General features: G+C 43.1%; 13 protein-coding genes across 19 annotated transcripts in view; 6 read left to right on the top strand and 7 right to left on the bottom strand.

The window, feature by feature from the left end:
* LOC143005169 (putative G-protein coupled receptor) overlaps window positions 1–143 on the bottom strand; it is a 1,287-nt gene extending 1,144 nt beyond the window's left edge. The window contains exon 1 of the mRNA XM_076156391.1: window positions 1–143. This exon is cut by the window's left edge and continues 1,144 nt beyond it. Within this exon, the coding sequence (XP_076012506.1) occupies window positions 1–143 (143 nt within the window).
* Window positions 144–3,183: 3,040 nt separating this feature from the next.
* Window positions 3,184–6,458, bottom strand: LOC143005397 (uncharacterized). 2 transcript variants are annotated; one of them, XM_076156798.1, is made up of 6 exons: window positions 5,988–6,458; window positions 5,717–5,790; window positions 4,897–5,053; window positions 4,621–4,802; window positions 4,151–4,379; window positions 3,184–4,024 (listed from the first exon to the last, which is right to left on the bottom strand). In XM_076156798.1, the coding sequence occupies exons 2-6, from the start codon at window positions 5,774–5,776 to the stop codon at window positions 3,840–3,842; spliced, it is 813 nt and encodes a 270-aa protein (XP_076012913.1). In that variant the 5' UTR covers window positions 5,777–5,790; window positions 5,988–6,458; the 3' UTR covers window positions 3,184–3,839. The 2 variants fall into 2 exon arrangements, with proteins under 2 accessions (XP_076012913.1, XP_076012912.1); XM_076156797.1 differs by having other exon boundaries at window positions 5,618–5,790.
* An 87-nt stretch (window positions 6,459–6,545) lies between these two features.
* Window positions 6,546–11,571, top strand: rrp9 (ribosomal RNA processing 9, U3 small nucleolar RNA binding protein). 2 transcript variants are annotated; one of them, XM_076156794.1, is made up of 15 exons: window positions 6,546–6,762; window positions 6,881–6,975; window positions 7,086–7,198; window positions 7,284–7,351; window positions 7,459–7,500; window positions 7,592–7,718; window positions 7,813–7,937; window positions 8,017–8,109; window positions 8,188–8,288; window positions 8,380–8,514; window positions 9,417–9,479; window positions 9,576–9,733; window positions 9,839–9,918; window positions 10,031–10,104; window positions 10,985–11,571. In XM_076156794.1, the coding sequence occupies exons 1-15, from the start codon at window positions 6,679–6,681 to the stop codon at window positions 11,082–11,084; spliced, it is 1,458 nt and encodes a 485-aa protein (XP_076012909.1). In that variant the 5' UTR covers window positions 6,546–6,678; the 3' UTR covers window positions 11,085–11,571. The 2 variants fall into 2 exon arrangements, with proteins under 2 accessions (XP_076012909.1, XP_076012911.1); XM_076156796.1 differs by having other exon boundaries at window positions 9,576–9,721.
* Window positions 11,572–13,653: 2,082 nt separating this feature from the next.
* grm2b (glutamate receptor, metabotropic 2b) lies at window positions 13,654–30,982 on the bottom strand. Its single transcript, XM_076156763.1, has 5 exons — window positions 30,473–30,982; window positions 19,013–19,850; window positions 17,446–18,509; window positions 14,545–14,737; window positions 13,654–13,727 (listed from the first exon to the last, which is right to left on the bottom strand). Exons 1-5 carry the CDS (start codon window positions 30,980–30,982, stop codon window positions 13,654–13,656), a joined length of 2,679 nt encoding a protein of 892 aa, XP_076012878.1.
* An 8,483-nt stretch (window positions 30,983–39,465) lies between these two features.
* Window positions 39,466–63,337, bottom strand: tex264b (testis expressed 264, ER-phagy receptor b). The gene is made up of 4 exons (XM_076156435.1): window positions 62,897–63,337; window positions 58,138–58,359; window positions 46,566–46,734; window positions 39,466–39,874 (listed from the first exon to the last, which is right to left on the bottom strand). The coding sequence occupies exons 1-4, from the start codon at window positions 63,173–63,175 to the stop codon at window positions 39,591–39,593; spliced, it is 954 nt and encodes a 317-aa protein (XP_076012550.1). The 5' UTR covers window positions 63,176–63,337; the 3' UTR covers window positions 39,466–39,590.
* A 3,391-nt stretch (window positions 63,338–66,728) lies between these two features.
* Window positions 66,729–71,987, top strand: LOC143005196 (interferon-induced GTP-binding protein Mx3-like). The gene is made up of 12 exons (XM_076156434.1): window positions 66,729–67,045; window positions 67,724–67,861; window positions 68,031–68,185; window positions 68,257–68,395; window positions 68,496–68,694; window positions 68,801–68,879; window positions 68,968–69,090; window positions 69,214–69,355; window positions 69,571–69,729; window positions 69,809–69,885; window positions 69,977–70,216; window positions 71,269–71,987. Exons 1-12 carry the CDS (start codon window positions 66,859–66,861, stop codon window positions 71,491–71,493), a joined length of 1,863 nt encoding a protein of 620 aa, XP_076012549.1. The 5' UTR covers window positions 66,729–66,858; the 3' UTR covers window positions 71,494–71,987.
* A 723-nt stretch (window positions 71,988–72,710) lies between these two features.
* LOC143005195 (interferon-induced GTP-binding protein Mx-like) lies at window positions 72,711–78,318 on the top strand. Its single transcript, XM_076156433.1, has 12 exons — window positions 72,711–73,035; window positions 74,904–75,041; window positions 75,157–75,311; window positions 75,383–75,521; window positions 75,621–75,819; window positions 75,912–75,990; window positions 76,527–76,649; window positions 76,752–76,893; window positions 76,984–77,142; window positions 77,244–77,320; window positions 77,434–77,685; window positions 77,805–78,318. Exons 1-12 carry the CDS (start codon window positions 72,849–72,851, stop codon window positions 78,027–78,029), a joined length of 1,875 nt encoding a protein of 624 aa, XP_076012548.1. The 5' UTR covers window positions 72,711–72,848; the 3' UTR covers window positions 78,030–78,318.
* A 691-nt stretch (window positions 78,319–79,009) lies between these two features.
* thoc7 (THO complex 7) lies at window positions 79,010–88,430 on the bottom strand. Of its 2 annotated transcripts, XM_076156431.1 has the most exons (9): window positions 88,346–88,430; window positions 87,132–87,259; window positions 81,002–81,122; window positions 80,683–80,810; window positions 80,481–80,567; window positions 79,966–80,023; window positions 79,762–79,828; window positions 79,575–79,644; window positions 79,010–79,175 (listed from the first exon to the last, which is right to left on the bottom strand). In XM_076156431.1, exons 2-9 carry the CDS (start codon window positions 87,175–87,177, stop codon window positions 79,114–79,116), a joined length of 639 nt encoding a protein of 212 aa, XP_076012546.1. In that variant the 5' UTR covers window positions 87,178–87,259; window positions 88,346–88,430; the 3' UTR covers window positions 79,010–79,113. The 2 variants fall into 2 exon arrangements, with proteins under 2 accessions (XP_076012546.1, XP_076012547.1); XM_076156432.1 differs by lacking the exons at window positions 87,132–87,259; window positions 88,346–88,430 and adding an exon at window positions 81,369–81,464.
* A 1-nt stretch (window position 88,431) lies between these two features.
* On the top strand, window positions 88,432–104,955 carry atxn7 (ataxin 7). Its single transcript, XM_076156428.1, has 11 exons — window positions 88,432–88,642; window positions 88,838–88,906; window positions 93,756–93,860; window positions 97,986–98,247; window positions 98,664–98,971; window positions 99,166–99,248; window positions 99,779–100,059; window positions 100,873–101,062; window positions 101,592–101,713; window positions 101,846–102,983; window positions 103,482–104,955. The coding sequence occupies exons 1-11, from the start codon at window positions 88,432–88,434 to the stop codon at window positions 103,497–103,499; spliced, it is 2,787 nt and encodes a 928-aa protein (XP_076012543.1). The 3' UTR covers window positions 103,500–104,955.
* Window positions 104,956–106,549: 1,594 nt separating this feature from the next.
* On the bottom strand, window positions 106,550–110,025 carry psmd6 (proteasome 26S subunit, non-ATPase 6). Its single transcript, XM_076156430.1, has 8 exons — window positions 109,761–110,025; window positions 109,161–109,366; window positions 108,437–108,582; window positions 108,108–108,327; window positions 107,901–108,009; window positions 107,103–107,271; window positions 106,860–106,937; window positions 106,550–106,775 (listed from the first exon to the last, which is right to left on the bottom strand). Exons 1-8 carry the CDS (start codon window positions 109,903–109,905, stop codon window positions 106,679–106,681), a joined length of 1,170 nt encoding a protein of 389 aa, XP_076012545.1. The 5' UTR covers window positions 109,906–110,025; the 3' UTR covers window positions 106,550–106,678.
* A 1,517-nt stretch (window positions 110,026–111,542) lies between these two features.
* LOC143005442 (serine/threonine-protein kinase pim-2-like) lies at window positions 111,543–113,915 on the top strand. The gene is made up of 7 exons (XM_076156854.1): window positions 111,543–111,660; window positions 112,274–112,368; window positions 112,447–112,494; window positions 112,595–112,816; window positions 112,950–113,127; window positions 113,368–113,547; window positions 113,773–113,915. Exons 1-7 carry the CDS (start codon window positions 111,543–111,545, stop codon window positions 113,913–113,915), a joined length of 984 nt encoding a protein of 327 aa, XP_076012969.1.
* A 5,077-nt stretch (window positions 113,916–118,992) lies between these two features.
* Window positions 118,993–124,272, top strand: slc2a9l1 (solute carrier family 2 member 9, like 1). The gene is made up of 12 exons (XM_076156785.1): window positions 118,993–119,071; window positions 119,648–119,743; window positions 120,282–120,442; window positions 120,527–120,651; window positions 120,753–120,882; window positions 121,258–121,406; window positions 121,598–121,785; window positions 121,854–121,964; window positions 123,172–123,273; window positions 123,439–123,514; window positions 123,659–123,786; window positions 123,867–124,272. The coding sequence occupies exons 1-12, from the start codon at window positions 119,024–119,026 to the stop codon at window positions 124,050–124,052; spliced, it is 1,500 nt and encodes a 499-aa protein (XP_076012900.1). The 5' UTR covers window positions 118,993–119,023; the 3' UTR covers window positions 124,053–124,272.
* A 6,379-nt stretch (window positions 124,273–130,651) lies between these two features.
* The window catches only part of prickle2b (prickle homolog 2b), a 76,709-nt gene continuing 67,117 nt past the window's right edge, over window positions 130,652–140,243 (bottom strand). For all 4 annotated transcript variants that reach the window (XM_076156987.1, XM_076156988.1, XM_076156984.1 and 1 more), the window contains 6 exons: window positions 137,499–137,612; window positions 136,794–136,931; window positions 135,162–135,365; window positions 134,416–134,602; window positions 132,352–133,233; window positions 130,652–132,247 (listed from right to left, as the gene is read on the bottom strand). In XM_076156987.1, coding sequence (XP_076013102.1) covers window positions 131,295–132,247; window positions 132,352–133,233; window positions 134,416–134,602; window positions 135,162–135,365; window positions 136,794–136,931; window positions 137,499–137,612 — 2,478 coding nt within the window. In that variant the 3' untranslated portion in view covers window positions 130,652–131,294. The remainder of the gene's footprint in view (window positions 132,248–132,351; window positions 133,234–134,415; window positions 134,603–135,161; window positions 135,366–136,793; window positions 136,932–137,498; window positions 137,613–140,243) is intronic.

Here is a 140,243-nt window from a genome sequence, read left to right on the forward strand (position 1 = left end):
AAAAATATCCCGGTCAGGTCCTTAAAGCGCGTCTGGGCACTGGGAAGCGTTCCCAGATGCCTGCTGGGGACTGAGGGCATCGGGGCCCAAGAGGTGGTGCTGTCATTGTAATCAGGAGTCAGGAAGGAGCTGTTTTCCTCCATGATTCATAGTGACGCTTTCAGAGTACACATCTGCATTTCAGACTCCCCCATCATCTCAACAGGCAGAGGGACTTCAAATAAAACGCTCTTCCATCCTACGTTAATAAACAAAATAGAGAGAGTTAGAACAGGACAAGGAAATACGCATCCCAAACAATATTTGATCCCTTTTTACAGATTTGAACATCTGTTAGCTGAAGCGAATCATGCTTGTTTATGTTTCATTTTGGAGTCAAATTCTTCAAATATGGTGAAAGAAAAGCACTGTTGGGGCCTTTAAGCCACACGGTGCAGAGGTCTGTTTCTGCTGAGTCATCTGGATCACCGTACTGAGGAAGAATACTGAAGCACCTCAAACTTACAACATAGTAACCGTTAGTTTCCAAGTTACGAGGCGATCCACACTTCACCAGAACCTTATAGCCTCTGGCAACCACAATCAATAACCGTTCACATAACTCATGTGTAGCTTCATTTGAGACGGGGGTCTTCCTGTCTGTACGTGAGCGAGGGACGTGATCAATAGGAATAATTCATGATGGACACCCAGTCTGTCCTCCATCCGTCCTCATCCTTTTGAAATGAAAGATAATGAGCGCGCTTGTTTAAGCCCAGCTGCAGTGAGCCGGCCACATTGATTAGTATGTGTTCGGTGTCACCCTACATGGCCCCATCAAAGACACACAGCTCATGCTAGCACAGGCCTGAGCTTCACTGCATATATATGCACACTAACCAGATTTCATTCTGCAGCCAAATTCACCCGATGTGTTATTAAAAACAAAAGAACAGATTTCCAGAACTGCACGAATGCCTTCTTGTTTTTAAAATATATACATCCATACATTAATCTGCTGAATTTGAGCAGATATCATAATCTGGCTTTATAAAATGGCCCTGGTGGATGTTGTGTCCTACATACATGTGCTCGCTGGCTGTTAGTGATCAACTGATGCTGTAATCTCCTCTGGTGGACAGATATTGGCATGCTGTGCTGGTAATGAGATTTATCTCCAGGAAGGACCAGTGTATTTACATTCTCATGCATGTTACGCAACCATGTCCTTGTTTTCATCAAGTTTCACTTGCTTAAGTCAGGTCAGCCGCTAGTTAGTTAAATTTAATTCAATTCTACAAACTTTCTGCTTGTTAAATCAACAGACAGGCAGTTGTACTTTTTGAAACCAGGCAAACCTTCATTCCAGTAAAATGCCAAGAAGTTTAGAATTGTCTCTCATTGTGTGCAGTTCTTTTTTATGGATTATAATACATATCATCCATTTTCATACTGTAGGTCAAAGCAGTTTAAATAATGTATGTATTGTTGTTGTCACTGGATTTGTTCTGCTTCAAACATGACAAACTGCAAAGAGTGGTGTAAAAACATAAATCTAGAATGTATGTTAAGTGCCACGTTTGTAAGAATAATATAATGAAAGTTTGTATTCGGAGTGAATGATGGTCTATTTTTATTAATGCTTGTATCAGCATGTTTTCCTGTCTTGGCACAGGACAGCGATGGACCAGTATCACATAAATGTCTTGCCACTTATGTTTTCATCTAGTGTAATTTCACCAAATTATCATGAGCTCAATCTCAGCAGATTGTAATATGCTGAGATATAACACAGCAATTTGTGGCACTCTTTGATCACTTTTGCTTTTATGTGCCCATATATATATACATATTGTTATAGTGCAGCTCATCACCTGTAATCATATCAAATGATAATAAGGTTGACCACAGTATGTTTACAACAATTTAATGTCTTTGTTTCCAATCTTTAAAAATGAATAAAAGAAAGTATTCTTCTGTGCTTCCCTTTCCAAAGCAAAGCTCACTGAACTCCTAACTGGTGAGAAAGTAGAATATCCATTAAGAGCATGTGATTTTATTCACTATTGTTGTTAATCTAACTTTCTGGGATCATCTTCTCCATTGAAAGATGGATATAAGCAAAGACGGTTAAACCACACACTGACTTACCAAGCAACTTGTTGCACGTTTTGAAATATTGCCGTAGCTCCCCCAGAAGCCTTCAAGTTTTCTGAAGTCAAGTACTTTCAAAGTGGGCTGTCATGCTCGTCTCTTGAACACATAAAATCCTTCAAAGCATCAGTGTTCAGGGGTCATTGCTTCCAGGTGGACAGCAGGGCTCCATCAGGCTCGGCTCTGCCCTGGATAAAGCTCCAGAAAGACCCAAAAGACACAGATGAAGGAACCTTGGAAGTGCAGAGAGAGAGAGAGAGAGAGAGAGAGAGAGAGAGAGAGAGAGAGAGAGAGAGAGGGGTGATGTATTGGGAGTCCACTGAGACAGCACAGCTGGCTGAGGGAGAGGAGGAGGAGCCACAACTGCTCATTGTTCAGGGATTTTCAAGAGACGATGACTCTATCTATTTAACACTGTCCCACCCACACACACACCACTTTCATGTGTCAGTGTGTGTCAGTGACTGCCACACATTGTACCCTCTGCCTCTACACAACTTCCTCCATTTTTCTCTCCAGGGCTTCTCCTGGCATTTTGGGTTCATCCACTGTCCAACACGCAGCCGCAGTGTTCTGATGTTCTTTCTGTCCTGCTCCTCCTAGATTTTGTGATTTGATCAAAGAGTACAAACGTCTCAATGGGTTGGTTGGACTCCACTGGAGTGGATCAAATGGGGCTCAACACTGGCATCTGCTGGCTGCTTATGAAAAATGATTCCCATGAGAAACAAAAGTACAGAAGCGTCCAGATTCAGATACTAGAAGGACGACAGAATCAAACAAAACATAACCTACAACCAGAAAACATTCCGACAATGTGTAAATCTGTAGTATCTCACATTAATACTACATCTTCACAAAGAGGAAGTTTGCCCTCTTATATTGACTTACATATTCTCGACCAAAAGTAATTTCTTTTATTAATGACATGCTTTAGCTTTATTGCAACCGAGGTTCATTAATGTTATATCATTTCACGTGAACATTCAAATGATTGTAAATGTGTCACGTTATAGAAACAGACGCAGTATGAATTCTAATGATGTTTATTGATCATATATTACCCCACATCTTAGCAAAAGCCCATTGTGATTTCATACATTTACTCCAAAAAAAAGACACTGACATGGAAGTGAAATCACAGGAAGTAGGACAGTCAAAGATCACTTACAGCATATTGTGCAACTGCATACAAACTATTCTAGACAAGAGTACCACTCAGTACAAGAGTACCACTTAATGTAAATGACATAATTGGTGTAACTACCAGCGTACAAAACACATTCCTACACATTCCTACCAGATCCTACCTACACTTAACAAGAGGCCACATGATTGAAAACTTGATTAAGAGCAAAGACTTTGGCAAAGACCTCGTCAGTCTCATCAGTCACATATTATCTCAAATAAGTGAGCTGTCATAAAGTCAAAGACTGATAATTATGGATTCATGACATTTTGTAGTGTTGGTCAATCACTTGCTGTTGTGCGCGTCACATTTACTGCACATATAAGAAACCACAGCTGCTGTCAGTTCAGGTCAAAAGACAGGATTTTGAATCATGTTTAGATCAGGACGTATTTCAAACAGAACAGATTTCAACACAGAACGCACAAGTTATTGATTACGGTAAAGGCAACTGGTCACACATAGGTAACACCGCTGAACAACAGACAATAAAGTCTAATCTCCTGCACGCCATCAGCTATAAGTGATTTGCATTATTTATTTCTGCGTTTCCAGGCAGGAATGAAGCATCTTGGCAAGCTTTGTTTTCAGCTTTTCCCAATCCAAGTCTTCTCTTCATCAACTTGTCCTCATTATTCAGTTTTGTGCGGATTGCAGTTTTAATCTGGCTGCTATCGACTGCAAACTTGGCTGCCACGTGATCTAGGAGAAAAGAACCATCGGCATTAATGTCATTTTGTTATTACACAGCTTCATCATATGGAGGCCTGCATGATTGAAATCCAGTAATATTGGTATTATCTCTTTCAGCCTATGTCATATCTTTACCCATTATACTTCTCATGATATCAGGAGGGAGTTGAGGTTTCTGGCAGTCTTCCCCGGTTATGTTGGCCCTCCGTCCTTGCAGAGAATGAGTGGCCAAGGTTTCTCGGTCGAAAAGCATCATGAGCAAGGCCGAAGTATATTTCCTGAAGTCTGTGATCTCTGCGACGCGCTCATACAGATTCTTTGGTACTCTCAGGTTTTCAGCGAGATACAGATAGTTATCATCATCCTGCGGGGAGAACAAACAACGGTATACACGTTAACATCCAATAACTTTGTAACACTACGACATCTAAGATCTTTAGTATGTGTGATTAATGAGGAGTTGTTCTGAAAAAAAACTAATCCAAGTAGATCTTACAATGATAATATGACTTGCAGCACTTCTGATGTAAGACTCTTTCACAAAGGAAAACATTCAAGGGAACAGACCAATGTGTGTGTGTGTGTGTGTGTAATTCGGTTCTGACCTCGACAATGTTTTGAAGCATTCTCATGTCTGCCTCGGGCTCAGGCTCGGCCAGAAACGCCATGCTTTCATCGTGAGCGTTGTGCGGCGTAATGGATGGCTCGCGTCCCTGCAGCGCCTGGTCCAGAGTGACTCTCAGCTCGTGCGCCGTGTGTCTCATCTGCATCATCAGTGCGTTCATCTCTGCAAGTTTTAACAAACATGCATTCAAATGAGGAGACAGTCAAAAATTAGGAGAATGTACCTCAGGGATGAGATGAAACTTCTCTCCACTCGCCTTTCAGCTCCCTCAGCTCCCTCTCAGCCAGCAGTCGACACCTTCGTTCATATCTAAGCTGAGCTTGCAGCTGCTCTATTTTCATAAGCAGACTGATGGTGTCTGTTCTGATCCCTGAGCTGGCAACAGTTTCATCATCGATTTCAAGGTCCTCACTCTGCCAAAAGAAGACAAACACCACAATTACTATTAATAAGCAGTTTAAAATAACCTTCTTCAATTACAATATATATTTATATATGGTCAGATATTGCCTAATTTCAATCAGAAGTTTGTTAATTTGACTGTTTCATCATAATAAATAAATCCAGAGCCGTTTGATTAAGACATGAGTGATAAGAAAAAAGAAATAACATAACAATCCACTACTTCTTGTTAGAAAATATGTTTCTATTAATCGGAAGAAGGTTTCAACAATTGTGAAATGTTGATTAAGTTAGTAATAATAAGAAGCCTATTGCACCAAATTCAAAACATTTGGAGTGATACAACAGGTGTATACTCGCCTTATTGATGCTTCATGTTAGGCTAATACGCTATTTATTGCTGCGATCGTTATACTGCCACACATCCATTCGGTATGTGTACATAAACATCACAATTCCTCTGTTTCTATATGTGTTTTGATGATCTTTAGGTCACTGAAAATGAAATCAACAGTCAAACTCCCTGATCATCCAGAAATACTTAACGCACAGTTACACAACGCAAAATGATCCACCTCATTGTTGGGGAAAGGAGAGAATCTGGAGGTTTCTGGTAAAGTGTATTTAAGATGCTCCAGAGGATCACAGTCCAGGTCCGGACTTTCTGTGCAGACCTTAATCATTTTGACCGGAGGTTGTGTTGGAGATGTTCCGGCCTCTCTCTTGGGCGGCATGTGTGTGTGGAAATCTGCAGAGTAAACAAGCTTTGGTCAGCTGATAAACGTAAACAAGTATTGCTCGAAGCGAAAGTTGAAGTCAAACTTTTTTTTCCTCGACATCCATGTGAGAGTAAAAAAGGAAAAGTTAGCTAGCCGCTCCACAGCGCATCCCCACCATCTCCTCCTCCTCTTCCTCCTCCCTCCTCCTCCTCCTCTGATTACTTACAGCTGGAGCGGCACAAACTGGCTTCAATCAGCACTTCTCACGCGTTGTCTTTGACGCGATCGCACGTTACTTCACTCCAGGAGACTCTCGCCCGGCCGTTAAGCCTGATTACACTCAATTCACCGTAACGTTACAACACTGAGGACAAAAGGCAGCGGAGTACATGGAAATACTGCGTAGTAGAGGAAGTAGTAGTAGTACTGCAGTATAGTGCAGTACATAGATCCCGGTGCCGTTACATGGCATTTAGAGCAGCCGGGGAAAATGGATGAGGGCGAAATATAGCTCCCATATTCATCTGTCCTGTAGGTGGAGCGGAGGTTTCTTGCATCACTGTATGGTATTTATTTTATTTTTCAATTATATGCGGAACAAAGGTGCGAAAACTTCTTCCCCGAGGGAAGTATTTTGCCTCAGTACAGGTTTCCTGCTCATCTAAGGCCCCTCCTTCCACCAATAGGAACACGTATTTTCCTCTCGCGTCCCACCCAACCAATCAGACACCTGTATTTTGATAGAAGGCGGGTCTTGTGGAGTTCAACCAATCACATTCATATAAACCAACCCCATGCGCGTGGTTTGGTCGGCGTGTACTGTACACATGTGGGTCCAATGTTGACTAGCCGGGGAAAGTAGAAGAGAGTGCTCGTAACTATTGTATTATTTGTAACGTTGCACAGTAACTGTCGCCATGTCGTCTTCATTCTTCATAAAGAAAGCAGACTACCCCAAGACGGCCAAAAAAGGGAAAAATACGCCTGTGGCCAAAAGAAAGGTAACTAGTCTGCTAGCTGTGTGGCTAACTAGCATGCTGGATACTGAATGTAGGAAATAGGTAGGAAATAGGTTGTTTGTCACTGCTAACCAGCTAATGTTTCTATCCAAACATCCAGAATGACGGGGACTCGGGAGATAAAAGTAAAGGAAAAGCCAAGAAACTCAACTCGAAATATAACGAAGAGATTTCCAGTGACTCGGAGACAGAAAGGTGAGAGTCTGAACTTCTGAAGCACAGCACAATATATGACTGATCACTTTATCTGGCTGCAGGAGAACAGAACTGATCCAGTATGTGTTGTGTGTCTGTCTATCCCGCAGCTCTGGAGTGTCCAAGAAGAGGCAGAGTAACGCAGAGATCGAATATGACGAGACACCGCAGGAGAAGAAGCTTCGATTAGCCAAAGTTTACCTGGACCAGCTAAAGGACGAAGGTAAGAGTGTGTGAGAGATGTCAGTAGTGTCAGTTCGCCTTACAGTGGACAACATGTATGATCGCGTGTCTTCTGTTCATATCAGAGGAAAATAAAGCAGAAGAAGAATCCTTTGAGACTGATCTAATAGCTGGAAGACTTCAAGAGGAAGTGGTGAGGAATAAATGTCAATCAATCTGTCAACTTAAGTCTCTGATATGAAGTCTAAAGCCGATCTATGTTATTGATTTCATCTATGCAACTCCTCCTCCTCCTCCCAGCTTGAGCAGAGAGGGAAGCTGCAGAGATTTATAGCCAAAGACGTACGTATGCACAGCTTCATCATCTTCTTCCTCTTCTTCTTCATAGTTGGCATGCTCTGAGTTGAATTCCTCGACCTCTCCTCTGTTTTAGCTCATTCCACCCGACGCCTCAGAGATCAGAGTGTTGCGAGGACACAAACTTCCAATCACCTGCCTGGTCGTCTCCCCTGACGACAAGTGCATCTTCTCTGCCTCTAAAGACTGCTCCATCATTAAATGTGAGCACACACACATACACTGGCTTCATTCTCTTTAAGTGAAGGAGGCACGTGGGCTTAATGGATTAATGTCTTTGTCCCTGTCCACCTCCAGGGGACGTAGAGAGTGGGAAGAAGCTGCACACGATGGCCGGCGGCAGGAAAGGGACAGAGGACCGCCATGTTGGACACACGACTCACATCCTCTGCATGTCCATATCATCCGATGGGAAGTACCTGGTGAGTGTTCAACCTTCACGTTGGGCTCATTTGATAACTGCGACACGACATTCTTAACCTTGTCTTCCCGTCTGTTCAGGCCTCAGGAGACATGAACAAGCTGATCCTGATCTGGGAGGCAGAGACGTGTAAACACCTCTATAAGTTCACGGGACACAAAGGGCCGGTGTCGGTAAGCTCTCTGTCCTTTCGCTCCGTTTCTACGGTAACCGTCGTGGAGAGTCTCAGCTCACGCATTTTTCCTCCGCAGGGTCTTTCGTTCAGGAAGGGATCGCACGACCTCTACAGCTGCTCTCACGATCGCTCGGTGAAGGTTTGGAACGTGGACGAGAACGCCTACGTGGAAACTCTGTGAGTAAACGTGGAGTTACAACCGTCACGCCTCAACGCCTCCTTTGGTTTCAGCATGTGAAGTGGTTTTTGTGTCTGTGAATCTCTGCAGCTTCGGGCATCAGGACGCCATCACAGGATTGGACTGTCTGAGCCGCGAGCGCTGCGTGACGGCAGGGGGGCGAGATCGCACGGTGAGGGTGTGGAAGATCGCAGAGGAGTCGCAGCTGGTTTTCCACGGACACGAGTGAGTTTCTGTCCCGTATGTTTGGGTTTCATGTGGCAGCGCTGATGAGTTTCCCCGAGAGGAAGAGTATCAGTATCTGTTCCTCCCTTAACTCACTCTAATTGTTGGTTTTGAGTTTGGAGCAACTAATAAGAAGTGATGGACCTAAATGTGTTGCTGTCACGATTAATCGGTTATGATTGACTGTTCAATTAACTGACTTAATTGGGTAGAAAATGCAGATAATCGATTATTCAACAGTGACTCCACACTCCAGCACAGGAGTCTTCAATGGCAAATAAAATAAATAGTAGAAACAATACATGGTAAATGACAAAATAATATCAAAAGAAAAATAAAGTTCAATGAAAATGTGTTCATCATTTCAGCTCTTGACACCACAGCCGACTGTGGATCCTGATGAGCTGGTTGATCTCCTTTTGATATCACATTGGACGAATTATAAGGATTTTGTAATAGAATTTAATTTGCAGTCTTGAATAAATCGTCTTTATACAAATTAAGATCGATTAGCTGATTAATACGTAGTTGAAAACTCTGCAGATGAATGTATTGATGATGATCCCCCCCTGCATTTGTTCTTTTATCTTCATCAGTCATTTGCTCTTTGATACTTAAAGTATAATCTCCATAATGTTTTCAGTCCATAACTCCAAAGTTCTGTTGATGTTAATTCTGTCATTTCTGATTTAAATACATAATCCCAACAATAGAGGGAGAGCCGCTGAAAGAGTCTGTATGTTTTATCTTGCGTTTACGGCTTGAAGAACAAAAATGCTTAAGAAATAGATGGTAAAATAGAGATAAAAGCATTGATTTGATTCTACTCTGTTCGTATTTAGCTCTTTGTCTCACTCTGGCACACACACACACACTAACACGTGTCCTGTCCTCGTGCTCAGGGGTTCCATCGATTGTATCCAGCTCATAAACGAGGAGCACATGATCACGGGCGCCGATGACGGGTGAGTGACGCTCTTTGGATTCCTCCGTCTCGTTGTTTTCGTTCCCGCTCTCTGACTCGCCGGCGTTTCTCTCCTTGTGTCGTGTTCGCCCTTCAGCTCTGTGTCTCTTTGGAGCGTCAACAAGAAGAAGCCTCTCAGCACGGTGAAGCGGGCTCACGGTTGCCATGGCGACGCGGGCCTGGAGCAGCCTCATTGGGTGGCGGCGGTGGCGGCTCTTCAGAACTCGGATACCGTTGCATCAGGTGCCTCCGGCTGTGAGAGTCCTTCTTACCAGCTTTTAGTGTTCAACCACACGCAGAGCAGACATTCATTCAAACTTTGACACCATGAATGATGATGTCGTAATGTCTCCTTCACAGGTTCCCACAATTCAAAGGTGCAGCTGTGGAAGTGTGGTCAGTATTACCGTGGCCTGGAGCCTCTGTTCAGTGTGCCAGTGGTAAGAGTCTTGCCTACTTCTTAGGGTTAGATCACACACAGTCCTAGTCATTATTTGAGTTATTTGCCTCCATTTTTGTTGAGTTGTGTGTGTGCTGCGTTCCTCCCTGCAGTCTGGCTTCGTCAACAGTCTGAAGTTCTCGAGCTCTGGACAGTTCTTGGTGGCAGGAGTCGGACAAGAGCACAGGTAACTGACTTAGGACGCAGTGAGACAGAGGTTCCACTAGAGGGCACTGTTCATGCATTCTATCACCCCTCTGTTTCTGCATCAGTGAGGATGTTTGATTTGTATCCAGTGCCGCTTCACATGTTAAAATGTTTTATTATTTTTGTTATTGTTAAGTTTAAGTGTTGTGTTGCTTTGGGAAATGTTTTTTGGTAAACAACCTCATAGATTTCTCTGATTTATTCACTTGGGTGATTCTGTGCTCGACTTGTGAAGCAGCAACTTCACAGGAACGTCCCAGTTGTCCGTGACACTGGTGGTCTGCGCCAATCGTGTTTGAAATCATCAACAACATTAAAGGAGAATCTGTGACACCGTAAATCTAGGGGGGGTTGCAACATTTATGTTTTCTTAGGTTGCAGGTTGTTTTGTGTTCCACATTCCAAAACGAACGCGGCGTATTTAGAGCACAGAACCAAAACAGCATGCTTCAGGCTACGTGGAGGAAAAGAGAGATCTGGATGTGAGACTCGCCAGACATCAAGACTGAAGAAACGTGTGAAGCTTTGGTGCCACAGTCGCTTGACGGCACACTGTGAGTGACATAAAGACGGCGTGACATCAAACCAGACTGAGAGTCGTCGCCCTTTTAATTTGACATGAATCAGATTTGGGACATGTCTGGCAGCGCCTCGTTTTAAGATTTCCACCAATCAGCGTCATCGTTCCATGACTCCACAAGTCGTAAGAGTCGATCACAGTTTGGGCTCCGTTACCGAGCACAGTGTTTGTCCCTTTTAACCTTCCCACACTGTTGGGAAAGCTTAAAAGCTGGAGGGTGTGCGCATGTGCGTGTGTGTGTCATCTTAAAGGTCTGATTGGTTTCCCTTTATTTCTGCAGGTTGGGCAGATGGTGGAGGCTGAAAGAGGCAAAGAATGGAATCTATATCATTCCACTTAAAAGGAAACCCCAGGAAGAGGAAGCCAAGCTTGCTGAGTAGTGAACTGTCGAGTGTCCTTTAGTGTAAATTAAAATTGTTTACCAGTTTCTTGTGTGTCCATTTTCTGTCTTCTTCTGGAGACAAAATGCAGCAAGATATAATTTTTTATATCTGTTGTGACGATGAGTTAACTGGGTGAAATGTATGATAATGTCTGGATGGCTTCATAGGCCAGGGTAAACATTGCTTACACCACCTGGACGCTTACCAACCTGCTGCATCGTGATAAACGGCTTATGAATACATTAGTCAGGTTATCAGGAGTCATATCTTCAAATCCAATAAGCTGCAGAGAAATGGCTTCAGTGTTTTTGGAGGATCTTACTGAAAATAATTTGAAGAAAAACTTTGGAAGTTATGGATAACTGGAGCAAACATTTGTAATTTGATCAGATATTTGTAAGGTTAATTAAATTTTCTCTTATCAGATAATTTGTTTTTATGTATTAAGTTGTCAAGTTTGAATAAAACTCATAAATGCTTTTAATCAGTGCTCATTATCTTGTGATTATGTTTCAAAAAAGATTCATTAGTGTTTGGAAGTAAGGCTTAATTAGTTAATGGACTCATCAGCACAGCCTGGACAGCTCGATGCTCTCCGGCTCCATTTCAGCCTCGACAGGAGCAATTGTTGGCATTTGTGTGGAGAAATTGAAAATGTTATTGGCAGCGTTGCCTGGAGGAACTTCCTTTCAGAAGCTCATTTGCAAACATGAGTGTCTCTCCCAGAGCTACACAAAGTCAAATCACACAAGCAAAAGAGGGTGAAGCAGCGGTAATGCAGATGGGATGTGATCCAATAAACGAAACGAATTGGAGGGCGACTCTCAATACAAGTCTGACATTAGGACTAGTTTAATGTGAACGTGGCGGTGATCTGGTGGATGGATGAGTCGTTTCTTTTATGAGTCACAAAGGCAATTTTCCATCATGGTGTCGTTAGAGACAGAGTTGTGCTCATTCTGATTCCTAGACATCAAACATTTTCATAGGAATTTTATCATATGTTCATAGCATACAGTTTATGAAATGTAGGTAAGAGATCATTTCAAGGGAATAGAGCGGCTGTTTATGGGAAAAAATATCTTCCATCAGTGGTTTATAAAGTGGCCCTGTGTTGCCCCCAGAGGTCAACGCAACAGAATTCTCTGGAGATTCCGCTGTTGTTGCAAATGACACAAATGAAACAGGGATCATTTTGAAAGAGTTTCTGCAGTTCAATTACTATTTTCTTAATTTGCTCATACTGTAACCAACACAGGTTTGTTATAGTGCACACACAAGGCTTTCTTCTGCTGTCTTGTTGGTGAAATGCCAGTTGGATGGTTTGCTCAGAGGTACTTGGTTTCAGAATCACTGGGTTAGATCTCAGAGTTGATGGCAGCTTTTGTCAGACCTACCAGAACCCCCAAAGCTGTGCCTGTCCAAATGTGTAGAAAGCTGACTGTGGTTTGAACAGCTGCTCTTTCCTCACACGGATCTGTCCGTTGTTTGTTTGGTAGCCGGATTATTCAAAATCTTTGGAGCCCACGTTGCCCAGGGGAGGACCCATAAAATGTTAGTGCCCATATATGGATCCAGGAACTGGTGCAGGAATAAATCAATAAAAATATTGCTTGAGATTGGGAGATATGGCATGTATTGATATTAATGATCATTAAATGCCATATCATCATCAATCATCTTTTTCTTTTTTTTTTATTGAAAAGGAACTAACACACCAATCTCAATGCAAAACATTATCAGGCATGTTCAGCAACAGGTGTAATTTGGTCCAAATAAACGTCATTAAATTGCTCTGTAGTATTATTATTATCGTTATTGTTAGTGTTTTTTGAAGCATGTGGTGGCGGTGCAGCGTGTGAATGACTGAATGTGTGTAATGCAAAGTAAAACCCCACATATGTGTAGGATTAATTCAAAAAGGCATTTCTTTGTCCAAGCTTGTGTGTACGATGCCAAACACACTCAGCTGTGTTTTAATATTAAAAAACATTTTTATTTACATAAATTACAGGAAAGCACAAACTGTTATAGAGAGTCACATTGTTCATTAAATTGCCAACACATTGTCCATTATATTGTCTAGTTTCCTAGTTTCATCACTATCACTAAAGTTAATCACATATTTTGTTTCAAACAAAGGGGTTAACTTTTTTTTTAATATTTGTATATATTCACAGCACTGTAAGGACGAGATAAGAACAGCCTTTTGTTTTCTTTAACACTATGATCGCATCACAACCACCCAGTTGACAAGACATCTTATGACAAGGCACAGTGCATTTGAATCACATCTATGTGTAAAACCAAGGAGATCATCACAGCATGTTAAATCCTATACAAAAAAAAGGCTTTACACTTGATACATACGGCTCACTGTGGGAACATCATTACGCTCTGGCCGTCCCTGGTAGCTTGTTCACTCTGCTCAGGCGCACTTATCTCTCTGCAGCATATTGATGCCACAGAGCCGCTGTCACAGCCGCCTCCGTTTGATGAAGGGTGATTGATGACTGTTGATGGCCTCTTGTTACGTTTGGAGAGGAACCCTTTTTTCTTTTTTTTCTCACAAAGAGGATGTTGTAGAGTCCACCACCTCACGGCCGTTACACACCGCTGGGACGTAGTTGGAGGCCGATCCTGAGGGGAGAGACGTAAGATGTTAACGAGGCAAAATACGCCAACGTAAAAGGGAAATACAAGGCTAAGAGCAAAGGGAAGAGAAATCTCAGACATGCCTCATTCTAAAAAGAAAATTTGAAGTAAAAAAGTAAAAAGATCAGCTTCAGTTTGTGTTTTGTGCTGTGAATTAGTGTCCTGTTTTGTAATTCATACATTTTAGCCAATGAATAAAGTCTAACTTGATAAGAAATGCATTGACTGAGTAGAAATGTCCAGCCTGCTTCATTCAGCATGCTCAAGTTTTATCCCATATCCTCATTTTTCATTAAATATCTCATGTTTCATTCAGTATTTCAGAATTCATCTTTCATTCTATAAGATCTGATTTTTTTTTTTTTTATTCAACATGGTCTGTTTCATCGAGGTCACATTTTGGGCAGACTTGTTGTCACATTTAGGAAAGGAGGCGAAAGTGTCACAGCCACTATAACAACATATTAGATTTCATGCACCATAGCTTTCAAAAGCATATCCTGCAACATCCGTCCAAGTATTTCTCATACGTTCCATCCTGGTAAAATCTCTGAAATCCATCATAAATATAACAGCAGCTTTAGTTCTTCTCTCTGACAGTGTGATGATGGTGCAGTATGTCGCAAATGTTGCAAATGTTTCCAATATGGCAGAACTTGCATTGCTGTATTTGTCCTGCTGACCACATTATTCCTGTTTTTATCCTAATTTTGAATCTTAAATGTTGCTAGTCATGAATAGAATCCTGTAAAACTCACACAAATCCAAAGTGAGTCAAAAAGGTGTGATGGATGTTGGTTACCTTTTGAGTAGCTGGAGCTGGGGGCGGAGGCGGGCGCGGACACGGTGGCGCTGAAGCGGTTGGCTGTGGCTCTCAGGGTGGTCACGTTCTTCTGAGGCTGGAAGAGGATGATGTGGACTTTGGGAGCGAAGAGGCAGCCGAGCACCACCGACCCGCTGAGGCTGACGGAGATACACATGGTGGTGGTCTGCACCTGAGGGGAAGCAGAGGACAGAGACAGAGCATCAGATCCTCCTTCTACCTTCAAGTACAGACTAATGATGACGTAGCAGAGGTTCAGGCAGCTCGGACACCCTGCCTCCACCTTAGTATCACATCTTACTCCTCCATTAACTCTTAGCCACATCTCTCTTCTTCGTGCTTCCCATGGAAAATCTTTTAGGGGAATTCCCAGTGTATAACCATCACAGATGTTCACAGTTTCAGACATTAACAGTGTCAACTCAATTTGCAGGTTTAATGATCTGGTCGAGGTCAGATAAATATTATAGTAGTTAGTACTTAGTTTCCTTGATATCTCTTACCTAATTGGGCGTGGACGCGGTTTATTATTAAACGAGCTCATGCCAAATTATTCCATGTTAGGGGGAAAAAAAAGAATAAATTCATGGAAGTATAAATATTGTCTTGCTGGTCTCTCTTGGTTGTCATGTGGAGATGTGATGCAAGTGGATTTAGTCTCTTGTGTTGACATTAAAGACCCCATCTACAGCCACATCTGATAATGCATGTGTGCAGATTTCCTTTACAGTATGTATGTGTACTGTTACATGTATGTGCTTAGGCATGACTGTATATACGGGCGAGAATGATGTTAGGCAAAGCACTGCTGGCTGCAAAGTCAGAGCTTAGTTAGTCATATTTCAGCTGCTAATGAGAGCTGACTGCTGGGGTCACCGTCTCTTCCCACCCCACTGGTTACCCCTGCAGACCAGGAACTTCTATTTGCAGAAGCACAGCGTGGTGTGAAATCTCCTCCAAACATACTGCGGAAGGAAAAATGCAGAAACGCTGAATGAGAAATCCTCACGTCTTCACATTATAGATTATAAAAGCGACCTTTGTTTAACAGATCACCTCTCTGGCATTAGCATGTATTTTTAGCTGCTTTTCTATTTACACAAAGTGATAACAAAGCAGGAGTACGACACGAGGCGCTGCCGACCCCACTGTGTTCCTTCTTGAAAGTGAGTGTACATACTCATCCTCATTGCAGGGGAGGGTTGTTGGTTTATTCAATTAATCTTATTTGGTATACTTGTGCGTTTCAGACAGCCAGAAATATTTTATTCATTTATTAATATATTTATTTCCGTTGTGTAGTTTATTGAGTTGAGTTCTACAACTTTCATGAAAGGAATGTGTGACTGAGTATCTGTCCAATATACAGCAAACATACTGCAGGATTACAGAATCATCTTGTTGTGTTATGATTCAAGAGAAGTAAAAACATGTGGTAAAAAGATGATTTAACACAATGACACATAAATGTGGCCGAAATTATGAGGATATCTGTATTTATGAGTGTGACCTTGGCTTGATTATTATTCATAGGGGAACAAGGCTGCGCTCTCATTTGAGTATTTCTCTAATGTGTTATTCAACCCCGTTTGAAATGTGGCAACAGAACCCACGGCCATTATTATTGGTGTCACATAGATCCAAAGCATCAAGGTCTCTGTGTTGCAGAGCCAACCCCTCATTCTTTCAATTGCTCTGTGTGTGTGCGTATGTCAGTGTGTGTGTGTGCGTGTGTGTGTGTTTGTGAGTGTGTGTGTGTGTGTGTGTCTCTGGTGTGAAACCTCGTATTCTACAGTGTTCAGTCAGTTTCATTAATCCCACTCAGGATAAGGGAAAGGACTGCAGTGCAGGAGGGCTGATCACTACAGACATGAAAAGCCTCAGGTAGCTCATGATGAAACAAAGCGTGTGTGGTAGTAGGCGCCCCATCGCGCGCCCCCCACCCCCGCCCACCCCAATCTGTTTGCACAACAAAGGCCTTGTGCACACCCTGACCAAGTGGCGTGGCAGTAGCCTTGAGTTTGAGCCAAAGGCACCAGTTGTCACAATTTAACACAGTCTGTCAGTTTTAAGCCTAATGTTTTGTTCTATTTAACTTAAAAGAGGGAGATTTGGCCTCGAAGGTATAGATTTTCCACTTGCCCTGTGGCTGGAAACATGAAGCACTTATGTCTATGAATATTCATCCCAAATATTCATGGACATTTCATGATGCGGCTATAAACCTGCATAAAACATTGGTGTGTGACTCATATTAGTCCTGAGTGATCTGAATGTATATGAGGTCAGCAGCCATCATTTGCATTGTATCTTCAGAATCCATCTTTTGCATACAAAACATGTGACTGAGTGCCTTCGAATACATGAATCAGTTTCGACTGTGGCTAATGATTTCCTCCTCCATATTCTGGCCTCTCCAGTGTCTGTGCTCTTGGCTTCTGTGCACATGAAAAGAAAATCTGAATTCTTTCATGAGAGTGGCTAAGGGTGATCAAACGAAACTGAAAAGGGAAATCTTCCTCCTCAGCAATTGTAAGAAACACTAGAGGTTGTCATCTATATACTATGGTTATACTATTCCGTAACAGCTGCCGTGTCATTTTACCTTGAAAATTCTCGAAGAACGCATTGTAACGATGTTCAAGGCAAATGGATTCAGTGTTTAGTGTTAAAGATGTTTCTAAGCATTTTCAGTTCCAAACCAGGTTCTTTTCTGTGTGATTGTTCCGCTCCTATGCTTCTGTTTTGTTGTGTGTTCTCCCCAGTGTTGCTTCAAAGCCGTGTGTGTGTGTGTGTGTGTGTGTGTGTGTGTGTGTGTGTGTGTGTGTGTGTGTGTGTGTGTGTGTGTGTGTGTGTGTGTGTGTGTGTGTAGGTTGTTACCCTGTAGTCGCTGGCGGTGACATAAAAGATGGGTTGGAATGCCAGCCAGATGATGCAGGTGGTGTACATGGTGAACCCGATGAACTTGGCCTCATTGAAGTTTTCCGGGCACTTTCGGGTCTTGAAGGCGTAGACTGTGCAGAGGATGATGAGGATGCAGTTGTAGGTGAGTGACAGGAGCATGCTGGAGTCTCTGCTGTTGCACTTGAGGGTGACCACGTCTCTTCTCTCCGGGCTCACCTCCTTTCTGACCCCCGGAACTTCCACCAGCAGCCAGATTACAGCCACCAGCAACTGGCAAGAGATCAGAGCGCCACAGATTGCTACCTGCGAGGCCGGGCTGATGAAGCGCGGCCGCTGGGCTCCGTCCTTCACGCCGCTGAAGATCCGAGCGATTCGGTTGGTCTTGGTTAGCAGGGCTGAGTAACACACTGCGAAGGAAGTGCCTAAGCCAAGTCGACGTAAGGTACAAACAACAGTGGAAGGCTTGGTGATGTAGATGAAGGTCATGCTATAACACATCAGTACTCCCAGCAGGAGGATGTAGGAGAGTTCTCTTCCACTGGCTTTCACCACAGGCGTCTCGTTGTTCTTGAAGAACAAGCCTATTACTGATAGAGTGCTCAATATACCGAGGCAGGAGATGGTCACAGGCCCGATGGCCCAAGCGTCTTCCCAGCGGATGTACTCCTCTGGTAGATCATAGCAGCCCGTGAGGTTAGCCAGGGGCCACTGACCGAAGCTGCAGTCGGCACAGGTGAACTCATCCTGCAGGTACTGGTAGGGCTGACAGGGGATACAGATCCAGCAGCACACATCTCCAGGCTGCATACTCTTCACCTCGTTCTTCCTGCAGGGGTCACTGCACTGGGACGTAGGCGGCACCTGTCCCTGCCAGGCCACCAGGCTGTTGTTCAGGGTCAGGATCTGGTCCCAGTAGCCCACCTTCTTGTAGGCAAACTTTCCCCCTTCTTTGTGGTAATGAAAGATGTTGTAGCGGCTGATGCTGTCGCCAACAGCGTCGAATCGCACCATGTTCTCAGTCTCGGCCGGTCGGAATGGAGCTGATAGAAGGCAGAGACAAAGCAGAGCTGATTTCAAGCTGCTGTCCATGAACACGATGCAAGATGACAACATGAGAAAGACAACAGACTCAATAATTCCAAATCCCTTCTCAAAAACAGGCTCATTGAGTAAGCAACACATTTTGAGTCACACTGTTTGGATTGCAGAGCCAACCAATAAACATTACATCACCATTCACACAGAGATAAGTGGCTTTGGGGGAAACACTTTGAACTCTGTATATTTCAGTGGAAAGAAGGATCTCCCAGGGTTCACAAAGGGTGGAGGAGCCACGCTTCAGATTTCTCTGGACAAAGTGAAAAATTGAAAAAGTGGAATACAGTTTTCACTTTTACAGCACGAACCATCTGTCAAACCACAAAGGACAACCAGTGAATAACACGGTGGCCAGGAAAAGCAATTTGTATTCCCTTTTTTTGTTGCTATGGGATACAGCTCTCTCTCTCTCTTACTCTAACTTGCTCTCTCGTGCTTTGCTCACCTTCAAACTTGGTTTTCAGGATGAACTCCTTGTAGAACCTCTTGCCGTTACCTGGCTTCATGGCATCGCAGACCTTGGATGTGTTGAAACACACGGCCTGCCTCATGTTGTGGAGGGCGAAAGCCATGGCGTAAACTGCATTCACCACAAACATGATCTTGGATTCCTGTTCAAACAGACCATCCCTCAGGCTGCGGTCGCTGCAGCCGTGTTCCTGTAGGCTGCAGCCAAATCGATGCTCCCAAAACTCCTTGAACCACGGGTTCCTCGTGTTAGTGTACGGGTTCAACTTGGTGAAGTAGTCTTCAAACTCTCGGATTGGGTAGGAGGCCAGCTCGATGGTGAAGGCCCCATCTGCTGCAGTTTCGCTGCCCCTTGTCACGCTCTCCTGTGCACCCCAGCCATCGCTGGCCACCCAGATAAAGCTGACATTCATTCGAGCAGCAGCCACCAGCAGCTCGCGGGCGTCTTCACTGCGGGTGAACAGGATGACCACCCTGGCGTTGGACTTCTGCTGCAGGGAGCGGATCACATTGTCATAGCCCTGCCGGTTCATGGAGCGGCTCACCTTGGCTGACGTGGCGATGCAGATTTGGCGAGAGCGGGTTTCCTGCTGGAAGGCGTCGATGCCGGTCTCACCATAGTCACCCTCTGACGCTACCGTAGACACGTATGTCCAGTTAAAGTACCGCAGGATTTCAGCAATGGCCTTGGCCTGGTAGAAGTCAGGGGGCACAGTGCGGGCAAAGTAGTCATAGCGGGACTTATCGCTGAGCTTTGCACTGGTGGAAGCGTAGCTAATCTGAGGGATCTGGAACAGTCGCAGTAGGTTGGCAACCTACAGAAAGAGATGGAAGACAGTGAGTCAGCAGGACACCACTCAGCATAACCACCATAAACATGACAGGACGAATGCTTTAATACCTGCATGATGGATTGCCATTCATTTTAGAACATTGTACATAATTGGAAATTTGAGAATAGAATAGCTTAGTGTCACATGTGTAAAACATTATGTACCAAGCACTGGTTGCTCTGTGGTCACATGTGTTATTGCCACTGTGTAGAAAGAAGTCCCTCTGAGAGATGCCACTAGTGGTTACAAGAGGTCATGTTCTGGTGGAGGGTTTGTTTGATGAAGTGTGGTAAGTGTACGTTCAGGAGATGTTAGTTAATTAAGTGTATGCTACACCACATGGGTTGATGTCACTCATATCAATTGGCTAATTATTGCTGCTGTTGATGTTCCAGTTGGCCTATAAAGGTTACCAACATGAGCAACTCTGAAAAGTTCAATGAGCACCTTGGAAAGTATTCACAGTCATCTCGCATCTTTAGCAGAGGGACACAGTATACATTTAAATCAACGGCCCCGTCGGCAAGCATGGAAAGGTACTGAATGTAAAATTGTACTGCAACTGCAGAAAGGAAGCTTATCCCTGCTTTGCCTCTGATATTTTGATGCCTCACAATTTCAATTGGTAGAAATGAATATGACCTGTAGCTCTGTGATGTTTGTCATGTCCGCGGGAAGGAAACTGAGACAATCCGTCAAATAGTCAACTCTGTTAAATCCCTTTACAGAATTGCCAGATAACAGCAACAACGGCAGACGGACAACAATCTTGTTTTCTCAGGTTAAATTCTTTCTATCCAGTTCTTCAATGTGCAAGTTATATCAAAGAATGACAGGATATTTTCTGGCTGAAGGGATGATTTTGTGGTGATGGTTATGCTGTGTGATATGACTGAGGATAAGCTTCTTTTTAGATCTCATCTTTCATCGTTCCTCTTTTATTTGTTCTATTTTTTGTCTCCCTCTCATTCCGGATTCTTCACTTCCTGCCCCTGTGTGATTGTCTGCCCCGCCCTGATTAGTTTCACCTGTTCCTGATTTGCCTCACCTGTTCGTCATCATCCGTTCCCTGATGTGTACTTCATCTGTGTGTTTCCCTCCTCCTGTGCCCATTTGCCTTTGTTCCTTGTATGAAGTGTTCTAGTGTGTTCTCTAGTGTTTGCGGCTTTTCTTTGCGGTGCATTTCAGTCCATATCTGTTAGTGGCACCGTTACAAAAAAAGATTCCAATAAAGAGTTTGCATCTCACATTTATCTATGAGAGGAGGCTGGAGAAAACATCATTTTATTCAGGATGTCTCATGAGAGATGCAGCTTGGTGGAAAGCCATGAGCGCACGTTGCTTCACTATGACTTCTCCACCCTCTGGCTTGCTGCTGCGCCTGAAGGCTTTCCAAATAATAGCGTTCACATGGATGGAATTGGAACCTTCCATTTTCTCACTCGGCCCTATTAAAAGTACAATTCTTCCAGCTCGCTCAATCCACCCACTCAAAGTGTGAAGCCAGTTATCAAACCATTATGGTTGTCGGCTATTTTATCAGTATGATATATGCCTACCGTGGGATTGAAGCAATACAAACTTTGTTCTGCCCTGCAAAAAGAAAAGAATTCAAAAGAAGTCTTGAGTTTTGAGACGTTTAATGTTATCCAAGAAAATAAACCTTATCAGTCACCATCTGCTCAAGATTATTAGACTTTTTTAAACATAATTTCTCTTATTTTGTAAGATATCCAAGGCCAGATTTACTCTCAGCACTATGCAAATTACCCAACAGGCTGCAAATATCCGCATCGCCGCATGTTTTCAGTTGAATGATCAGAGCTGCAGCACTGCCGCTATTTAAGACGCTTCTCGTATCTGTTATCCTGATGTCTTCTTTCTTAATGAACGTCTTTGGGTCACGCAAAATTTAAATGTGTCATTCAAGAATGACAGCTGCCATTATTCGAATCTAGGGCTTTATTCATGAAGTTAACACCTGCCTCTCAAAGAGTAAATCATAGATGCAATTACCTTTACCACAACGGTGACCAGCCATAATAAATCTATTCCATTGTCTCATTATGCACAGCATGTCCCTTTTCTCTCGTTTTTACCAGCACAAACCCCCGGTGCGTCACATACTAAGTATGGACAAACAGTAGTGTATTTGTCTCTGTTACCGTCTGCTAAAGGCCAGCAAACCTTTAGTAAATCTCCCCCTTCTCCTGTATTTTAGCCTGAGCTAAAAAAAGTGGCTACTGTCATTAGAAACATAGATGGTTCTGCTTAGTACATCATCACACATTTACATTCTAACATTTCTACCGATCCTAAATATGGACGTCCATGTAGTCCTGTTTCCTGACATCGTAACACAAACAAGTGCTGAAATAAAAGACTAATTACCTCATTACAAGCACCTTTAATGCTGTGAGGCTAAACAAGCTACAATAAAACACGTTTTATTTCGAGAACTCTTACATGATGTTTGGGATCATGGAACTCTCGGGCAACATTTATATCCCTGTACAGCCATTAGTTAATATAGAGCGAGGCATTAACAAACAGGCATTGGCGGAGTGTACACGGTGAAGGCAATGCAAACACTCCTGTGTTTAGCCTCAGAAATCACTGACATTAACCCTGAACTCAGAGCAGCCATGTGCTTAACCTCCTTCAGTTAAAACAGCCCAAAGATAAGAGACTGAAAACACGCTGCCAGCACTGGAGGGGATGAACGGAGCAAATATGATGTATGTGGACAAGCGCAACACACCCGCCAGTGATCCTCACCCATCGTCTCCGTCAGAATATAGGGCAGAGGTCTTATCACATGATTTCCTTTCTTAATGCACAGGGAGGCTTGATTAGACTCTGACATTAATGGTTTCATTGATGCTGCCTCCGACATATAGTGTTTTGTATGCAACAACCTACACTTAATTCAGTCACACACACACACATACACACGCGATAAGAGGGGAGTATCCTCTTCCAGGCTTTCAAAGCATTTGGCCTTCATCAATACCAATCTTGGGGAAGCTTGCCAGCGCACCTTTCAGGACGGCACTACGTAGATTGTGTGACAGAGACCGTCTGTTAGTCCTCTCTCTCTCTCTCTCTCTCTCTCTCTCTCTCTCTCTCTCTCTCTCTCTCTCTCAGGTAAAGTTGTTTGTGGTTAAAATATTGCAGTATTTGCCTACAACTACATAAATTTGTCCCATTGGTCTAGATTGCAGAAGTTCTACTTGGATATTTTTTGCAGTGATACTAAATGGACGAGGAGTATCAGATCAAAATAAAAAATGAAACACATTCTCCTCTCATAAAGTCAGTTTGGTTTTATATGAAGTCCTGGCTTGTTAAAAGTTGTATTGATCGTGTTCTACAATTTTATCTGTCTACCATAACAACTAATCAAGTGTAAAATGGATAAACTCAGTGGTCGACAGGTCAAAGCAGGTAGGACTGCAGTGAGTGTTGCTAATGCGAAGGACCAAAAGCAACATGCGGTGAAAAAGGTTGATAAAGTGTTCTATCATGTAGCCATCAAATCCTGTGATAAGCTGCATTGTGGTCATTTGTGCGCAGTGGCCAGTGTTTCCTCCGCGAACTGAATGAAGCTCTGAGGACAGATATGAGACAGCTGGGACATACATAGGCTGTCTCTTACTCATGCGTCAATCAGGATTTTTTTTTTTACAGCATGGAAAGTCCATCTGTACCGAATGTCCCCGAGGCCCCTGTCAAGCTGAGACATACTGTAGACACACTACATGACAGGCAGCGACGGGCGCCGGCCTTTGTCATTGTGCAATACAGATCAGCTGCAGCTACAGAGGCATTTTACATCATTACGTCAAATACAAACATCTAAAGTTAGGCACTCTGTTTGCACAAGGTAAATGCACTAAGACACAGAACGCAGCAGCAAACAAATAATCAATCATACATTTGATTGAGTAAAGTGTGGTTCCTTCCTCTTTTTTCAATTCCTTTAAAACACAAGTTTAATGCTCAAAAACAATAACAGGGTATTCTATAAACAGCGTCCCATATGACCTTTGCTGGGCTTCCATTAGATGTTATTTTAGAATTACGTGGTTGAGTTTGTGCTTGTGATGAGAAATGACTCATTAATCATACACAAATACCAACAGATGATACAGGAAATGATACAATTTCTGGCAAATCTAACACAAAGCAAGGATTAAAAACTAACTACAAACCTTCCGTGCATCGTTCTCTCGCTGCCGTGGCCTCAAGGGACGCGGCGAGCTTGGAAGCGATGCGCCACGGATCATTTAAATATAACAAATGGCTTTTACAGCGTAGGGTGCATGGAAAGGCCAAGGCCCAACACAATGGTGCACTTGTGACGCATGTAGCAGTCTGATCTTTGCGCTCAATAGTCACGGTGAAGGAAAAAACATGTGGCACATTAGTTCAAGTGAACAAAGATGGCTAAAAACAGCACACCAGGCTTTATCGGCTTAATTGCGCAACATCAAACATGCAACCCCTCTCTAAATCTCAAAGTAAAGACAGTACTTTCTGTGTTCAAAGACAAGTGGTGACGATCTCAAGGACAATGTACTACCATGGTGTAATTCAGCGGCTCCATGTCTTTTTTTGTTTCGAATCTGTTGGATGTGACAAGCGAGATCTTTCAGGATGATCGGAAACGTCTTTGGTCTTGGATAAGTTTCTGTAACTGCTAGAGTGAAGTACTGACGACAGCACATCAACAAGAACGACAACAAGTGCGGAAAAACACAGCCGACTTTATAATTTCAGTGGTTACGTGAGAAAGCTGCTATCTGGCAGATCTAAGGAATCCAAGCAGATTTTGGCCTGATTGCAGCTGCATTATTGTGGCTGTTTATCCTTCAGCCTGAGGGGGTCATTAGATTTTCGAAAACGGTAATTAATTCAAATTTAGTCCAAACGAATTCTGAAAACAACAACAGCAAGAAATGTATTCACTTATCTCTTCCACCGTCGCCATTTTGAGCCTGTGCTTTGTTTCCCTCCTGAAACTGTTTACGGAGGCTTGGAATTGTTCCAGCGCTGCTCTCGCCCTTTAACTGTGTGTGTAGATTTAGATATTTCAAGATGTATACCGGCCCTATAGTTTGCTGTAGGCTACAAAACTCTTATCACACCATGGAAAGTGAAGCCAACAACAGCTGAATAACTAACAATGGTTGGAAATTCAAAATGAATTTGCAGTGCAGGGTTCTGTTCTGTTCTCTTCTGCCCGCAGCAGCAGCAGCAGCAGCAATGCTTCCACTGTGAAAGTGAAACGTTTGTGGCGCAGAAGCAGCCACTGTAACTGAAATGGACATAAATATCCCATTTTCTCTCTTCCAACTCTGTTTATCCCGCCATGGTCAAAGCTACAAGGTTTCTTACACACGATTCAGGTCTTTCAATAGAGGTCACGGCTTTGGATGTGTAGATTAGGCTTTAAAGGTTTCAAGTCCACAGAGTCTGCTGCCGTCGGCCCTATGTGAATTACTATTTAGTAAGAACCTGGGATACAAAATGTACCTTATGTGACAAATATAGGGCCACACAGTATATAGAACATTCAGTGCTGTGTTGTTGATGAATGTGAGCCTGATATAGTAATATTCATACTTTCTATTGAAGGGAATGCAGCGAGACTAACCCTGATCCTAAAACATGTCGATCTGATTGTACACCCCTACCATTAAACTTGAATGTGTTATTTCCTCCCACCACCTGAACAAAATTCAACACAACATTGGCTTTCCGTGCTGCTCTGGAACGCAAGGATCCATCTGTCAAAAACGCTGCTCTATATTTTCTGCGACTCACAACTCGGAAGTGGTGCTCATCTCCTCTGGTGTATTTGTGAAATAAACTGGATTAGTTCAGTAACTGTGACTGATTGTAACAACTACAGGTTCCAAACTGTGAATGTTAATGTATTATTCAGATACTCCATGTGCGACAAAAAAAAAACAACAGATCTAAGACGGACGAGATGAAGGTGCAGCTGGTGATATCGCTCACTGCACGTTCCAGGTATGCGAGTATCTCCTCTCACTTTGATTGACATTCTTTGTGCGCTAATTAGAGGCGAGAGAGGCGAGTTGTGTTCTCTTATTGTGCAAAAGTGTCTGGCTCAATAACAACATTTTCAGAGGCGGAGAGGGAGGGAGGGAGGGAGGGAGGGGAGAGGGGGACTCGGCAATAACGCACAATATAAGACAACAAGAAGGCTTTTGAAGGTGACACCGCCAGAATATTCTGTTTACCCGACACAATCTGTGGGAAGGAAACAATAAGATGGAGCCCTCTGCAATTCCTCCAGTGCCACACATCAACGCATTTAATAAACCACTGCAAACCAATGATATTAAATGTCAACATACAGCAAGACAGATATGAATTCATTTATTTAATCCACACGCCTTAAATTACTGAAGAGCTTCCTCAAGCTCAAGACGGCACGGCGACACTAAGACATAGTTTGTCTTCCAGGCTGGATGTTCCGGAGTGTGAATCTTAGGATATTACATTTTTAGGATACTAGATTTTTTATTAAGCGTTGCCCGGGAGAAATACACTTCACATCACCTTTCACATATGTGTTTGTTGACTAAGACAGATTACTGAACTGTCCTTCAAGGATTTCAAGGTGTGTGTGTGTGTCGTATGAGTTTTTATTATGGGATTGTAAGGGTTTGTGAAATTACATTATATTACATTACGAGCATTTGGCAGACGCTTTTATCCAAAGCGACTTACATTACATTACATTACCACCCTTCGCAGAGGGGGGAGCAATTGAGGGTTCGGTGCCTTGCTCAGGGGCACCTCGGCAGGGAATCAAACCGGCGACCCTCCGGTTCCCAAGTGGAAGCTCTACCCACTGAGCTACTGCCTCCCTAAATTATAGCCAGAGCATTTTTTATTGTTCTTTTTGCAGTAAAATATTTTATTTTCCCCAGCTGGCTTCTTCTTCCTGTGTGTGGTTCACCTGTGTGTGTGTCTGTGTCTGTGTCTGTGTGTGGTTCACCTGTGTGTCTCTGTGTCTGTGTGTGGTTCACCTGTGTGTCTCTGTGTCTGTGTGGGGTTCACCTGTGTGTCTCTGTGTCTCTGTGTGGATCGTCTTTGCAGCCCAAACACACACAGATGAGGTGAATTTGAAGCTCATCTGCGTGTGTGTGTGTGTGTTGCTCCCTGACTCTGACTCTTATCCAGTGAATGCAGGGAGAAGCTCCAGCCCTCTCCAGCAGGTTGAAACAATAGATGGATAGATGGATGGATTCCATAGCTTTTTGTTTTTTCACACTGGGCCCAGCTGAGCGTGGTAATAGCCACTTTGATGCTGAACTTCTACAATGTTAGAACTTTTTAACAAGGTCACACAGAGTCAAAATCGGTTTTCCCCCTGGATTCCTTCACTCAATCTGTATCCATTCATTTTGCTCATCTCCATTGAAACTAGATTTTGAACAATTTTTAAAATTTGCATCTCCTCCTGCAAATTCAGCTCAGTTAAACAAAATAGTACATTGTAAACTTGTCTGTGAGACAAAAGTTATACTGTTGTTGTTTTTTATTATTCCTTACTGTTTTGCAACAGTTTGCTACCATATTTGAGTGGGCGTGGTTTATTCTACTTAAAGTGCTGCAGTATATCTAACAAATGCATTATGTGTATTCAGCTCCACATATGCATGTAGGCCACGCCCACTTGCATTTACAATTTTGTTTAATACTGGTAATTTGTCCCAAGTTTTACCGGTAAAATATCTGGTCCAAGTGGTAAAAAAGTCACTTCAACCTCACATCATTGTAAAGCACAATCAGACACAACCAGAGAGCCAAAAAAGATGATTTGTTGGTGGGAATGTTTCAAAAGCTGGCAGTGCTTCCTGAACATAACGTGTTTATCTGCTGCGTGATTGATCCAGCTGTTATAGATACACGGATGTGTGGGTGTATGTGTGGCAATGCTGTGGAGTACTATATGCTGGATACTCCCAACCCTGTCGCCCTGCCTTTGTTTTAAGTGTAGTTGTACAGCAAACTAATTACACAATCAAACATTAATAAATTATACCACAATAAACTATCGCCAGTCCGACTGCATTTCTAGTTGCACATTACTGTTTGTAGGTTGAGTTGCCATTTGGAACTAAATATTATAATCCAGTCATCATTCACAGTTACTGACAAACAGCCAACATCCCAGATGGCAATCAGGACTATTTTCAAAAAATGAAATAGTGAGAAGCCATAACAAGAGCAGCAAAGCAAAACAGGATGAGTAAGAAGTGAAAGATGACATTGAAAGCCTTATGATGATACTAATGATGGTGCTAATTATGATTAAAAAATCACATCGGAGCTGAGAAGAATCTGGCACATTTATCTCTGGTCTGTGTTACAGGCAGCGTCCTCCTCCTCCTCCACCTCCTCCTCCTCCTCTTCTCTCCGGGCTGCAGCCAGGGGAGATGTTCCCCACAGATGGGAAAGGCATCTCCCCTCAGTTTCCCCAGGACATTCCCTGGCACTTGCTGTTCGCTCTTCCCTTCTCTAACACCCCTCATTATCACCAAGTGGGTCTCTGGGATAAACAGGGTCTGTGTAAACCAGCGACCCCCTCCAAAAAAGATCCCACCGCAGGATTCTCACCGCTCTCACAGCTCACATTCAATGAAACGTCCAGGACTGTTGAGAGACTGTTGAGTCTGTCTGTATGTATGTATTCAAATTCATTCACAACACTCAGAGTTTCCCTCAGTGTTTGTTTGTGTGTGCGTGTGTGAGGTCGCTGAAGACTTTCACAAAGACACACAGACACACACAGTCCTTTTCATATGCTCCTGGAAATCATGCTGTTCATTTATCAAAGCGATCATTAATTTAAAAGGGGAGGTAAAGTGAAGAGGTTTGGTGTTGATTGGTGCTTTGAATGGTTCCAGGGAGGAAATTATACATGGTTGAAGTTTTTCCTGTGAATATGAGTAGACACTCTGCATTCAGCGTTACAGTCACAACATGCTGAGAAGAAGCATTCAGTGTGGAGGAGTGCTGGCGACAAGTTGTGTTTGGATCATGGCTTTGTTTTGATAGACATAAATGGAGGATTCACACTCAAACAGGCTCCAGCATTCAACATATTCAAACTATCATGGAAATTTATATGGATGGCACACAATATTAAATTTGACCCCACAGAAATTTGATATAATTTTCATAGTGATTATGCCTTCATATCCAAACTTAGTTTAGAAATGCAGCTATAAACACAGATTCACGGCAGGTTCATGTAAAATCCCAGCCCTGTCTCCTACAATTTAACTTAATAAACTATGAAAGTCTATGCTTAATAACATCTCCTACAAAATGCACTTGTCCACAGGTTATGTTTAAGTTGTTTTATGAATATCTCTCATTGTTTACAAAACATTTGGAAGTTTCATTTATTTATTTCATTTGCCACTGAGCACATTCCAGGTCCGTCTTAGCTTTGACCCTCGATGCTTGATGCTGATCCAGACACTGCGCCGCTCTGCACACAGTATTATTCAACCAAGAAGAAAAAATCAAATCAAATCAATGTTGCTCACCTACGATCAGACTGCACTACTTTAAATGCATTCATCAACCTTTTCCAAAGTTACACACAAAAATAATAATAAATAATAAATGATGTACAGCAGCGTGTACACTTAATCAGGATTCATTCATATTCATACTGACGAGAATAAAATACTACTCATTCACTATTCATGATGAATACTAGTGATATTATTCTTATGTGATATCAGTTTTGTGTGCGGCTGTTATGGGAAATGTTTGCTTTTGTTTTCAACGTTCAGTATTTTTGCCTTAAAACTTAATTTCCTTTATGTTCGTAATGTTTTGGTTCTTTGCTTTAGAAAATGGCTGATAGCTTCTATTAAGTTTGGGTTCGGTGAAAGTAAATTAGGTCTCTGTGAAAATACAGCTTTGTTCACCAACACGAGTACAAAAAAAGAGATCCTAAAATACAGTTTGCGTGCGTGCGTGCGTGCGTGCGTGCGTGCGTGTGCGTGCGTGCGTGCGTGCGTGCGTGCGTGCGTGCGTGCGTGCGTGCGTGCGTGCGTGCTTGTGTGTGCGTGCTAATGGAAAGTACAAGACAAATTATACATACAGACTTTGTCTCCCTAACATCTACTGCATCATGGTAATTATGACGTGTGAGGGGAATCAGCATTAATTAGGTATGCTCAGATGCATTGCCTCTGGCAACCTTTCATACGTGTGAAAGGTCAGCGTTTTCTGCATGGAGGAAACTAAATGGCTGACAAAGTGACGGATGTTTCTGTGAATGTCGATGCTTCATACAGCAACATCCCATGTGGATTGTTATTCCAGCCAAAGCATAAAAGTCCTGCTATGAAGAATTACTGAGTAGAGGAAAGGAGCAGGTGCAAGGCATTTTGGGTAATTATCTCTGTTGTGTAAACATGAGAGAGTGTGAACGCATGCATAAAGAGATTAAATCATTGTTAAACCAAAAAAGTCAAACTCTCTTGCCCCTGGTCCTTCTGGTCACATGTGAGATTTACTCACTGTAGATGCACATTTACCTGAATGGAAACATCGCTGTAGGATCCTCCAATGACCCCAGAGATGGCAAGAGGAACCTCATTTTGGACGGGTCTGGAGCCGTCGGGGCAGATGAAACCTGGATCCTGCACCTTGGTGAGGGAAGCTCTGACAAAATCCAGGGACTGCTCCAGAGCGTAGGTATCCTTGGAGCAGGTGTCCAGGATGTGGGCCCCCAGCTGGAGTCCAGGAAGGATGTGATCACTGGAGTTAATCTCATCCAGCGCCAGCAGCATGGCTTCCAGCCTTTGGATCCCTCTCGCCTCATTGATCTTCCCACAGTCCTCTATCCCATCACCTTTTTGGTGCACTGGGAACAGACCACCAATCACCAAGTCCCCATCAATGATGATTTCGCGTTTGGCAGCGGGGGGCATTCGGGACATGCTGGGGAGAACTCCAGAGATCAGCACCTCCAGCAGGAGAACATGGAGGGGCAAGTAATGAAGAGCAGTGACCAACAAGCTGGAGCGGAGCACTTCACTCAGCATGGCCACAGCAGGTTGCAGGGATCAGTTGGCTCAAGAGGAGGAAAGCAAAGGCTCACAGATAGCGAAGGCAGATGACTTTCACGTTTTCTCTCACTGGGTGCAACATCTTTGACATTTCCTTAACAAGGAAGGAATGAAGATGAAATTAGTTAACCACAAATAACAACTTGTGCTCTGTTCTATTCTGATTTGTTAGTTGGTTTTCATTTCCTCATTTATTTGTTCATGTTTTTCAGAAAATATAACCAGTTACAACATGTACACTCTTCTCACCTGCTGTCAGGTTGCAGCATTGAGAGGTTTTGTCTCATTTTGACTGTATTTGACTTTCACACCCTTCAACTTGATTTCTGATAGATGTGAGGAAGATGATGTCAGGCAGCAAAAGCCACACAGTCGTAGTTGTAGCTACTCGTGTGAGACAGATGTGGAAATAGTTGAGGCCGGGCCCCTGGTGATCACAGGAGTGGAACATATTGATCTTGTATCTGAGAGGCAAACTCTCAATTACCTCTGCTGTGTGACTGTCAAACATTTATAGATATTTAAGGCAGCTATTGGGTAAACATTATTTCTCAGACAGTGGGATATCACATATATGGTGGTACTCTTCAATGGCTGGGGTTGCCATGGAAACATGGCGGGTAAAAAAAAAAGGGTTGTGCTGCAGCGAAGTGGGCAGTGAGACAAGTATGCGAACATAGATTTGTATCATGTCGAGATTATAGGTTTGGATCTTATTAGGACGTATTAAGACGCCTGCAAGGGCGGCTGGCTCAAACAGAGAGGGAAGGAACCAATCACAGTCTGATGGCGGCAAGTTGACCAACACGGGAATGATCACAGCATGAGAGAGTGTGAATGACTTGGTGATTACATACCATGAGCAGTTATGTGATGTATTACTCATTTGATTTTGAAGTCAAAGGAGAGCAGCTATGACAGAATATGGTTCCATTTTCCCAATAAAGGAGTTGTGTGAGGTAAAGTACTGATTTGTCCCATTGTGTCATGCATGGTACAACCTGCAGAGCCGAATGCATTACAGGTGCACTATTATTAGTTTAACTCTTAGGTGTCATCCTATTCGATGGCAATGCCCTTTCCTGCGTGAACATATAGGTGAAAAACAACCCAGCTGTGGTTCATGCAGGAGGAGGCGGAAAGCACCAGCATCTGCAGCTACACACAGATAACTTATATTATATGTGTGTGAGAGTATTTCTGCAGGCGGGGGGGGATTGACAAATATATGTGACATCCCAAAATAACCAAAATGATAGGGAAACAACTGTAACATTGCATTGTGGGTGAGACCTTTCTATCCACTGAGGGAAGATATGGTATCAGATCATGATGTACCATTATACCTGTGTGTGGTGGCGGCAGCAGGAGTTAGAATCAAGGTGATAGAGCAACTTCAAAGAGTTTAAGAATCTAATTGCTTGTCTGCTCTGCTTGTCGGAGCAGATGGGGCTTTTCTGCTTGTAAGGGCCGTGTCACTGGGGTGAATTAATGGCGCAATAAGGTGCAGCCAATTAGGCAGACCTATGCAAAGTAGGTCACCGTCAAGTTCAAGGTCCGATGCAGCCCTTTAAATCTTTAAGAGGTAAAAACAAATGAGTCTGAAGTGGACACGGAACCTATCAAAGGCATTACTCCCTCCCAGTTATTTGAGAGGAGTAATACAAGGGGAGGCATGCTATCAGCCGCTTAAAGCTGGAGCCCCGGCTTTATTCTAACGCAGGTCCTACAAGGACTTCCTCACGTCATTAAACCTATCTGGAGGTAGAGAAAGCGGCCAAGAGAGTCACTTGCTTTCCTGCTGTCTCTGCACAATATTCCCTCTGTAAGGAGAATTTCAAATAGAAATGACAGTGTGGTTTGCTCAGCTTTTGAACCGGCAGCTAGAGAGGATTTCTCCAACATTAGCAACATAAAGCGGCTTTGAGAGCGCCAGTCTGTATTGTATTATCCAAATATAGAACATGTGTAATGTATGATTCACTGGTGCGTTCCTCTCAGCAAGGACGGTGGTAATTGGCACAGTACAGCCCTATTATGTGCTGCTTGTATGTACGGGGAAATACTGTGAGATGGTATTCAAATGTTGGAAATGAGCTGATGAGATGGTTTTGGGGAACTGACAGGAAGTTAAAAATCCACTTAAAGCTCTGACACTCATTCATTACAACTCATGAATAAGAATAGAAAAGAACCGGACAATCAGCTGAAAAATGACTGCTAAATTACTTTAACATGTTTCAGAAACTAACATTGGAAGGGTTACAGTTTGTGGCAAACTATTCTGTGATTGTAAAGCAAAATATGCAACGGACTATTCAAATGTACTTTTAGAGCCATTCTATTCCCCAGTGAAGAGAACAACAGATTTATCTTTTAAGAATCGTATAATTCTGTAATGTACAGGAGCAGAACACACAAGACAAATCACCCCGTATACAATACAGGCATATAAACCAAGATCTCATACTTTAGTTGAATAATCCCATCCAAAGTTTACTGGCTGCAGTTAATGAAAGGCACAGAGAAGAGAAATCAGCAGCCAACATAACTACGCTTATGATTTCCTCATTATATCATCTCCAGTAGAGACAGTTTATCCCCCCACCTGGACTTGTCAGATGAAGGAATTAGAGGAGCTCTGTGCTGGCGAGCGGCCACCCTAACATACCCATAGATCAGTGCACTGTTTCATTAACAGCAGGGGGGAAGTCTGCTTGTCAAACTTGTGAGACTCCTAAGACTTGTTTCTTATTTTTATTTATTAATTTATTTTTTGCTTTATTTTTTGCCTCTGCTGATGTTTGCTCCAAAGAAAAAGGTCACGCAGTCACATAAACATCCAATTTAATGGAGCCACGAGGCTGTGTTAGGCTGAATGTGTGTGTTCATTGTCATACTTCATCTATATCGTTCATTAAGGCGTGTGGGTGGCAGAACATCCATCTACTCATCTAACACTGAGAGGAATCCTGCTGCTCCAACACCCACTGTCTGCTTCACAACAATGCCCCGTGTGATGCATGCGCGATGATTATCCTGTCCAATGCCAAATCAATTATTTACCTTCTGCACCGTGCAAACATTTTCATGAACCTTGAAAATTGGGGGAAAACAGCCCAATTAGTTCCACATCAGGCAGATATTAGCGACAACGTGCAGCGGGGAAACAAAGCGGCTGCTCAGACAATAATTCGTTATTGAATAATGCGATTCTGAGTGAGACGCTATTGATTAGAGGTGATTATCTTGTCAGGGCAGATCGGATCTCAGGGAACTACTTGATTAACGCGTCTCTAATATAGGGATTGAATGCGGTGTTCGATATTCCGAGTGTCAAATTGTGTGATGACTATAACAAGTTCAACCGCCGTTTTAAATGAGAGGCTTTAATGCAGAATACAGAATAAAGTCAAACGTTCAGAACAGAGCTCAAGCCATCAACTCGCCGTGATAAATGGGCGTGTGACAGGCAGCGATGTGGGGTACATGATGGAAAAGGAAGCTGAACGAACGACAACTATCATTAAAACTTATCGAGTCGTGTCGGGTTGTTAAGCCACATTGACATTGTAACAGGGATTAAATGCAAACAGTGTTTTAAAATAAAGATTAGAATTGTGTAATATAACGCTTTAATTGGTGGCGTTTCCTTACCTGGTTGATACCTGTGCGGGTGAATCTGCGTGGAAACGGTGCGTGAAAGTGTTCAGGAGGACAGATCAGTCAAGTGTCCAGATGTGCTTCATCGTCCGCGGTGCTTCTGGTTCTGTCCTTGGTCCTGAAAGTCTTCCTCACATTGACAAGTGTGACAAACTCCGGCCGGTGCTCTGCAAGTTGTTTAAACGCCCCACCAGTGCTCGTACGTCCGCAAGCGTTGAAGACCCCTGAACGCCTCTTAGCATAGACAGGACTCAGAGGCGAGGTGGCTGGAGATCTGATGCGTTGACTATTTTAAGATGTGCTTTTGTTTTTGTTTTTTTTGTTTTTGCAAATGAACTTAAAAAAACGAGAGCAGTGGAGAAATCCCGCTGTAGCACCCTCAGATCACACTCACACTCTCTCACACACACATACAGCTTCTCTCTTTCTCTCTCTCTCTCTCTCTCTCTCTCTCTCTCTCTCTCTCTCTCTCTCTCTCTCTCTCTCTCACACTTCAGCTCCACACGTACAAAGACAGGACGCCTCGGTGCCGCTCGCCTCTCTCTCTCTCTCTCTCTCTCTCTCTCTCTCTCTCTCTCTCTCTCTCTCTCTCTCTCTCTGTTTCTCTCTCACCCGTCTCTGATTCGTGTATAGTTGCTGTCTTCGAGATGAATTAGTGCCCCGAAAAAAGTCACACCTCGTGTGAAAAACAGTAGGTGGTAAAAAAAAAAAAAGAAAAAGAAAAAAAAGAAATCCCACATTTTGGGTTTGGGTTTGATTTGATTTAATTACCTCTGTAGAACTGGGGGGTTTGGATTGGTGTCAATCGGTCTAATGATGACACACACACACACACACACACACACACACACACACACACACACGCACACACGCTCACACGCGCACACACACACACACACACACACACACACACACACAGCACACACACACACACACACACTCATTTAAAGGCTTCCACTCGAACTAAATTTAGAGATCAGAGAAGAGAAAGGCGCAAATCTATCCTCTCTATCCTCACAAAACAGCCAAACTCCTCATTCACCTGCGTCTCATTAAAACCGAATCACATTCAGTATCGAGTGTCACAGCACTTTGCACCAATTCAACAGCCGGATCGTACTAGTTTGTTTGTCACTTCAGAAAAATAAGACGTGAGACACTTCTGGTTTCAGCTGCAGGAAGAGTTCATCACAAAGTGTAAGAGTTTACAATACAAAATCCAGAGAAATCACCAGGAAACAAACAAGGGCTTTATTTGAGACTTTCTGTTTATTACTGAATAGCAAACACTCAATGAGTAACTGAACCAACATTACTATGTATTTTAGTGACTTACTCACTTCACTACTTAGTCTTAACATCACTTACAGTTTTGCATTTTGAGCAACAGACTAAGATGTTAATGGGAATATCAATAATTCCTAATCAACGCAATTACTTTTTTTATGTATAGCCTATAAAATGCAGCAACCTACCATGGAGCAAAAATGTTCCAGTGTGAATGTAATTACATGGCACTTCTTATGCCTTCTAATGAGTCTTAGTAAAAAACTCTGTATGAAGCATTATGCAGATTTACAAATTCCTATAGGGGGAAGAGTATAACACAAGTTTGTTCTGAAGTAATTTATCATATAAGCCTTTGAGTCTGAGCTATTGAAGTACTTTTCAACAATTCGTTATAAGGATTTGTGTGCTTGGTTTGATTTTTCTTAAAGTTAACTCTGCACTATAATGCATTTGAGGCTCTCATCGTCTCCACATCTGGATCGACTCCATCCCACATCCTATCCATCTTCATCTCAGTGAGACGTCATGTATAATTTGGGAATCATTTATTTTCCGGTTTTCCCTGACTTAAAGGAATTGGCCTAACCATGTTGAGTCAGCCCATTAACTATTTAAGGGCTGTGTTGGCAGCAGTGGAAAACTTCAAAGTCTCAGTGGTAATTAAGGTTAAACTACAGGCTTCTCTGTGTGGCTGTGCATTCCTCAGCAGAGGCACCGCTTCATGCAATACAAGCGCTACACACTTCCTTCTGACAATGTTACCATTAACAACACAATAATATCCTGTTGTGTCATTACAGTAGGAGTGCTGCACTTGTGACCAATTTGGTTTCCCTGCTGCACAGTTAAATCTGGAAAGGGAGGGAAGTCAGGAAGCAACATAATAAAAGTTCATCCTATTTCGGTTTAAACTTCATTACTTTCTCATTCTGTCACCCCCAGCATGCATGCTTCTCCTCCCAAACGTCATCAAGACACGCACACACACACACACACACACACACACACACACACACACACACACACACACACACACACACACAAAGTCTTGTCACCTACACAAACACATCTCAGCATTTTCAAATGTTTCATTTCCGCCCTAACAATAGCCACTTTGGAGTGAGCGGTTGTGGAAAGAGGAAGTTTTTCCTGTGTACAGCGGCAATTAAAATGACGAGGGGGGGTCCGGCATGTTGTATAATTCCCCCAGCTAACACAAAGGGACCAATTTTCTCCTGGAATAGAATTGCAGTTTACATTACTATAGTCAAGGGCTATGTGGGTGGAATGCAGACTTTAGACTGGAACATGCCAATTAATGTCATCTAAAATTATAGTGAGGAGAAACAAAGTGTTCCCAGCCAGTGGTCACTGCACATTAGTCTTGACTGCTGCTCGCTTTCTACATCTCTGATTCGCCATCTTAACACAATAACAAAACAATTGATTGAAATGAACTTAGTTCAGTAACTGAGAGGTGAACTTGCCTTGAACCTTAACCCTGAACATTAACCCTGAACCGAGCTAATATGCTGTGCATGCACTTTATAACCAAATATCAGTGTGTTCATATATGAACACAACCAATCAATGTTTGAATTTATGCTAACATGTCAAGCCCAGATATGTTAAACATGGAATGTGTATGTATACTATTTACTGTATAGATATTTGTTCAGTCACAAACAGCATGTATGTGGTGAACCACAGATGAGCGACATAAAGATTAAGATCAGCTGTAATGTTTTATATAGGTTGCGACTTTATGATCAAGTGTCTATACGCATCTATAAAGCGCGTAGGTTTCAGATATGTCTTTCCCAAAAAGTGTAGACATATAGAACATCCTCTGTACAAGTAAGGAACAGGAGTGTCTGGTCCAATGGTCCCTAAGTGGTTTTCTAGTCACACAAAGAGACGTTTCGGGGTCTCTTCTGCATCGTTGATGTTAATCTTCCTCATATATCACTATTCTCTTGGGCCTTAGCCCCTCCTTTACAGTAATCAGCATTTAGATTAAAAAAGTGTACACACACTATAGATTATTTCATTTGTAGACAATTTGTAAGGGTAAAAGCTCAGCAGTCTACCACTAACATCTGTGCGACGTCTTCAATCCAACTTAACGAACGGTTGAAGCGATGTAAGATGGTTAAGCTTTGTTTGTGCCTTCATTTAAATTCCAGCGAAACAGCAACATTTAGTTTATAGAACGGCTGTCAACAAAATCTCTTTAATGAGCGTTCGCACAGCTTAAGATCTGCATGAGGATTTTCCTCAGAGACCAACGCTGACAGATGATACCCAAAAAATGCACACATCTCAGATACTGAAGGACAAATACCAATTATGGCACACTCACTTTAACACACTTGGTTAAATAAAAGAGCTTCAGCCGCAGTCAGGGCTGTTAGGATCTAACGGTCATCAGTTGGTATGAGAGGAGAGAATCCAGCTCTCTAGAATGTCTTTGTTGGAGTTTCAAGACATTCTTGACACTCTAAAAAATAGTCTTTAGATCCTAATGAAAAGGCATCTTCATCATCATCACCATGGCAATGCCTTTGTGTGGTTCAGCTGTGGATACAACTTGGAGAATCATGTAGTGTACGAGTTTGAGTTGAGGCTGGTTGTTTGAATCAATTACAAACACACACACACACACACACGTGCCTTTCTGCCACCTCTACACCCTCTTGTTTGTGAGAGGATGAAGGATATGGATTTGATTGGACATTAGAGGATCAGTCGGCGGTCTTTCAGGCTGCTGCTGCTGCCGTGTTGAATTTGCAGAGAGAACCCAGGCAGAACCGGATAAAAAAAAAAGTTTTGATTAAACAGAGCGAAGAGACAGAGAGAGGACGGGAGGCGGGAGAAAAGGTGGGAGATGCTTGACAGGAGACACAGAAAAGGAAGTGTGAGAAGGAGTGGCAGTGGCTCAGTGGGTAGTGCTTCCGCTTGGGAACCGGAGGGTCGCCGGTTGGAGCCCCTGCCGAGGTGCCCCTGAGCAAGGCACCGAACCCTCAATTGCTCCCCCCTCTGCGAAGGGTGGTAATGTAATGTAAGTCGCTTTGGATAAAAGCGTCTGCCAAATGATCGTAATGTAATGTAATGAGTGTGAGGAAAATTAGAGTGCAGATTTAGAGAAACTGTGCGTCTCACACACGCAGGTAAGAACTTTCTCTTTATTATAAAACTATGATTACAATCATATGAAGGTGCACATTTAGCCAAACACACGTTGATAAACAGTGCTGATGGTCATGTGCCGTCTATTCAGTGCCAGTATCACTTTATCAAGTAAAATTAAGGCTCCCTTCTAAAAAACACTTTCATAAGAATCACAAACGGTTGGAAAATTCTTGTTCATACGGCGTGTAATAAATTCCAAATACAAAAACTTTATTTTTTAGAAATTGTAAATAAGAAATGACAATACATTTAAAATATTCAGTCACTCATTTTCACTGTGAATGGTAACAGCATCAGTTTTTCAAGGAACTCAGGCTACCTGAAAGGTTTGTTTTGTGTATTTCAAGAACAACATTTGGCAGCAAAAATCTAGTAAACCTTGGTAAAAAAAAAGACTTTGATTCCTTCATCCTCAACTTTTGTCTGGCTGGCCTCGTGTTCACTCCTCCCCTCCCACGACGGCCCGCCACGCCTGAGTAGCAGCACCCTCCTGGCTCTTCTGGTTGGGCGTTCCATGACGCCTCTCTTCTCTCGCTCCCTGCTGTCCACCGGCGAGCCCCCGGTCCGGGTCCTGACACGTGGACGCTCTGGAGCCTCTCTGTCCGTCATCTCGCCCCCCTTTGTCGTAGCTGGGCGCCGACCGGTCCGAGGATGGAGCCTGAGACGCCTCTCTGCTGTCTGACAGGAGGACCCCGCTGCCCGAGCTGTACTCGCTGTTTGAGTCTGCAAACAAGAGTCGAAATATAATAAAGGACAGCAGGGAAAGATGGTGAGAATGCTTCGGTAAACAAACACTGCATGACAAAAAACATCAAGTGAAGTTTCAATCTAAACCTACAGCTGTGGTTGTATCTGAACTGTATTGGAACTTTATCAGATAAGTTAGTTTCTCCAAGATTCTCACTTGGAACTCCGGTCACATTATTCATGCGCCTCAGAAGACAGCAGCACCTCAGTGATCCACACGACTCAAGACTCAAATGCTCCAGGAATGGGTGGTAAAACTGTGGGAGGCTTCATAACAGCAAGATGAAACTAATATTGCACAAACACACTGTGACTATACAGTGGAATTTAAAGGTAATAACTTTGCCAAAACGTATATAAAAACACTTTCGAGTGACTTTCTTTACTTTATGTTCCTCTGTTATTTGAATTAAATGTGTAGGAAGGGTGTGGCATGGCAAGAACCTGTTTGATGTTGTTGCTGATCTGTCCCAGTATAACAAATACTGTTCATATACAGTATGTATATCAGTTTGGTAATGGTAAACACCAAAGACTCCTAGTTAATAAACTATAAGAAGCAAGAAGTGACACGTTGGCACTCAAAATAGGAGCTGAAATGTTGTTAATGAGAAATTCCTGAAATCTCAATGGCCATTTCTTTTATAATTGGATGGGTTGACCACTTGACACCTCCGGATTCTTAGTTTGCTTTGCAGGTTAATAAGATCAATTTCACAGCTGAGTGTGTGTCAGGCTGTTGACCTTTTGCCTTTGTGTGGCTGTGAGCGTTTTCTGTGTTACTGCAAGAGCAAGAATGAATCACTCCCAAATCAATATTTACACACAGCTAAGCCAGCCCGTCGCTAACACAGCTGATGGTGATATATGCGGGTGAACCTAAGCTTTTTTTAAAGATGGACAGTAGCTGGTCGGTGGCTAATTGGCATGGTACGGGTGAGAAATATGTCGGGGGGGAAATAAATTCTCAGAGACAGTGGAGGTTTATGTTACCGTTTACAGAGTGACAGGCTTTCAAACTGCAAGTGTGCACACCGCCTCGCATTTCAGTTAAGGAAAAACGTGTGAAAAAGTACGATGCTTCAAGCAAATCGCACGTCACAACTGTGCAACGTCAGATGCTCTCAGTGTTAAACGTCAATTATCAAACAATTGTCTTTCCCCTGAAAATGCATTATGCTCTAGGCATGTAATGGATGGGTGGCTCTTACACACAGCACAACAAACAAAGTTAGACCCGCACTTCTAAAAGAGAAGACTGACAGGGGCAGGAGGTAAATAAGAGATTCCAATTATACAGCGAGTGAGCAGCTGTAAATCAATAACGCCATGACAGACTATCCAGACGGCAAGATGGAGAAAGCAAAGCAAGATTTCGCTCATTCAACTTCAAAGGTGAGGGAACTACAAACACAGACATCTTGAATGCTTCACTTCAGAGCACAAATTATGCTTCAACACTGACAGCAAAAGATAAAAAAGGGGAAATTGTGCCACACAACTAATGGGTGCGAGTGTGTGTTTGTGTTGAACAGAATGAACGGAAAGCAGAAAACAACACGCAGATGGCATTGGATATAATTACTTTTGTTTAATGAAGAAAATGTGTTTATGTAGGGGCAGAGGGACGCAACCTGATGTCCAATGTGGGAAAGAGCAGAGGGAGAGAGAGATGTAATATAAAGTAAATGCATGTAAACATCATAATATCTGAATGTATCATGATATACGTCTGACAATAACACAGCACATACTGGACTGGGCTCATATTTCCCATATTTCCAACTGGTTGAATGAACTTTTCCGGTTGGCTGTGGGGAGAAAATATGCGGGACATCTTCGCCCAACTGTACCATATAGAAATAAACTCTTATTTATCTCCATAAAAATGTATTCAAACTGAAATCTGGCCAGGAGCTCTCACTGATTAATTTACACCCCCACCTCTTGTGCGCGTGATTGATGGGAGTGTGAGAAAGCTGTAAGTAAAACAATAAAAATATGCATGCCGAGATCTAAACCGGTGACGAGTTCCGTCTCCTGGCGCTTCGTCTGAGATATTTTTTTCCCTTCGCTAGTTGGTCGCCTTAAGCAACTTGCAAAATGTAATCAGTGGAGAGAAAAATCCCACTTGGTTTGGGAAGATACACATTAGGTATGGTATCCACTTTTTTTTGGAGGCCGTGAAAATAGCCTCTGTGTTTGAAAGGACGGGTTTAGCCGGGCCTTGAAGGCACCTGCCTCCGTTCATCTAAGGGACAATAGATCCATATCCGCTATGAGACGCAGACACATGCAGCAAAGTGTCACTCCTTACTATACGTTCAATGAATCAAGATGGATAATTCTTACTTTTAACCGATTACATTATCATAACCACTCCTCGCCAGCGTGTAAATATGACAATTAATAACAAAGAATAGCAGACGGCACTAAATGCTGCTCTACACCCAACATCTCACTGATTCCAGATTGCTGACAGATTGCGCGCGTGTGTGTGTGTGTGTGTGTGTGTGTGTGTGTGTGTGTGTGTGTGTGTGTGTGTGTGTGTGTGTGTGTGTGGTGGTGGTTCAGGGGGTTGGATCGGTCACTGAGACGGGAGTGAGTGACTGGGTTGGGGGGGGGGGGGGGGTCAGCGATCCAAGAAGCTTCCAGTGTCTCCAAAGGCTGCACTGACCTGTCTCCAGTCGATCCCTGACAGGAGCATGGCTACCTGTCACATTATCATTCGTAGTCATGGACCCCCGAATGCCATTTCCACTCTGCGCTCTGCCGTGACACTCGGGATGCCAAACAACACGCTGGATTTGTCAACGTCGCTTAGCTTCACGCCGCTCTGTAGCCGGAGTGTGGAGATCCAGAGGGGGAGAGGAGGACGTCTCTGCGGAGATTGATAAGGGGTGACGGTCTGCAGTGTGTGTGTATGTGTATGTGTATGTGCGTGTGGTTAAGTTTGCATAAGTTTAGGAGCACAATCAGTAGGGGAAAGCTACTAATTACACAGACTATCACTGCTGTAACCTGAGTACACTTCTTCGAGTTGTCATTGTGAAATCTACTACTTTTGAAAAGCCTCGCCATGTCTGGAGGAAGGGTTGTTATCATAGTGGAGCTATGCTGACGGATGCTTTCGAATCTTTCAAATGGGTTCCTCGAACAGTCCAAAGACATGAAGGTGAAGTGAAGGGGAACTCTGGAATTGCTTGTGCAGAATGCGAGATCGGGAGCCTCCTGTTTATGGATGTCAATGGAATCGGTACATAAATCACAGTATTTGATAGTTTAACATAAGCAAATAGCAATGAAGACCAGAAAACCAGTGTTTTTCTGAAAGTGCTAAGGTGACAACTAAATCAAAAAGTGAAAGCAAATGCTGTCTTACTAAATTTGGTAAATAATCACTATTTTCTAACCTAGTCTGCCAATCACAGCTTACAAGTTAAAGACAGAAGACTATCTATAATGTGATACTGATATCTGCCATTTTCAACTCTTCATTCTTTAATGATTTGAGCACGTAATATAATTTGATCTTGACTGACTGAACTAAAACACCTAGTTTGGAGAGTGAGTGTCCTCTGGGAGCTGAATTCCCATTTGGTTGTTTGACTGAGAAACCTTGTTGTGTAAGTCGAACCTTTCTTCTTGCCCTCTTACCAACTTCTCATGAGTGATGAAACTTGATGATGAAACTTCTGTCAGGTGTGGAAATACATATGGAGGGGCTTAATTAGATTACAACATTTACATACCGGAGCAAATCCATTTGCAGCCACATAATCTAGGCACATTACTCTTTGTATGATTACATCAATTGATGATGATTTAAATCCAACTACAGCGTTACATCAATTTATCCCATTAATCTACAGTTAGGTCCATAAATATTTGGACATTGATGCAATTTTCTCAATTTTGGCTCTGAACAACACCACAATGGATTTGAAATGAAACAATCTAGATTTGCTTTAAGTGCAGACTTTCAACTTTAATTTGAGGGTATTAACATCCAAATCAGGGGACTAGTGTAGGAATTACAACCATTTCTTTCTACCAAAAGTAATTGGACAAACTAACAATCATAAATCAAATTGTCACTTGGTTGCAAATCTGGAACCCATAGACTTCACCAGACGTTGGGTTTCTTCCCTGGTGAAGCTCTGCCAGGCCTCTATACTGCAACTGTCTTCCGTTCCTGCTCGTTATTGGGCCACTTTCCTTTCAGTTTTGTCTTCAGTTCGTGAAATGAATGCTCAATTGGATTAAGGTCAGGTGATTGACTTGGCCATTGCATAACATTCCACTTCTTTGCCTTAAAAAACTCTTTGGTTGCTTTCACAGTATGCTTCAGGTCATTGTCCATCTGCACTGGGAAGCACCGTCCAAAGAGTTCTGAAGCATTTGGATGAACATGAGCAGATAATATTGCCCGAAACCCTTCAGAATTCATCCTGATGCTTTTGTCAGCTGTCTCATCAGCAACTGATAGTGACAGCTCTTTGGACCTCATATTGAGAGTTGACAGCAACAGTTTCCAAATGCAAATACCTGAATACTTGAAATGAACTCTAGACCTTTTATCTGCTCCTTGTGAATGAAATAATGAGGGAATAACACACACCTGGCTATGGAACAGCTAAGCAGCCACTTGTCCAATTACTTTTGGTCCCTTAAAATGGGGAGGCCCATATAGAAATTGTTGTAATTCCTACACCGTTCACCTGATTTGGATGTAAATACCATAAAGCTGAAAGTTGATTCATTTCAAATCCATTGTGGTGGTGTACAGAGACAAAATTGTGAAAATTGTGTCATTGTCCAAATTTTTATGGACCTAACTGTACATATATAACGTGTACTGTGTGTAAACACCGAGTCAGTAACGGTACCTTCTTCCCTTGTTGGATATTTTACAGCTCATTGCATCCCTATTTCCAACATAAAAAACATGTTGGAAATGTTAGTTTGGTGATGAGCCTTTGTTGTAACCCTCTGACGTAATAATGACCAAACACACACCGTGGCCATTTTGACAGTGTATTGTGTGAGTGATTGAGTAAATGTCCAGTTAAGTACAATTTCATTTCAGACACTTTTGGTGAGGCTGGACTGACTGAGGGAAAACAGATCATTACAGGGCTACTGTAAGTTGTTGCAAGGATTTTCTGTTATTTTGTCAGCCCTGCTAGTCTCCATCATTAGTCCTGTCCCTGCGCTCAAAACTACACATTTGGCTGTGTGTGTGTGTGTGTGTGTGTGTGTGTGTGTGTGTGTGTGTGTGTGTGTGTAGCCAACTATCATAATAAGTTTCAACACTGAGGCCAGATACATCAAACACTTGGCAGGTCAAGGATATAAAACGTTATTGAGGATGAAGTCCAGGCCTAATTTGTCCTTATATGACAACAATGGAAAGAAATAGACGATAAATGTCCACACAAAAATCCACCATCATGCTCAGCTCATCTGCATGTACACACCACTGCACCAGACAGGTGGCGGCAGCAGCAGCAGCTCACTGACACGTTGACAAATCACTCAGATCAGACTGTTCCTGCGCTTTCCAGGAACATATTAAATAAATTTTAATGATACTTACATGGACTTTGGTTAGACATTATTGGTTTCAGTGGTGGAACTCTGTACAAGCAAGGTGATGTAACTGGCAATTTCTGAGAGTGTGAGCGTTGTTCTGAATCCCGAGCCATCTGGAGGCTTTATGTGCTCGACTCGTCTGAATATCTGTTGGGAAATTCTTATCTAGTACCGACACAATACCTGTTCTCACTCAAGCATTCAGGTGGTCGTGTGTATTTGCAAACAAGTCATGTCGTCCATTACATATTCAAACTGAACTCCACAGTATGGCCTGGATATCTGCTGTAATTGTGCACTTCAATTTCCCCAGTGTTACATTTCCATCACAAGGCATAGTTTTACTAAAATTGATTGAACAATATGGCCTCTGCACATATATAGTCATTAGGTGTTAGAAAGCTATTATTTTTAAATCGGTATACATTCACACCCCATGCCAGCTAATGATCCGCCTTGTCTCATCCAGTATCGACTTCTGAAAACATGTTTTCACGAGCCTCCGTGTCCCGAGAGGCAAGACAAAACAGTGTAACTGTGTTCAAGTGAGTGCGGGAATGGTGCGACGAAGAGTATGTTGTTGTTATGGAGTCTATAGCAGCCTGGGTGAGAGGCTGTTGTGACCGCTCTTTTCATTAACACATGGAAAAGGTGTCAACCGGAAACTGCGGCAGGAAATACAGTTCCTGATCAAGCACAAACTACAGAGTGCAGGTGCTTTAAAGTGATACATTGGTGAAACAGATCTCTCTCTCTCTCTTTCGCAAACACCTGATGATCACGACACAATAAACACCTGGAATCTGCAAAATCACAACCCATTTCATGCTGAATGAAATCTAGATAATGTTTTAAACTGTATTTTCCTCACGTTAGCAATCAATAAAAATGACATCATCAGTTTTGATCTGATCTCTGCCTCCCTGGGTAATTTGTTAACGACAAAAAGATGGGAATGACGCAGCAACGTGTCCCGCTAGGTTTACGTGTATGACAGAAAATGTATGTTATAGTGTAAACCACTTCCAAACACGGCTCCACAAAACAAGAAAGAAACAAAAGTGTAGCACACCTGAGACTTCAGAGTCACTGTGCGATTCTTCTTCATGCGCCGACGGCTTCCGTTCCACTTGGCGGACCTCAGGTACGTAGAAATCATCCTGACGGGCCAAGGGAGCCATGAACTGGATCTGACCCTTGCTGTAGATCTCAAGGAACGGGTGGGCACACAGCCTCCTTTCCTGTGAGAGAAAAGAGTGTGTTATACTTGACTTTATTACATCACATATAATGGAAGTTTGTTTAGTGCACTTGCAAATTGGTGTAATTGCTTTAGCAAGTGGAACCAAATGTACCTGCTGCCACCAACGGATCAATTTACACACCATAATTCAACTCTGAAGGCACCAAGGCAATACTAAAATTAGTCCAATCAACACTTATTACCATAGGCTGTATACGTTTAACTACAAACATAAGGACAAGAAGGAACAAATAATACGAGATACAAGAGCAGACATGCCAGAAATCCATCCTGGGAACCGCAACGCTCCATCCCTGCACTGGAGGTTCCTACATGTGACCAGCCTTTGATCCCTATAGTCTATTTTTACGTACGTATCTAATCTATCTGTAGGACCCCCCCAGTCAGTTGTTGCTGGCTGAGGTCAAACTCTGTTCTTCTTCTTGCTCCATTTCTGGCCTCACTTCTTCAGAAGCAGGGACATCTCACATGGCAGAGAGCGTTTCAGTTCTCTGGGCTCATTAACCTTTTATACCAGACGTTTTGTTATTCTGCTCACACACGGCCGATATCTGTCACTGTCGTCCTTTTGACACAGGCTCAATGCTGAACATTAGTATGTGAACTAATCCGCTATTTAAGTTGAAGACGATTTGTTTTAATTCACCGACAGTGGAACATTTGACCTGACATATACATTTCTAATTGACTGATCTTTGTTGGTTGGAGGTACATTATTATCTGATGTATCAAACCAGACTGCATCATTTCCTCATGGCTCCGTACCGGATGGAAAATACCTTTGTGTCCTTTTATGTCAGGCAGTCTAAATAATGCTTAAAAATAAGCCTTGTGATGTGATGACTTCCAGCTTTGTTTTATTCCCAGTACATGTATAGTATTCACACACATTCCGCTCATCCCCGCCTACAACTGACCTGACGACTCTTTCCAATTGCATCCTGTAAGTAGGAAAGAGAGAGACTGAAAAGACAAACAAAGCAAACAAAGTGGAGATGACGACAGGCACAGCACTGTTTAGTGGAACAACAGGAATGTCGCACGCTTATGAAAACACGTGAAACATTCTATAGTATCAGACAAAACTTCCTTTTTCGAAAATCAACCATCACTCCCACCATCTGTTTGTCACACTGTTACCATAGCAGTGCCGTTGTTTTCTCTGCTGTCAATTTCAATTATTCCAGCAACATCAATTATTGGTGCATTTTGCCTTGAGAAACATCTGCCTCTCCTCTGTGGCTTTGCTCATCACCTCATAGACGGCAAAGTCACAAATACATACACACCATCAATAATGCAATTCATTGCCAATCAATAAAGGGTCAAACATAACAAATAAGTGTAGTATCTACTGTTTGTTGCGCAATAAAACTTTCTCTTACTCTTATTCTAGTCCAGTTAAGGTAATTGCACCACAATCTACAATGAGAAACAGATCTGGATTTTGTGTTACTCAGTGTCTAAGGATGGACTTATTTCCACCCATGTATACATTCAACTCTGAAGTTTTGCTTTAATTGCGGTCAGAACTAAATTTGGGGCTATAAGGTGCCCAGTGTGGCTATGTAAACTGAATCTGGTCTCATAAATATTGCAGAAAGTGTGTGTTCAAAGAGAGAAGACTGAACAGTATCGACGTGCATAAAACAGCAGAGAAGTGTTTGGCCCAAACAGCAATGATTTTACCATCAACACCAAGTACCTAACAAGGAGGGCAACACACTCCTTGTTTGAATTTTCCCCCTACGAGCCATTAAATGTTACTGAGGGAACATTGGGCCATCTTTAATAAAGAAAAGCCTTGGATTTTGTGGTCATTTGAGGAAGGTTGACATCTGTTTGCTTCAAAATGTCCTATAAACATTCAGGAGGCCATGGGAAGATGCTCGATTGGCATTCACCGCGCTACCCTTGAACGTGTTTAGCAGTGTTTATGAGCACCAAGCCTCATGGGGACATTATTATCATCTTGGAAAATGGAAGCATCGAGAGGAAATAGTATTTGAAACGGGGGAATAGGGCGCAACAAAACAGCCTTGTAGACCGCAGACCATTATGCGATCGTGCGGCGCAATAATCAGAGCTGATAAATCCCGACATGGTTGCCCGACATGGTAAAAATCTGCCACTGCAGGTGAGACAAACTACAAATGGCAGAAGTATACGCACTACCCTGATCCTACATGTAACATGAGATGTCTGCACCGGGTTAAGTGAAGCCGTTATTATTTCATTACCAGATTCAATTATTCAATGAGAGAAAGAAGGCAGAAGATGCTCGACATATCAAACTAGCTGAGATGTTTGAATTAATCTGGGAATATGATTCTGTTCCGTGCTCCGATGAGACAAAGGAGGCTTGCTAAGTGTGGGTGAAAAGTGGGTAATTTTACATGACGGTCTCACAGATTGTTTTGTTTCATGTCAGATAAACTAAAATGATAATGTAGGGAAATACTGTATATTGGGAGATATCATACATCAAAATTTTGTTAGTGACTCTATTCAACACTTTTAAAACCTTACCAAACACCGTTCGAACACCGCCGACTGGCTATGTGTCTCGGTTTGTTCCCAAAGACCTCAAACAGAAAGCAAGTTAGTAATTAGACCAGCAGCGGAACTGCTGACACAAACTGGGCTCAGTCGGCTTTTCTAATTGGGCAGAGGTTTGGAGATGGTGTATACTATGGATTTTTGTTTGCTCCTCTCCTGCAGGATTAGAGGCCGGGTGGGGCCCATGAGAGCACTTAAGGGGTGAACAAAGTATCAGGGTCATGGCAAAGTTATTTTCCTCCTGGCTATATCTTCCCACACCATTCTTTCTTAATATGCAGAGAAAATTGTCTAAACGGACGCAGCTGATCAGACTGGGCGGCCAACGTCCATGCCTTTCTCCAGATGAATCCAAACATGGTGGGAAAGGGGAGCCTTAACCATCTATTCACTCTCTGACAGAGACATCGCCACAGGCAGTAGATTGCTGCCTTCACAGGCTTCAAACAAAAGTGGTGGAAAGGTACCGTGGAAATCAAATTAATGGCTTATAGAAAGTTTAATTTGTGCGCTAATTCACGCATGCCACCGTTAAATAAACCGTCTAATTACAGGCCTTTGTTATTCTGTGTGAGGTAAATATGCATCAACAAAGGATTTAAATTGGATGATTACTTTTCATTGCGGGGGATTACTAAAAACCTCACACACACAGACACACACAGACACACACACTCTCCTTCAATCAGGTCTCACACACTCTCTCATGCCAGTTGGGTATTTGAAGTCGTTCCGAGTTCCTCTAGGGAATCAGCGAAGGATCTTGACACTCCCACAAGGCGAGGAAGACGTGCGAGTGTCCTCCCGTTCCAGGTTTCTAGCCTGGGGAAAAACATCTGCACAGTGCCCGAGTGCAGATAGATCACACGCGCCCTTGAGATGCATAAATAAAAACTGTTCAAGGTATATTTTAGACCTCTAAAAAAGGATTTCTGCCCCCCTCTTGGTAAAACAGTGCTGTAAAAGCAGCGAACATTAAGCTCTGAAATCTCAACAGTTCCAAACAGTATATACTCTGTATCAACATATAAAATGTGCAAGGTAATTGTGTAGCAGTCAACTAATCACAGAAAATGTCAGTAAATGTACACACACATTACTGATTTGCAAAAACAAAATGGCACAAAATCTAGTAAAAAATTAGTTATGGTTTCTTAAGTTATAAGCCAAAAACGTAAACATGTCAAATTACAGCGCTACCATCTGGCCAAACGCTACCAAAATGTAATGGGTTATTCCCTGGATCATGCCCAAGCTTCCAGCCACGTTTCACAGAAATCCTTAAAATGCAAACAAATTAACACAACTGAAAACCCTGTCACACAGTGTCGCATCAACAGCATCTCCAAATTGATCAGCTGAAACAAATTCTGCTCAAATATTTCAGAACACATCCAGCTTGTGTTGCCAAGTTAACAGCTTTGGGGAAGTTTTGACCCTTTCAATCAAAACTTCAAAACATGCCTGCATCCCTGTGAACCCTTAAAGCTGAACTGTGCGATGTGCAAAGGAGTGGAATTAGATATTGAAACCGAAATCATTTCGGTCTCCAAAATATCAAATGCAACAAACATTAAGTCACCAAATCAACACCAAAGAGCTGTTTGCTTCAAAGGAGGTATGCCTCATCAGCACATAAAAAGGCAGTCTGCGGTGCCATAACAAAAACAGTGAATACATTTGGGCACCAGGTGGGTGATTTAAGCGGCAGGAAAAGGCGGCATAAGGAGGCTAAACAAAGCAGACGGCCAGGAATAAAGCTTCTGTCGGAGCTACTGGTGGTGTTTCCCTCTGAACGAGACTCATTAATACTTGTGCCCAAAGAAATCAGGTCACCAACTTCCACCAATCTTTTTTTCCATTGCTACTCAAAACAACGAACAAAGCTTTTACCGAAAATTGGGAATAGATTGACTGCTTAACTCGGGCAGGCTGAACACTGAGTTCTCAAGCGTGGAAGACGGCCCCCATAATGCTGCATATGTTCATTCTCTTCTGCCTTGTTTGGCTGATCAAGGTCTAGGATCGACGCAATGCTAGTTCAGCAGGTGTGTGTAAAGCAGGGAGATTGAATATATGCAGCGCCATGATCCCGAGGGTCAGAACACAAGCTCCAGAATTTTCAAACATTATTGAGGTGAGGTCCTGCATGCCAATGCGGTCCGAGCCTATACTCCATTTCACCTGTTAATACTTACTGACGCATTGAAAAGGTTGGTTATTGCTGCAAAAGTTGCATTTTCTAACACCAAGTGTGTGAAGAAATGACAACTTATACAATTTCAGGGCATTTCCTTATGTCTGAAACACAAGTTCAGAAAGACTCCAAACCCACGGATCCATCGCCCAAAGGTGTTGTGCCTTTTGTACGGAACAGGGAAAAGAAATGTTGCTATGGAAAGGCGCACTGCCGCTGGGGAGAGAGGAAGGAGAAGTGGGGAAACCACCTGACAAAAGATCACTCCTGAGAACTGAGAGGGGCATAAACAGCAGCTTCTGCCTCAACAATGCCTCTCCTGTCTCCTGAGGACACGGGCGCAAAAGAAAGTGAACATAGCTGACAGCAGCGAAGAGGCCAGCTGATGGAAGAAAGAGGCAGATAAGTGCTGCCAACCACTGTGTTAGATTCAGTGTCAAAACACTAACCACTTCAACTATTTCTTTGCCACGATCAGTATAACAATACAAGAGCAGGCAAATGAGAAAAAATACCAAAGTGACAAATAATATGCCACCAAACGAATGCAACAAAAACGACATTACGCCCTGATCAAAACGTGCCCCGACAGACTCAACAATGATGAATGATCAATTGGACATAGAGATCACTAATCACCAGTCAAAACGGTGAAGCAAAGCAAAGGTACAAAGTAATATTATGATTATAACGTGGAAACAACTATCCCATTTTAAATGGAATTTTCATGCATTCAAGTTCTGTTTTGGGGTCCCCATTATTATCATCATTATGTATTCTGAACACTCTCATTCTGAATTTCATTGTGCTTATTCTGCTTTGAATTTCCAAACTTTTCTGAGGCTTCCAGCATCGTGGATGTTGCAAATCTCTGTATGATTGACATTTAATCTCTGAAAAAAAACACAGATTGTCTAAAGGCAAGTTTGAGCCTTTTTCCTTTGAATATTATGATTCAGATTACTGAGCCTGCATTCATGTTTCACTGGGACTGCAGTGTTATTAAGTGGCTTTCTTTTGAAAAGATCCCCTTATCTACACTGCCATTAAATACATTTGTTTTGCTCATACGGAAACCCATTAGTCTAGCGGGAAAATGATACTGCCAAACTATTTTACTTTTCTCCCACAATACACACATTTGGGTCTCTGCTCTGCTCACCAACACATGCAGTCAGAACAGGAGGGAAAGATCAATAGAGGATGGAAAATATATGAAACAAAAATCTGAATTAATTAAAAAGAATAATAGCTACATACATGTGTAAATGGCATTCTGTAGGTAAATAGCAAATTAATGTTATGTATCTAAGTGTATCCTGTTTTTGTTTTCATTGAGAGTAGTCTATTACTTATCTTTTAACTTTAACAAATGATTAAAAATGCCTTTATTCTGTCTCAACGGGCTCTTCTCTGCCCGATCCACCGTTCCACCAAGCTACATGAAAATCAGATGAGAACTTCGTCAGTATTCCAGCTAAACCGCCTTTGCAAAGGTAAAAAAAAATACAGCTTTGAAGCGCCTGTGGAAATGATTATGTTTGTGAGTGTGTGTGTTGCGTAACAACGGTCGGTTTGATAACTGTAATAACTTCTTGGTATGATTTCTGGCTGATTCATAAGATTGACCAGACTCGCCGTGTGATGCTGTATTTTTCCCTCTGTTCAGTTACATTTTCATTTCACGGCCATTCTGGTAATATTTGCTGGGGCGAGTTGCTGCATGACTCATGGAATATGGAGGCGATATGAATATTTCTACTGTGTAACTCTGGTGGAGGATGAAATGCAGAGAACATTTGGTCAAAACCACAATGTGATGCAGAAGCGCTAAAGGAGATTGTCCCTGTTACAGGAGTGTCAAAATCACTTTACGTCCTACTACCAAAGACCACTAGATATATTTACCTCACAAAAATAATCTATTAAATACCATGTCATTTATTTCTCTTACTGCTCTGGCCACATCCTGTCAAGCCCTACGTTTGTATTTCTCTTTGTTTAGAGTGTGAAGTGTGTCCTGTGTAATCCGGTGTGGCTGATGAAACGCTGGTATCTCGACAGTTTTCTTTCACCTTTTCAAATCCCAGGCTGAGGCAATGCGGTGTCAGGGGGCCGAGTGTCGGGGTGGCATTTGAGCGACGGCCCCCTTCGCTCAGACTTATTCAGCCCTGACAAATGAACAAGTGTCTGAAAGTTACAGAGCAGAATAAAGCAGTTAAGTCTTAAGTCTCTTCATATCTTTCCCATTTCCCTCAGGTCAATCACAGTGGTCCCAAAGCCCCTACACCTTGCTTACGTGGCCTAACGGTGTTGTTGGATTCATACTTGAATGGTTCAAAATTGCGTGTTGGATTGCTTTTTAGAAAACCCCTCAAGAGGGCACAGGAACAAATCAATTTAATTTGCATGTCTACCTCAACAAAGAGCCTTTCTAAACTCGACAGCAGAGAGTGGTGGGTGTGTGTGGGTGTGTGTGTGTGTGTGTGTGTGTGTGTGTGTGTTTGAGTGTATGTAATCACAGTTTTTTTGGGGGTTTTTTTTTTGGAAACACACCCTATCATAAATATGACAGCGGTTTGGTTTGACATTACAGAGCGATTTAAAAAAAAACATTTTCTTTTCTTTCTGATCATCCAAACATTTCACTGGTTCCGTCCTCCAGGAATTTCAGTGATTGTGCTCCCACTGCAGCCAGCAACTGTGTACCGTCGAGGCTAATCTGGCTGTTCCTAAAGGAGAGGCAATGGTTACCTGTGGCATCCAAACCCAAGAGTATAATGTCTTATACTGTAGTACAGATATGCAGAGCAACCTACTAGCAAACTACATTTCAAAAGGTCTATTTCTCTTTTGTCAGTTCTGTTGTGCAGTGCCACTCATTACTATCACCACTGACGATGTGTGAAAGGCTGACGCATCTCTTCACAGGTTGTCCACTTTACTGAAGAAACATTCATTAGATATTGCTCCAGACACATCAACAAAAAAAGTCAATAATTTCAGATTTCTTGGATCATGAGGAGCTTTTTGTCATTCTGACATCATTTAAACCCAGATTCTGGCAAGACCCCTTCCACGTAATGCAGGGTTGTGTTAAACTAACAGGCAAAGGAATTACTGAGGAAGAAAAAGCCCTTGTGTGATAAGTATATTAATTAATTTAGGCTGTGGCTGATGAACGGGATCCCGAACTGCTCATGTGAAATCTAAGCCTAACCCTTATCCTAATTTAAAGTTAGCAGAAAATGCCCACATCTCTCCTACATGTCCAAATTGGGAATCTGCAGTATTGTAGATTATTATATTGTACTTATATGTTATCTCTAAATCAACAACGTAAACTCATGGCAATGCAGCACTTTGTTGAAAGATCTACAATTCCCATCCTGATCTCATCTTCCCATCTTAAACTATTCTGACCCCGCTGCCTCATCATGATTCAACAACGTAAAACAGAATAAAGTTTGGATCAGATCAATAATATGTAGATGTGACATTTAACACGAACAGTAGATTCCCTGCTGCTGGAGGATGAAAGTCATGTTTGACAGGCAAACATCCACAGAGACTCCAGCTGGCAGAAAGCCTACAGGGTCTCCATGCAACAAACTTGATCAGAATGGCCTGGTGAATGTGTACATGAACATAAGTGATGGGTTATAAATAACATCATAAGCATGAGCTACTGACTTGGGCTACGTTTTATTATCTCAGCTTATCAGTGGAAATCAGAAATCCTGAATATAGTGTTTCTTGTGTCAGGTCAAGTTTATGACAGGAGCAAAATTGTGGCTGACTGCATGACAACAACTTCACAACAACCCCAGCAGTCAAACACTGAATACAAGATGTTCTTCTAAATTTTCCAGCATATGACATTGCCTGTATTTCATACTTCAGCATATATACCCAATAACCTTTTCTGACCTTTCTGAATGTACAACGCAGTTAGACAGAAGTGTGCATATTGAACAGGCCCTGCGGACTGGCATCTGTGCAGTGATTTGCAGCATTCTTGGCCAGGTAGACTGGACCGATAGAAAGCTAAGGAGGCGGAACCTTATGTCCCTGTAAATCAAAAGCACGGCTCTGTTCTCCAACTACCTGAGAAACTTTCATGATCACCGTACCATGTGTGTCAGTTGTTCAAAAAAAGCAATGTTTAAAGACGCAAGTAAAAAGCACTTAATATTCAGCCCAACACGTTTCAGCTGGCACGAAACTTCAGTGCCCTCGAGCAAACAAATGTTCCATCATCTGCCTTCCACAAATCTTTAGATCTCTGTGAATGTCAGCAATACTAGCCACCCACCCGGGTTCACTGTCATGTGTGTAGGCCTTGCCACCATGCTAGAATCAATTCTCACGATGCCAAGGCATCTGTGATGCAGCTCACCTCTAAAAAGCCAAGGCACAGAAGGAAAACACTGGGGCTGGTCGATGGTCTGAATGGGCAAATATCAAGCCCAACCATGGGGCAGCTACTCAAAGCGCCTGACAGGCAGAAATCATTTTGCCATGACAGGCCGGGCATGTTAAATGCTGATGAGCTTGTCTGGAAAGGTCTCACCACAAGGGAAATTCTAAACGTCAAGCATCACCAGCATGCATTATTCACAATGAGAAAGCCACTTCAAATTGCCTCTGCTGTTAGGTTTGTTTTGTTGATTGTAAGCTGGAATTTAACTTTTATTCTTCACTAATGTTTCAATTCCAGTTTAGTTTTCAGTGTGGGTTTTGGTTTAGGTTACCGGTCAGATAAAGGGCACCGTTGAATAAAAGAAGAATGTTTGTGATTAAGGTGATTAATTTAACACGTCAATGTATTGATGAATACGTAGATTTTCATTCTCTGCCTGTGAGTGTTTACCTGAAGCTGCATTCTGGTTGAACACTTGATTCCAAAACATTAATTAGACTTGGCTTGGCACTATGAATAAAGGATGAAAAAGGTGGATGTAACCTTGTTAGTCTGAAAAAAAGATAGATTATAGAAATAAGTCTATCAAATAAATTGACTAGCGCTGCTGGCAGAGAGAAAGAGGCGGCCATGTGTGTATGTGTGAGACTGTGTAAAAATTGATCAGCATTATAAAGTGACACTGCTTTTCATAGATCTATAAGTGGTTACATTCAGTAACGCATAATGGATCCACACGAAGCCTTTCATATACCCTAGGAGAAACTTATTGCCACAATAAACACAATTACCTATTTGGAGCAACTCACATGTGCTTTATAATTTGAATTAAATCTATTGACTATCTTTATATTGCTATAACAATAAAAACATACAACTGTAAAACTGAAAAATGAATCTCATAATATACAGTAGATGTGAAAAAGTGATGCAGTGTAAGATGATTACAGCTGATAAGCATTGAGAGGGAGAATAACGCGTAGACTATATTTACAGAAAGTACAAACCAAAAAGGAGGATTTATCAGTGCTGCTGAAGGAGAGGTTGCCCACTGAGATGACAGTTTAAGCTGACCTCTCAGACAGGCTAAGTGTCACTGGAGTGCAGCCAGGCTTAAGCAGTATCCAAGCAGATGGTTGTGCCCGTCAGACAGGCAGGCAGGCAGGCAGACACACACACACACACACAAACATTCTTCGAGCTGAAGGAGAGTGATTGAGACAACCTGTGGTGTTGCCACCTGTTTTATCACGCTGCATAATTACACTATATCAGGAAAACTCTCTCCTCATTGCTATGACTCACTTACCCAGTATCCCTCCAGCAGTACTCAGTGACAGCATTCATGATGAAGTGCTTAAAGGAACTTGGAACTCTGTTTCCAAGAGCAAGCGCTCTTATTTTACCGTTTGACCTGTAGTTTAGTGTTGTGCCACTTATCACACCTCACAACCCTCAAGTGTGTGTGTGTGTGTGTGTGTGTGTGTGTGTGTGTGTGTGTGTGTGTGTGTGTGTGTGTGTGTGTGTCTCTCTCTCTCTCTGTGTGTGTCTCTCTGTGTGTGTGTCTCTCTGTGTGTGTGTCCGTGTGTTTGTGAAGACGGCGTAAAGAAAAGAAGATTTGAGTGTGTATATGGTAGCACGCAGAAAGACTCAGCGTGTGAGTCACTTCAGACTTAGCAGTGATTCATTCTGTCACATACACGCACACATTTGTTTCCCTATCATTGTGTGAAAATAGGCACACAGTTCATGTGTGATCTTTTTCTCTCACCGATTCTAATTCCCAATATGAGATACCGTTGAGAAACACTATTCTGACAAATATTTTGGGGATGGCTAAGAACAAAAACAGAGATGGTCTAATATTTGGTATGAAGAGATATGCATTCATTCTGATAAACGTTCAATGAGTGTGCTTCTGTATCCATATTCTATTTACTTCATGGAATCTACTGACCCATACACGTATCTGCACATGCATGCTTATATATGCATTTATGTACTAAAGGGGTGCATGAAAAGCATGTGAATCTGCAAATGATCATATTTACATTAGTGGGTTATTTGTACTTTCTTGTCATTTCAATTGATAAAAAAATGCTGATTAAAACAATTTCATTGAAAGAAAAAGGGGAGGGAATTATGCGTAGCAGCAGAGGTGCAAACTGAGAAAGGCAGAAAAGCCTACGAAGGCTAAATACCTTGATGTAGTGCTCAAGCCTCGGGTAAACTCTTCTCACGGCCAGAAGGACGGAGACAAACGTCCTGTGGGGGAACAAGGTAGTGACCACATGCGTGATTTCTGGAAAGGAGAAAACATTAAAGCCCGATTTCTCGTAGAGCTTTAACAGCTCCTCGCTGGCTTTATTTTCTCCTTCACTCAGAATACTGCCGACAGCGTAGCGGCACTCTTCTTCTGATACCTGAAGGGGGAAAAAATAAAAAGACCAATTAGTGAATGAAGAAAATGTTGAAGACAGACATAAGTACTGTAGAGGAGTGGATGGACAGAGTAAAAAGCAAAAAGCAAAAAGCTTCAACGCCATCTTATTGGCTGCATTTCTCTAAATGCAATATCTCGTCCTCTGCTCACACCACTCAACCGGCATTTGACCTTTTCATATTTTCCCTCATTATAGCGATTGCGACGACCATAACTCTACAGAGCTCCAGCATCACGATGGCAGCACTGACAGAGAGATAAAAGCTCTCTAACAAACCACTTCAGAACAATTTTCCAATGTTTGATTTCTTTTATGCCGCAACTGACCGGACAAAAACACACTGTGGATGATCTCCACTCACAGTAAGTGTCCCCGAAAAACCTGAATCTCTCTGAAATGCCACCTACGTCACCTCCACTGTACTGACAAGCTATAAGCACTACAATGTGTAATGCAAGGTCATTTAATGAGCAGTGTGTACAAAAAAAATGACAAGCAAAAAGAAAAACATTGTGTGTGATGTCAGCCAAGTGCCAAAATTAAAGACTAAAATATGCTCATTAATATGAGCACTAATTGGAGCATTTGGCAGCCGAGCAATTATTGCTCCATCCTATATTCTCCATCCTGGTGCCCATTAAAGAAGGGAGACTCTTTATATAAATGAATACTCTTGAGACATCTAAGACTTTCTCCTCCCTACGCTGTGCTGAGTGCCAATTCTCCATTTCCTGCCGCAGCGTGCTCTCAGATCCATACAGTGTGTCTCCAGCAAAGGCAGGGTCACATCTGTATAAAATGTATACCACAACTGTATAAAATAAGGTGATCGGCCCAATTGGTCAGTGAACCCATTGAAACTGATGCCCTGGAGAATGCCTTTCCATCCTCCAAGGTGAATGATGAATGAGGTACAAGTGTTGAGGTTATCGCGTTGAGGAGTCTTGGAAACACACACATTTAAAAGAATACAAATACACACACGAGAGAGAGAGAGAGAGAGAGAGAGAGAGAGAGAGAGAGAGAGAGAGAGAGAGAGAGAGAGAGAGAGAGAGAGAGAGAGAGAGAGAGAGAGAGAGAGAGAGAGAGAGAGAGAGAGAGAGAGAGAGAGAGAGAGAGAGAGAGAGAGACTGACAAGCCTCAGTCCTGCTCTTTGTTGGTAAAAGCAAACATCCCTGTTACTTTTCAGTTAAGGTCTAGGACAGATTACTTACAAAAAAGTTGCATTATTTAAGAATACAGACATGGGACCAGGAGAGTACACTAAATGACACGTGAATGACTTATGTGAATTCTATCTAATCAGTTTTGAAAGCAGCTCTTATTATAATCTCTGTAGGACTGATGCCTTTGTCTGACATCCTGACATGGCACATGGGGCCATCCTCAAAGTTTACGATAAGGACGCAGCATTACTTACCTTATTATCTTCACACTACATTAGTCAAGTTATGTACAATAGCTACTGTCAGATAGCAGCTCACTTTACCCCGAAAATACTCTGTTCCGAGTCTGGTTGAGAAACACAGTAAATACTGCATTAAGTCTGACGGTGGAACAATAGAAGCAGTTCTACAAAGAATTCTGGTGGAAGTGATTTTTTCAAACACAGCCTTGTTGATGGCATCATTGACAAGTCTCTTTTTACAGACTCTAGTTCTCTCCAGTTCCATTTTTCCCACCATAAGGCAACGCCGTTGACAGCGAGACCAAGTTTCTTTCTCAGCGGGGACTCTGTCGAGTTGTTTATAGAGCATGAAGCAACAAACATAAAGCTTGTGAAAACTGTTCTCCCCTGACTGTACAAACAGCATACTGTACATAGTGCCATGGATCTTGAGCAGGAGGCTGCACCTGATTTCCAGCCCTACTGGTACCCAAATGTGCTGGAGGCTGACAGGAGAAGATGATGGGAATAACCAACAAAGCCTGACAGAGACGACGTCAAACAAATGTCCTCAATTTCTAAGTCAGCCAATAAGCCATAAGTCTTCAGTAAAACTGGCCACAAGAGAAGGCAGCGTGTCAAACCAGTGCACAGAAAAAGACTAAAGAGAAACTTGATTGATGAATAAATATTGTATTGACAGCAGAACTAACAAACTTACTAGAGAAACTACAAATACATGTTATAAAGAATATTAACAGATGTGGCTAAATCAGCACAGTAAGAAGAAGACACTACTACTAATACTAATTAAAGAAAATGTAAAATAGTTACTGCTTGTGATAGGGGTATCATCAATTTTGTCCGGGCCATTTTAAATTGTTATTATTATTTGAAATAATGTTACATGGAAATGGGAAGCATCATTTCTATTAAACATGGAGTAAAGAACGATGGATGCCAATTAGTTGGCACTTCAGTTTCGACGAATTTCAGAGAGAGAGGGAGAGAGTAAGAGTGTGTGTGTGTGTATGTGTGTGTGTGTGTGTGGGGGGGGGGGGTTCAGGGTACCATCACATTTAGTCGCGTTGGTATTGTATTTGTACTATACAGATAAAGGATTGTGGGGCACACAGTGTGAAGTCTTCAGCCAAGTGGATTTATTAATCATCACAGGGATCCAAGTTGGGAGTCAAGCACAAAGAAACACAGCCAAATCCAAACCCTCTCTGCCCCCAATCATTGTTTTTGCCTCTCTGCACTCATCAGACACTAGTCTAGCACGACACATTTTAATGTTTACACAATACTTTGACAGCTCATCTACAGTGAAAAGGAGGATCCGGAAAGTCGACTCTTCAAATCTGCTGTATGGGTGGGCTCTATTGACTTTGGTGAGGGGACAAGGAAAAACAAATCCTCTGCAGTATATAAAGAATTTTCATCCGTCCTCCAATTTAATAGGGCGGTTGGACTTTCTTTTTTTTATTTTCGGGATAGTGGCGTTCTCTTCTGTTTCATCCATCACCACAATAAGTACTAGTGGGACAGACACACTCTCTCCTGCCCCTCCTCCAGCTGTCATTCCCAAAGTTTTCAGTTTGTGACAACAATGACCCCCAACTGGAGATGAGCGGACACTTGTCATTTCAGTGCAATTCCACTTGTCACTGAGCATTTTTTTAGAGACAGGACACGTCTCAAGAATTGCTTACCCTGACCCCTAGCTCGGAATATGGATGGTTTTCTGACAAAGCTGATATTCATATCCTACACCCTCTGTCCCTCCCCTCTGATGTTTGTCAAAGCAGGATGGAAAAGAGGAAGAGAAGGCGAGCTGTGAGGGAAAGGTGATGCGGGCACAGTAGGTCAAAGAAACCACATGGCTTTGAAACCGGAAGGGGGCTTGTGAAGGAGAAAGGTTTAATGAGTGGAGCCCAGAATATGTTCACTGTTTCATGGGGGGAAAAAAAGACAGAGCTGCTCTAGCTCGGTATCCATGGCAACCATCTTAGGACCAACTGAAGCCCTTGTTGAAGTCTTTTGTTTCTCCAAAGGAAGTGATTAAAGGAGGTAAAAGTGAGAAAACTGAAGACAGAGGATGAGGATAGCCATGCTGACACTTATCCTCTGTGAGCCTGCACTTCTGAAAATCGTTCTCACTGAAAATACTAATGGACGGTGTCTCACTATGGGGACACTGAATACCAGCTCTCCTATCTGAAAGCATTCTATGGGGCTCCTGACTAGGAGACTGAATGGCATCCTGGGTCTGCGACACTAATGAGCTCAGATCATTACGCCAATTATTTTAACTTAGATCAGGACTTGGCTGTGACTGTGCAGATGGGCCCATGGACTCACTGCCAGCCTAATTGCAAGCTTGGGAAAAGCAGAGAGGCACAACAAAAGCTTTTTGAAGGAGAGCAGAGAAGAATCCATCGTTAAACTCTGGCTATGATCAGTCAGGTTGTTTTGCAATAGGCTTTGGCCGGTTTATTAAGTGATGCTTAAGTGAAAACTTCAAACAAGCTGTGGCAGAAGTAGAGAAAGAATTATTGCTCGCTGACAAATCTATTACAGAGTTTGTATTAAATCGGAGGTGCAGCTCAGAGCTTCAGCTCCTCGTTCTCGTTCTAATTCCCAGCCACTCTTATTGTCATACTTAGCTCCCTAGCTCGCAACAATAATGTAAACCATGATGTGATGGTGGGTACATGTAAGATATTTAAGGATTGGGCCTTTAACAGCTGCAATACAATAATCGATTTTTGGCCACTAAAGGCAAAATAATCTCTATCAGCAATTAAAGCAGTGGAACCCAGTGGAAATGCAGAAACGTTTAGGTGCCAAAAGTGAATATAACAAGCACAAAAATACAAAAACTTTGAAATAACATTGATAACACGTAACGATCATTCAGAAGATATAGATTTCGTTTCAACAAGGACCTTTTAGTATGTACGCGTCCATCTTCACTTCAAGCAAATAACGGTATTGCCATCTAGAGGCCACATTTACACACTACATCGCAAAACCTGCCTATATTTTAAGCAAAATGTTTGATAAAAGAGCTGCAAAATTACGATAACTAACTGATATTCAGAGTGGCGAGTCGTGGATGTTTACCTTTTTAGGGTCGTCGTAAAATATTCCAATACACGTCAACTTGGGTCCAATACTGAGAGATTCCTTAAAAAGTTGTCCACACTTTTTATACGGCCCTTGTTTGAATTTGTAGGCGAATGTAATGTTCTTGATGGGAGGTAAGCCAGTTTGTACGTATATCTCTGACAGAAACCCCGAGTACAACACAAAAGCAGCTCCCGTTAGAAGAATTAACAGGCTAATGATCACACACCAACACATCTCATCTGTCATCATTTCCAAAAGGCAGACAAGGTGCATTGTTTGGCAAGCGAGCTAGTTCCTTCTTAACGTTAAATTGAGCGACCTTGGCTGTAGAAGAAAAAAAGAAGAATATTTTACGAAAAATGCCTGCGTTTCTGTTAGCATTTCTCGGTTTTTGGACTTGGAAATGTTTCACTCTGTACACATTGTACCACACTTCCTGGGTGATACCATTTGTGCCGGGGACAGGGGGGGGACTTTTTACCTACTTTTTGGGGTATGCAATTAAGTTTAAACATGAATCGTTTGATAGAATTGCGCGTCAAAGACATTTTAACTGTTTGTACATCCGATCTAGCTAAGCTGTGAAGTGGTTACAGTAGCAGCGTGTATTAATATGGAATCTATAAAATTATAAAGTGGGGACAAATATCTTTCACCTATGTCCCTAGTTGGAATGGTCCATACATGGAAATCTTTTTAATATTCTAAATTCTAGTGCGCAAATTGATGATTGTTACACAAACTATTAAATGTATATTTAAATTAAATAATATTTTCACTGCTGGCAGGAGTTATTTACATTTCTAATCAAAACCTCCATAATTTGAAATTATTAAAAAAACTATTAAATACAATGTTTGAGTTTTTTTAAACACCAAGTTTAATGGACGTCTTAGAGAGTATTTGTAGATGGTTTTCAACAACAATCATATGTACTGGATATATATGCAGTGATACACCTAAATGTAATTGAAGATCAGGTGCATGCAACAACGTATGTCTTTGTGAATCTTAGTATTGACTCAGCTGTACAAGCTCTTCTACGAAAGTTGATATGTCCTGTTTTTATTTGTAATTATTATAATATTAGTAGTACAATAGAACAGAACACAAACATTTAATTGATTAATTTAATGTATCTTCATGTGAATGTGGGCTTTTAATATTTCGAGGTATTGTAATTTAGTCACTATGTGTGGTTATCATCTGTTGTCCCAAGCCAGATGATATAGAGTAACTTGGACAGCACTGCATGTAAGTTAGCCCTCGGCAGCATGTGACATTTTTACAAAATGTATTTTTTTTTTTTAAGTCCACTGTTGGCAAACTATTAGATTAGATTAGATTAGATTAGATTAGATTAGATTAGATTAGATTAGATTAGATTAGATTAGATTCAACGTTATTGTCAATGAGCAAGTACAGGTACAAGCCAATGAAATGCTGTTAGCATCCAACCGGAAGTGCAAAAGTGTACTTTTATATATACAGAATATATACAGAATATATACAGAATAAACTATATACACTATATATACTATATATACTAACTATAATTATAAATTAATAAATATGTAAATAAATAGTGCAAGGAGTCTGATCAGTGCAAAACAGAAAGTTGTGCAAATGGCAGTGGAGTGCAAGATGATGCTAGTGGGAGGATGGAGTTGAGTGGGGGAATGGAGTACAGTTCAACACGGTCAACAAAAGTTTGACCATGTGAAAAGTTTATTATTGGGGTGGGAGGATTTTATAATGTTCCTGGTTTTGCCAAGACAACGTCGATGGTAGATCTGTTCGATGCTGTCCAGTTGTGTACCAGTGATCCTTTGGGCAGTCTTCACCACCCGCTGGAGTGCTTTCCGGTCTGATGTGGAGCAGTTGCCATAACATACTGTGATACAGTTAGTGAAAATGCTCTCAATGGTACAGCTGTAGAAGTTCACCAGGATCCTAGGACAAAGGTGAGCTTTCTGAAGGCTCCGAAGAAAGAAGAGGCGAGTTTATGGACCAGGTGAGATCATCAGAGATTTGGATGCCAAGGAACTTGAAGCTGGGCACACGCTCCACTGCAGCTCCTTTGATGGAGATGGGGGTGTGTGCATGGCTCCCGGCCCGCCTGTAGTCCACGATAATCTCCTTGGTTTTCTTGGTGTTGAGTGCCAGGTTGTTGTGAGCACACCACGTGGTCAGGTGCCGTACTTTCTCCCTGTAGGCCGTCTCATCGTCGCCTCTGATCAGGCCTATCACCATGGTGTCATCTGCGAACTTAATTATGGAATTGGAACCATAGACAGGAGCGCATTCATGGGTGAATAGGGAGTAAAGGAGAGGGCTCAGCACGCAACCTTGTGGCACGCCGGTGTTCAGAGTGATAGTGGAGGAGGAGAGGTTGTCTATCTTAACAGACTGGGGTGTGTTAGATAAAAAGTCCAGAGTCCAGTTGCAGAGGGGTTGATACCAAGCTGGATGGGAGGCAGTAGCTCAGTGGGTAGAGCTTCTGTTGGGAACCGGAGGGTCGCCAGTTCGAGCCCCTGCCGAGGTGCCCCTGAGCAAGGCACTGAACCCTCAATTGCTCCCCCCTCTGCGAAGGGTGGTAATGTAATGTAAGTCGCTTTGGATAAAAGCGTCTGCCAAATGCTCGTAATGTAATGTAATGTAATGGATGAGCTTGGAGATCAACTTGGAGGGGATCACAGTATTGAATGGAATTGTATGGAACAGACCTCTGAGGTGGAGAGTGTGAGAGGCAGATTGTTGAGAGGTAGATCTGCCTTGGACATCACCTCCCTGTTTTCCCGTTCAAATCGAGCGTAGAAGTGGTTGAGCTCGTCAGGGAGGGAGGTGGAGCTGGTAGGGGGCACAGTGTTGGGAGGTTTGTAGCTGGTGAGTGTCTGTATGCCTTGCCATATACGCCGGGGGTCAGAGTAGTTGAAGTGCTCTTCAACCTTCAGTTTGTAGCCATGTTTGGCCTGTGAGATTCCCCTTCTCAGGTTGTATGTTGTATGTCAGTCTAATGTAATGTAAAACCACTGGTAACAGTATTTAAATTTCAGCTCCGTATCATCTACTCACTCCACAATTATACTATTGCTGTTGTTGTTTTATGTTATGTTTTTACCCAATCAGATGGGTCTCGTGGTTGTCTATTTAACACCGTAAATCTGTCACTACCGCCACCCTCAGGCCAGTATTAGGTACTACTAGACGCAGCATGTTTAATGCTCTAGTAACTAGAGTCTAGTTACTAGAGCATCAAACATGCTGCGTGGTGCCAACTGCACGAGAGTCCACATGATTTCTTAGCAAACTGGCGATTTTATTCAAACCTGTGCTACATAAGAGTCCGTTTTAGCAAAATAAATGAAAGAAAACTGCAGAACATTTCTTCTTTCAATTGTTTTCTCTATGTGTGTGCGTGCGCGCGTTTGTTGCAGTGAATACTTTATTTCTCATTATAGATTTAGCTGCGTTTTACGGTTAATTCTAGCTGCCTAGTTTTAAACTTTTCCTTTTTTAATGTATGACTCTTTTTATGTTCTGTAAGGTATTGTTTTCCAATAGAAATACAATATGCAAATGTGAATCGTTAAACACATTAAATGAAGGAAACGAGACTGTAAACCAAGCATCCTCTGCATCAACCTGCCACACTGACTTTGATTCACACTTTGCAGCTCTTCTTCAACGTTCGGCATCATGAACTGAAAGAAAGGAAATAGAAACCTTATTAAGGCTGGATTCGACTGATCTAAGAAGACATCCCAGCTTCAGGTGGCCAGGAATCAGCACAGATGTAGGAAATCGAAACCTAAGTTAGGATTCGTTTCCTCTGACTCAGTGTACTGCTTCAGGAACTCTCAGTCTGCATCAGCCGTTGACTCCACTCAGCAAAGCTCCGCATAATACTTCAGGATCAACGCAGATAAACGCAATTTCACTTGACATTCGGCGTCATGAACACTCTGAATCAGCACTATGAGGAGAAGGTTCGTCCCTGCATTGACCTCATCGACTCCCTCCGCTCTCTGGGTGTGGAGAAGGACCTGGCGCTGCCTGCCATCGCCGTGATTGGGGACCAGAGCTCGGGGAAGAGCTCCGTGCTTGAGGCGCTGTCAGGCGTGGCTCTACCGAGGGGCAGCGGTGAGTTGAAGCGACCAATGGGTGCTAAGTTTTCGAAAGTTTCTTGTGATTGTGGTTGTGAAGTTTGACGATGTGGTTAAATACTGCGGTCAATCCAGCTGTTATTTATTTACAGCTCCGGGGTCACATCAGCCGCCCCGACATAAGGAATGCGAGGAAGGGGATACACACATCACTTCCGTTTTTCAAATTAAACTGCAAAGTTAGCGCAAGGATACACAACTGACTACGTACGTTTTTCAAAATAAGATGTTAACACAGGTCATACAAAAACTAAACCAAAGTAAGTGATATATTTGAGTTCAACACAACTTTGACTAAACACTCACACAAAATCAAGCATTCTATTGTACCATGGGGCTATTCAGCATAATCAGATAAAAACATTTTTTTTATCTGATTTATTTAATTGAGGTGGAGCAGAACAGGAAGTTTTACTCAGATTTACTTGTTGTCTGGTGTTACCATTGTTTAGAACTGTCAGTCAATGGAAGGTAACAATGCATTAACATATGCAATACAGATTTAATATCAAACAGCAAAGCTTTGTGCTACCTGAATCACAATGTGAAGATGGATTAGTCATCTGGTTTTTACGAAATTGATTTCTGTATCTGCTGCTTTTGATCATGTCAGTACGTACATAGGTAATTTACTTTTGCCAATTTGCCAAATCAGGCATTGTGACACGGTGCCCCTTGGAACTAAAGTTGAAGAGGAAGAAGGAAGGTGAAGAGTGGTTTGGAAAGATAAGCTACAAAGACTACGAAGAAGAAACAGACAACCCTGAATATGTGGAGGCTATGATTCGAGAAGGTACAGTGACAGTCGATGTATGGTGTACACAAGGCGTTCTCTCACGTCACCAACCAATGCCAATATTGATGGGCTTACCGATGGGTTTACTGTAGGTTACTCATAGGTTTATCTGCTTGTCAGTGATATGGGTTTACCATTTCCTCCTAACCATATATCTGCTCAACAGCTCAAGATGAAATGGCCGGGGTTGGGGTGGGGATCAGTGAGGACCTCATCAGTCTGGAGATAGCCTCTCCTGATGTTCCAGACCTGACGCTCATCGACCTGCCTGGCATCGCCAGGGTGGCTGTAAAGGGACAACCAGAGAACATTGGCGAACAGGTATGCTTGCATTGCCCGGTTGTATTATAAAGCATATATCTGGATATTTACTTAGTACTTGATACTTTCAGATCAAGAGGTTGATCCAGAAGTTCATCAAAAAACAAGAGACCATCAGCTTGGTGGTTGTGCCATGCAACGTGGACATAGCAACCACAGAGGCTTTGAAGATGGCACAGGAGGTGGATCCCCATGGGGAGAGAACTTTGGGTAAATAGGTTTTTACTTTACATTTCCTCTAACATAATTCCAAACTCTAATGCTGTCATTGTAATATTAAACATTTTTTGTGTTCACCAACATGCAACAGGTATTCTGACCAAGCCTGACCTGGTTGACAAAGGCACAGAGGAGACAGCAGTTACTGTTGTCCATAATGAGGTCATCCACCTCAAGAAGGGCTACATGATTGTCAAGTGCAGGGGTCAGAAGGAGATCACAGACAATGTGTCACTCACTGAAGCAACAGAAAGGGAGGAAGTGTTCTTCAAAGAGCATCCTCATTTCTGGTAAGTGCATTCCTTTCAGCCATAGCGGTCAATACTGTAAGCGTATTGGTGTGGTGTGCTGATTTGTGGACATTTTGTGTTTTGTTGCTTTCCATTGTTATCCCAGCACTCTCTATGATGAAGGCCTTGCCACCGTTCCCAAACTGGCTGAGAAGCTCACCCTTGAGCTGGTGCTTCACATAGAGGTGAGATTTTCATGTTCTTTTATCATAATTGTTCCCGACAGGATGTGCAACGTCAACAGAGGAGGTTTGAACAGTGTGTGTTTTACAGAGATCCCTGCCGCGACTGGTGGAGCAAATTGAGGAGAAGCTGGCACAGACTTGTGTGAAGCTGGAAAGTTACGGCACTGGAGCCCCATCTGACGCAAGTGAAAGAATGCGCTTCCTTATTGATGTAAGTTAGCGTAGTGGGGTTCTGATGCAAGCCAAGTAATATGAGATATTCAAGTAACTGCAGAATACTTTGGACATTTATCTTCCTTTCTCCTTTCATTTATCCAAACCTGTTGTATTGTAGACCGTGTCAACATTCACACATGATGCTGTTCGCCTCGTCAAAGGGGAGGAACTTAGGAGTGGAAACGGGCTCAAAGTCTTTTCGGAGCTCAGAGAAGTCTTTGGGAAATTTAAAATCATTATCGACAATTCTGAAGTGAAGTGTAAGTTCATGAAGGATCATTGCACCCTAATTCAAACATTTTGTTGATTGCTTTGTTTTGATGTGGCATTATCCATCTGGTATTAGGTTTAAAATGTCTCTCCACCCAACCTCAGACTGTGAAAAGATCTAATCATCCAGAATATAACACCTGTTGTTCCATTGCGACTGTTGAGCTTGTGCTAAACTACTTTCTCTTCCAAATTTGCATTGCAGTCAACAAGAAAGTTGAGAATGAGGAGGCTATGTATGCGTCAAGATATCGTGGAAAAGAACTGCCAGGGTTCATCAACTACAACACCTTCGAGGTCATGGTGAAGGATCAGATCAAACTTCTAGAGGAGCCTGCTGTCATGGTGCTCAAAGAGGCAACAGGTTTGTGTTGTTAAATTGCTCGACTGATAGCAGGTTAAAGGTTTATCTCATTTTTCACATTGGTTTGCTTTTTATCCAGAGCTTGTGAAGAAAGCCTTTATGCAGCTGGCACAGACCTGCTTTGTTGGATTTCCTAACCTCATCAAAGCGGCTAAGGTAAACTTGCTATTATCATTTGCAGTGATAAATGTACAATTTGACTATAAGAAATGGTTGAATATTTCATGACTGACTTCTTGTCCTCCAGACAAAGATTGAAGCCATCAGAAAAGAGAATGAGAAAAAAGCAGAGTCAATGCTGAGGACTCAGTTTCAGATGGAGATGGTTGTTTACACCCAGGACAGCACATACAGCAACCACATAGGGAAGAGGAAGAGGGATGAAGAACAAGTTCCACAACGCATCAATGGATTTTCGTCTGTTTCAGACACTGCCAGCAAAACCACCATGAAAGAAATGATGTTCCACATCAAAACCTACTACAATGTGAGTGATTTGTGTGTGGCTGCCAGTAATTTCCATAGTGTGATGGTTCACTATACCAAGAGATACAGTTCTGTGAATTTCAAGAATATTGTTACTGTTGTGGTTTAGATTGTCCATGAAAAAACTATGATGTTAAGTGAAGATTCATGGGACATCTGAGATGGGGTGCACATTGAAACAAAAGGATACCACAGCTGTTCCAACACTTTTATTTGGATGGTTTGAACAAATATGAATGATTGTATCAGTACAAACAAAGAAATATAACAAAGTTTACTCATAGCAAACACAGAAGTAAATCATCAACCCAAGTTAAATCAGGTGATTATTCTTAAACTTACTTTAGATAATGCATCAATGGGGTTTGACAAATAGGAGTAACTCAATGCAGATTAACATAGCATCTACCATTAGACAGATGACGTCAGAGTCCATAAACTCACTTGTTTGTCTCTTTCTTCAGTTTCTCTGTCTCTGGTGACACTCTGTTTGGGGCAATGTTTGTAGAAAAGGCTCTGACACCATCTGGGTGTGGTTTATGTAACTTCCTGGGAGTACCTTTCCGGGAAACTCAATGAAAGTCTGTTCAAATTCTGCCAATTTTTTTCAAGATTACATGTTAAATACTAATATCATTAGTTACAACATTCATTAATTTGCATTAGTTTGTTATTAATTCATTGTTGGTTAATGTTGTTGTTGGTGATTTCATATCCTTATAATTCATAGAAGGTAAGTATAATATAATTTTATATATATATAAAACTATATAACTGTAGCACTAACAGTTGCTAAAATGTTATTATATTTGCTCATGCATATTTTTTGCACAACCTCCAGAAGTTCATAAAGATTATCATTACAGCATTTATTACTTGGTGAACCAATATTCTGTGCGATCTGGAAGTCTTAATGTATAATATATAGAAATACTACACTACATAATACACAAGATTCTGTGAGACTTTATAGATGAGTTCCAACACCTCACGTTACGTAGGCAGCATAGCTGACCTGGTCACTTAAAGTATTTCCCCTGTCTGAAACTACAGATTGCAGGCCAGCGTCTTGCTGATCAAATTCCTCTGGTGATCAACTACCTGATGCTACAGGAATCTGCCTTCCAGCTGCAAAGGGAGATGCTGCAGATGCTTCAGAATAAGGAGGAAACAGAGACCTTGCTTCTGGAGGACTCGGACATAACTGTCAAGAGAGCCCGCCTGCAAAATAGCCAGAAACGCCTGACAAAGGCACAGTTTTTGTTAGCTCAGTTTTAGGGGGGCAGCTTAGCTTAGAAGTGTAAATATAAGAGCTGTCTGATCAAAGTCACTTCATTGTCACATTTTGTTATTGTTGTTTATATAGATTTCACTCATATCTGTAACCTTTTTTAGCTTGAAATCAAAATAAAAACATTATCAGTGATAGATTGGTGATATGTTACTTTCACTGATGTTTCTCCTCCTATAAAGTGAAGGTTGATGACGTTTGATGATGTTTTATTGATTAGTTTGCAACTAGTTATTTGAGAATGTAACTAGCTATCGATGGATTTAGAAAACAATACTGAACCGACCTATTCTAAATGAATTCAAAGTCAAAATCAGACCAGCTGCAATACATTCAGATCTCAGTCAGTAGTGCAATCGTTTGCTGAAAGGATGTACATGTATGAGGACTAATTCTGTGATATTGAGATGTCGATTAATGTAGATCTGTTTAGTATCTCTTCAATTCTTTAAGTGGGAGTAAATAAAGACCTTAAAACACACTCCTGTGCCATGTTCTCATAACCTACGAAGGTTGTGGCTCTCTGCTGTTTCTGTTTCAATTTACTTGAACATTATATTGCCAATTTGGCCTCAGGGTCTTAAGTTCTCATTTCTCTCCCTGCCTCTCTTCGAAAAAAGTAAAACAACAATAACAAATAAACAACCTTCTATCGTTTCTCTGCCTCTCTCTCCCCCCCCCCCCTTCTCTGCCTCTCTCTCTCTCTCTCTCTCTCTCTGTATAAAAACTATCTCCAATGTCCCATAACTGTATTCGCACTGTCATGTAAAATGCTTGCTTCACTAAAAGTGTACAACAAAAAAACTTGGGTTTTTGGGACACAACCAAAATCAATGACGTCACACATGTAATGAAGGGCTCACGTTATTATTAATGTTATTGATGCTGTGATGTTCAGGCTAAGTGCAAACTCACAGAATTGTAATAACTGCAGTGAACCGTGAATTAACTCGATACAGGAAATATGGAGACAGTCTGATAGCTTCTGTCTCGGCCATAGCCCACACCAGCTTCCTTCCTAACCTCCATCCTAACCGTGCACAACAACAGTAACACAACAACGAGAAATAACACCAGTAAGGATACATGAACAATACTAACAGCTCGAGTTACTAATGTCCTCTTATAACGCATAATGAGAGCAACTGTTTGGTACCAAGGAAACGTCGGAAAGAAAGAAAATTGAAACCTAAGTTAGGTTTCGTTTCTTATGAGCCGGTGTCCTGCTGTGTGTGTGTGCGTGTGTGAGAGAGAGCTCTCAGTCTGTATCATCCTCTGACTCCGCTCAACGCTTCAGGACCATCGCAGTTAAAATCGTTTTTACAACTCGACATTCGGCGCCATGAACACTCTGAATCAGCACTATGAGGAGAAGGTTCGTCCCTGCATTGACCTCATCGACTCCCTCCGCTCTCTGGGTGTGGAGAAGGACCTGGCGCTGCCTGCCATCGCCGTGATTGGGGACCAGAGCTCGGGGAAGAGCTCCGTGCTGGAGGCGCTGTCAGGCGTGGCTCTCCCGAGGGGCAGCGGTGAGATGCACGCACACATAATATAAAACACCGACATCGATTGATTTGACTTTTGTTATTATGAACCTTATTGTTGTTTGTTTTACTTGTTTGCTTTTTGAATTAAGTGGAGCAACATTATGGGTTTGTGGTTCACTGTTGCGTCACAGACAGGGGTTCGATTCCATCCATCTGTCTCTGTTCTGTCCATAGTTGATCAAGTGCAGATGCCTTATTTATGACTTTATTACAAGTCAAATTCACTAATTCGCCTAGTAAAGCAAAAGTAATTTAGCAGCTGATATTAATTTTACTTCGGTATCAAAAGTGTTTTTGGATAAGAACTGTTGGAAGCGATAGTAAAAGTAATTTATTGTTCTGCACTGTCATTCATACAGAGCATTGTGATTCTGTCTTCAGAAAACAAGCAGTTACCAATCACTTTGTTTTCTTCTGTTTGTTCAACAAACTATTGTACGAATATGACGCAATGGTAAATCAGCCGGTAAATCAAGTCTTGATTCAGTCCGTCACTGTCCATCTCATGAATATGCATGATTTGTGTAGGAGGAGGGGCTCTTACTACTCAGCCAATCACGAAGGAGTATTTCAATATTCATGAACTTGCCCTCGGCTCACCTACAAAAAGAAATCGCACAGGTTTTCACGCTGATTGTAGAGATTTTTGGATAGTCTGGCCAGGAATCGTTTATGTGGGCCTATACCACTATAGTGACCGTTTAAACCAAAAAAGCTGTCCCTTTGTTGGTCACATTGTTGGTGGTGACTGGGGGTTCTTAGACGCTTGTTGAATTGCAAAAAAGGAAATCCAAAGAGGTCCAGGCAAAGTTCAAATAATAATGTTGGTTTATTAATAAATAGGTCTTACAGGGTTTGCATACATAACTTAAATCAATAAAGGCTGAAAGTCATTCCATAATTCAAACAAAAATATAATCTAACGAAATCGTTCAATCTTCGGCTCCTTGAGCTCTTTGTCTATGTACTTTTTAACTTTGAAAGTACCAGAGGCTTACCGCACCTGTGGGAATTGTTTGTCTTGGCGTTCCTTTGTTCCTTTGCAGCCTCTTCCTGGTGTGGCCTTGGAGTTCCAATCCTCGTGATCCACAGAGTTTTGAAGACCCATAAGCAAGCTTTTGACTAATATAGTGACCGTTTATACCAAAAAGCTGTCCCTTTGTTGGTCACATTGTAGGTGGTGACTGGGGGTTCTTGTTGAATTGCAAAAAAGGAAATCCAAAGACGTCCAGGCAAAGTTCAAATAATAATGATGGCTTATTAATAAAAAGGTCTTATAGGGTTTGCATACATAACTTAAATCAATAAAGGCTGAAACTTGATTTATGATCAGGAGCAGGTTTCTATGTCTATCCTCGCCTACAGCAAGCCAGCAAGGTCAAAAGCTGTGTGCTCCCAGTCAGCCACGCCTCCTACTGGTCACTCTCCTATTTAATGGCCTTTTGACCTGTAGAGGGCACAAACTCTCAGAAAATGGAAATAAAGACAATGATTACAAAAACTTATGATAAATAGCAAAATGGCTCCTACAACCACTATAAGACATATATACAATATATGTATACTATGCTATAGATATAAACTTAGAAGTGGCATCACTAATCATAGCTGTTTCTGTATATCTGTGAATATACCAGTAAAATAAGTAGTATAAGTATAATCACATGTAAGAGTTTGGGCAAGTGGTTAAGCAATTATCAGGTTTCTGAATATATATCTGAAAATATAGGCCCATCTGTTCTCATATGGTTGGAAATATCACCATACTGCCAAATCCACAACATGATAAATCATTTACAGTATCAAGTCATTTTGATCTAGATGTCTACTTCCCTTCTTCCTCAATCCAGGTATTGTGACAAGATGCCCTCTTGAACTCAAGATGAAGAGGAAGAAAGAGGGAGAAGACTGGTACGGAAAGATAAGCTACCAGGATTGTGACAGAGAGATCGACAATCCTGCAGATGTGGAAAAATACATCAGAGAAGGTAGAGGTCTATTTAAACTCCACATGTGGTATTATTATCACAAGACAATATGAAAATGGTGCTGCCTAAATGAATTAGGTTTAACGTCTTTTGAATGGCTGCATTTTCTCACCAGCTCAAGATGAAATGGCCGGGGTTGGGGTGGGGATCAGTGAGGACCTCATCAGTCTGGAGATAGCCTCTCCTGATGTTCCAGACCTGACGCTCATCGACCTGCCCGGCATCGCCAGGGTGGCTGTAAAGGGACAACCAGAGAACATTGGAGAACAGGTATGCTTGCATTGCCCGGTTGTATTATAAAGCATATATCTGGATATTTACTTAGTACTTGATACTTTCAGATCAAGCGGTTGATCCAGAAGTTCATCAAAAAACAAGAGACCATCAGCTTGGTGGTTGTGCCATGCAACGTGGACATAGCAACCACAGAGGCTTTGAAGATGGCACAGGAGGTGGATCCCGATGGAGAGAGAACTTTGGGTAAATAGGTTTTACTTTACATTTCCTGTAACAGAATTCCAAACTCTAATGCTGTCATTGTAATATTATAATTTTTATGTGTTCACCAACATGCAACAGGTATTCTGACCAAGCCTGACCTGGTGGACAAAGGCACAGAGGAGACAGTGGTTGATATTGTCCATAATGAGGTCATCCACCTCAAGAAGGGCTACATGATTGTTAAGTGCAGAGGTCAGAAAGAGATCACAGACAAGGTGTCGCTCACTGAAGCAACAGAAAGAGAGAAAGACTTCTTCGAAGAACATGCTCAATTCCAGTAAGTTGAGTTTAGGAAGAATAATGCAAAATGTCCACACAGTGGTGTCACATCTGTGCACTATGTTGTTTCACATGACTTTCTTACCCCAGCACTCTCTTTGACGACGGCCATGCCACAGTTCCTAAACTGGCTGAGAAGCTCACCCTTGAGCTGGTGCATCACATTGAGGTGAGCATTCATTCATGGCATTATTTTTATAAAGAAGCATAATTCATTTTGCATGCAATTTACCAGGACTCATTGCTTGTGACTGTGGGGCTTTGCCTAAAACAACTGTTCTCACCACTGGATACACTGGGAGGCAGTAGTCGAGTGGGTAGAGCTTCCGCTTAAGAAATGGAGGGTTGCTGGTTCGAGTCCCTGCCGAGGTGCCCCTCTGCGAAGGGTGGTAATATAATGTAATGTAACTCGCTTTGGATAAAAGCGTCTGCCAAATGATCGTAATGTAATGGATACAGTTGTCAAATCTTTGAGGTAAACACAACTTTCAATTACATGCAGTACAGCTGTAGGTGGAACTGGCACCTGATGCCATGTTTCCATCCTCAAAAGAAGTAATAGCCAAACATTTGATACATGTGTGTAAAGAACCAGACAAATGAACAGCCACACATTAAAACATTGCTTTGAGGCAACACTAGTGATCATAAACCTACCTTTTGTTCAGACTTGCTTTCATAGTTTGACCGCTGTGTGCTTTACAGAAATCTCTGCCTCGACTGGAGGAGCAGATTGAGGAGAAGCTAGCACAGACTCATGCAGAGCTGGAAAGATACGGCAATGGACCCCCATCTGACGCAGCAGAGAGATTTGTCTTCCTCATTGATGTAAGCACCTTTCATCTGACCGTGTGCTGACTTAATGACATTTGTATGCACCAAATATTACTTTGTTTCAAAATCATTCCAAATGTTGCGTTTGTGTTCCAGAAAGTGACAGCATTCAATCAGGATGCCATTAATCTGACCACAGGAGAGGAGCTGAAGTGTGGAGAGAGGCTCAATGTGTTTTCCATACTAAGAAAAGACTTTGGAAAATGGAAGCAGCAACTTGATTCCTCAGGGGAAACCTGTGAGTACCTCATCTTGTTTGCAGTATGCAACTGTCTTGCCAGCATCCCTCATATCAGCAGGACCCTGAAGTTAAGTCTATGTATTGCAGTTAACGAGAGAATTGAGGAGGAGGTGACAGACTATGAAGAGAGGTACCGCGGAAGAGAACTGCCAGGGTTCATCAACTACAAGACCTTTGAGGTCATGGTGAAGGATCAGATCAAACTGCTGGAGGAACCAGCTGTCAGGAAACTCAAAGAGACATCAGGTGGGCACAAATTTAACCTGCTTATTTATTTCTTATTTCTTATGACAAGTTGCTCAGTACCAGACTTCATGCATGTTCTTTCTTCATTTACATTACTTCAGATGCTGTAAGGAAGGTGTTCATTCAGCTGGCCCAAATCAGCTTCATTGGATTTCCTAACCTCTTGAAAGTGGCCAAGGTGACCAATCATCAATTAACTTTAATAATCAACACTTTTGCTTCTCAGCGTTGGTCTTTCATCCTTAACATTTAGCCATTAGTCAGATTGACCAATACGTTTTTGGATTACAGACTAAGATTGAAGCCATCAAGCAAGAAATGGAGTCCACCGCTGAGGCAATGCTGAGAACACAGTTCAAGATGGAGCTGATTGTCTACACTCAGGACAGCACATACAGCAGCAGTCTGAGCCAGAGCAAGAGAGATGAGGAAGATGAGGAGAACGACCTAAGCGCATTGCATTCATCCAGGTCCATTTTGTACTGCACGGATAACCATGCCACTCTGCAAGAGATGATGCTGCACCTGAAATCTTACTATAAAGTATGTTTTAACTTAGAAGATTGATTCATGGTTCATATTACTTGAAGTCTATGAGGACATACAGTCGTGCTTGTTAAGTTAACTTTCTTCACCTTAAACTTCCTTTGCACCTCTTTCAGATTGCCAGTCAGCGCCTGGCGGACCAGATCCCTCTGGTGATCCGCTACAAGATGTTGCAGGAGACTGCTGTCCAGCTGCAGAGGGAGATGCTGCAGATGATTCAGGACAAGGAGAATTTTGAGTTCTTGCTGAAGGAGGAGTTTGACATGTGCAGCAAGAGAGCAGCTTTGCAGAGTCGACTCAAGCGTCTGAGGCAGGCCCGTGCCTACCTGGTGGAGTTCTAGAGAGGAACAATGCCTTGCAGTATAGAAGAATCGATAGGCACACTGCTTAAGGCTGCCTCCAAATGTGCCTCCACATGTGCTTCTTTTATTTTCCTTGTTGGGTTTCTGGGCTCTCCACTCCACTTATCTTCGGTTCTGTATATATAACAATTTGTGGCAAAAGTAAGGCTTAACCCATAGAGGCCTAAGGCATCTGTAGTGTATCCTTGTAAACCTTGCAAGGTTTAGACCTTTTTGCATTGTCAATCTGAATAGTTATGTTATATATTTTTTATTTGTTTTCCATTTTCCAGCACACAAGACAGGTCGCTGCTATCCCTTATTTTAGGAGTCATTTAATTTTGACAGGGATAATATAAAAGTTGGTTTTTCGCACATCGAAATACTGGTGATAACTGTTTTTGGAAGCCTTGAAGTCTGGATATTATTCTGCAATGCTTCTGGTGCTGATTTACAGTTAGTCCAAAAACTGATGTGTGTGAAGTGGCAGTATTTGAAAATTTGCCCCTCGGCTTATACAGACAATTGAATGTCCTATGTATTCATCATAAACTTATCTTGTTCATTTACTCAAATCAATCAATATTAAAATATTTGACTTGACTTTTATCTACATTGTGTAACTGTTTTCACTTTTAACGTACATCTGAGCGTCGCTTCGAATTGTAAATGCCAAAAGATAAGATTTAATTTAGCTCGTTATACATAAGCTTGTATTTTAATGACCTATAAGCTGAAATGGAACAGAAGCTGAAATCTCATCATGAAGGCATACTGGCCTGTTATTTTAGTCCCTCTTGTGGCCATACATGGCACATACAGTAAAGGTACTAAAAGTCTGCAGCAGAATTCACTATATTGTTCGGTATTCAAATATTGAAGATTCCCAATTCTCAAATTAAACATACATTCTTACAAATTAATACTTTACGGCAACACCACCGTGACATCCTCTCATTTCAGTAACCAAACCAACCAAGTTGAGAAGACAATTGTCGACTTTATTCAAAAATATATACAAAAGCTCATCTTGGAGGAAAAACAAAATCATTGTAAAACAGTTATTTCTCTGATCTCCACAGATTTATTCGCCGTTCTCTGTGGGGCTTTCTTGATTGTTGTCATCATTGTCGGATTTCTCGTCATCTAACGAGAGATACAAATGATTAACACTTTTTCAGCAATTCTTGGTGCTGAAAAATGTAGAAACCATGAGCCACGGTGCTTAAAGAACTTAATGTAAGATTGCACTTCATCTATGCTCAGCAATTCCAAATAATGAAGTGATAAAATGCTTATTCTTTACCAGTGTGTGAGCGTTAACTGTAGTCTGAATGAAGTAACTGAGCATGCATGGGAACTCTGTGTTATGTTGATATTGTAAATATTTTAGGGAGACTTGACACCCTAGAGAAAGTTATTACATCAGTGCCCCTCACACACCATTAGCACCTGGAAATCCTCTAAACTTTGAATTACATCAGAAGCTTTCTAGAGCAACATCATTGCCAACATAGCACCATAGAAACACTGTTGGTTACTCACTCTCAAGGGTTTGCTGTAGTTCCTGTATGGTGCTGAGGAGAACATGGAACTGTTTCTTCCTCAACTCCAACTGCATGGGACAAACAAAAAAGAAAAGGAATGAAACCTTTTAAACAACAGTTCACTGGCAAAGACATGTGGTATTTGAACACACAGATAAGAGGACAATGAATATATTTTGCTTTACCTTCGCGTCTACATTCTCCTTGATGTGGGACAGCTGCTGGAGTTCTTTGTCAAGTGCTTCTAGCTGTCTGTTAGGGGAAAAGCAAAATTAAGCACATAATCCGTAATTTCCGTGGCCGTAGCCAAAACGGGTCTGCTCAAGTAGAATGAAACATAGAATGAAACAATTCATCAGTATCTGGAGGAAATGAGAGCGCTGACTTACTTTAGTGTGTCATGTCGGTCTGGGTGTTGCTGAATAACTTTAGCCAGAGCGTCGTATTCTGCAAAACAACATATAAGGTAAAGGCTGGGAAATCTACAAACAAACAAAATCTAGAATGAGCAGGACTATGACTATAACACAACTCATTCAAACTAAAATTGTTTTTAAAAGGCATTTTATTTGGTTACCAAGACAGAAGAAACCTAAACCAAGTACCACAAACAGATTGATTACTTAATTTAGATTTGATCTTTTGAAAATGTTGTGCATTCCTTGTCTGTAACTGCTTATATGACTTCAGGCTACAATCAAATATGTTATATACAAGATAAAACATTGTATTCTATGAAAGCAGTCCTTTGGATATAATTAATCAATGTGATTTGTTATTTTAGGATTCCTGCTTTTTTCTTTCTCTACGTCCAATGATCCTTTTTAGTCTCCCTTAACATTATTAAAACATGCCTTCAGATGAGCTCTCATGATTATGTATTCGGCCCTGGAGACATAATTACCTTGGCGATTCTTTCGTACTCTCTTTGCCCGCAGAATTTCCTTTTTGCACTCTGATATCTTCTCATGTGCAGACGTGATGCTTTGCTCTACAAATTGAAAAACAAGGTGATAGGATATGTGAGAGAATAGATGTGCAGAACATGATCATTTCAACAGCCTGTATCCATTTGCCTTTCTACGTCTATGTATCCTGTAACTTACCTATGTCTGAGTAGATTTTCTCATAATTCTCCATTTCGCGTAGATTCATGTCATAAACCATCAGTGTCTTCCCCATGGAGAACTCACACTGGGCCAACGTACCCAACATCCTCTGATACTGTGTGAAGCTGAAGGAAAACCCACAGATGTTTATGGCAGTTTTTGACGCGAAAATCAGATTAGATTAGATTCCACTTTATTGTCATTGAGCAAAGTACAGGTACGGGCTAATGAAATGCAGTTAGCATCCAACCAGAAGTGCAAAATGTACTACAATACAGGATAAACAATATATACACGACCAGCGGAGCAGACTTACCCTTCCTCCGATGTACCGGGCGAGTTGCACCATTTAGTGAAACTCTTCAGGAGCACGTTAATCCTTCGGTCATCTCCGGCTCCATCCCCGTCAATAAGAAGACGTTTACGAATAACTTCATCTGAAATTAAGTGGGGAGTGTGGAAATTAACAGTTTATAAAATACAGAAGGTAAAAGCGTGTGAGCTAATAATTAGCTTAGGGTGCTAACGCCGGGTCTTTATGATAGCTTTGTGATGAAAGCTTTGTGTTTCCGTGCTTTTTTGATCCGTTCGCTTCGGAATACTGAATGTATCTAGATCTGGCAAGTAACAACACACGATTATCAACTGTGTATTAATGAATTATGGAGAGAATAGTTTCTTACCATCTGTAACGGCCCCCATGTTAGTATCGACAAAAACTTTATCGAACAACCGGAAAATGACAAATCGTGCCGCCCTCTTCCCGAAACAGCCCGGCGCTGATTGGCTACCGCATTATTGTTTGACTTTATAGTAAAATAAATCGCAAATCACAACACCTTCTTTAAGCAGATACAATAACTAACACTTTTTTAAAATAGTTTTTACTTAAAGAGCGTTGGACGTTTAAGAGATTAAATTGTTATCTACAATAATTCTCTGGAGTGCGTGCGTCTTGGCGCCGTGACGTCTTCGTCCCAGAATGCAATCTGGTAAACAGACATGGAAGCACCAGGTGAAGACCTCCACAGTTGCTGAGCGCTGCATTCGCTCTTTTCCACCGTCTTGTGTCTCCTTCGCCCAGCGCATCCAGCACATTTGTATCTGCACAGCGTCACGTTTGCATCTACAGCCTCCAGAGCTTTGGTAAGTGCGAAATTGTACTTGATCCGTGACGACTGTTAATGACTTGTGCTGTGCTGTCAGCCCCTTTCGCCAGCTTCATCGCTAACGCTAGTCATGGCTGGCTACAAGCTGGAGCTAGCAGGCTAATGTAGCCACTTGCTCTCAAGTAACGTTAGTACCAGTCACAGCCCCATACAGGGGGGAGGCTGTTCTAATGACACACCCGCAAAACGTCTCAATATGTTAACCGAGTGTATATTTTCACATTCATTTTCATCTGGACATTTCCTAATTTTGAGTTTCATATAAATTAGCATGTATAGGAGTGGGAAATGCTAGCCCAGAAAACTGCTGGCTTCTGATGGTCTCAGCTAATGTTAGCGAGCTAACTCAGTTGTCCTGTCAAGTTATGCACTTGATGTCAACCTACTTTCTCGTCGTTTTCTCACCAGACAGTCCAAACGGAGGTGGTTTTTGTTCCACACACAGATACACACATACACACACAAACACATAAGTAGACATTTTCCCACAAACTGAATGTTTTTGGCATTGTGTGTAACAGACACATGCCTGATAATTCCTGTGTGTCATGTTATTGAATCACTACAAACATGTAATATTCTGATATATACACAAGGGATTTAGTTTCTATTGTTTCTCCCCCATGGCTTTACAAACAGTGGGCCACCGGTTGTCATTATGGACACACCAGTACATCAGCTGGAGTGGTTGTGAGGATTTGCTGGGAGTTGTTTTGGTTTAGTTATGAGGCCTGAAAGTACTCGGCGTAGAAATGGATACTTGTCGTGTGATTTACGCATGAGAAATATGTTGATCTGAAATGTGTTGAAATTAGAGCTCCAGTTTCCTTGTGAACTCGAGCACCCGTTCAGGCCTCTCTTTGTTATTGTGTTAGGTGCATTGAGAATTTTGCCACCAAACGATGACAAAACAGTGGTTTTTTTTCAGTGTGCAATATAAGGCTTTTTTTCAATACCTTGATTATTTGTGTTTATGGAAAAGTTGCAGAATTGAATATCACAGCAATATCATTCAGAGGCTATGCCCATAGTTTTGTGTGTTAATGAAACTGTGAAGATGTATTTGTAAATCGTGTGCACAAGTCTCTCACCAGTGGAGTGAATTCTGTAAATGAATTAAGAATCGGTGAGAGCTGTAGATGCGTAATCTGCGTAACAAGTCACTTGTTAGACGTAGTCTCTTGTGATTTTTGAAATGGCATGTGTAAGTTGATGCTGTCAATACATTGGCGAAACAGATTTCGTCCTCATACCAACACCTAGAAAAGGAAATTCCTCCACATACTACTCGTCACTTTGGTTTCAGTAGCCCCTGTCTTTCTAGCACAAGGCCTACCGTAAAGAATGGAAGAATGGTTCTATGCTGTTACACTCCCCTGTAGCAGTAGCTTTCACAGATAGTCATTATATTGGAGCAGACGGTATACCAAATATGAATTTAATATCACCTTCACACCCAAAGACATGTCATTTAAAGCAGGATGTATGTTCTGCTTAACCAGGTCATGGCTACACGTGGAGATAAAGCCTGCATATGTTCAGACAGCAAAGGTAGTAGTTAAAAGTCAATGGTGTCATGGTCGCTGTTGGCCTTTGCAGGATTTAAAAGGGATTACTTGGGGACTGTAGATGATGGTAAACTACGGATAGTGTTTACTGGACTGGATTACTGTGGAGTGGTGAAGAGCAGACTTGCTGTCCACACACACTCTCATGAATCCTAGTCCACTGATCCACTGACTACAAAGACAAGAAAATCCTAGACCCTGTTACTGCCTCACCTAGACTCACTTTGTACATGTATGTCTGTGTGTTTCAACAGACTTCCTCTGCGGTGTGTGTGGCAGGCAGCCAGTGAGCACCTAAACTGATGAGGATCGACTGATTGAGTTCAAACAAAGTTCCTTTTTTCACTTTTGCCAAGGTAAGAGTCTCACATTTACGTTACTCGCTATAATGCTGTGTGTTTGTTGTTGTCGCGCTTGTGTGTGTGTATTATGTGCAGTGGTGGCGTTTGACTTAAGAGCAGTAATTGATTTGTGACGAACAACATTCCCAAACATCCAGGATCGTATTAGTTCCAACAGTACTGTTATTGAGACCGCTTATAAAACACTTTGTTAAAATGTTATTTGAAATACATATATATATATACACACACACACACACACACAATGATATTATTGTGACTTAAAATACTCCATGTGATGAGGTGAGTAAAGCGGTAGAACTGGCTCCATTTCTGACTGCCTGTGGGTGCATCCTACAAAATGTGTAACTTAGAACCGTACTACCTGACAGCCACGTCCACCTTATGTAGTGCCTTGCATTGGAGTTTGAAAGTAGGTACGGTTTACATTTTTCTTTCGTCACACAAACCTCATCACTGTCCGCGCTTACGACACTGTGCTGAGGGAAGCGATCTCCATTTATATAACTCTTCACACCGCAGTAAGAGGGGCACACAGAAGACTCAGAATTCCTATTAACAACCTGTCCCCTCTCTATGACTACAGGCTGGTCGGACATCACATTATGTCTCATCCGTCCTATTGAAGCAAACTGAAGCTGTAAGAAACTGTCCTTAAGGGAAATATTAACAGAAATATTAGTGCAGGCTCATTTGACATCAAATGCATTTAAATCATTTGTTCTCCCTATGTGAACTGAATATTGGTAGAGTAATTTAGTACCGTTACATTTGCTCCTTCATTTAGTGACACCCATACGTTTGTCAACCCCCGAACAAAGAAATGGATCCTGTACCATTTAGCTGTGGCCTCTGTGTGTGTATATGAAACAGAAGTAGTGATATTGGCAGTGGAGTAAGCTTTACAGGTATGGGAAAGTTATTATTGCTCTTTATGGAAACAATATATCTATCAAAATACATGCTGTTAGACATGTTTTATCCCTGTAGATACTCCAAGCTGGCCAACTGTTTAACACTAAACACAGCTATGGATCTAGAAATGCAGCTTACCCAAAGTACAGTAAAGTAGCTTCTGTACCAGGTGTAGTATTATGTACACAATCTTATGATGGATCTTTTAACTGAAGTTATTTCAGAGGTATTACACGTCTGAAATTAAAGCACATACCAGCTTCTTGGTCATAGGTTTTTGGAAAGATAAAGAATTTGGGATAGTTTAAACATATTGTCTGTGAAGGTTCCCAGTCATCCCGGTCATGGTATCCCAGGAAAGTAAATCCTAGGCGGCTGGACTTGCTGAGCCTTCAAGTCTTCAAGCCTTTACCAGCAAGTCCAGTTGTCTAAGATTTACTGTCCTTGGTTCAAACATATTGTTTTACTTTTTACACCCACAAATCACCGCCACTCACCATCCACAGACTGATCTGGTCTTTTAAATGAAATCTTGCTGTCATGGGCTAAAATGGACTGGCAATAGGAAACTATTACTAACCTTCAGGTGACAACACTGAGGGATGTCACTCAGCGGTTCTGGGGTCATTTGTTGCTGAGGCTAAATAGGTGAAGATGTCACAGTGACATGGACTTGTGTGCTCTTCTTGAAAACTGCTGGTAATGTTTTGGGTCTGTGGAAAATGTCTTTGTTGTTGATGTTGTGACTGTCACCACAACAAGCACATATGCATGTGGGAGATATTGCCTAATAATTTACATTTTGCATTGTCGTGTACACCACTGAAATTAAAGAGTGTGATGTGAAAAACCAGCGATTGCCCTAACATCACACTTGTGAATTCATTCAGCCCATGCGTTGTTGGCTTCCAGCATTGTAACAGAGTCGCAACCGATCGGATAATTTGAAAATGAATATATGCGTGTCTTAGCTGAGCTTATCACAATTGTTTGTAATGGCTGCTTCTTGATTGTCTCACCTCAGCTCCCACCCACGTTTTGCACCGTCACCCAAATTCAGATTGTTTGGTTTCAGTTCCATTATAGAGGATGTTATGAGCATTCAACACTTCAGCTTTATATTCCCAGACAAGATTGGGGGTCAGAGTGGGGAACATTAGGCGACGTGGATCAGTTTCCGACTGAGCACATAATACAAACCAAAGTTATCTAAGAATAAATAACTTTTCCCCGGGAGACATCTAGTAACATCTTATTTTGGGCTGTCTAGTAATCAAGGGAAGCAGGGCAGGACGGGGTTCTTAATTTGTATTTCTAAGTTTAGAGTTTAGCCACATATATGTCTGAAGTTAGCTATGCAGAGCCAGGGTCATTTTCACACCATGGTCCTCGAGGTAGATGCCAAAGAGGAATACATTTTGATGTTATTGTCATTCATCAGGTGGATCTTCACACATCCACGAATTTATATAAGAAAAACACTTTAGAATGCTGCGTAAAGTGGAATTGGTACTGTTTGCTGTCAAATTAAGATTCAGCGATTTGATATGCACACATCAGAATGGCGGGTGGATAGAATCAAGCACTCCATATACATTAAAAAGCACACTAAGACCAGGAATGTAAGGAAGGCCAGTCAGTGTATTTCTTTCTTGGTCGCTCAGATGAGTGGCTTTATTCTGAATGGGAGATGCGTGTCAAAACAACTCGTCTGTACGCTTTTGGATTTGATCACTGCTAATGTACAGCGTCCTCATTTGAAAGTGTTCAGGCAAATGTGGCTTTGCAAATCTGTAAAGTGTAGCTACTCTGTGGGTGTGTGTGTTTAATTCAGTGGTTGTTATTTAATAAATACTTAATTAAACTCTTATGAAACACTTATCGATGGCAGTAGATCAGAGTCACTAATTCTTCAAAAATTCTTACTGTTGAAAGTGAGAAGCGGGGTGTTTTTTCTCACCTCAAAGCCACCTTCTATGTGTGTTTTATAACCATGAGACAGCATGTTGTTGTCAGGCATCCACTAGGGTCACAACGCGACTGTTAGGTATGCCTACATCAACACATTCATGCTTTGTGTTGTGGTTATCTAGAGACAAATTGAAATACCTATGATTCATAAAGCCCTCGCTCCTTTAATCACCACTGGAGAAAACCTTAAAAATGTTATGAGCTGGATTTGGTTTATAAAAAGTGCTATTATTGTGAACATTTAGCTCAGACTGTATTTTCACAAGTCAGCTGTAGATTTTCCAGGAGCCAAGCAGCATCATTGTAAGACAGCACTCGGTGTAGCAGGGGTATACACTATGATGCTTCAAAGTAATGGTAATGTCATAATACTACACATACTACAGCTGTATGTTTGTGCATACTTAAGTTAAAGGACAAGTAAAGGAAAAACCCTACATAAATGTATAGCTTCAATGCACCGCGGCATAGATTGAAGTCTGGATCTCCACTGCCAGGATGGAACATCTTCTTCTAAAGGAGTTTTGATGATGGTAGAGGTAGGCACTTTCCATCACGTGGGTCCAAAACTGTTCAGTTGAGTTAAGATCTGTGTGAGTGAAGTCCACGTTTAACAAAGCATTCAGTGACCCTATGTACACTAAGGCTATCCTGGTAGAGACCACTGCCATTGGGTAGAAGTATTCCCCACAAAATAAAGGTCACCAGTCAGAATAATGTGACCCTTCCATCAAAACCATCATGCCACCCACATTACAATTTAGGAAGAAACTTGACTGCTATTGGCCAGGGGATGTCTAAGAGAAGTTCTAACATGCAGAACTTGATTTAACACCACTGGTGGCTTCATTACTCCCTTGAATATATCCCAGCCTGCATCACTCTTCTCAGTCGCCTCGTTTAGCCTCATGGCAAGTGCAGTTTTAAGACTTTCATCACAACGCTACATCCTTATTCTGTTCCTACAGAAATTGTGCAAAGACTTCTTCCCATGATTCCACTCATCAAATTTTTAAATTTCCAAATTGTTTATTTGTGTTAAAAAGGATCATTAATCTGTCATTTCCAGACGTAAGTCAGTTTGTACTGTTGGTTTAGCAATAAAATGGTTCTTTTGAAATCTTAATGTAATTGTAAGGGAAAAGTACAGATTTTCACATTTCTTCTTTTGATTTCCATATATTTTGGGGTATTTGCTTTTAGAGGAAAACACAAATATTTTATATTTCCCACTGAAGTATCTTCAAATGTTACTTTTTCCTCAGGAGCTTCCTCAGTACCTTGTAGCTTAAGTCACTTCACCTACACTTTTCACCCAACGCAATGTATGAAATATTTAATAATGATAATAATAACAACCTTTATTTGCATAGCACGTTTCAAAGCCCAAAGTGCTTAACAAGACACGACGAATCTAAAAGTCAGAACAAGCATAACTAAAGTAAATGACCCTAAGAGTGCATGAGTATTTAAGGAGAACATAAACAGAACATATACAAACGCTGCCTTTACCGGAGATATATACAGCATATTGCATAGATGGCTCCCCATTCAGATAAAGCGATAATTTCATCAGTTAATATTTGATATGTGCGCTCGATAAGCACTAAAGGTTTTTGTTTCGGAGGGGCGGGTGCGTCGAGATCACACGCGCTCGCTCGCTCGTGTCACTCACCCGAAGGAGTGAAAAACCCCGAGTCCTCCCCTCCGCGCGCGGCCCTCGCTCACGCTCCTCTGTGTTGTTACATTGTAGCGGAAAGAATGTCGGAAAGGGCCGAGGATGACGTCAGGGGGGAGCAGCGCCGAGCGGCCAGGCAGCAGCTGAAGCAGCAGCAGCAGCAGATCCAGCGGGGAGAAAGCTCCACAGCAATGGCGACTGTTGCGGAGCGGAGGTCCCTGCCTAGTCCAGAAATAATGCTGGGACAGCCTTGGAGCAACTGGGTCGACGCCGCCAAACTCCACGGCAACGACGGTGAGTTCCTCGTCGTGCCCAATGTGCGTGTGGAAGCGAGGTAGAGCGCGACACCGGCCAGTTCTGTCTCTCTCTTTTTGGCCGATTGCATGCAGTTTTTGGTGGAATATGAAGAAACGCTACTGGTAGCAACAGCACGGGCAGGCAAGCAAGTGCAACTATTTATGTGTCTGTGTCGGATCGTCTGGTTTCCAGGTGCTGAATCGGAGGAAAGTTTCAAAGACTTCGGGAAAAATCGAGAAGCCATGCGTTTGTGCAGAGAAGGTGAGTGTGTTTTTTTTTGCTGTTGGGCCAAAGGTGTATTTTGCTTTACACACACGGTTTCAAAACACTTCACGTGCATCAGTTGTCCGGAATCGAACCCCACAGTAATCCGAGCGCAATTTGAATGGACATAATCAGTGGAACGTGTCTATTCGTGTGTTGGTTGACATTTTACATCTGCCCCAAAAATAACTTCACAGATAACAACTTAGACGAGCTGTGTTAAAGCACAGGGCCGAATGTAGTTTGAACATGTTCATATTTAGTAAGTGAGTAATATAGTTTGCACTTTATGGCGGATTACACGTTATTAGATTTTGATATGCGTTTCCCTTGCCTCCCCACTTAGACAGCAAAGGGAAGTTAGGATGGTAGGAAAGCTGACTCTGATTTTTACATTCAAAACAAAAGTGCTACTTTACAATAGCAATACTAATAATAATTTTATTTGTATAGCACCTTTAGAAAACGTACACCTACAAAGTGCGTGGCCAAACAGACAGACAAGTCAAACGTTTGTAAAACTACAGCTTTGAAACCCTCATTTAATTTTGTTTTTTGAAAATTAACTCGGCAGGATGAGGATGTTCTCGCCCTTAACTGTGATCTGACGTTAAATGTGTGGATTATTAAATTATAATCATTACTCCAAAACTAAGGTAGGTTTAGATAATGATGTTTTCAAGGTACATGATTATGTTTTGCCGTAGTGGACAGTAATGGGAGGGCGGTCATGACAGAGTAAATGGAAAATATGACACCAAATGTATGCGAGAAGTTTAATTTTAAGGCCAGGGTTTTATCTGAGTTGTTCTTACATTGCTCAGGTGGGTCCGGGTTGAAAGTGAGATTCATTGCCAAGTGCCAATCTTTAATTTTCAGCCTCACAGGGCTGACCAAGATCTGAGTTTGACAAGAGAGTAAGCTCATTTGCAGCAAACTTTAGATGACAGGCAGAAAGTGAAATGAATGGTGAAGGAGTTTCAGTGGGAATTTTAAAGGGACATTTAAAGTCCATCTTATTATTAAATGTAAGCTTTAAAATCTAGTTGGTGTTGTGTCTTAAGATGGTGAGGTGTCGTACGTTTGGTTCCCAACAAAAGTAGCAACAACACGCACACATCCTGAGCTGCTTGTAATCACTTTGCTGTGATTGCAATGTCTTGCTCAAGGAACCATCAGCAGAGCATATCAAACCTGTGACCTTGCTGTCATGGATCAGTCATTCCAACGGCTCGTGCAAGGAGATTTCCCTTGAGTGGCACTTCACAAGTGACCATACCTGAAGATGGATACAGTGAAAGGACTCTGTATCTATGTTATCATATTCAAGTTGTTTCTATCACCTGAAATATTTTCTACAAGGTCCACTTATACACATCTCTTGTACAAGATTATCTGAAAATAATTGATCTGAAAGGTTGCTGACGTAAAATAATTTTGGCCTACTTATTAAGGATTCCTTTGGATGTAGATAACGGTTGAATACTAGTTTACCCGTTGACAGTTGGCACACTTGATTCCGTGCGCGCAATAATGCGTCTGCATTTTTTGACATCAATGTGATGCACAATCAGGAAAGAAGAGAAAGTACACAGAGATTGAGCACATTGATCTCCGGTCACAGGATTTTGGCCCACACCTATGTTGTCATCAGTGTGTGTCCAACATAAGCTCTTCAGCTTTTTTTCTCTCTCCCTCTGCACGTGTTTATGTAAAGTAAAGGGTTAAATTGCAGGCTACTTGTTGGGGCACTTATCTAATGTTGAATTTGCATTGGCCAACAATGTGGCCTGTGTGCATGCCCAAAGACCATTGCACAATTTCAGTAGCAAATAATTGTTGCCCCTAGAGGTTCTGTGTGTCTAGAAAACACCGGGGCCTTATATTTCATAACTCTGACTGTGGTAGAATAACACAGTACAGTAAGTGTTTTTCTTCTGCAATTACAGTTACATAATTTGAGAATTTGTTGAGAGCCGTAGTGAGATCTGCTCGTACATTGAGTACTTTGAGGAGAAGACGGACCTAAAGAGACATCTGCTCTGCGCCGAGTAAATGCTGTTTGAAGGTGGACGGGGTTGTTGTCTCCCTCTGCCATTTTCGGACAGATTGGACATTCACAATTCAAGGATGTTAGGTCACTTGCCATCCAACTGGCTTGAAACATCTATCGCATAGCAGCTCTTTCTATGACTGTTGTTTGTGTCATCGGGCTGATCGACTCATGCTGCTCGTGGCAGAAGCATGTGTTCAAAGAATATTATTCACTCTGTGTGTGTGTGTCTGTCTAGTAGGGGGTATTACAAGTGGATGACTACACCTCTCTGCCATGACTCACCACCAGATTCCTCCTGTGGTGTAACCAGCATTATAACACACGCCGCACACGCTCTCACCACAGTCATTAGAAAAATGTGACAGATTAATTGACTCTCCTCTGCCACTTTCTATCATTTCAAAATGAAGGAATGAAAGTCGGCGTAGCCGGGAAATGTTGTGCCAGTGTCGGCCACAGGTCAGATTCAGCCAGCCTGTGTGCGTGCAGCTGAGAGAGGCGGCCGGAGCTGCAACCGTTCCACCGAGATCGTTTATCACTGCCAGAGACGAGGATGCTGAAATTAACTGGACTTTCGTTCTCCTGCTCTGTCTCCCGCTCGCAGGCTTGGTTCATTCTTCTACCCCAGCACAGGTTCTTTGCTCTGCCGCACTAAAGCCCAGGCATGTGTCCTTCCTCCTGCCTTCTCTGTGTTTCTGGGCCTCGGCTGTGCCCTGTTGTTCCCTGTATCTATTCCTCCACGTTGACTTCCTCTCTCTCCCCCTCCTTTTCATCTCCCCCCCCCACACCTCCACCCCCCGTTCAAGGAGAAAATGGAGAATGAGAATAGGGCCGGCACAATATCGTTTAGACCACTTTTCAAGTCGGACTGTCTTAGCGCTACAGTTTCTGCAAGTGCACTGAATGCAGAGTGGCAAGGCGAGCTAACCAGACTGCTTTTATTGTTGAGCAACCCCATTAGGAGACTGTTCCAAGAGACCAGCACCAGCAGTTTGACAATGAGTTGTGGTTGACTTTGCTATTGACCTACACGGGGAATGTGTTGCCTTGTTTGACTCCGCTGTTCTTTGCCTAATTCACAGAAGGAATCGAGAAGGGTGGAGTTGCATTGGATAGTAGACGGGCCGTTTTTGATTAAGCAAATTGGCAAGTTTACTGTACATTGTAATTTTTATATGCCCATAACATTCCAGTCTGGTTATTGGTATAGTGATTGTACAACTGGCAATTAGTGAAAACGACCCGCCATGTCATATTTCTTCACATTGTCTCTTGTGCTTTTCACCTCAAGTTCAATGTAATTTACATCCCTTTGTCTGTTCAGTTAAGACTTTTGCCTTTCTCTCTGTTGCTGTCAAAGCAAACACCTAAAAGAGTGGCTCACACTGACACACGAGTAGTATCAGTCTTGTCAAAATCACCCTCACAAGAGTACCGCTAAGGCCCCCTACCCCTCTAGAGTGGGGAGCCATGCCAGGTAGGCCCTTTTATATGAATTGCGCCTAATGGTCCTCATCCCCTCCAGTCTCCTCCAGTGATATTTGGAGAACCCTTGACAGCCCGGGAGGAGTGCCAATTGGAGAGGGGGGCCCACACTTCCTCTCGTCTCCTCTCCTCCGCTCATCTCCTCCATAATGCCCGCGGCGATCTCTTTATTAGCCTCCTTAATTAGGTGTGTTCTGGTTCTCCGTGCCAGGGTAAATTTTGATCACATTCTGGTGAGGATCAGCACTTCCCGCCTGATTTTGCTTAGACTGCGGCTGGGCTCGTACGTTTCGGTGGCAAAACATGCCGGATTCTTCGGCATTTGTGTGTCTTGTACATGCGGCGCTGGAAGAAATTGTCTTTTTAGATCCCAAGAATCAAGAAATGAATAATCCCTACTTTTCTAGCTTCTCATTGGTTCCTGTGTCTTGGACAGAGGCGCACTGGTTACTTAAGCAATTCATCACGTTCGTTTTGGAAGCAACTTCTCCCTGTATGTGGGAGAGATGTTAATTCAGGTAACCTTTGGATCGCTGGCTCAGTCCTTGTCCGACCTCTTATCACTAGGACGTGTTCTCTGTGGTGCATATGAAATGGTACTTGTGAATGATCTACATTTGCTCAACTTGCTTCAAGTTAGCATTTCTGTTTGATGTTCTTAACACGGATGGAGTTGTCCTGCATCTTTCCCGTCCAACTACTCAGAATCACTGACACAGAAAAAAGTCTTGACATCAGATTGAATATTGGGTTTTGTACATAATTATCTGAGCTGTTACTTGTACTACACAAATTAAAATCCAGGTTTGGCCAATTGTGACCAAATAACAACAAACTGCAATTTATATAAATATATAGCACTGTAAGGAGCTCTCCAAATTATGGTCCTAATTGCGGTAATCCTATAGGTGCCACAAGGGACTCATTCGTTTGTTTTGTAACCACAAAAACATGTGGATGTGTGAGCCAAACACACCTTGGTAGAAGTTGTGTTTCAGTATCTTCACCATTGTCATTAGTATGCAGTTGGGGGCCGTGTTGAAAGTGCAGTACCTCGGCGAACTACATATTATTTAACACAAGACAAACCCCCCACCCCACCAACACACTCCCATTAAGTTAATACATGCTAACATATTCCTGTCACAATAATCATAATCAGACTTTTTACAAGAAATTGTTTAGGCTCAGCTCATACAGTGTCATATCAATTTGTTTACATTTACATTCATTCATCTCAACGGGTGAATTATTTGCCTCTCCTTGACTTATGCGCCCTCTGGTTCATTCTTCCTCTGTTTACAGACATGCCCATATTTGGCCAGTGTCCTGCACAGGACGACTTCTACCTGGTGATGTGCAGCCACTGCAGTCAGGTAGTCAAGCCCCAAGCCTTCCAAGCACACTATGGTAAGTCTGATACACACACACACAAACAGGTATACACATGTGTCAAGGCGTACATATATTTAAGTCCATCATTCATCTGAACACAAAGTGGCCCATCCAATGCCGGGCTTGGATGTTTGTACTAAAACAGGGCGGAGCATGTTAATGTGGACAGCAGATCAATGAGGGAAGGAAGAGCTTTTGCTTTCAGCATCTGTAGGAGCTTTGTAAGAACCATGCTTACCACTCGGGGGGGGCCCTCGGTGATATTTCACACATTAACACACTCTGTGGTATTACCCCCCCTCTCTCTCGCTCTCTCTCTCTCTGTGCCTTTGTTTTCCCCACCAGATTTCCTTCTGGACACAGTAACCCGAGAGGGGACTCCACAGACTTTGATTTATTTATTTATTTTAGCCCACAGTCTCACTTGTGCGAGTGTGTGTTTACAATTCCCTTGTTAATATTTGATGTACTTCTCCAGGTCCTCCTAGTAATGTACTGCTTTATCACATGGAGCTCAGGTTCGGATTTTGTTAATAAATTCAGCAGCTGGGTGTGTGTGTGTAGATTTTCGCTTGCATTTGTAGTTAAACTAGCATCTTTCACCATAGTTTAAATGGATGAATGATACAGTAGACCTGTGAAGGAAGTGATTGATTAACCGTGGGTCCATGTAAGACCACGTGAGTTTGCCGTGAACATCTCACCATTTAACCTATCATTAACAACCACAATCACTTGAATTACACTGTTCCCTTCCTCGGTTGGTTTTCTTGAATTAAAGGGGCCAGTGTGTCAGACGGCGACGCTGTGTGGTCTTTATGGATCACATTAAAGTTAGTGGGCATAAATTGTTAAAATTTAACAGAGCTCTGATGTGTTGGACAAGTGTTGGAATTCCGAGAGTGTTGTGACCCTAAGGGCTTGTGTCCTTTTTCTGTATTTAGTTTCGCTTATTTTCACTGAGCGCATTCTCTGACGGCAATAACAGTTTTCAAGGTCAGCCACAAGAGGGAGGTATAAGAGCACATGGCTCCCAGAGGAACTGTCCTCGCCACCGTGTCAACAACGCTCAGAAATAACTCCTCCCTCAATGATAAACGATCCTGCTCTGACACAGAACGCTCCAGACAAGACATTGGTCTACTGACCACAGCATGTGGATGATTTGTCTTTGGTTGAGGAGGTTTTCTTGATGCAAACTCTACGGAGGAGTGATGGATTTCAAGCTCGTGTTTAAAACAATTTGTTCCCCTGTTGGTACATCAATGTGCTCATTCACCACAGCCTGCTTGCCTCTGAGGAAGTCTTTATTAGATAGGTGATCCTTCTTCATTCCACCTAATTCAGGGGCCTTGGAAGCACCTGAGATAAAATGTGACTGGAGTGGAATAGGAGGTGTGTGTGTGTGTGTGTGTGTGTGTGTGTGTGTGTGTGTGCGCGCGCGCGCGCGCGCATGCGCTCTCTCGTCACTGTGGGTATTAAACGTGTGGGGATAATGCAGTCATCTCAGTTGCATTGAGATGGTGTCGCCGCAATTTTAGTGCCGTCTCCTTCAAAGGTGTCTGCACTTCTTGAGCTCAGGCTTTGCCCAGCGTGTGCGTGTGTGACTGTGTGTGTTGCTCGCCACAGAAGGAGAAGCTGCAAGCTGGGCTGCCGTTTCATGCGTTCGTCTGTGAACTTGTTGAAATCGACTCGCCTCCTCCTCCTCGCTCTGCTCCACACGTACATGCACACACATTTTTATAGACCCTGCACCTTGAGCTGAGATGGCAAAGATGGCAGAACATTAAAAGAAGAAAAGAAACCTAACCGTGAATATTTTAGGGTTCAGACATGGTCTGCTATTTGTTATGAGCAAAAATAGCCTTTAGACAATATTGTTACACAATTGAGTAGAGGTCAGGCTGTGCTTTGGCTCCAATGTGAAGCTTCTGGACATGATGGTGAAACAGGCGCACTTGCACGTTGATGTTTTCCTCTTCTTTTCTCTCTTTCTCAGCAAGAGATTCCCCTTAGCACTGAGCCGACACTTTGACAGCGCAAAAGACGACAGAGAAGGTCGTCTTCTCTCTCCGGTTTTGTGTTTTTCCCCTCACGTCTTCCTTCTTTTCTTCTGTTCCCTCTTCCGGTGCTTCCAGCATACCAGCTCTCTTCTCTCAGTCTTTGATAGTGGATCACGGGAGCGTCACACTGGGGTTTCCTGGTGTGAGTGTGCGCGTGGGGGGTGTGTGTGCTGTCGTTGATGATTGGCGTGGTACATGGCGCCTGGCGTGGGTTGGAGGGAAGAGGGAGAGGAAGAAAAGTGGATGGGCGAGTGTGTCATGGAGGGGTGGGGTTTAACGTGGCAACGGGTGTCGGGTGTGAGAAATACTCCTCAAAACACTTCTCTGCTGTGTTGAGGAGAGTCGAGAGGAAGGCTCGACCGTTTGTAGGAGTGTGTAAGAAGGGAGGTGAGGGGGATTGGCGTGTGCTTGTGTGTGTGTGTGTGTGTGTGTGTGTGTGTGTGTGTGTGTGTGTGTGTCAGTATCCCCCTCTACTCTTTCAGCAGCCACAAGCTTGTTTGCCGCTCACCTGCTGAGACTGAGCTCTGGCCTGCAGCCCAGTTCCCAGCTATACCGCGGCGCAAGCACAGTGTCATGTCGGCTAACCAGACACACACCTCGCCACGGTAGCCAGCTGCCCGACAGATGCTTATTTATCAAAACCCGCCGTCCCACTGTACGATAGTGCCCCTGCCACCGTCTCCTCTTACATTCTGTGGTATCCCTTTATCTAGCTGTAAGTGTTTAGCTGGTAGATTGAAGCCAAAACAGGAGTGTTGACAAAAGAAGGTTTCATTACTACAACTTCTCCGTCTCTCTTTTTCTATGCTTTTCACCCACTGTCTCCCTTTCCCCCACTTATGGCCGTAGCAGCAGGAGCCTCTGTGTGTGTGACCCTAGAGGCCCAGTGCTTCTGCTGTCTGGCAAAAGATTTAGAGCTTCGGTAGAAGTTGCAGTGACCTTTTGAATGAAAAGAAATAATTTCAATTGAGCCACGATTTATGAAGGTGCTGTCCTGTTTTTGTGTTTTTCCTTCGGCAGCTGTGTCTGATAGAAATGTGTCTGATAAGATTTATGCCATTGAGCAATAGTGGACCTATTATTTAAAGTATCTGTCTCATTTATGTTTTGTTAAATGCTTATAATAACTGGATCCATTCATACTACGAGCAACTTTCATATATTCCAAGATTCAAAAGATGAACCGAAGATGAACCACAGTAGATTTAGTAAGTATCACTAAGTACGACATCATCGTCATCATATTGAGGTTTTGGGTGGCATCAATGTTTTAACTTTGCTAGTTTGATGACCTTATTATTGTTTATTTAAGTAGCTTTAGAGTCTGACACTGTTGAAAGCAACAGCGTTTTCTGACCGTATGTTTGAAGAGAAAGCGACCTGTGCCGCTCCATTAAATCCAAAACTGAGCTAAGCTGAGCGAGTGTACGTGAACCTCGGACGTATTTTCCGGTGAGAGCAAAAAAATCCTAAGAGGTATTACCCAGGATGTAGGGAAAAGGGATGGCCAGTTTAGTTTAGAATTGATTTTGAATTAAGAGTCGATGGTGAATCTGATCGCGAACCCCCAAAAGTCTGGTGTGGCCTTAGCCCCAGTTACTAACAGCTTTCGTGTTCATTTGCACGTGACCCATGTTTGGTGCCTCCAGGAAAACAATTGCATACAGATGGAAAGACATTTACTGCTGGATGTAAAGCAGTTGGTATTCAGCATTTGTAGCTTTGTTCTATTTTAGACATTCTGTCCACAGTTATTGTCTTATTACTCCAACTGTTCCTGCTGTCATCCTGCCTTTGATCACTTTGCACAGTCGCTGTTCTGCTGAGGAGCCCAGGCAGGAAATGGAAGCTCTTGACCTGCCAGCTAGTTTCTATTTCAGTTTGAGTTATCATGGATCACAAATACTTTCTTCTTAAATGTTATTAGGAGAACCTGCTCATGTGTCATGTTTCCTTTTTCCCTGGTCTACTTATTGCCAAGACACCTGTAGATCAGCCTGTTCATGGTTGATCAAAGCCTCATCTTGAAGTTGAATATTGTGTCTTAATGCTGGCCTGGTTTCTGCTGTTCCTCCAGAGAGAAGACACAGTTCGGCCAGTAAGCCGGCGACCACCTCGCCCTTTCTGCTGGGCAGGAACAGGAGCAGTGGCAGTGGGCTCGGGGCAGGGCCGGGGTTGACCGCGGGGTCTGGAGGTGGAGTTGCGAGTGGCGGGATCCTTGGTCGACCTTCCACAGTTGGAGTCAGCATGTCCCCCGCTTCCAAAGCAGCCAAAGAGAAGGCGCCAAGCATTCAGCGAAGACCCATTCCTCCCTTCAGGGTGCTGCAGCCAGACAAGATGTAAGTTTCGAAAGAGTCACGTGATCGTTACAAACAGAAATAGGTTTGAAAACAAATGGTTATGGGATGTTGCATGTTCCCTGAAATGAAGACTGCAATCCAGACAGTCCACTGAGACGTAGCGTTGGGTGAATACGAGACTCTGCCTCCCTGTGTGCATGAAATTCACCGTCCCCTGGTGCATGAACAGCGGAAGAATGTACAGCACTTGACGTCTGCGCTGCTCTGGATGAGGCTGTTCACTTAACAAATATTGTGTTGTATTTTCCATGAGAAGTTACATAAAGGCATCCTTCAGTAATGATGTAAACGATATGGCGATACGATTTTTATGTAGTAGTGAAGAGCTCATCTCACCATGTTCATTCTATTCATCTTACTCGATCTTACTCCGTAATCTATTGGTTTGTCTTCAGAAGTCAACTCCCGCCTGCTGTGAAGGTGGAGAAGAGCCCTCTAAAGGTGGACTCGTCAGCCAAGCTGGTGCAGGCCCCCTCCGCTCCTGCCGCCACCTCATCTAGCACCACTGTGAGCTCCAACACCACCATCGCCACCTCCTCAGCGTCCCTTAAACCAGGCCTTAACTGTCCCTCCATACCAAAGCCTCCATTACTGGCCCCAGGCCAGATCCCCAATGGCAAGGGCCATCTCTCGGTCCTCACGGACAAGAAGCAGGACAGCAGCAGTGTCAGTAGCAGACGCCAACTTTGCAAGAGACTGTCAGGTGAGCTGGAGGGAGGGATGGCAGTGCTGATTGACACACAAATGTCTTAAGATTGACAGGGTGGGCTTTGCTCATCTAAGACACATTGGACTTCAACAGAATTTAAAGTTATTGACGGTGTAGGAGCCAATTTAGCCCGGTGTACATAATTTAACTTCCTTCTTCTTCCTTCTCTGCTGTTACTGTGCAAACAGAACGTGAGTTCAATCCTGATATCCACTGCGGCGTTATGGATATGACGGCTCGGAAACCATGCACAAGATCCCTCACATGCAAGGTAAGCAGTCTGTCCTTCCCGTGCCATGCAGATGCATTTGTTAAAGAAGGATACTGATTATATGTAAGTGGAAGTATAATAACTTAATGTTGCAGCAGAATTGTGTCTGAACGAGGTCACTGACAGTGTTTTTATTTAGTAAGTTGGAGCATTTCTCACCATGATTTGCCATTCCCACCAGGTGTGTAGGTCTATGTAGGGACACTTTCGGGAATCAGGTGATCTCTTCTTCAGCGACACAAAGATGGAAGTTCTGCACCCCTCAGTAAAAGTTAAACTTATCATCTGGTTTCACTAAGGGAACTGTGTTATACTATAATCACCATAACACCATAACAAATGTTCTTTGGGTACTATTTTCCTTACAGTGCCCTGCATGTAAACTTTAATCTCAGACCCGGTAAATGAATAGCAGGTATTGGCTAAAATGCTCCAGGTTACAAAAAAACCATGTCGGTGGCCTATTTTGGCCATAATTTGCCCGACGAAACAATATCTCTGACCTTTCGACCTTTCCAATGTACTACCAGACACATTCCTTAAGCCAGCGGAGGGCAGTGCTGGGGCGGAGGAAGCGCTTCGACACATTGCTTGCAGAGCACAAGAACAGAACCAGGGAGCGGGAGAGGGAGAGAGAGCTCCACCAACCCCATCCCCAGCAGACCCCCCCTCTCAGGGACCCACACCCCTCCCCCCGACTCGCCGCCGTCCACGATCCCCATCAGGTGGCTCACGGCAACGGCCCCACCCCAGACGCCACTAAGCCTTTGCCCCTCGGCAAGCCCAAATTTCACAGCCCCGGTCTTCCACGGTAAGCGCTTCTCCAGATTGGTACCTGTACTTCGGCGATTTTCTGTTGAAAATAGTCGCCAGCCGGAGCTAACGGCTACTTATCACAAGAGCTGAGCTTATATTGCGCTTTACCTCTCTTTCACCCTTTCATTCACACACTCATTCACTCATGGCAGAGGGAAAAACACCAGCCTGCTTATCAGGAGTAGTTGGGGCGTCAGTGTCTTTCTCACTTCAACACTTCCACCAAACGTAGAGACAGGTTTTGGATTAATCATAGATTGTAGTATATTGCAAAGGGACTTGTGAATATCATTGTCGGATGCACAAAGTGTCAGCGCGAGGTGGTTTGGTTTAGTAATGTGAGGCCAAACACACCATCTCTGAAATGTGTAATCTCCATGTTGATGCAGAAAACCGAGTCTGTATGGTCTGAAGAACCAACAGCTTTATTCACTGAAACTTTGCTATGTTTGGGATTCATTTAGAGCCACTGAAGTCATAGCAACGCAGTCAAAATAGGACATAGACACTTTTAATGGGCATTGATGACATTTTCCAGCAGATGGCAGCAATACAGTGTGTAGGTGAAGGGTTATGGGGAGGCTTGTGTGTGTTGGTGCTTATCCAGAGGACACTATGACTTTGTACCATTCAGCAGTGCAGCAGCCACTTTCTCCAAAACAAATAAGTATAAATGAATAAAAGTCTCCTGTGTCAAGTACGGATGAAAAGATTTAAATCACTGACTGGCGTCGCTGATAACCACAAAAACAACCTGACTAATATTTAAGATCTTGTCTGACACACACTCTCTCTCTCCCTCTGTCAGACTAAACAGCAGTCACGGAGGCGGTACCCACGGAGACCCTACAGTGGTCCATGTGTCTCCGCACCATCCCCCGTCCGCCCCCGACGGCTTTTCGCGACCCTCCAGTGACGAGGGAGAGAACGAGGAGCGGGAGGACAACGCCGACAAACTGGACTGTCACTATTCAGGTTATCACCCTCGACCGGCAGCTGTAAGTTCACTCCACTGTGTTCACACTAGTGTTTTTCACTCTTATCTGTATGGATGGAGTCGTCCGTTCTTTGAAGTTTCTTTCCTTCCAAATTCATTGAGATAAAAGCAGCTTCGGTAGGATGGATAAGTCACTTTCACGCCAGTAATACGATCTTCAGCCTGCTCACACTGTGGCCACGTGTGTAAGGAAGACTCGTGCCATAAACCTTTAGGATTTACTGAAAAGCTTGTACTGCCATAGAAGTCCTGGAAAAGTCGTGGAATCAAGAAATTATGTTTTCTAGGCCTGTGAAAGTCATAGAAAGAACAAATGAATGAAATTTAGAAAGTTTTTTTTCTTCCATAGGCCACATATTGATGCAATCTTGCATGTTGTTTGCGGACCGTATGACGAAGACCATGCTCTCTCTCTTTCTCCGAGCAAATGCCTTTGTAGTCAAATGTCTTTGGTTTTGTATCAGAAGAAATCCCCATCTCACCATCATGAGTTGAACAGCAGCACACTTTCGTCCCGTGTTTGTTCTCAGTACTGTACCTTTGGAAGTCGACTGTTTGGGAGAGGCTGCTACTCCTTTGACCGCCGCTGGGACCGAGTGCGATGTGCGCTCACCACCATGATGGACAAGCACGTCAACTCTCAGATGTGGAAGTAAGTCTGTGCAGCAAAATGTTTTTCAAATGTGACGACTGATGCTTTGTGAGTAGGAACGTGTTCAAAATATCAGCATGGTTCCTACACACAGATGGGAGATGATCCTAATGAATGATGTCCTTCTCACAGGAAAATCCCCTTGGCCTTGGAGAACTCTTCTTCTGTTGCGCCTTCCCACAGGACAAGCACAAATTCCCACAGTAGCACTCCCTCTTCAGGCTTCCTGGGCCCCCCTGCCACTTTGCCCCAGACTCCATATAGCCAATCCTATGAGGGCAAGTCAGTGCTCTCCTATGGGACCACCTTAAATGCCCGCAGCTCCCCTCAGGGCGGGGCTGAGCACCCGGCCTATGGCACCACGCAGGCCCGACAAGTGTCTTCGTCGCCGCAGATGCCTTCAGCCCACTCCTCCTCCTCTTCTTCAGCTCCTTCCCTAGCCTCGAGCCGGGCGCTCAAGTCCCGCTCCTCAAGCGGGAGCACTACCAAGTCATCGTCGTCTTTCAGGCCCAAGGAGATCTCCTCCGTCTCCTCCGCGCCCGTCATCCCCAACTCGACCGGTGGGAGCAGCAGTGGCGCCAACAGTAACAGTAGCAGCTTCAGCTCGGGGAAGAAGAGGAAAAATAGTTCTCTCCTCTCTTTGTCCCATGGCTCCTCTGAATCCTCTTCTTCTAATGCGAACTATACTTCCTCCTCCTCCTCTTTCAAGAAGAACTGTGCAAATGTCGGCAGCTCAGGGAGCACCTACCACCACAGCTCATTAGGCCCCTCTTCCTCATCTATATCTGCCTCTCACAGCGGAGTCCACAGTGTGGGGCTTAACTGCGGCCCCACTGTGCGGACCAACTCTCTCAGCCTAAAGGCAGAGCCCTCTGGAGGGTCGGCAGGCGGCTCTTCGGGGCCGTCGGCCCGAGGCCCCCCCTCGGGCAGCCCTGCAGAGTCCATCAAGCGCATGAGCGTGGTGATGAACAGCAGCGACTCCACTCTCTCCCTGGGGCCCTTTGTCCACAATCAGTCGTCAGACCACCACACAGGCTTCAGCCACCACTCCTCCGACGGGCGCCTGGAGGGCAAGAAGCGTAAAAGCTCTCCTGCCTCCAGCGGCATTAATAGTGCAAGTGGCGGAGGGGGGCTCGGAGGAGGAGGAGGGGGACCCGGATCAGGCAGACCCAAAGTGGCCAAGTCACCTGCCATTAACAACATCCATGGGAAGCACGGGCGGAGCATTCCAGGGACCCCGGGGCTACCAAACAACACCCATTTACATCAGGTGGGTCTCACCTTCAAGTAGAACTGTCATTTATTGGAGGAGTAAAGAGCCTTTAAAGGAGACAGGAAGTTATCAGTGATGACTACTCAGGGAGTCGGAAAATGTAAACAAGGCACTGTAAGTGAAATATAGTCCTTAAAATGCTGTTAAACAAAGCGGCAGCAACGTAAACTACGTCTTAAAATCTCTAACTTGACAATCAGATTCGGTCAATTGTAAATGGACATCTTTCATTAAGAATGCTATATGGACTTCAACTCATTCCCAGCTTACCTTTCAGAAGAAGGTGGTGAAAATGTGTTTAACTTCTTAAAGGAATATTCTGTCAGGATAATTAAACCTCACAATCTTCAGGGAATCTGTCTGTACCAGGTCACTTCAAGTTCACTTAGCGGGGATCCACACATCATAAACTCATTGAGAACACTTAAACTGCTGGTATACGTCCAGATTATTTGACAGCCATCTGACACCCCATGTCTTCTCCCTCTCCCCCAGCCAAAGGCTCGTCCCTGACAGCGGTGTCCGGCTTCTGTGTGTGGAATCAGCAGGCGGGCGGGGAAGAGTGGCGAGCAGTTCGCACACTGCTCCGGACTACACGAGGCCTTCTAAACTCAAAACCCGCATTACTCTCAGCTTCCCACAATCCTCAGGGTGGAGATGATCTGGACAGGCCAGTCAATGTGGTCCTTACTATTTCTCCCAAAGCCATGTGTGTGTGTGTGTTAGGGGTTGTGATGGTGGTGGCACCGCATGGGGACATGTCAGGCGTGGAGTGCCAGGGGTCTATGGATAATTATGTCGTCGACCCCCCCACGCAGGTGTTGTCCCAGTATTTTGAGAGGTCTTCCTGTCGGGTTGGAAGTAGGAAAAATAGCAACAACCATGGGTCTTCTGAGCAGCGGCTCAAAGCTCATAGGGTTCAGGTTAAGGGCTGGCACAAGCTCCGCCACAACAGGCCGACGTGACGCTGAGCAACCTGGGAGACAACAAGCCGATCTCTTCCTTGCGATACAGAATGAGCGTGTGAGAGAGTGTGTGTGTGAACAAGTGTGTGTGCGTGTGTATGAATATTTTGTCAGATTCTGCTGGACTACTGGAATTTCCAACTTAATTTACACCCCCAGCGCCTGATCTAAAAAGCCTTGGAAGGAGAGAGCAGGAGGAGCAGCAAACTGTTCTTTGCAACACCTTAATCAACACCCAATCACCTTGTTGTTCCACTTGTCATTAGTCTGACTCGTTCAGTAACCTCAGGTTACAGTAGCCTGAGATGAGCCGGTAGGGACAACCTGGTCCATTCTTTATTACCCAGAATAATTATGCAAGTGTTACCTTTTTATGTTTTTCTTATGAGCTTTTTACACTGAACTACAAAGAATCTTTGTAGATGTGGTGAAGACAGTTGTGCTTTCAAATGTGAAAAGGATGCCTGATGTGCCCGATCTTTTGTCAGAGAGCGAGCGAGAGCCTGTCCATACGGACCCCCGAGTCTTTTTCATTGTGCAAAAGGAAAGCCACAGTAGACCTACCCCCAACTGTGAACAGCACTAAAGAAGTACTTGCTCCACAGGCACTGCTTAGATGCCCACAAAGCTAGCCAAAGGCCGCTATCAGCTTTGCCAATGTTTAGTTTTTTTATTTTCAAACTAAAGGGTGGACAGTCTGGTCCTTGAAGGGGTGACGGTGCATGGCCTCTGTGGATGTGAAGTACAAATCCCTCACAGGCAAATTTATTATCACGGCCGTTTCTCTGATTGGCTGAGCTACACACAGGTGCGTGTGAGCGGATGTGAATCGGGGACGGGACGGCACGTCAACACTAACTGGAGCAAATTCATACCTATCACCTGACCTCTGCAGGTGCGATTGTCCATCCAACCTGTAACCACTACTCTGTCTGTGGCTGTAAGTTTCAATGTCTCTCTGTAACACTGTTTTGGTGTTTCGGTGAGGTTTGTCTCCATAGAATGGATCGCCAGGCATTATGGACTCCATTCCTTTGTCAAAGTGGAGTCTTAAATCAGGCAATACCTGCCCATCTAGTTGGGATGATCTTTGCTTATTTCGGGTGGTCTCAAGTGGGTTTGATGGTACGAGATTCATGGAGATGGCTTCACAGGACGTTTCAACTTTTGGCAACACCAGTTAGTTTACTGAACTTCCACTGATGTCAGAGTGTGGAGAGTGGAAGAGACACTTTTTTTTCTTACTTAAGCTTTTTTTCTTGTAGCCTCTGTATCAAACAAGTATTGAAGTACCCCTATTTGAGAATACATATTTTGTTAACAAATTGTACATAGTGAAATATGTATTTTTGCACAGGCATTTTTCGTACACACTGATTTTTTGGTACAATTGAAAAGTCCTTATTTATTTAGTAAAAAGAGATGAAACGTCAGAACTTGATTATCTGAAGTGGTTCACTGCCAAGTCTATAATGCAATACGCCCACGTAGAAGCTGAAGCATCTCATGAATCATGTACTGGGGTCCTCTGAGGAACAAAGGTGAAGTGATGCCACTGTAGCATGTCTGTATGACGGAGGTTAATACCTTTATATTCACCTTTGCAGGTCTCAATCACGTGTGCTTTTTCAAGACATCTTGCGTTGCCTATGAATTATCAACAATAAATGTGACTGTGATCCAGCAGCCTGTGATTTTAAAACGTCCCGCAGGCTTGAAGCTGCGCCCGTCGTGTAAACAGTTTCCACGCACTCTTCACACATTTGAGACGGAATACCTGAAACACTTAAATGTGCTTTTGTAAAGGCTGAAGGGACTTAAGCAATCATTGCGACGAAGAGGAACACTTCAGACAGTCCAACTGCTTGCATAATTGTTGCCAAACTAGTAAATTGAATCACAGCTTTCAAGGAAAATGTTAAGTTTGCAGCTTTTAAAGAAATATCAAATTAAGAAAGTGCCTGAATTTGTTTCACCCTCGCTGTTTGAGTACAGTATTCTTTGGGTTGTTTTACCTTACTTGAATGTCCCAAATGTTTAGGAGTTTGCTTTTTAAATCTGCCTACGGACCCTAAATGTTGTCAGCTCACCAGTGTGAAACACGTAGTGTTGTTGCATTTTTGGGATTGATACAAGTTTTCCAGACGTCGAGTTTGTCAGCCTCAAGCCCCTCTGGTTTACTGGGATATGTATGTGCCCTCAATCAAGTGTTTGTTTACCCTCAAACTCCACTGACATCTTCACAGCGTTTCCAGTCGATGGAAACTTTGAGGATATTTTTTATTAGCACCATAGACTTGGAATGTGAAATTGAGAGAATACAGCTCGTTTCTGTGAGGAAGAAATAAATCCATCGTTCATATTATGTAAAAGCGTGTATAGATTTTTGTATACATTATCAAAATCATTTTCAGCTGGACTCATGTATTGGCTGCTATGTAATTCATGAACAAAACATAGGTTAGAATTAATATTTAAAGAAAAGATTGTATAGTATATTTGTTTTGTAACAAGTTTCTGTAAATAAAATAATTTATACTGCTATTTATATGAAACTTTGTCTCTGCCTCTTTCATCAATCGAGAACTGATCAAAATATCAAGTGCGAATTTTTATTATATACACAATATAAGGGTCACTTTATTGGACAAACTGGGATTCAGGTTACATCAAAAACGGTAATGCAAACCTCCCTTTCTGTGATGAGAGAAAACACTGTCTCCAAGGTTACATGTTGATGACTCTTGATAACTTCTGGACTCTGTTGAGCAGCAGGTCGCCTTTCTTTATGGTTTCCTGGTACTGCCAGTTTTTACTGTCGGGTCTGTGGAGGAGAACAGAAACGACCTTCAAAACCTGCCTGTGTGTGAAAGTACTGAGCTGTGATGATCGGCAGCAGTGACCTTACCTGTTGGTTTCCACAATCTCGTTTACTTTGTCAATTTTACAATGGAGGCGACCAGCAGCTATGAATCGGGAGAGTTCCCTAAGGAAGGAAAGGAAAAGTTTATTTTCACTTACTTTCCTTTTTAAGTATCAAATCTCAAACACAAACGCTGTTTTCCTGCTCAGATTATGCTTCCAGTAATTGAAAGTGAAACTGAGTGTTTGTATTGCAAATATCCAGTGTTGAAAAAAAAACACAGCTTACTGGTCGATGAACTCTGTGCTGACGCCGAAGGCCTCAGCCATGTAGCCCAGGGTGAGTGAGCGGTACGACTCCAGCAGCTGGCTGTAGGCCTGGATCCTCATCTCCCTCACATAGTAGCGGTAGTGTGGAGCAAAGAGCCAGTCCTTCTTCATCTCCTGCTCTACCGTGGCTGTGGGACAAAGGGAAGCAAGGTGTCATGATTGTTTAAGAACTGAATGCTGTGGGAACGGCACAAAGCATAATGGAGGCACATGGGTAGATTGTAAGGTAATATACCGTCGGAGAGAAACAGATGCTGCTTTCTGTTTCTGCTACTGTTTTCTTAAATTCCACTTCTGCATTCAATTTCAGTGTTTAAGCCACATTTTTTCAAAGTCAGCAACAATAAATGTACATTTGGCTTTGATAAGTTTCCACAAGAACATTTGTCTTTGAAACCAGAGTCTTGAGATTGTTTGTGGGCCTAAAGAGCATGGATCAGACATCATGTGGGCTTGTTCACTATAGACAGATCTTTGTAGGTTTCTGTCCAATCTCAGCCCTCAGACACGCAGATTTCACTGCCTTCAAATGCGTCTTGTTTGGATAAAAGCTGTCTACACGCCGCTGCGCTCTTTACTTCAAACTTCCCTGATTCTGCGCTTGCGCCTGTCAAATCAGCAAGCGCGTCAGCAAATTGGGATACGACCAAAGTGTTCCTACAATCTCAGCAAAATGAACCAGACAAAGTGAGGGGGAAAATGTATTTATAAACTGTATGGTGGTTCTTGTGAGGTCTGAAAGGAAACCATTTCTCACCCAGAGACTGGAAGAAGACGGAGTACCGGCACTCGTAAAGGGAGAAGAGGTACTGACGGACAGTAGGCAGACTGTGCAGCACCTCCAGGATCTCTGCACCCTTGATCACCTGAGAGGGACAAACAGTTATCAGACTCACACAGGTCTGAAAATGTGCCAATCTGCAGAACAGGCAACATAATGGAGGCCTCTGGTGTGAAACCTTACCTTTTCACGGAGGTCGGGTCTTTTGAGGGCGATCATACAGACGTAGACGGTGTAGGTGACGAAGGTCTTGTAGTCCATGAGCTCGTACGAAGTGAAGGTGGAAACTGTGTCGAGGAAGAGCTCGGCGGCCTGTTTGAAGTCCCTGATGGCCACGCAGTACAGGCCCTGGTAGACCTTCAGACGGTTCCTCCTGTCCCAGTCTCCCCCCTCCTCAATAAGGCTGTGGACAAACAGAGACACAGGCGTGTGGGCTTAGAGAGAGTAAAGTCATGGGTTTATACTTCTGCTGGTCTGCGCTGTAAGAAGAGACATCCGAGGAGGTGACTTACCTCTTGGCTTTCTCAGAGTTGCGGGTGATGAGGTCGCTGTCCATGTAAAAGAGACCGATCCTCAGCAGATAGAAGACGATGTCTAATCTGTGACCGAGAGCCACCGTCTTGTCATAGGTCTTCCTGAAAGCTGTGAGGGCGCCCTCCTGTGTAGAAACAAGGCAAAGGCAGCAGACGGGTCAGTTTATTCAGCTACAACACATGGGAGTGTTCATTCTGCCCCTCAATCTTACTGAAAAACTACAAGGGGATACAAAGACACGAGCCAAAGCCATTTAAAGCACTTTAGACTCAAACCAAAATGCATTGCAGCTTTGCGATATACAGCTCCAAAGCTCAGCTACTCTCCATCATATGGGACATGTAGTGAACAGAGAGCATAATGTGCATCACAGCTGACAGTGCTGTACACTTTCATTCATTCAAAGCTCTACCCGACCAAAAGAGTGTGAGGCTCTAAATGCTGAAACAGAGCACTGGTTGGGATTCAATATTTTGTCAGCTGTTGAGAACTGCTTTAACAAATCTCAGCTGTTTAACACCTATGTGACGGATTTGTAATATTCTAGATTGGCGCAAAAGTTCCCTGCACACTTCAAAAGCATAAACTAATGATTATTACCTCCTAATTTCTAGGTGGTGGGACATTGCTGAGAGGAGAACACTACACTTTCCCCTCTGGGGATCAATCAAAGTGTGTTTCTTCTTTCCACACGAGTCCTACCTTGTCCCCGATTCGGATCAGGTATTCGGCTTTGGCCATCATGGCGTCCCGGATCTCACTCTCTCCCAGGTTCTTCTCAGCGTCCTCCAGGACATCATCCAGTCGTTTCAGCTCCTCCTCGTTTGCTTTCTTCATCTTGGTCTGCAGGTCGTTGTCCAGCTGCCACTTCAGGTCCTTGCACAGGCCCTCGTAGTAAGGAGCCATATCTGAACAAAACATTTAGTTACAACATGATAAACCCCCTCCAACAGTTAAACAAACGAACATAAATCACTGTAGTTTCCTGTGTGCGTTTCATTTATTTAATATCACTTGATAATTGAGGTATAGCTCGCCAAACGACTTCTCTATGCACCTTTGTAACGTTACGACTCTTAGCTACCAGCTTGTTTTGCTTGTCGGCTAACTAGCGTTTGCCAATAGCTAACTTGCTAAACGAACTGCGGTAGTGATTGAACTAATGTCGGAGTGTTCTTTACGTATTTATCGGTATTTAAGAAGCAACGTAGGCCAATGAGCGCACACAGGCACATATTACGCTTATTGGACATCTAAGTTCCGGGGCTGCGGTACAAAGACAGCGGGGACATGCTAACTCACTGTTAGCTTTGATAGCGTCCATGAGCTCGGTTTTCACTTTAGCATCCTGCCGGTGACCGTCCATCGTCAGCAGAAACTTCAGCTGTGCTATCCTCAGGTCGGGGTTCTTAGGCAGACCCTCCTCCTCCAGATTCTCTAGTGGCATTTTCGGTCAAATATGCAAGCAACAATGAAAAAGAAAGGTTTCCTTGACGAAAGAGAGAGAGCAGATTCCTGTGAGAGGCTAATGCAACGATGACTACGGCAAACACTGGACTGTGTTGCTTCCGGGAGCCAAGAGAAGCCTGTCGATTTACTAGCAGTTTTACTGATTACTACCATCTGCTGGACACAAGCGGTACCAGCGTCAGAAGCCCTATTATTTACGATGAGTCGGTTTGTATGCATTTTAATTTATACGGCGAATAATTTGGGCCGTTTCTGTACAAAACATATGACCGTAAATTAAAGGAAACTGCTCGAACACTTCCGAACAATTGCCTGTCAATTTATTCTCGAATTATCTCTTAGTTGTTGTTTTCGACATTGGTCCTCACACTCCGTCGTAATTGATTACACGACAGGGTTTCCGGTTTGCATTCAGAATTTTTTGTAAATTATGTTGATAGAATAAATTGTCAACAACTTTATCTGTAAAGAATGACTCTAGATGTGATGCTAGATGAAAGTCCCAATTATATTTTTATTTTACCACTTACATTTGATCTTATTGCACATATACAGGGACGTAAAATATGTTTACACGAGTGATGTAAAATCCACATTTCGTGTGTTTCTCAATCAGTTCTAATGGAAAATATAAGGACGTTTCCCTGCTGTATGTAACCCGACTGCAGATTTAACAAACTTTAATCGCGTCAGAAAACTGTCTTCGTTCTTTGTATGACGCTGATCGGTGCACCGATCCGGTAAACGAGCCGGATGATGTTGATCGGGTGGTGCCGGTGGGTGGTCAACATCATCACAGATGTTGGGGCATCAGGTCAACAGTGCCACATCATTGGTTTAGCTAAACAGTGCCACATCATTAGTGATGTCACTGGGGGGTGACATCACTTATGATGCATCCTTCCCCCCTTATTTTAGTGTGAATATTTATGCTATGTATTTTGCATAACGATAATACAGCTGTTATTAACTAAGTTGAAAAGTTTTGTGATGAAGAGGCAAAAAGGTGAGTAGTGATCCTGGTAACACTTAAACTTATACATTTCACTATTTGTTGGCAGTGATATAGATATCGATTCAGTTTCAAAATCAGATTGAAAACATTTCCAATGTTTGTCCCGGCTCATTATAATGGAATGTCTAGGTGTACCTATTAAACTGGCAAATAGATTGTATGATTCAGTATGTAAGTAAGTAACAAACATAAAACTGAATGTTTCCTTATCATTGAAAGTACTGACTCATAATGAGCAGCTGGCACACACACCCATGGTTTCTTGTTTTTGTTTTTGTCTTGTTTCTGCAGCTCACAACAGGGCTCCTGCACCAAGGGTTACAAACAAAGTCACTGCTACCAGCAGCTTTATGGCCGATGATGCTTCTTTGAACGAGAGAAAGATTACACATGTCAACAGACCAAAAAGAGCCACTAAACGAAAGGCAAGCCCTGAGGGGGACAGAGAGATGACTAGAAGGAGGGCGCGGACATCCCAAAGACCCTTCCAAGACCACATCCAGACATCCAGGACAATAGAGGGAAGGAGCAGAAACAAAATAAAGGCAAGCCCTGAGGATGACCAAGAGAGTGGTACAAACTGGAGTAAAGCAAGACAGATGCTCTCACAGCACTACATCTTCATCTCCAGTGGATCACAGGAGATGAGCAGGGACGCCAAAACAAAGGGGAGCCCTGAGGATGGCCAAGAGGGGGCGACGAAGGAGAGTAAAACAAGTCAGAGGCCTTCACAGCATTACATCTTCATCTCCAGTGGATCAGAGGAGAAAAGCAGGGACGCCAAAACAAAGACAAGCCCTGAGGTTGGCCAAGAGGGAGGCGGGAAGAGGACTTGGAAATCCCCAAGACAATTCCAAAAGCTCATCCAGACCTCCAGTGGATCGGAGGGGACGAGTGAGGTAATCCCTGAGGAGGCTCGAGGGGGGACGACGAAAGGGAGTCAACCAACTCAAGAGGGATCCAGTTATATGGATAGCAAACCTCAAAACTCTTCCGATAGCTTTAATTTCAGCTCCTATTATTCCGACACTCCCAACTCCTCCCACAATATATTTGAAGACAACAGAGGTAAGACATGAACATTATACAAAGATTAGTGTGTGTGTGGGTTTGTGTGTGGGTGTGTGTGTGCGATTAATATACAGCATATGGCTCAAATCAATACAAAACATTAGATTTTTGTAGCTTGAAGGTTTAAAGTTGAACATGAATTGGGAAAATCTCATTTAAACTTAATTGTTTTTAGTTTACAATTAAATGTCACCTAGAGTGATCAACACAGATTCTAAAATCTATTTTTCTAAATTCTTTTTTTTTTTTTTTTTGCCAGAAGCCTTTCACTCAAAATACATCCAGGAGGAATGTTTGGGTAGAGGAGGCTTTGGTGCAGTGTTTGGTGGATACTGCCGAGAGAACATGAAGCCTGTACGTCTTACTCAGCAATCACAACTTACTATATATACACTATATACTATGATGCAATCAGTGTTTCTTGTCTTGTAGGTGGCCATCAAGCACATTAGTCAGAAAAATGTGGATCGTATCCCAGTGGTGAGAGTTTTTCTTCGGTGTCCCAACAACTTACAACCAATCTTCATTGGAATAGAAACAATTTTGGATATTTGCTATTTTTGTTTTTGTGTCTTTTCAGGTTTTAAATGGGAATATGCACTTTCTCCCTTTGGAGGCAGTGCTGATGTACTTTGCCATGTGCGGACAAGACTCATTGACCAGGGACACCCCGACAGTGGCCCTGTTGGACTGTTTTGACCTGGACGACGAGGTGGTCCTCGTGATGGAGCGTCCTGAGCCCTGCATGGATCTTTCACAATACATTAAGGTCTTTGGACACATGGACGAGAACATGGCAAAAGTAATGTTTTAGTATCAATGTGTGTGTGTGTGTGTGTGTGTGTGTACAAGTTTCAAGTCTGCCATTAGTTCACATTCCCATGGAGAATTGAAGTGTCCTGTGGACTAATTGTCTCTTTCTCCCTGTGTCTCAGAATATACACAGACAGGTGGTAGATGCTGCCATACATATGCATTTGAGACAAATCTTCCACCGGGACATCAAACCGTCTAACATTCTGCTCCAGTTGAATTCTCCTGACCCATGTGCCAAAGTGATCGACTTCGGCTGTGGCGCCATACTGACGCAAACAACGTACAACACGCCAACAGGTAAGCTTCTCTCATGATTAGATTACTCTTCCTCTTTTATATCCACCCTCTTATCCGCGCCGTGTGTGTGTGGAACTCATCAGTCCAGTGAATGAAGATGAATACCTCCATTAAGCTTTAAAAAGGTGAAGGATTGCAGCTGCAAAATGACTATTAGTACGCCTCTTGTTCATGCACCTCATTATAAATATAATAATAAGGTGTGCTTAACTCTGTCTTTTTGTGTTGTGAGTGTTTTAGGAACCATTCTCTCCAGTCCACCTGAGATGCTTCAGGACACCTGCAGCTACAAGGCTGAGCCAACCACAGTTTGGCAGCTTGCCGTAGTGCTGTATACAATGCTGTATGGATACAGACCCTTCACAGATGTCTTTCAGATCATCAACAATATAACCCCCATCTGCAATCACGTGTCTCGTAGTAGGTCACACATACACACACAGGAGCAGGCACAGGCACAGGCGCAGGCGCAGGCGCAGGCGCAGGCGCAGGCGCACAAGCACATGCACACGCGCACACACACACACACACACACACACACACACACACACACACACACACACACACACACACACACACACACACACACTTATACATACAGCAAACATGCATGCACTCATGCTGCATCTCCATCTTTCTGTTCAGGTTGCCGTGACCTTTTGGTGAACTGTTTGGCCAAGAACCCAGAGGATCGGCCCACTCTGGAGGAAGTTCGGGATCACCCCTGGCTGCTAGGATTCAGCCCCGAGTCGTCAGAGTCAACCGAGTCAACCGAGTCAACAGAGTGAAGGCTGCTGCGCCAAGGTTACCGCCTGAGCCAATCACCTTGTCAGTAGGTGGCACTTTGATTAGAGCCAATCTTGACAAACACCTTAAAAGTCTATTTTTGCTTCTTTGTTTATGATATATCTTACATGACACAAGGGGTTTTGTCATAATTGAGCGAAAATCTAATTTGAGCTTTAACAAGTGTCTTTCAAGCAGGCACATTGTATTGTATTATTTTATTGTCACAGGAATGGAACAACAATTTAAAACCCCACCTTCACTTTTACTATCACATGAATTAAGACAGAATTAAGACAGTTGGTTTTATCTTTTATTCCATGTACAGAATGCCAGGTTTCCCCCCGCCGTCTGACCACCAGTGCACCCGTCGCTTACGCGCTCCGATTGCAGATGGTGAGTCGACACAGTGGGACTTCCACATTGTATTACAAAGTTGAGTTGTTGCACAGGAAAAGCAAACTTTAATGTGCAGAGTTCTCTATGTTCAGGCCCTTACTTTCTTTTCTTTATTCTGAAAAGTGACTCGAAAATTGTGTTAACTGAATGTATAGATTCTTAATCCGTTAAGACTGTAAGGGAGACCTCTTGTGGACTAATAGAGAATGGCATGTTTTCATACTTTCATACTTAAAAATTGGAGAGGGACAAATTAAACCTGCTAATCCAGATTGGTTCCATTGTGTGCTACAAGCCATGTGGAGTCCATCTGTAATGATAATGATACTTCCTCCCTTCTTCTCCTGCTTGTTGCATGTGCTTGTTCTGTAGGCCAGACATGGGCGGGGTTCCTCTGACACCAAAATCGTCCACGTTGCTTCTTCCTCACCGGGCTCCAAGGGAGGACACGGTGAGTGACACCTCAGGATAACGAAGATGAGATAGTGGAAGACAAATACGAGACGGAGCAGGGAGAGCTAACTCACTTTACTGTATAGCGAGCAGCCTACTAACATGATCAATGATGGATACTCTGAATCAGAGGGTAAATTTTATTGATCCTGAAATCGTTCTGTATAGTTTGTTCATTCTGTGCTCTCAAATTTCATTAATATATTTCATTCTTCTTCACACCATTGTATTGATTTATTTTGTCTTCCTGAAACCTGGAATCTAGGAGTTATCTTTGATCAGGATATGTCTTTTAATTCCCACATAAGACATATTTCAATGCCTATTTTCACCTACATAACATTGCAAAAAACATTTTGTCTCAAAATGATGCAGTAAAACTTGTCCACACATTTGTTACCTCGAGGCTGGATTATTGTAATTCATTATGATCAGGCTGCCTTAACAAATCTCTAAAGATGCTCCAGCTGGTCCAGAATGCAGGAAAACTGGGAAAAGAGATCACACTACTCCTATTTTAGCTCCACTGCACTGGCGTCCTGTAAAATCCAGGGTAGAATTGAAATCTATCAATTCTACTCTCTCTTTCTGTGCATATGCATGTATCATAACTGCTTTTCACTAACTTTACTTCTTCCCTGGAGTTTTCTGTGTTCTCCCATCTCACAGGTTCTTGTGGAAGCCTGTCCTGTAGAGATGAAGACCCTGTCCTGCTAGAAACCCATGCATTATTATTATTATCATTAGTCATACTTTCATTACTATTATCAGTGTTGTTGCTGTCCCTCTCTGCGTGCCTCTCTCTCTCTCTCTTTCTCTCTCTCTCGCGCCTGGTTCTGCCTGAGGTTTCTTCCCGTTAAAGGAGAGTTTTTCCATGCCGATGTTGCCAAGTGCTTGCTCATGGGGGAATGTTGGGTCTCTGAAAAGGCTTTATGAGTAATGAAAATTGAGTTTAATTTAGTTCATTCATTCTGCAGTTTTTTAGTTTTTTTACAAAGTCTACACGATTCAGACAGTGAATCGCTCATTTGCGTTGATTTATGTCCAACATGGGCAAAAACAGGAGAGAGAGAGAGACAGAGAGAGAGATTCACGTATTTTGTGTGCGTGTCTGCGTGTTGTCTTTGCCCCCAGCCACAGTGACGCATGACGTTAACGCCTCGGCTTTGAATCTGCTTCGTCTGTGATGTCCCTGTTGTCCATTGTCTCTGGCTGCTCCGGATTCCAGAAAGAAGTCGCGTTCTGCAGGATGTCAAAGGTCATATGGTCGTGACGTTTAGGAGAACATGTCCGCTTCCGTGAGCGACAGCAAAGTTCACGTGGAAATGATGACCTCACACTGATCAATGTGTTTTACTTCGTGTGATGAAAGTTTGAAATGTTGCACCAATAAAAGTGTCTAATAATGTCGAAATGTTTAGAGAAAATAAGTCAGCCTTATCGTCTTTTATTTTCTATGACAGAAAGACGAGACGAGATGAAAGAAAAGTTCTCTTCGTCATATTAGTACTGCATGTTTGTTTGCATTTGTTATTTCCAAAGCTTATACCAACACTTTTGATGAGGGTGGGACAATCTGATTGACACAGGCCCGTATTTATTGTAATTTCTTAATTTGTTTATTTTGTGAACTACATTTGAACATAAAAGCCAAGGAGATTTCAATTTATAAATGTATTTTCTGCTCTGTCGTTTCATAGATGTCATGAAAAGCCACACCACGTTGACTTATCTTAACCTGACAGTAAATGAAATCATGGCAAACAATAGTCAAAACCCAAACATGTAGGTAGCATGTAGGTCACTGACTAGAACGAGGCAGGAAACTAAGTAGGGGCCATCTGGTGGACATTTGGAAAATTACATTTTCACAACAGGTCTGTACATACTGTACTTTGAACTAGTTATTTTTGCCTCAGCCAGGGCTCTCTCTCTCTCTCTCTCTCTCTCTCTCTCTCTCTCTCTCTCTCTCTCTCTCTCTCTCTCTCTCTCTCTCTGTGTCTGAACACTGAGAAAATTAATGTGCTGAAAACATTTTTTCAGTTCCTTCAGCACTTCAACAGCATCTACTATCACAGATATAAGGAGCCACACATTGTGACACTCATTTGGTCTGTTATTGTTTCCTGATGATGTAGGTGGACTCTGGTGAACATTCTATCCATCAAACTTGTCCAGGGACTTGTTGGAACGCGAGTAAGATACACTATCACACTTGTACACTTGCTTTGTTTCCATCCACATCAGCAGCAGTCATGTTTCCAGATAATAGTTCCAAATACTTTGACATGATTGAACAAGGTCCGCCTGGTTTCCGCTTGGTTTCCGCTAAGCCTATAATAAACACTTTGATAAAACACTGATTTACCAGGTGAATTCTTTTTTCAGTTTTCGCCCAGGAGAAGAAAGGAGGAATGGTGACTACTCACAAATTGTTGTGGCTATTGGAAAACTGTCTGGAGAAGTTTGCCCAAAATATGACGAATATGACAAATGTGCAAAATATGACATTCCTATTATAAACTATGGTTAAGGAATCAAGGTGAAAACCAATGGAGAATAATTCCAGCCACTTCAATATTTTCAGGTGGTATCACAAAAATAGGAGTGGGAACACTTTGTTTACTGAGGCTCTACATTTACAATAGGTCTTGTGTCTTACAACATCAGTAAACACATGTATCACATAAAGCTGGTTACTTTATGTCCAGCCAGGGAGGCAGAGGGTTAATGATATCCAGCTTGGAATACCTGACTTGGAGTTCACACAGTGAGGATACATGTATGTGTAGGTACCTCAGTGTAGATGGAGCTCCACCAAACACGCAGAATGAACGCTTTGCTGAATCAGCTGGTAAGTGTTTATTAAATTCTACTGAATTTGTCCTATGGAGGTAAAATAATTTAAAGGTAAGAGGCTTCACAGGACCATTTAATCTGTGAGATAAACAAGTGAGGAGCAAGTTGTTTAACATGACAATTCTGTTTTTCCTCAGACTTTCACAGCGGCCCCTCTTTTCTTCCTACCTAACTATTTAACTTCTTTCTGATTGTATTATAATCACATAATCATAATTGGGGCAAAATACCATTTTATTTTGTGAATAACTGTGGCTAAATGATCAGCAAAGGCATTTGCAAACTTCAACTTTAAAACATTTGATTACAGACGTACTGTGATGACATCAGTAGGTATTCAGCAGATTCACAGAGGTGCTGGTGTGTGATAACAAAGCAGCGAGCACAGATATGGTGAGCCTACACCTTCACACACCGTCACACTCATTTGGTCTGTTAGCGTCTCTATGTAATGCTATTGGAGGACTCTTTGGCACTCTTGTCAATCAAATATGTCACAGGACTTGTTGGAATGTGAGTTAAATACCCTTTACCTTAGTTTTGTCAGTTTAGTCCTGATGCCTAAATGTCAAAGTTTGACCTCTAGGAGACAATGAGTTGACCTTTATACTAATAATGTCTTATCAACTTATGATTTATTATATAATTTTTTTGCATCAAATTGGAAACAATACTACTTGCCTCATATTGAGGAACCATTTAACAACGCTTTGTTATTTTTAGGCATTTTACTTTTTTCTTCAGTACATTTTTAGTACATTGTTTAGTATCATATCTTGTAAAGCAGTCCACATCTGAAGAGCAACGTTCCTGGATAACCTGAGGGTTTATATTGTTTATAAGCATTTCAGTGCTGTATTTTGGTCTTAATCCATTTAGTGATTAATAGAGGAGCAGCAGTATTTTGAAATTAATATTCTGACACACCAGGAGCCAATGCAGGGATATGAGAATCAGTGTAAGAGCTTTTTTATGGAAACCTGAAAAGACACCATTGTAATAGTCTAAACTAGTAATAAAGGCATGAGCAACTTTTTCTAAGCCTTGTGTGGACAGGAGTCATTTAAGTCTTGCTATGTTTTTAAATTGATGGTAGGTTGGGTTGATATGATGTGATGTGGCTGTTTGGTTTTAAAAGACAGGGCGTCAAGGTATTCTAGTTCTATAGATATAACTTGAACCAACTTCAGACAGTGCCAGAAAGCTTACAGCCTACAGCATAAAACTGACTGAGGCTCTACAGGCCTTGTATCATGCATCTTCAGTAAACACATGTATCACAGACAGTTGGTTACTTTGTGTCCAGCCAGTGAGACCAAAAGTTAATGATATCCAGCTTGGAGGACTTGACAAAGTTCACATAGTGAATATACATGTAAGCGTAGGTACCTCTGTGTAGATGGGTCTCCACGAAAACAGCAGAATGGACGCTTTGCTGAATCAGCTGGTGAGTGTTTATTGATTTGTGTTGAGTATTTCCTATAGACATTACATGATTTAAAGGTATGAAGCCTCACACGGCCATTTAATCAGTCAGGTAAACAAGTGAGGAACAAAGCCTTTACAGGTTACGTGAAAATCTGTGCTAACTAACAAATAATGTTTTGTTGATTGGCAAGAACAAAAGGGGAAGAAAATGTTCTGACCAGTTGCCTGTAGCTGAGTCACTGAGCTGCTTTTCAAACTGTTTCAAAAAAGTTTTTGCTGAGTCACTGAGCCAAATTACTTTCTCAGCTTTAAGTCTTAACACTTCTATGTCAGAAAGTGGAGTTTAATGCTTGTATTTTTGTGTTCAGCAGGAAAACCAGAGTGGAGATTTTCATTTTTATAGTTTCTTTTTCAAAAATAAGAAACAGAGGGAGGGCTTAGATACATATGAGTAAATGTGTAAGATTCCAATCTATCGATTTAACTCCATAATTGATCATTGGTGACTCACTCACTCACTCACTCCAGCAAAACATAGAAACACAAACTAAATGTCTGATTGCTGCTTGGTTCTCTTTCCTCTTCATCACTGCAGACACGAGCCAACGCTTTGTTTCTCATCCCCATTTTGGGACTCGGAGGATCCTGCCAAAATGGCTACCACGTCACCGGTTTGAGTTCTCCATCGCCGGTGAGATGCTTCCTCTCTGTCACTTTGTCATTTAAATAACTTTGATTAAGTGATAAGCCATTTTCCAACTACAACTTAAAAACACCTGATACAGGCGTATTGATATGATGATATGATTGCTTGATATCATTGATATGATGACATCAGTAGATATTGAGTAGATTCACAGAGTGTGCGTGATTGGAAAGCAGCGAACCCAGAGGTGACAGCTAGAGATAAAGCAGCGAACAAAGGATTACAATAAGGTCACAATGTTCCTTTCCACAAAAAAAACAATATCAACATTCATCTCCTGACACCATATGTCCTCATAAGTGGACATTACATTGTTCCTTTCCTACACCTTATACATCATTTTGCTTAACCTAAACCTGTTGTCCTCGAGTCAGGACATTTTTTGCTGCCCCCTAGTGGTATAAATGCCATAAATACAGTAGTACATACATGATCACACTCTTTACTTTGCTTTATACGCATTAGTTCCCACTTATCCCAAATAGCAAAGAAAAATATATTTATCAGTTATCATGTATTTCAGTTCATTCAGCGCTTCATCAACAGCAGCTGGTATCACAGATATGAAGAGCCTCCACCTCCACACACCGTCACACTCATCTGGTCTGTTATCGTCTCTACGTATGCTGTTGGAGGACTCTTCGGCGCTCTGTCAATTAAATGTGTCACAGGACTTGTTGGAATGTGAGTAAGAGACCCTTTATGCAGCCTAGTCCGTTTAGTAAATATCAAAGTTTGACCTTGACCGCCGTCTGTTCCCTCCGTTAGAAAAAAGGGAATAATCTGCAACAGTTTAGTTTCCATTGTGGCAGCAGCGATCATGTTTTCAAGTAAAGGTGCCGAATCCATTGAGATGGTCGTCATCGCAAGAGGCCTGTTTGGTTTCTCAGCAGGTAAGCCGATAGCAGACACATCAATAAAACACTGGGATATGTTGTAGATGTATCAGCTTTGTGTCTGACTTACCAGGTGACCTCTTGTGACCTCTATATAGGTATGGGAATGGGCCTTCACTTAATGTACCTCGGTGAGATTTCACCCCAGAAGATCAGAGGGAAGGTGACTCTGACCTTAGCGACCTTTACATCCTTTGGCAAACTGTTGGGGCGTTTTTTTGGATTAAGGTAAACATGCATTATCTACATGTGAAGGGAGGACTTCTTTTTATTTCAATGATGGATTTATTAACAATAAAACTAAAATGTTCACCTGACACAAACACATGCCATGTTTGGATTGTAAAATCTGTCACAGCGTGAAAATTTGTGGCTGGATCAGTGTCTTACTTGGTCACGAACTTCAGAAATCCTCAACCACCTGATCAGACATGGATTCACGATGTGGTCAACAGGTGTCGACTCAACAAATGATTTGTGTGATTGTGTATGGCTATGGAACATCTGAAATTCCAAAACGAAGATATTTACAGCAAAAGTGCACACATCACTATCAGTTTGTTAGACTGGCTAAGCTGTAAGCACGTTTCTTTGTTGTTTCAGTGAGATCCTTGGCCGTGAGGAGCTGTGGAACATCCTCCTCATTGTCCCAACTTGTTTCTCAGTGCTTCAGCTCCTCGGGTTGCCTTTTTTCCCTGAGGCTCCCAGATACTTACTGATAGAGAAAGGTGACCAGGAGGCATGTAAAAAAGGTTGGAATGTTTCCTCTCGTAATTATTCCAACAGCCGTTTGAAGTCTGAGATCTGTATGAACTTACTGTTTCAATATCCTCTAAATGCATCATCCCTCTCACCTGATGTAAGATTAAGACAGCAAACCTCCTCTCTCATTATATTTTCCTATATTTCAACATGTTCCTCCTTCTCTCTCTCTGATCTTGAGCTCTGCAGAGTTTGTGGGGTCGAGGTGACTACAAACAGGAGATAGATGAGATGCTGGCTGAGCAGGCAGCCATCAATGTTGTCCGTCCAAAAAGTACTCTGGAGGTGCTGAGGGACCGGAATGTCCGGTGGAGACTTATCACCGTTGTTACCATTAGCAGCTGCCTTTTGCTCTCAGGCATGCCTGCGGTGAGGATGGACCTGATTGTGGCTATAGGCAGGTGTTTTGTTGTTCTGATCAATTCTTTCTCTCCCAGATTAGTATCTTCTCCTTTGACATCTTCTTGGAGGCAGGAATCCCTGCTGAGTACATACGCTACATCACCCTGGGTCTGGGAGGAGCTGAGATCCTCGCCTTCATGTTTTGTGTGAGTGACTTCACTTCGTGGATCATCACTGGATTGGTTCGAACCTGGGCTGGAACCAATCCAGTGATGGGCAAACAACCTAGTCTAATGTTAGCTCCCCCTTTTATTAGCCAAACTCCCCTCAAAACCACAACAACGTAAAAGTCAACTGGAAGCAAAACACACCTCCACCATGTACGCCACACCAGGAAGTCCAGGGCTAGGGTGGTTGGGAAATGTAGTAAATATAATCAGATCACACAGAAAAGGTAAGCCTTTATGCTGGCACAGTCACTGTGAAGTTTAACCCAAACAAATGTCCAGTGTTCTGTTATCAAGTGTTCAACGCAAGACCACAAATAATTGGTTGAACTTACATGCTTTTTAATGTTTATATAGATATAGAAAGGACATACATCTATATTAGACTTTCCTTTCCATCTCCAATTTTCTCGCTTGTGCTTGGAATTGTTCGTAGTGAAGAAATAAAATTTGAAAATGGAAACCTTACTCTTGACATCTGTCCATCAGGGAATGATGTTCGCTTAGGAATAGAGGGGTCGGGAAATGAAAAACGAGTGCTCTTGCCAAGACACATTCCCCATTTGAATGTAGTGCCAGGGACATTAGCTCCTTCCTCTTCTTCTTTAATTATAGGCGGGTTACAAACCAGGTAAAGACTGATGACTTGAATATGAGTAATGCTATGCAATGAGTAAACGCAAAAGCAAAGCTGAATGTTTCCAAGCATGCGCGAGTTTCCAATTTCCCATTTATGAACATGATGTCCGTTTCCTCATTCCAAAACGAAAGACGACAATGATCTTTATGTACGTGGACTGTACTGGACCCATATGACCTATACGGCTCAGCTAACCAGTGGCTTTGACTGTCTGCCCTGCACTGACACACATGGCCAAAAAGAACACATATTTGCTGCACTTGACTCTTGCTTTTCCCCACCAGAAATGCACCAAAGTAGGTTAAACAATCCCAAAGCAGAAGAAATTATCATTAATTTTCTCCCAAAAATAATATTCAAGTCAAATTTCAAATACTACATGTGCGAAAGTAGGTGTGTGAGATGGGTATGTTGATGAGAAGATACTGATGAATTGGAGTCGTATGTGATGCATGTCAGACAGGTGTGAAATGTGCTTTAAAGAATGTGTCATCAACTTGTCATTTGTCTGCAGAGTTTTCTAGCGATGCATCTTTTTCCTCTCAGGGTTTCATCATCGAGCACACAGGGAGGAGGGTGTTGCTCTGGGTGGGCTTAGGTGCCATGTCGGCTACTTTGGTGCTGATCACCGTCACGCTGACCCTGAAGGTAAACAAACAGCGTGGCCCTCGTTGATTTCAATGCATTCTATTGCTTCTTTGCCCATTTTGAGTAGATTAGAATCAATCATCAACACTATTCAGATGATTCTAGAATGGCATTAAAAAAAAAATCTAATTCATCATTAAAAAAAAGCATTTTGCCGCAATGTAGGATTACGTTTCTTGGTTTCCATACACGACTGTTGGCTTGATCAACCTCTTCATCATCTTCCAATGTGGAGGACCTGGTATGTGTATGTGCTTGTGTGTGTGTGTGTGTGTGTGTGTGTGTGTGTGTGTGTGTGTGAGTGGAAACTGGGATTTATAGTGCAACCGCTATAGGGAAAATAAGTCAATGTGCTCTGCTGTATTTTTCTTCTCTCTGGTTATAGCGGGAACGATATCGACTCTCAGCCATGAGATTTTCATCCAGTCTGATCGCCCGGCAGCATTAGTCATTAGCGGGATCATCCGCTGGTTGTTGTTTTGTCTGTTGTCAATGATCTTCCCTTTTCTTGTTGTAAGTACTTAACACCACAGCGTCTATGGTAAACATAAAAAGAAACAGAAATTGAGCGCCAATCATGTTTCCTTTCCCAGAGTGCCCTGGGCTCGTACTGCTTTGTGCTGTTTGCCTGCATGGCCATGTTGGGCTCTCTCTACACCTTCTTCCTCCTGCCTGAGACCAAAGGGAAGAGCCTGCTAGAGATCTCAGAGGCATTCAAAGACCTCACCGTGTGCAGGAAATCTTTCAAACCGGACAAGAGCGTCCAGACCAAGTTGTGAGATGGCACAGATAAGGCACAACTAACAGGGAAATAATGGGTTTCCCTGTATAGATACAAATGATGGTTGATTAAAATCTGTTACATTGTTGTATGTGCATTGTCCGATAAATATTTTGTGTGTGTTTGTGTGTCTACCTTATGGCTGTGAAATTAAGAAAAAGTTTACACTAAACACACTCTGCTCACTCCACACCCTTGGCTGTGGTGAGGATGTTATACTAACGCCTAGTTATGCCCTGTTATAACTGGAGGGAGACTATCTGCAGGATTAAATGGAGGAACCAGTTTAATGACTATTTATTACTGTAAATCTTTTTCTTGTATTTCTTTATTCCATGAACTTGGTTCAGTCAAAATTTGAGCAAAACAAATTCAGAAGTAGAATGCGGTAGATTAGATTAGATCACATATATCCAACAAGAAGTGCAAAGCAGCAATGTGCTAAATATATCCAATTATATACTTTATATGATTTATACAGTATGAGCAAAATAGTGCAAACTGTTTACTTCTGTGACATCATCGATCAGGCCCCAAGCTACAGAAATACATCCAGTATTCTCCAGTTTTGTCAAAAGATGGCGCTGTTAATCTGCTGATAGTCTTAAACAAGCATTTGAGTTACAGCTTCTACAGGAACTGGAGGACAAACCTTATAAGGAACCAGTGCTAATTATTTGTGAGTGGTTAATGGTATTGACACCTGCCAAACTGGTTGGTTTCCGCTTCCTTCCATGTAATTTTAAAGGACTTTTTGTTATTTAATCATTGTTTGATTATCTGTACTCTCTGTGTATTGGCTTCCTACTACACACAGCTACTACTTTACACAATAGCTAGAGAGAATTTCTTCCTCTCATCTTTACCAAAGTTACAGTCCTCCTCACTGGCGGCTCAACAGGAACACAAACTGTAGTGGAGTGTTAATGCTGCAAAATGAGCTTCAACCAGGCATTAGTACAAGGTTTTCATACGTTTCCCAGCCTGGACTATGAACAATAATGAAATAAATATGTACTGTTGTACTGTTACCCCTGTGTCAGTAGTTTAAGGCACAATGTATTTGTCTATTATTTGGAAGAACAAACCCGTCTTGTACCTCTGCATATCTGCACACTCAATACTTCATCTAATCATCTATGACATTCATATTTAGCATCAAATTGAAAACAACATTATTCTGGGTCATGTTGTGAAATCATTTAACAATGCTTAATGTTATTTTTAGGCATTTTACATCTTCCGCAAATCCCCGAGCTCAAGCTGAATATGAAATTCTTCTCCAGCGGCAAGACCTGGGGGGAGGAAAAGGTGAAATGAGGGTCATTACTCTTCAGTCTCTCCGCCTGGCAACACTGAGCTCCTGCAAATCAGAGAAGAGTGAACACTTAGATAAATTAAAAAGTAAATAAGTCACCAAGTCCCAAGTTGTACATTTGGTAACTGTGCTGATATCTCAGTAAATATGCCTCAATGTATCACACGTGTTACTTAACTCTAACACTGATATGATTAATAAATGACATAATGTTAGTTAGCATGCATTTCACACAAACATTCCAACTGACTAGACTGTCCATTGTGTGTGAAGATTACCTACTTTGTCTAAGTGGAAAAGAATGAGCAGCAGATGCCGTAGGAATTAACAGCTCACACTGAGACTGAGGTAATGTCCTTGGTGAAGGACAAAGACTGAATTTGTGTCTATGCCAACACAAACCTGTCTTGTTGATAGTATATGAAAGCATTCTGAGAGGTGATAGTGACGCAACGAGACAGTCGTGTGGCCCCCAGTCAGACTTTCGGATTAGAATTTGCTACTGTGGATCCTTACCATAAACAAAATTAAAAAACATGCATACATTAAACTAGATAAGAAAAAAAAATCACAACTGAATCTCACAGTAGATTAAGATCATTGTTTGAAACATGGAATCCCCAGATCACCCTAAAACACATTTTTGCTGAATAGAAATATGAATCTGTATCCAATCAACTTTCCATCCACAGAATTTCCTTGCAATCTACTAAAACTGCAACTGCAAACATTATGAGATAAAGAGGCTCATTCCTGGAAATGAATCATTAAATTAATGACCGTTTGTAGGTCTTGGAGGGGAAAATGCACCACTGTAAAGTCAACATCACATCACATCATTTACAGCTGGGGAGTTAATGGCTCCATCCGTCAACTCTATTAAAAAGACACAGAGAGGCAAGAGAGGGAGAAATAAGAAGGTAGCGAGCAGAAACAGGGCGAAGACGCCGCACACAAAGCTGATTTGCATAAAGAAAAGGGTTGGAAAATGTGAATGGGGCCTGGTGTTAAACGTTGCTAGCTGTGGACGGGTTTGGTACAGGTGGCACGCAGATGGAGACCCCTCCCGAGACCCGGGGCTCGTTAATGAGTCACACTGAGGAGGGGCAAGGCGGGCTGATATCACGAACCAGACGGAGCCCTCTGGCAGCGCAGCGTCGAGATACCCAGCATGCCGCTCTCCATTATTATTATGCGTGCAGCCCTTGAGCCGTTTGATCTGCGGATTAGCCCAAACCTGGCAACACTTCACTGGGCTGCGTGTCAGAATGAGCAAACACTGGAAATGAATTGTTATATTTTGCTCTCACGATTGCTGAATGACAACAATCAGGCCTAATGAAGGCCCCCACAGAGAGGAATCACAAGCCAAATGAAGGCTCTAGACTTTTGAATGATTCTTATTTATGCACATTTCCCAGCCTGAAAAAGAACTTAGATGTCTAGGTATGTCAAGGAAAATGTATTGTCAGCAGGTGATTGTCCATCAGGGCTATACAAGATCCCGATCATCCTGTCATGGATCATAATCACACAATGTCTGAAAACAAGCTGTGGGTGGTGGCATACTGCTGTTACTTTGCACTAGACTAGCAACTGCATTACCTTTAACCAACAGCGGCAGAGTCTGACAAACAAACCTGCTCGCTACATAGGAACAGTCTATTTAGAGTTAAGTTAACTGTGAAATGTCATTGTTGCTTTTCAGTAAGACACTGACACTGCTTCTTGCCGGATAAAGACAAGAAGGCAATGCTAGTTTATAGCTGTAATGCGTGTTTGTTTGTTTGTGATAAGCTAGGAATGCTAGCGCTAAAAAGTAGCTAAAATCAAGTTGCCTGGATGTCCAGTGGGTTGTAAAGTTTGGCCATTGTTATCAAGGACTGACTGTGGAAAGCTGAGATAATGGATTAGATTGAGAGGTGAAGGCAAACAGGAAACAAGGTGTTGCCTGTTCACAGCGGAGGTCAACAGAAGGGCAAAGGTCATGGCTAACTGGATGACAATGCAGTTCCAGATTCCATGGTTATGTTTGGGTCTAGCGGTATGACACTGTGCCGTCTCTTTACAGACAATCATGAATTGTGTGCAAATATAAACAACAAACTTGTTGGCGGGGGTAATTACATTTTGGTCTGGTATGCAGATTAGGACATTGAGGAGAATTGTAGCAGACACAGTATCAACACCTCAGAGGTGCTCAGGACACAAAGACACTAAACTGCTCCCATCAGCAAACAGAGGGGATTGTGATCAGGGAGGAAAATCCCCCGCTGCTCTTGTGCCCCCCTGTGCAAATTATCTGGCATATAGAGCGATTATCCCAGTCACATCCGGATTTAGTGGCAGAATACGGGAATCCACGCCGTGGGGAAGCACAAAGAAAACATCCCCCAAGCACATACATCACTGCTGAAATAGAAACAATGGCTGCTACGTTTACTGTTGGTGTGTTTCACCTTTTTCCTCCATTCTGTCTAGTACATCTGGACATCACACTCAGAGGTTCAGACGTTCATGCGCTGGCCGTGCAGCAGGACTCAGAGCGTCTGTTTGTGTTGCTCTGGCACATAATTAGCAAGGTAATTGAACACACATGATGAGGCAGAAAGAGGGGAACAGAGCACTGGGACTCAAGGACTCGAGTCATTCCTGTCATGTGTCTCCCATTCACCAAGCCTGTCTGTAATGTGTGTGTGTGTCCATCGCGATCTCCGTTTGTAAATAATTGAATCAGGCTATTTTAGTTTTGTTCGGAGCACAGTTGTAATTTGCAGCCGTTCTGCTCTTAAGGGCCGGTAATTATGGCCTTTAGAGTCTCCCAGAACGACTCAACCAACTTCAACTCATGACAGCTGTGCTGCACACACAGTCACAAGCACACACACACACACACACACACAACCACACAAACAAACACAAACACACACTCATTGCTGTTAATTAAAGTAAAATGGAGCCTTTTCCAGCTGAAGTAGCTTTCAATATGGGTTCTACATCGCTCTCTACTGTGATGAGCCGAACAAGCGTCACAACTTCGCTAGCCATGTAAGCTAAACTTGTTAAGCAAGTTGAAGTGTGGACAACACAGCTTGACAACTTTAAAGTCCAGCATGCACCAGCACGCTACGTAGCTAGCTCCTCGGCGATTGTTCGCAAAACTCAAAACAGAATTGCAAGCTGTCTCAGTTTCAGGCTAGCTAATTGTCCCTTCTCAAATTCTGGATGAAACCTGTCTAGATTACTGTCATTATTAAACATTTACATGGCTTACTCAAGCCTTTTGAGATATTTCATAATTTTCCAAAAACTATTTTCACAACTGTAAAACAATTATTTCAAATTGAGGGGAAAAACAACCTTTCTTAAGTATTCAATTGGGTTTGTTGGGGTTAATATATTTCACACCATTGTGGAATGATAAAGAACATGAAAAAGTGAGGCTAGTCAATTGATTTTTCCCTACATTTATTGAATGGATTCACATCAACGCTAAAGAGTTTAAATTTGGTTCAAATACTTTCACTCTGTCACCTGATTTCTGTGTTGTTGACACAGCTCAGTCAATGAAAGGACGTCTCTCTCACACACACACACTGACTACTCTGTCTGTCCCTAATAAAGCGCACTGTGAGGTTGAGTTGTTGACAAATAATAGATGAGCAAAACACAGATAAACTATATAAACCAAGTCAATGATTTGATTGATTTTTGTCATATATCATATATGTCTTTCCATGTTTATCATTAAACTTCACGTTTGAATTTTACACCCTTATGTGGACGTTTAAATGAATATCAGATTTTACAAGTTTATGGGCTTTTGTGTTAAAAATAAATATCAATATCAGGGGAAATATGGGAATTTCCATCTTTTCACAAAAACAACTGAAACTTAGGCCTCTAGGTACCTTGTGAGACATGTTTCTGAACACACAAGGTTGCTCATAGACTCTGGGTGACTGCACGACGGTCACTGTCACTGCTGGAAGCTTCAGCTCAGGAGATTATCTCCCCACCATCCGCTACCTTGATTATGGCACAGCCCAGAAAACATATGGCTGCAATCTGCGTGCACCCCCTCACTGTACCGCCTCCATTTGCTTTTAATTAAACACAATGAGAACACACACACACACATATTCACACTCCTTGGGAAAAGGCTCAGCAAGGGACTAATAAAGAAATAGATCTGGGTGAAGTTAATGAAGATCTAAAAGAAAACCCATGTGTCTGGGACTCTAACAACCAGATTATTGGAGATAGAGCGTGTGTGTGAGAGAGTTCCCGTTCCCATGCGCCTCATTAAATTAGGGACAATGATTGCAGTGACACTAAGTCCCAAGTTTCAGCTGATATTACTAACAGTCTGCAGCTGCGGTGTGAAGATTTGCTGAAGAGTGAGGAAGAGAAAAAAATTCACAAGCAGGCTGACTTAATGTATCTCACATGTTTACGCAGCTGTTCTCGACATGACATGGTTCGACTAAATGAGAACTCTTTTCCTGCCAGACTGGGGGCTATTCCAGTGTCCCAGAGCAAACATGAAAACTGGAGCGCTTGCTCCAGAGTTGAGCCAAGGTGAAGTAAACCCGCTAATGTGCTGATCAAGTCGACAGTATTAATGCTTTAACAGAGACTACTCTCACACACATACACACCTATGTTTCAAATGTGTGTGTGGGTGGATTATGTTGGCTACCAGCAGTAATCCGCTGACCACATGGACGTCCGGCAATCCAATTTACAGTACAACACTCATTATTACTTCAAGATACAACCTGGTAGAGCTCGTAACTACCTAAGCGGAGGAGGATGATGATGTGTGGAGGTAAAGGTGAAAATCTGAGGACGAAATTAAAACTTTTCTCCTCACGAATGAGGAAAAACACAATTATAAGACAGAAATGGCAGCGGAATGGCAGGACAGCTACGATTGTGTATATGTGTACAACAAACTAGACTACTTGAAGGAATAAACGGAGGCATTTTGACGACTTTGTTGCGTTATGTTTAAGAAGTGACGTTATTGGCACAGCGGATGGAACGACTTATTTATATAATTGTTTAAATATTCTCTTGAACTTTATTAGGAAACCTGGATTTGGAGGTGCCAAGAGAGATGGATGACTCTTAATCACCTCTACACAGAATTGTAATTCATTTATGCAGTAACCAGATGGAGAAGGTGACTGCTTGGTAGGGAATCTATGCTTCACCCTCTCATGCACACAGGGAGCGTCGTCCTCTAGAGAGAAACACCAGCTGTCCATCAAAACTCACAGAAATTCTCCTTTATTCCAAATGCAGAACCAGGTCAGTCAAATAAAACATGCATATGTTGTTTTTGTCATTTTCTATCTCTACATTATAGTTATTTCAAACATAAATGATTCTATGCATACAAAATATAAAAATATGTGAGGCCTCATTTACAACCATATTTACACTTACTTCCTTAACTTAAGTGAAATTATTAATTCATTAATCTATGTACATACTATGAACCAAATTCAATAATACATACAGTATATCCTACATCTAAACCTCATTTTTCACACCGCATGAAAAAGCTTAACTGTACCAAACTTGCACACTGTTTGCTGCATGGAAATGTTAGTTGGTGTGATTAACAACTGCACATCAGCTTTAATCCACAACATGACCTTTGACCTGGCTATAGAATTGCGCATGTACCTGTCTACCGGCTCAGGAGATATTCTGAAATATTAAAATGAATAAACATGCAAACACTGGTGCTTTTTTCACTGTTTACCAACTGTAATTTACCACTGACTTTCAATTACAAGATATTCAACAATCAACAACATTAAGTAAATGGGTTTGGGTGTTTTGTTGTGGTTGTGGTTGTTTTCTTGAAGAATGTTAGTGTACACGAGCTGTGGGATTCAGTTAAGGATGTTAGGAGATAATGCAGTTCTTGCTTTTTCGGCGTTTGCGGGTGTGCAGCTGCGCGCTGCGGTTGGGTCCTCCCATCCCTGTGTTGTACTTGTGAATGAGCTCCTGGTTGCTGAGGTAGCGCAGCTGGACGGGCCTGGGGATCGGCTCGCCCAGGAAGTACCCTTCGTCCTCAGATTCAGAGGACGAGGAGCAGGTGGAGCACCAGTCGTCGTCGTCGTAATCATCCCAGGAGTACTGGCTCAAGCCCGTGCGGCGGTGCGCCCCGGGGTTCTGAAGTGTCAGGTCTGACGTGGTCCTGGGGCACTGACGGAAGAACTGGGGATGGTATCTTCCTCCCCCTGCTCCTTCGAACTGGTCCCTGGCGCTCCTTGGAGGTGGGAAGCGGTCGTAGTCTTCACGGACGCGCATCTGCTGCCTTTCTTGGGGTTTCCCCCTCCTGTCTGCCACCAGGTGGAGTGCATTCTCTGAGCGAGAGCGCCTGGATCTGCGGGAGTGGTGGTGATGGTGGTGCCGGCGCCTCTGCGGGGTGTCCTCGGGCGCTTCTATCCGGACACTGGCACCTCTGTTACTGCTTCCTCCTCCTCCTCCTCCTCCGACACCCACCCTGCGTTCACTGATGGGCGGCAGGCGAGCGGCGTTGGCGCTGCTCACCAAACTGACCCTGTCCTCCTCCTGAAAGGTGAAGCCAGGCGGGAGGTGGGACATGCTCATACCCATGGTAGGGGGGTCACAGTACTGCACTGGGTACTGGGAAGCCGGCGGGTTCATTTCCATGTAGGGCTGGCCGGCAGTCAGGCTGTGAATGGACTCTGAGCTGCGGAACTGCACAGAGGAGTTCAGGGTGTTCATGTTGCTTTTCTCCGACACGTTCATTCCAGAGTCTTTGCTGAGGTCCGGCATGGAGAAGCGAGAGAGATGCTCCTGTCGCTTCCCTCCTCCGTCCGCCGAGATGCCTGAAAAATTGAATTCGCGAAAGATTACACACCGCAGCAAACAAACAAACACTCTCACGGGCCAACTGACAACCAGAATAATCAATGACTGATAACACACTGACCTGTAGCATTGGACAGGGCCAGGGAGTCCATGGATCCTCTGGGGGTCTGCTGTAGGGGCGTCAGTTGGTCGGTGAAGCTAAGTGCATTGATGGGGTTCCTGCTCCTGGGCTGCTGCGCTGGAGGCGCCGGTCCCACCTCTCTCTCCCTCTGGAAGCCGTGCAGACTGATGGAGCGCTTGTCGGAGGAGAAGCCGACGTGGTGCTGAGAGCTTTGCGACACCTCGCTGAAGCTCTGCTGGCTCCTCAGTTTGGGGGGATAGTATTCCTCTGGAGCCGGCTGCTGATACCACGACTCGCTGAAAGAGCGTCCCTTTAAGGCCGACATGGGGGGCCTCTTTAAACCGCCGCTCTCCCTGATCCTGTGGTCCTGGGCTTGGCTGCTCTGTCCAGAGCACGCGGGGTTATACGCAGTCCTGACATTGCACTGGCTGAGAAGTTGAAGAGGGCTGGGGTTTGATGCAAGGTCTAACTGGGACTCGTAGACATAACCGTCCCCGCCGTGGTCGTGACTCTGCCAGGCCGGTGGTTCGCGGGTCAAACTGGGCGTCTGGCTGGAGAGACTCAGAAGATCCATTTGTAAGGAAAGGGGGTCCACTTCGCCTGAAAACCTCTCAGCCTGCCCTCTGCCCCCTCCTGCACTCTTTCCTGCCTTGGAGCTGCGCCTGGACTCCCTGGTGGACCGAGCACTTTGGAAAGCGGAATCGGAAGAGTCGGAGCCGTTGGGTTCCTCGCCCAGGCTGCAGGAGCGAGAGCAGAAGATCTGGCCCTGCTTGGGAAGGAAGGGCCGACCCAGCAGAGAGCACTTACAGCGGGCGCAGCAGAAGCAGCCCTCGGTGGCGTGCCAGTGCTGCCCGTCGTATGTCATCTGGCCTTGGTCGATGCCTGCGGGAGAGAGAATTTAACAGGTTTCAAGGAGGAAACCCAGCATCTTTGCACAAGAGGTGATATGTCTTAATTACAAAGAAGATGGAGCCCGAGGGTGGAACGCTGAGCTCAGTTTGGGGCAAACACAGCGGAGTGTGTGTGTGTGTGTGTTTGTGTTTTGATCCATCACGGGGGGGTAAGACAACCAGCAATTTGCTAATAGCTGCCATCTGGTTCCAAAATGTTTTCTGATGGTTTCAATTTATAATCAGTTGTGTTTTATTAGCCAAATACTTATCTGTATCCTGTCTGACTAATAATTACAGACCAAATTTGCTGAGAGCTGTGTGCCAAATCACAGCTGGGCCATCCGGTTGAGGGACGCACACGTGCATACACACACACACACACACCTCATCACAGGAAGTGTCTCGGGCCAGGAGGAACTAACATGCAGGTTGATCTGATCTGATGATTCCTCTGGTGTTTTCTCCAGACATATTGGATGGAACCTTTGTGACACACAGGCTGTCTGTGCCTCTTTGTTCCAGGTTATTTTCATGCGGCATGAGATCCAGATTTCTGTGCTCTACCTGTGATCCTAGCGCTTTATACCCCAGTGCCTGCATCATTTGATGAAGAACTGTGAAAAACCAGGGCACAGAGTTTCCACTGCAGCGCTCTCTCTCTCTCTCTCTCTCTCTCTAAAAATGAGGTCAACCAGCAATAAGTGAAGCTGCAGCTCGTTCACCTTCTCCTTAGTCATACACACACACACACACATTCGCAGCTACTCGTTTCACTTCAAAGACACACTCCAGCCATTTTGCTCAATTTCACAATTGTCATTTCTATTGGTCTGAAGTCCATGGAGCGCTGACATGGACCAGAAAAAAGCCTTTACAAGTTCTTCTACATGAAGTTATGGAACTTATTGTGGAATGTCGTGGCTCACTGTCCTACAGGGACCTCTGGGTGCTCTCTCACACCAGTACACCAGTTCACAGCTCGCACAATGTCGCCCCATAACGTGAGTCATTGTACTATAACAGTTCTATTAGAAGAAGATGAGCTTGGACTTAAACGTTGGCGTGCATAGCTGCTGAAACAGCAACATGGATCCATAAGGGTCCATTCAAAGGCCTGCAGACTGTGTAAGTGTCCATAGAATCGTATTTGTCTTCTGCGGCGCATACGTACCGATGTGGTCGCCGCAGGAGTCGCAGTACTCGGCGTAGAGCGACTCGAAGCAGGAGCAGCAGTAGGGCCGGCCCTCCTTCATGATGTAGCGTTGGCCCCCCAGCACCGTCTCGCACTCAAAGCAGCAGAAGTGCTTCATGTGCCAGTGGCGCCCCTCCGCCTCCGTGCACTCGTCGGCGAAGATGATCTGAGAGGCGAAAATGGATCATTTATCACGGCTTGCTCAGCTTATTACTATTACTTAACAGTGGCGGGACGAGGGCTCGGCTCGCCTCCCCCACCCCTCTCTCTCTCTTTCTCTTAGGCCAGTTGCCAATGTGAGATCATCCTCTTCGTCATCGACTTAGGAAGGGATGCTTGGCTAATGTGTGCTTGGAGTCGGTGGATTCTAGATGGCGCATTTACTTTTAATTACGCCGCCGTTAAAGTGCAAGGGTGCTTTATGAGCGCCGAGCTGCTGCTAAATTGAAACATAATGTCCACGTCCCCTTTGCAGAGTGTGTAAGGTGAGGTGGTGTTAATGGTGGGCAGATTAGGAAAACGAGCGTTGACCCCATTAGACTGTAAAAAGCCTAAAATAGAGCGGTTGTGAGACTGTGAGGATCATGTGACAGCACACATGTACAGTATGCGTGTGTAAAAATACATTGTAGCTTCTGTGACAGCGTTCCAGATGAGCGCTATGTCCATGTCATGACATTAACATGCCGTGTGTGTGTGTGTGTATGTGGTGAGCGAGTGCTAACCTCGTCGCAGGCGGTGCAGCGAGGCTTCAGGCGCTCGGCGTGATGCCGGCCGCAGTAGATCTTCCCGTCGTGGTGGAAGTAGATGAGGTCCACCAGGAGCTCGCTGCATGTGCTGCACACGAAGCAGGCCGGGTGCCAGCACACGCCGTGGCCCGCCCGCGACGCAAACACCGCAATGTCGCCGCCGTTTATCTGGCCTCGACACTGCAAAGGAGGAAGAGGAGAGGAGATTTGAGTCATGGGGATCGGTCGCATTTCAAATGACCCTGAGTGTCACAAACTGCCCCACAACAAACAGATGACTTCACCCTGTGCTTACATCAGAAAGCTCAGACAAATGTCCTGGAGTCCATTTCTGCACTGAGAATGTTTTAAAGTGGGAGCGTGAAGGTGTGAGTGCATGAGTGTGTGTGGAGGGCACGCAGAGACAGAGAAATAAAAGCATAATGAAGAAGAGTGGTTGCCACGGCGCACCAGCGGGGAGAAATAAAGACGGTGAAATATATGGGAGGATAAAACGGAGGGGCGGAGATAGAGACGAGCGGAGGATGGTCAGGTACATAAGAGGGAGAGAGAGAGGGAGAGAGAGAGAGAGAGAGAGAGAGAGAGAGGGGAAGATTTAGGAGGGATGTAGGGAGGGAAGGAGAAACGTCAGGCTGGCAAAGGAGATTTAGAGGGGTTGCAAAAACGAAGGAATTCAATCAATACACACTCTCCCCACAATCAGCTCTGTCGTGTGTGTGTGTGTGTGTGTGTTGCAGCTTGTAAACGAGCACACACTCGGGGGCTCCAACACGACAGCGCTGCTCCACTCGGCCCTGAGCTCGGTGTTGTTGTTGCACTCTCAGGCTACAAATGGCAGGGGGACGCTGAAGTGCGTCACATTTATTGTTAAAAGAACGCTCGCCGCTGCACTCCACAGCCCCTCAACGCCGCTTTACCACAACGCCTTTAATATTTGATGCTGCCGCGGCGAGATGTTTTTCAGAAATGGAAGACTGAGAGCCGTGATTAATTGTAGCTCAGTTCCTCGACTTTGTGTAGAAACAGAACCAGCGCTGTTGTTAGTGAGTGACACACACACACACACACACACACACCCTCAAGATGCTCTCGAGTGCCGCGGTGCCTTGACTTTGGATGGATGGAGGTCAAGGCTCTGTTGTAAAGCCGACTGCAGTGACATCTCTGCCCTTTATATGTCGACTCAGACGGCTCTCCTACATCCTAACAAAGGTTTGAAATGTCAGCGGGGAGCCTTCAGAATGTCCGTCACATGACTTCACTGCCTTCATTCCGCCCGGCCACATGACTGGGCCTTTGATCCATTTGCGCTCCATTCAGTCTCGTCACGGGACACGGTGCAGATATGACATTTAGAAGTGGGATCACAGGGCGGCTTTCAGAGTTCTTTCATCTCGTTCCGTCTTCGTTCCCGCTGGTTTTGCAAGAACAAGGCGAAAGGTGCCGACAAACTCTTTCTCTCTCACACACACACACACACACACACACACACACACACACACACACACACACACACACACACACACACACACACACACACACACACACACACACACACACACACACACACACACACACACACACACTTCTTCTTCTGCGTTTCTGTACCTGCTCGCAGATCGCCCCCGTCATCGTCACCGGGAACGGTCGGACGCTGCCTCGCCCCAGGTTCTCCCGTTTCCGTTGGGTGCTGAAGAGCTTGAGTTCCCGCTTCTCTTCGTCATCCAGGCCGTTGCAGTAGCGCACCTGAACACACGCAAAGCATGTTACAGGGTAAAAGACTGATCTGTGCACGTAAACATTCACTCAATGCTCAATGTTTGTCCTTACAGTTAAAGGCAAGAATGGGATTAAGCCGCATGCCTGCACGGAATCTATGGAAAATTCCTGAATAAATGGATTTTCAGAAGCATAACTGAGGAGCGTTCACGGTGATCATACAGGATTTGTGCTGATTTGAAACACATTAAGGTTTATCCAGGCGTTTGAAGGAGGGAAAATCATTTTAAAGTCTTTTATCTCACATTTGCAGGACTCTGTGACTGTGATTTCATTTCACAGAATTCTCCTGAAATTTCTCATCAATCCCCGTTTATTTCCTCCAGTGGATTAATGAGCGCGGAATGTTGAAACGCACACACCTCACTTTTTCATTCTCGCCCATTAAGAAGACAGATTCCATTTTTGCTGTGTCTGTCTCTGCCCTGATCCCCTCTTATCCCCTTATTGCCCTGAGGGAGGTGCAAATGGTGGTATCGGGGGTGGGAGTCACTCTGGTGTGTGTGTGTGTGTGTGTGTGCGTGTGTGTCTCACCTCATTGTCGTGGGGGGGCAGCTGATGGAGCAGCTGCTTGATGCGGTATTTCTCTCCTGGGCTGTTCACATAGGGCACCTTGTCCTCAGGCAGGGAGCTGTAGTACTGATGAACCTGAGGCACAGAGGGCGACAGAGGTCAAACCGGAGATGGAAACTGTGTTACAAACTCAAAAATAAAACAGCAGCGCACACACACACAACCACTGATTTATAGCCCACCAGTGGAGGCTTAATGGAACCTCTCCCCTCCATCTCTGCACATTGACACGGGAATGCATTGCTGACCTGTCAGACGTGCAGAGACTCACACACACACACGCGGGAGGAGACAAGTCATTAAACATGCATGCATCAGTGTGTCTGCACATGCATGCCATGTGTGCACGTATGCAGCATGCGTGTCGCAGGAGGATTCATGCTAATCATGTTAACCCAAATCACTCGCACATTCTCAACATTACACCGGACAATGAACGTCTTCTCCGTGTTATTTATTGCTATCTTTCTATCGCACTGTAACAGCGGGCCGGGGTGTAATAGGGGTCAACCGGTCGTATGTGAATGTGACCGAGAGGAGGCAGAGCAGAGGAAGCCGCGGGACTTTAAAGGGAGATTTGAGGACAAAGGTCAATGGGAGAGAGAGTAAGAGAGGAGGTGTGGAGGGCGAGGGAATGAGAATCAGAGCAGCGAGCGGCGTGCGGCAACACGGCGGCGGGCTGCAGCCTCACATGAGGGAGGGAAAGTCAATTTAAGCTTTTTTTGGTGGAATTTAGATGCTCGCTTAAGGGCCGACATCAGAATAAACATCTTCCCACAGTTTAATCTGCATTTTTTCCCACAATGCTCTGTGAGATACTCATTCCTACTGGGAAATTCCCGACAAATATCAGAGAATTTGAAAGCTAAATGGATCAAGTTTCAGCTGAACGTGGACACATTATGTAACCACAGGTTTGTGAGGAAAGCAACTTTAGTGACGCCAGAGCTAAATGTATATATATAAGAGTTGAAAGTTCTCAATCTTACCTTCTTTTTAATTTCTAATTTAGATGGTTGCTATGATACCACTAAGGGGGGCTTTTTGTTTGAGAGAGAGTAATTGAGAGAGCGAGATCGAGATCAATACCTGCTGACATTTGGCTCGGGGTCGTGCCAGTCTTAATGGCCGACCTGTCTAATGAACAAATCTACTGACAAGAAGCCATCAGCTTTGTCCTTGGCAATGACAAACTCTTTCTCTCACACACACACACACACACACACACACACACACACACACACACAGAGACACACACACACACACACACACACACACAGACACACACACACACACACACACACACACACACACACACACACACACACACACACACACACACAGGTGAAATGATCTTGTATAAACATGTTGGTTGTTCTTCAGTGTCAGGAATCAGATCTCCAATAAAGTCCATAAAAACCTAACTCCCATCACAGGCAGATAAACCACACACAGCTGAGTTTTTACATGAGGTAAAACACATCTACACACACCTACACACAAACACCTGTACAATGATAAAGGACAAAACATGCAACATCAACAACAGCCTGGTTACAATCTAGAGGTGAAAGGCCGACTGCCTAAAGGAGAAGATCTTAAGGTTCACAGACAGACAGACAGACACACACACACACACACAATGGACTCATAGTTGCAAAGGGAGAAAGAGAGCAAAAGAGAGAGAAAGAGCAGCTTGTGATAATAACTGTAATTGAAAGCAGACGGAACTAAAGACAGGGCGGAATCTCAAACTGTATTGAGGAGTGTTTTTAAAAAGCTAAAGCAAAACGGGGGAAGACTTCACAAGTGAGGGACGAGAGCGACGGCTTCACACAGCTGCTTTCTCAGCACTCACGCACCAACCGGGCACGAGTCCTCACCTCCTTTCAACAAGTGCTTAGCCAACATCATCATTATTATTATTATCGGGGAAACACAGGACAACGCGGAAGGAAACGCGGCTACTTTGATAAATGCTGTTGTGTTTCCTTAAAGCTCGGCCACGTGTTTGCTGTTCTCTTCTCAGATCCATGGGGGCTTTGAGTGGAATGCTACGGGCCGCTGTGCTAAAAGAGTTTCCTCCTGACATTTCACCCTGAAGCGCCTTCCCGGGTCAGTCCTCTGCTCGCGAGACGTCGCCTTTGTGGCAGGCGAGAGAATGTTTTGCTTCTATTGTGGCAGGCATTTACTTCCACCATTACACTGTTGACGAAGCGGCAATATGGATCCTTAGGGGTCCATTTCAAAATCCTATGACGTTGTACGCCAACAAAATCACTGTGTTGTGTTGTAATTTACCAATGGTGGTGCAGCGCAGGATGAGCACAATCTCTTTATAGCTCCATCGTCTATCTCTCACAGGTGTAGTTTGAATTGGGTCAGAACAGAACAGTTCTTGAATCAAGTCTTTGGTTGGAGCAGATCTTACCAGGTCTGTCTGGAGAAGAGGACACACCACCTCCCCTCAGATCTCACCTGGACCTGCTGCAATGTGAACACAAAATCTATCCACACCGAGTTTGGATAAGCGAGCTTTGCTTCATTTCAAACAGCAGGAAGTCCACCAGCTTATCTTTCCCCATTAGGCGCCGCTCTAACAGCCCGTATGTGACTGGGATGACGAGGCAAAATTCATCACCGGCTGCAAATTAAAATCAGCTCTTGGTGGATGCAGCACAGACTGCAGGCCCTCACCAGTTACAG

Source organism: Genypterus blacodes, unplaced genomic scaffold (assembly GCF_046128005.1).
Source record: "Genypterus blacodes isolate CSIRO-AG114 ecotype Tasmania unplaced genomic scaffold, CSIRO-AGI_Gbla_v1 ptg000070l_1, whole genome shotgun sequence".
Lineage (NCBI taxonomy): Eukaryota > Metazoa > Chordata > Actinopteri > Ophidiiformes > Ophidiidae > Genypterus > Genypterus blacodes.

Excerpts from the sequence above, each read along its gene's own strand:
- LOC143005397 (XM_076156797.1), bottom strand. The coding sequence starts at position 5,776 with ATGCCGCCCAAGAGAGAGGCCGGAACATCTCCAACACAACCTCCGGTC. Across the intron at positions 4,803-4,896 it reads GGAGCTGAGGGAGCTGAAAG|AGATGAACGCACTGATGATG; the intron begins GCGAGTGGAGAG and ends TAAAACTTGCAG. Across the intron at positions 4,380-4,620 it reads TGCTTCAAAACATTGTCGAG|GATGATGATAACTATCTGTA; the intron begins GTCAGAACCGAA and ends TTCTCCCCGCAG.
- rrp9 (XM_076156794.1), top strand. The coding sequence starts at position 6,679 with ATGTCGTCTTCATTCTTCATAAAGAAAGCAGACTACCCCAAGACGGCC. Across the intron at positions 7,501-7,591 it reads AGAGATTTATAGCCAAAGAC|CTCATTCCACCCGACGCCTC; the intron begins GTACGTATGCAC and ends CCTCTGTTTTAG. Across the intron at positions 8,515-9,416 it reads CTGGTTTTCCACGGACACGA|GGGTTCCATCGATTGTATCC; the intron begins GTGAGTTTCTGT and ends CCTCGTGCTCAG.
- grm2b (XM_076156763.1), bottom strand. The coding sequence starts at position 30,982 with ATGCTGAGTGAAGTGCTCCGCTCCAGCTTGTTGGTCACTGCTCTTCAT. Across the intron at positions 18,510-19,012 it reads CCTGAAAACCAAGTTTGAAG|CTCCATTCCGACCGGCCGAG; the intron begins GTGAGCAAAGCA and ends GCCTTCTATCAG. Across the intron at positions 14,738-17,445 it reads TCACCGCCAGCGACTACAGG|GTGCAGACCACCACCATGTG; the intron begins GTAACAACCTAC and ends GCTTCCCCTCAG.
- tex264b (XM_076156435.1), bottom strand. The coding sequence starts at position 63,175 with ATGCACCTTGTCTGCCTTTTGGAAATGATGACAGATGAGATGTGTTGG. Across the intron at positions 58,360-62,896 it reads TTTACGACGACCCTAAAAAG|GTATCAGAAGAAGAGTGCCG; the intron begins GTAAACATCCAC and ends TTCCCCCTTCAG. Across the intron at positions 46,735-58,137 it reads GGCTTGAGCACTACATCAAG|GAAAGGAGGCTGTGTGCCCA; the intron begins GTATTTAGCCTT and ends TTTCTCTCACAG.
- LOC143005196 (XM_076156434.1), top strand. The coding sequence starts at position 66,859 with ATGAACACTCTGAATCAGCACTATGAGGAGAAGGTTCGTCCCTGCATT. Across the intron at positions 68,186-68,256 it reads CAGAGAACATTGGCGAACAG|ATCAAGAGGTTGATCCAGAA; the intron begins GTATGCTTGCAT and ends TGATACTTTCAG. Across the intron at positions 68,396-68,495 it reads CCATGGGGAGAGAACTTTGG|GTATTCTGACCAAGCCTGAC; the intron begins GTAAATAGGTTT and ends AACATGCAACAG.
- LOC143005195 (XM_076156433.1), top strand. The coding sequence starts at position 72,849 with ATGAACACTCTGAATCAGCACTATGAGGAGAAGGTTCGTCCCTGCATT. Across the intron at positions 75,312-75,382 it reads CAGAGAACATTGGAGAACAG|ATCAAGCGGTTGATCCAGAA; the intron begins GTATGCTTGCAT and ends TGATACTTTCAG. Across the intron at positions 77,321-77,433 it reads ACCTCTTGAAAGTGGCCAAG|ACTAAGATTGAAGCCATCAA; the intron begins GTGACCAATCAT and ends TTTGGATTACAG.
- thoc7 (XM_076156431.1), bottom strand. The coding sequence starts at position 87,177 with ATGTTCCATCCTGGCAGTGGAGATCCAGACTTCAATCTATGCCGCG. Across the intron at positions 81,123-87,131 it reads AGACTTCAATCTATGCCGCG|ATGAAGTTATTCGTAAACGT; the intron begins GTGCATTGAAGC and ends ACTTAATTTCAG. Across the intron at positions 80,568-80,682 it reads GAAAATCTACTCAGACATAG|AGCAAAGCATCACGTCTGCA; the intron begins GTAAGTTACAGG and ends TTCAATTTGTAG.
- atxn7 (XM_076156428.1), top strand. The coding sequence starts at position 88,432 with ATGTCGGAAAGGGCCGAGGATGACGTCAGGGGGGAGCAGCGCCGAGCG. Across the intron at positions 88,907-93,755 it reads CATGCGTTTGTGCAGAGAAG|ACATGCCCATATTTGGCCAG; the intron begins GTGAGTGTGTTT and ends CTCTGTTTACAG. Across the intron at positions 99,249-99,778 it reads CAAGATCCCTCACATGCAAG|ACACATTCCTTAAGCCAGCG; the intron begins GTAAGCAGTCTG and ends ATGTACTACCAG.
- psmd6 (XM_076156430.1), bottom strand. The coding sequence starts at position 109,905 with ATGCCACTAGAGAATCTGGAGGAGGAGGGTCTGCCTAAGAACCCCGAC. Across the intron at positions 109,367-109,760 it reads GGACGCTATCAAAGCTAACA|ATATGGCTCCTTACTACGAG; the intron begins GTGAGTTAGCAT and ends TGTTTTGTTCAG. Across the intron at positions 108,010-108,107 it reads GACCCGACCTCCGTGAAAAG|GTGATCAAGGGTGCAGAGAT; the intron begins GTAAGGTTTCAC and ends TGTCCCTCTCAG.
- LOC143005442 (XM_076156854.1), top strand. The coding sequence starts at position 111,543 with ATGCTCTCACAGCACTACATCTTCATCTCCAGTGGATCACAGGAGATG. Across the intron at positions 111,661-112,273 it reads GACGAAGGAGAGTAAAACAA|AAGCCTTTCACTCAAAATAC; the intron begins GTCAGAGGCCTT and ends TTTTTTTGCCAG. Across the intron at positions 112,369-112,446 it reads GCCGAGAGAACATGAAGCCT|GTGGCCATCAAGCACATTAG; the intron begins GTACGTCTTACT and ends CTTGTCTTGTAG.
- slc2a9l1 (XM_076156785.1), top strand. The coding sequence starts at position 119,024 with ATGGGTCTCCACGAAAACAGCAGAATGGACGCTTTGCTGAATCAGCTG. Across the intron at positions 119,072-119,647 it reads ACGCTTTGCTGAATCAGCTG|ACACGAGCCAACGCTTTGTT; the intron begins GTGAGTGTTTAT and ends TCATCACTGCAG. Across the intron at positions 121,786-121,853 it reads TGCTCTCAGGCATGCCTGCG|ATTAGTATCTTCTCCTTTGA; the intron begins GTGAGGATGGAC and ends TTTCTCTCCCAG.